The sequence below is a fragment of the Ostrinia nubilalis genome, chromosome 15 (genome assembly GCF_963855985.1).
Source record: "Ostrinia nubilalis chromosome 15, ilOstNubi1.1, whole genome shotgun sequence".
Lineage (NCBI taxonomy): Eukaryota > Metazoa > Arthropoda > Insecta > Lepidoptera > Crambidae > Ostrinia > Ostrinia nubilalis.
The window spans coordinates 367,890-512,068 of NC_087102.1; the positions used below are offsets into that span (position 1 = coordinate 367,890).

At 36.4% G+C, this 144,179-nt stretch overlaps 4 protein-coding genes and 1 long non-coding RNA gene across 6 annotated transcripts; 2 read left to right on the plus strand and 3 right to left on the minus strand.

Moving 5' to 3' along the window:
- Positions 1-43,560: 43,560 nt before the first annotated feature.
- On the plus strand, positions 43,561-50,137 carry LOC135078626 (uncharacterized). The gene is made up of 2 exons (XM_063973156.1): positions 43,561-44,195; positions 48,616-50,137. Exons 1-2 carry the CDS (start codon positions 43,875-43,877, stop codon positions 49,078-49,080), a joined length of 786 nt encoding a protein of 261 aa, XP_063829226.1. The 5' UTR covers positions 43,561-43,874; the 3' UTR covers positions 49,081-50,137.
- Positions 50,138-61,210: 11,073 nt separating this feature from the next.
- Positions 61,211-99,643, minus strand: LOC135078628 (uncharacterized). The gene is made up of 3 exons (XR_010258649.1): positions 99,375-99,643; positions 72,723-72,774; positions 61,211-62,362 (listed from the first exon to the last, which is right to left on the minus strand). It is a non-coding gene; the product is annotated as an uncharacterized LOC135078628 (long non-coding RNA).
- LOC135078625 (THAP domain-containing protein 1-like) lies at positions 63,206-70,875 on the minus strand. 2 transcript variants are annotated; one of them, XM_063973155.1, is made up of 3 exons: positions 70,677-70,875; positions 70,078-70,279; positions 63,206-64,047 (listed from the first exon to the last, which is right to left on the minus strand). In XM_063973155.1, the coding sequence occupies exons 1-3, from the start codon at positions 70,826-70,828 to the stop codon at positions 63,601-63,603; spliced, it is 801 nt and encodes a 266-aa protein (XP_063829225.1). In that variant the 5' UTR covers positions 70,829-70,875; the 3' UTR covers positions 63,206-63,600. The 2 variants fall into 2 exon arrangements, with proteins under 2 accessions (XP_063829225.1, XP_063829224.1); XM_063973154.1 differs by lacking the exons at positions 70,078-70,279; positions 70,677-70,875 and adding an exon at positions 65,118-65,585.
- Positions 73,853-76,365, minus strand: LOC135078409 (uncharacterized). The gene is made up of 2 exons (XM_063972977.1): positions 75,786-76,365; positions 73,853-74,432 (listed from the first exon to the last, which is right to left on the minus strand). Exons 1-2 carry the CDS (start codon positions 76,350-76,352, stop codon positions 74,067-74,069), a joined length of 933 nt encoding a protein of 310 aa, XP_063829047.1. The 5' UTR covers positions 76,353-76,365; the 3' UTR covers positions 73,853-74,066.
- An 11,965-nt stretch (positions 99,644-111,608) lies between the features above and the next one.
- LOC135078630 (protein charybde-like) lies at positions 111,609-114,346 on the plus strand. Its single transcript, XM_063973158.1, has 3 exons — positions 111,609-111,967; positions 112,441-112,786; positions 112,897-114,346. The coding sequence occupies exons 1-3, from the start codon at positions 111,913-111,915 to the stop codon at positions 112,979-112,981; spliced, it is 486 nt and encodes a 161-aa protein (XP_063829228.1). The 5' UTR covers positions 111,609-111,912; the 3' UTR covers positions 112,982-114,346.
- The last annotated feature ends 29,833 nt before the right edge of the window (positions 114,347-144,179 follow it).

Consider the following 144,179-nt stretch of genomic DNA (forward strand, 5'->3'; position numbering starts at 1 on the left):
CGTGGTATCTTCTTTGTTCGACGTTGGGGGAAATATAATGTAAGCAGGTACAGTAAACTGCGATGTTCCATCTCAGTGACCTTCAGATGTTGGAGATCGTATGAATCACTACAGAGGACTGTATTTGCTCTACATACGTCATCTTCATCTATCATATGCAATTGCACAGGTTCTACAGCTGTGACAGCTAGAAGTATGTATCTACGAACGTTTAACCTCTCAAGTGTCCAAACTGGAAGGCCACAAATTAATTCATGTACTTAATTCACGCTCAGTGAATTCACGCAATGAGTGAAGTCCGACGTTAGAATCATTTTGTTCGTAGTTACAGCCTACTCTATGGAAGAAAGGAGAAAACATACACTTAAAGGGTGCTGAGGTATATAATTCTACAAAGAGTTGCAGAGTGAGACCACTGAGTCAATCGTCTGTGGTGAAACTAAATGGTCGAATAAATTGGTCGTGATTATAGCCTTCGAACAAGGAGCATGTAAATTGGAGTCCTGCGACTTTAGCTCAATTCGGCGTTATCACAATGGTCGCCATTTGTGCAGCCACCCAACCGTTTAGATGGATGTTCGCCGAGTTGTTTCGGAGATGTGTCCTACATTTCAGACAAAGAACTGTACTTAAAAGTTGCAGAATTCGAGTTCTCGAGGTTAAAAAAGTGAAGCAAAGTTCGACAAAATGAGCACACGTTTGATTGTAGCTCAAAGGACTTGAAATGTAGAGCCCTACTGTAGGTAATATTGTTATTTTAGCCTAGGCGCAGACCGCCGACCGGGCCCGATTCTAATTTGTATGAATAATCAATCGGTGTAATGTACGCACTTTCATATTATCTTTCCATAATTGATTAACAGCCCGACCCAACTATCGGCCAACTAAAAGTTGGTGGTCTGCGCCTAGCTATGCTTACCTATCAGTTGGTGAAGAAAAGTGACGCAAGAAACCTAAATACTTTTGTCATTCAAGGAACTATGATAGGGTAAGTGCGCTAGTTTTCGTCCAATTATCGGAGTTGCCAACTTTGTGATGCGAAATGAATATCTTAAAATACCCTTACTCATATGTATCATATGTCATTTTAGTCCTTATTTAGTCTACTTTATGTTAATATTATATGACAATAAGTAAATACCACGGGTTTTTTTATAAAAAATATTTTATGCAAAAGAGGCGATTTCACTAGTTTTCGTCCAAAAAAACCAGTTTTCGTCCTAGTGTACGCTAGTTTTCGACCACTGTGTAGAAAAAAGGGTGCAGTTGAATTATTAACTTAAAACCAATTCTACAATACAGTAACTATGGATTGTGGTATATCATTTGAAAGGTAATTTTGTTAGCTTTCAAATGATATCAAAATGATTTAAATAAGTTTCTTACCTAAATTTTGGAAAATATTGCAATAGTTCGAAGGACAAATGGACGAAAACTAATCTACAAGAATAGCTAATTTTGGTTTTCGTCCACCCCAGTGCTTGCTCATGACGTCATGGACGAAAACACAACAACGTTTAAAGCTATTTTTTGTTTTCGTCCACATCTTTTTAACGGTTTTTATGGGTTTATCACTGTTAAAAAGTGGACGTAAACTAAAATGTTGAATATAATAGCAATAAAGATCATATTGGAAGAAAATACATTGTATTTTGTAGGTCCATTGAAGTAAAATGATTATTAAAAATATTAACTAAGTGTCAGGGTTTCCGTCCACGTGGACGAAAACCAAAATCTTGCAAAATTGTTATGCTAGTATTAGTCCACTTAATTATCTAAGATTTCTATACAAAAACTTTAATAAACCCTTAAAATAGTGTTTATTATGCTAATAATTAGACATACGTGCCAAAAACATTACGTAAAGTAGCTAAAACAGTAATTAAACATACCATGAAATTTCCCTACCGGCACGTTTTTTTTCTAACTTGACGACGTTTTCCATTCACCTGTGTACAGCAGCAAATTCCGTAGATTTTTTTGGAGTTATTACTTGTCAAATTACATTTTCATGCAGGCAGAACTGTTACTTAGATATTATAGATTGTAACAAGTCCAAACTTGCACGGAAAGTTAGGTTTGTATTCTAATTTTCCGTATTTGTTTGTAGCAAGTCGGTCAAATGGACGAAAACAGGAGCTGGACGGAAAACCGGCGCAATTACCCTACCATCAACCTCTTTTATTTTATACAAAAAGTTTTATCAGGTATTGAGTAAAAAATCGGCTAGAAGACAGTTTGTTAAGGACGACAAAAAATATCTAATTCTTGAATTTATTATTAACTCGATCAAATTAATCGTATCAGCCATAACTGACCAACTAAATAATTTAAAAATAGGTTTGTGCGATAACAATGACGAATAAGGAAACATATTTTTATCTTTATTACATTTCTCTAGTAGCAGACTAAATACGTTTAAACACTCCCAGGGTCGAAATAGTTAAAAGCTAACAGTATCAGAATTCTTGATGAAAGAAAATGAATACTTACCATACATGTACCTACTGTACTTATACCTCAGACGGTTCTTTAGGTATTGACGTCCAAAAATCTACATGTCTGACCTATAGACCAAATTTTAACCACTTCCAGATGACCTTGAAGGTTCAAATTTGGCATCTAGATAGGTAGATGTGTAAATACAAAGGAACAAATAAAAAACCAGTTTTTAACATTTCACAGGTGATAGATAGATTTTAGTGTGCTAAATGTCGATTTTTGAACGTCAATACCTAAATAACCGTTTGAGGTATATTTATGAAATTTGAAGCTGACATTTATCATGCAAGTCTCAACACATGAGCCAAATTTGAAGTGTTAATGCACAGTAGTTTTTGAGTGATGAGGAGTCAAAAGTGGCTCCAATTAGTTCGTCTAAATATACGCACGGTGCAGTCCCCTCCCTGAAACTAGGCTTAACATGCTCTCGCATGTCTAGAATGTTTGCTCAATGTTGATTTAGTCGATTTTCTCCTGATGGGAACATGTAAGACAAAAATAAATTTTCCAATATTACAGACCTTCTAGAGCAGTTGCCGCGAAAACTATACAAGATACCTATAGAAAAACTTGACTATCTCACCTGTAACAAATTGAATAAGCTTTTTTTGGTTCATAGTAGTCATGTCACTAGGACGCATAGTTTCCGAGGATTAAGCGAAAAATCGAAAAGTGGTACCTTTAAACCCCCCTCTCCCCGCCGGCTCAAGGGCTAAGGGCGGGGACTTTTGGTATGTTCACCTCCTAACTAGTCTAAATAAAGTCCCGAGGTCAGAAATTGTGTTCCACGGATTTCTCTCTACACCGTCGTTAAGGCATTCATTGACTGGACTATAGGTAAATAAAGTAGATTAAAATACCTCAATAAAGAGTTTTCTACGCTGAATAAACACATACGTTTATTTATAGGAACCTTGAATATGTCTAGACTAGTTAATCCCGGAGATATCATTCAAAAACAATGATAATAGATAACACATATCACACCCTTCGCGAATAAACAGCTGACGCAATTTTATAATACTACATTATCTTACATAAATGATAAGTATAGTTAATTTATTATGTTGGCATAGATGTTATACAAGTACATAGGTACTCGTCGTAGTACCTAATTTGTAAGTAAAGTTAGTTTTTAAAAACTTAGGTACCTACATCGATAAACGTATGGTGGAACATGTATTTTAAGAAGTGTCTGAAAAAATAATAAGTAACAAAGAGAAGCAACGGAAAATAAGGGACGTTCGACTCTAACTTGACCGGTTTTATTCTAATGCAACTTTGCATACATTTAATTATCATCGGTCAACCATAACCGTGGGCGCCTCAAGCTGTGTTTGCCAAGGTCTCAGTTCAGATAACAACAAACCCATCGGCTATTGGTGAAAAATTAAGTCACAGCCATTATTCTTATGTAAATTCGAAGCCACAACATGGAATCAAGCACATTCTGCTCCAAACAAAGAAACTATAGTCAGCAAAAAATTAAACACATGTTATAGAACTGTACGAATAAACACTTTCAACGCTTTTTGTGGACGCAAAAACCCAAATATAAATCAGTTTTTTCTGACCCTACGTTTTAGACCTTAAATGGTACCTTAGATTTATTGTAAAAACGACTGCTAATGGAAAATGAAGCTCAACACAAAGAAAATAGAGTAGAAAGCTGACTGAAAGCACTTGACATGACATTGGTATCGAATGCAGTAGCGATATAACCTCCAAGCGAAACTCGACTTTATTCCTTCAGAGTAACTCAATAGACTCCATGACCGGGAGCGAAGGTAGTGTTGTTAGATTTTCACACCTATTGCAAAGCAGTTACGACCTATTTTTGAAGAGAACATAGCCGGTGCAAGGGCGAGGGGACTGTTGCTACGCAAGAAGGTTTGTTCCACTTTGACCTCGTTCTATTGATTTTCTTTTCATCTTTCTGTTACTACAATTCTATGAAACTTATTCATGATGTCTTTATTTAAAACTTCGATGATATTGTGTGACTGTGACTACAAGGGTTGAGTAACTAAAAACAACATAAAGGCCATTTCGTTTGTTATTAATTAATAATTTATGGACGTTAGTTGTAAAATTGTTTTATTATATTATACTGAAATAGCCTCTTAGCTAATCATAAGGTCGACGCTTATAGAATAAAATAGGACAATTTGTGATAAAATCGTTAGACAAAATAAAATAATATTTGCTTGAATGCTTTTTAATGGACAGTAATTTAAAAGCAATAAAACGATTTGTAGGCGCTGTTGTCTCATACTTACTACAGAAAAGATTTAGTATCTAAAAATAATTTTATAGCTTTGTATTAATCAAAATACGGTAATAGAAAATTCATTCTGATTATTAACACGTGTGTCAACAACCAGCATGTTTTAAGCATTATAAAAACAAATACTAATTATAAATTGTAAGTTAATACTGGTATACATTAATATAAACAGTAATCTTAAATCACATTTAGATAGATAAATAATTTACAATCAAATGATTGGATAATTACGTGACATGCTACTAAGTTGACAGCGAAAATAATTACGATAAAACGTCAATGATTTATGTTTGAAAAAATAATCTATGTCACTGATACAACCATTGTTTGTTATTGAAACTTATTCTGACGTAGGCCTTATTAAGTAAGTAACAACCGTATAAAAAAGGGTCAGTTTAGCATTTGCCAATATTGTTTATGAAAAAGCTCATGGTACTCGTATTATTTCTGTGACTAGCATGTGATGACGATTCTAAAAGCTACATAGAGACAAAGCCAATAGTGTAGAGACGAATATTTTCGAAAAATAATAATGTTAGTAATATAAAAATAATAATTACGATATCGGTAGTAGGTACAAACGGTAGTTCAAATAGGAACATACTCGAACCCTTGAAGCTGCTCGAACGCGGGGGCAAATGAGATGACAGCCAACAGCTCGGGGCAGAGTGATTAAAAACACTAACCTATACCTCCCCTAAGCATCGCACGCTCCTGATCCTTCTCCCTTCAGACTTACGGTTCAAATTCCAACGGGGTTAATGTTTAGTGAAGTGTAGACGTGTGAGAGGCGAGTGCATTGTTTTATCGAGCCTGTCTCTTACAGGCCCTTAAGAGCTGCGCTTGTAGCCCGGCATTATCTGGAGGGCTACAAAAGGTGTAGGAAGGTACAAGAGCAATATCGCTGCTGGTTTAATAGACAGCCTATGGTTACAGTTACTTGAAAATACTGTTAGCGCTACTCGTCAGACCAGTTTTCTATGTAAAATAATACCAAATTAATACTAATATTAGCATTCACCGGCTAACCGGCTGAGCACGATCAATTTATAGATCGTATAATGATACTAGTTTTTATATGGAAGCTGTAGACTGCATCAAACTGGTTATTACGTACAAGAGAAAAAAGTTTGTGACAATGTTTTTAAATTTTATAGAGACATGTTAGGATTTCAGAAAGATTTTCAAAATTCCTTTCAAGTTGTTAAGTTCTTAGCTCAATTTTACCCCAAAATTATGAAGATATGTCTATCTATCAGTATAAGAACACTAAAACAGTATTTTTTTATCAGTTACTCGCTATATCCCGTTGCACACAAAATTATAATGTTTAAAATAGTTCCGTTTTTAGTATTATTTGTATAAAAAGTTTTTATAGTCACCATAAAAACACTAGAGCTACTTAGTTACAAATTAATTGAATTATCGCTAAGGGTAGCTGCTTATCCAGCTGTGCTCGAACTTTCACCGCCCCTCGGAACGGGCGTATCAAATATCAACGTGTGCAGGTGACTTTTTAAAAAACATACCATGCGACTGTTTTACATCCAAAAAGGTTGTACAATCATTAAAATTAAGCACCCAATTAGCCACTTCTGTTAAAAGCTAGCTATTCGGTCATTACGATAAATTCTACTGATAGTAAAACTCGTGTCGCAAGATCTTGTAGTGTTTGGTAAATGAGCTTTTAAAATTTTACTAGGAGTATTTTTGAACGAGAATATCTTGACATGGAAATCTGAGGATTGTCACAGTATTATTTTAATGTTACCGCAATAATCACTAAAATAATAAGTAATATTCTCAAGTTATAAATGAAACAAGTTTCAGAAAATGGTGCTATATTATGACTAGGAGCTATAAACTAGGAATATACTATAAGTGAATAGGCACTTACAGGGCAGATATGTACCATCCTAGACTGCGTCTCACTTAACACCAGGTGCGATTGCGGTCAAATACCTGTCTTGTCTAGCATAAAAAAACTATGTATTTCAGTTTTGTTTTGAGATAATTAAGTAGGCAATGTCTATGGTCGATTATGCACAAGTGAAGAATACGCCCCCGCTTGGTTGATATTGCTTTAGTCTTAATTGATTCGCTACAAAGTTTGTTGTTGTCAAACCCTTAATATGGACTCCGTTAAATTATGGTCCCAATATATAAACTCCTCAAATATTACCTTATAATAGTCACCTGAGAGGCCCCACATGGTATAACGTCCAATGAACGTTTATTTATTGTTTTGGGACACAACAGGGTCCGAGAGACCCCATTGACCTGTGGTGACCACGGCTGTAAATCTGTGAGGGACAGAATAATCTCTCTTTGGTTCGGATGTTTTTATGGGGACAATTTGGGATTGGGAGTAATGAAAATAGCGTAGGGGAACGAAGCGTTTTAGCAACTAATATTGCAAATAGATTTATTTGGCATTTTGTATGTTGCGTCTGAGCTAATATTGAACAAAATATATCTAGCAACTTTGTATCCATACCAAGGTAATATGTATATTTGATAAAATATTGATAAAGCGCTCAAAATCATGTCTGTCATTGGCATCTATTTGGGGCTTATCTTTTCTCATGAATTTCCCGGAGAAGCACACCATGCTGTGCTAGAAGATGAAGGTAACTGGTAAGCGTATGAAGATACATAGGTTAGGTAGTTTTAAGAGGAGAGCAGCCTAAGATCTTGCTTGAGATTACAACAATGTCTTATTTAGAACACAATACGACCCAGCTTGATTCCACATCGCGCACAGCTTTCACAATTAAGTTCTTACTAAAATCTTACAGAATTCCAACGCTGGAAAAGCAAAATAAAATTTGCATAAACAGAAAATCCCGACGGCGCGGGATTCGAACGCGGGTCTTAAGCGGATTGCGCTGTGACGTCAGCGCTAACGCTCTCTGCTAAGTAATTAACAGTAGTTTTTGATAGAGATGGGGTAGTTTACATTTCTATCGATGCATGTGGCATTAACAAATCATGAAAAACAAAAACTCTACGGTAAAGTATACAGGTCAGAGAAAAACAGATTTTATCTAGCTCATCATTTTATTTTATTTTATTTATTTATTTATTAACACCAACAAGACATACACCATTTTAGACAATATTATACATGCTTATATAATAGGTTAAGTGCTATCTTAATTATAGGCGTTACACAAAAGAAATTGAATTAACGTAGCACAGAACATTAGTAATTTTTAAAACGTATTAGAAAAAATTGGAACATGATTAATTGATATAGGCATTAAGTTAAAAATTATACATAAACCACGTCGTCCATCAACGGATTTGTCAAGGCTTTAAATGTAAGCGTTAGTGATTTGTGAAATTGAAATTCAGCTGAAAATTTTAATAGAGCTTTGCGTTGAGTTAATTAATAAAAAACTTCACATTTATCGATACACAGTTAAATTAACCTAACATCCCATCACTATCTCTTCAGAAATACATTCATTTCTAATTCTTGGGGGATTTCGCGAAACTGACAGGTCTCAGAGACTACCTCATACGCGTAAGTAATGTACATACATAGGTAGTACTTATGTAATGTACTATGATGTGGGTACATAGAGCGGTGAATAGTTATGAAGTGCTGTGATTTTGGCACGTGTAATGGCTTTGCAAATAAAGGTTCGTCGGATTTCAAACGTAGGGTTTGGGTCTTTGTTTATCCTACATCGAAATAGGAAATTTCGTCGTTCAAATCAGAAACATACGTAAACTTAGAGCTCTAGTCCACTGAAATACTATTATGGGAAATCCAGAGCTGCTTTATATTACATTGTTATAGAAATTCCGATTTATGTAACAATCCCCGTCTAAGTCCTTCTTAGAAATAAGCGGAAAATCGTGACAAACAGATATAATTAGATACTTTCGGAATTATAATATTAGTATTCATAGATTAAAAGGATATACTGTCCTACATTTTCCATGTCACGAGCCACTCGAGAAATAAACGGGCCATGTAATGAGTAGAAATTTACAAAAACAATGTAATAATAATAGATAATGTTATCGAATTATATCTTTGATATCGCGTGAAGTTTATTTATGTAATATTGCGAACGAATGTAGGTTACAACGGCGATCATTATAGTTTCAATAGCAAGGCCAAAACTCGTGTAAGATAAGCGAAAAGGAGTGTTGTTGCCGTCATAGCTGTATAAAAGTCATAAAAAGTTATTGTCTTATAAGTAGGTAGTATGATGCATTTGTGCTCCAAATACTACGCAGATTTATAATGTGCCACAACTAATTATGATACTCGACGGATCAGCAACATAGCAGAACTGACGGCCGATGGGGCAGCAAGGTTCGGGAGTCGAGGCAATGTATCAGAAAACGCAGTTGGCCATTATGAAAATCATTGGGGGAGGCCTACGTGCAGCAGTGGTCGCCTTATGGCTAAAATAACGATGATGATGAAATTGCCACAGTTGTCTCTTGTTCTCTCTCTCTTACAGCACAGTCCTGGCTCTGGCATGGTGTAAAATTATGAATTCCGTCAGATTATAATTTGACGTAAATTACAATGTAACCTAACCTAACCCACTGTTAGTTTACAATTTAACACTAGAAAGGCCGCCGTCCCATTTTTGTCCCACTCGCGAGTTTGATCGTCTCTAACTTTTTTATTTTTCAACGAAAGTCCATGAAACTTTTTGACTTTTCCTGATTTACTGAATTTTATCACTTTTTAATGTTTTTGGTAATATAATATTATTAGAATTTTTTTTTAAATCGGTTTTACCTAGAAGCGCCACTGGGTCATTTTTGTCCCACCCTGGTATTTGCAACAATAATTCAATAAAGAGTCCTTGTTTCGAGGAGATACGGGAATGGAAAGGTGAGGAACGTTTAGGTGACTCGTCACAATGCAGAAATGTAAATTTATTGTACTAGTTTTTGCCTGTGACTTCACCTAGTGAGAAATTAAGTTTATCATAGAAAGACCTAATTTATTGACACTTATCGTTGTTATTTCACCAAACAACTGAATATTATTGTAAATTATAGACTATATTATGTTATTCTGAAGTATTAACAATAAAACTGAAAAGTTTTATTAAGATCGGCTTAGTATTTTTTGCGTAAAAGAGTGAAAAAACATCAATCGATCTAACTATGAATCCACACTCACTTAGTTCGAGTTTAAGGCTTATATCCACCCATTCATCCTTCCTATCCGTTCATCGGTTCATCCATCCTTCAATTCATCAATCTTTATTAACTTTTACATTTATAATATTAGTAGGAAGGTGACTTCTAGACATGGGCCAGTTCATACATTGTATGATTTGATACATTTTTAAAATGTGTGACTTATATTTTTTTTTAAATTAAACGTACATACTTTTCATTGTAACTGGTAGAAAACTTCACTGTGTGTGTACGGATAACAAAAAAATAACCATACCTATAGAAATTCCTAAACACATAGTACACCAGAGAGACAAAAAAACCATACAAAAAAACTTTGTGCAAAATGTGCACTATTATTTGTAAGATATTTATTATTCCTTCAAAAATAATAATGAATAGTTAAAGTAGTAATTTCATAATTTTAATACAGTATAACACCATGTAATATGTGACAATTTTTATATGAAACCAAAAATATCTGTCTTTCAATAATTAAAAATTAAAGTTGAATACATTTATATTTTTAAAGAAATAAGTACATATTGATTTAACTATATAGATAAACCATTTTTTAATGATACTACAAATAGTTTTAACCATAATGTTCATGTCTGAAACTAAAAAATGTTACAAAATATATTCTGGACAAAATTGACCCAGCGGCGCTTTTAGGGGGGTCGTAATCTTCGGCACTTCTAGTGTTAACGCCTTATATTATAAACTGACAGAGTTCACAATTTCACGTTGACATATACAATACAATGATGGAATAAAGCTGGCTCACAGCCTCAACGTCTCGCAACCAGGTCGTGGGTTCGAGCAGGTACTTGAAGAAGTCGAGTCGAACAAACCTACCACTGTTTTAACTGAACCATTACTACAGTAGGTCATCTGTGAACACCTCGTTTAAACTCGTTCCCAAATTTAATTAGAAACTGTACACAAAAGCCGAATAGGGCCAGCAAAAAAGCCAAACAAATAAAATAGTTGAAGTATTAATGAACGCACTTTGACCGAGCCCTCCGGACAAAGCCGGTAATTCATGCTAATAGTCCTTTGTTCCCTTTTCGGCCCACCGACTGTCCCTTTGAGGGGACCACGGCGAATTAGTGCATTTAGGCTGTACGCATACTATTCCTTATTTTGAGTTTGCTGATAAAAAATAAAATCAAAGGCCATATTTTTGGGACAGCCAGCTTTAGTGATCAAATTTTAAACTCCTCAGTACGCAATCTTAATAAAAATAATAATTAAAAACTGTTTGAATTAAGTCAGTTTCTAAAATTTGAGAGTTTAGTAAAATATGTAGTGACGTTAAATATCTTTAACCTTTTAATAAAGATTACGCACAAATTGTATTAAAGATATTATTATTTCTTTTTGGCCGTTATAAGTTCCAATGGACACACGGACCAAGAAGGCCCAGCCCAGCACTCGCTTCACGTCCGCGGTGTGCCTTAATCTAAATTTGCCTCAAATTGTAGCGTACTGGGCCCGAAACGTTTTTGTAGGCTGTACTTTATGTTATCGGAATAAAATATGCACATATATTTTTGTCCTTTAAAGGGCTTAATTGCCCGTTTATGTATGGGACGGGGTAGAATTAACTTTTGGTTTTTATGGGATTACACATGGGGAAATGGGGAAAACGCGGTTTCACGGATGAAAATGCAGTAGATAAAAAAATACAAAATTTATAATGTTAAAATCGGAATCAGATATTTTGAATAAGGATTTTTTTCTGGTTAGTATACATCTACAGTGTCTAAAAATATCACAGAAGACAAACATTTATATGGATTTTGACTCATTAATATGGATATTCCGTCTTTATTGTTCCAAGATGTAGAGTGCGCCATTAGTACCATACATTAGTAAAGCTCGGCTTTTACAAATTATTATCATTGAATCTGACATAAGTAAAAGAAAATGTATTTTTCTTTCTCTCCAAAAAGCCTGGCTCATTCCAGCAAATAGGCACCTAAATTTGCCGGCAATAACTTGAAGTTTTTGAGCAAACAAGCTACTGCAAAAACAGAAAGTGGCGATAGTCGTAAATAGTGGCAAAAACAGGCACTTAACATCCCGGCTAAAAGGTTCCTGGCCGTTTCGGACGTTGTTTTTCACTGGGATATATCTTGTGGCTTTTACACGATACGATATGGTGGTCCGACGACCTTCATGCACAGGTAAGCAAAGCCTACTCAATACAAGCAGAAGATTATGCTCTTTGGAGCTCCACTTTAGTTCTTTCTTTTCTTAATTTTAGAAATAGTTTTTTTAAACGAATATTTTATTGACTGGTACATAATTAATGAAGATCGTTAAAAATCGAATAAGTAAATCTCGGCCAATAATTTGAGTAAAATTTAGTAGTTATTAAATTCGTAGGGATTAAATACACGAATATTTTAGAGTTACGTTGAAAACAAAAGAAGCAAAATAATCAAATTACCATTTTTAGGCAAGCATATTTTGTTCCCTAACTCATTTAGGATCGTATCGTGTAAAGGCTCTTCGCAGGGGCGTCATCACGTCGCCTACTTGATACACCCTGCCAGGGGCCACTTACGTCCATGTCACTCGTTATATTATGTACGTTACGTTATTTCGTTATCAACGAGATAATTTTGCTTCCTTTCATAAGTATGGCTGTGCTAGAAAAAGTACACACAAAGCACCTACAAAAAGTACACTAAAAACAACATACAAAAGTAGGTTGGCTGAAAAAGTGTGTGCTTATCTGTGAATTCCACGTTCAGTTACTGCTTATTAAATAGGACTTACCTGCAACAAGATAGAAACATATTTACTTCAAGCATTGAGCTTAGAGCTTACTATAAAAATATGACCTCATAAAAGTAAAGGGTTTTACTCATTATTTTCTTAGATGTAGGTACTTCGACATAGAGTCAGTTCAGTTTTTTCAATTACTTATTTCAAAATACATAATAGCAAAGTTATCTAATTTACTAAATGTAATAACTATTTACATGGGTAAGTACTCAAAGTGCATTGTACTTTTGACTGTTTATAAAATACAAATCCACCAACCTCGAAGCACAGCGACGCTGCCAATGCTGCTTCGCGGTGGGTGAACCTCTGCATTCAACACATCACAACCAGCATAAAGGCACTGAAACAACAGAAAACATAATATTTTACATTTGTAAGTACCTAACACTGGTTTCACATTGTAAATATGTACACTTGTACTGTCCCCAGAACATTAGGTTTTCGTTAGAAACATATTATATTTAATTAGAAATCCAATTGTGTAATATTGTAGTAGGTAGAGGTACACTAAAACCAATGACACTAAAAGAAAGCACGATCTTCACAGAATGAGGTCAACTTTACAAAGTTTACTAACCTCTACCGTTCTTTGTAAATCCAAAATCCAATGCATTTTATTTTTTAAATATTTTATATTTTTTACAGTTACAGACGATAAAACTTGTGAAACAGCACGATTATTGCAATTACATCGAATTTGCAATAATATAACATCGCTTCCAACACAAACACTGTAGTGGAATCAAATTAGATCAACTCACGCGACTCAAACTATTAAAACGACAGAATTTCAAATTATTACGGCTTTGGACGGTCGTAAAACCATTTCGTGGCAACACCTACTGAGCTAAATACGAAAGTTAACAAAATCGTTAAAGAAAATTTGTCTACCCACAATTTTTCGTGTAGAATGAAAATGTTCCGTTTGGAAATAAAGTGTATTGAATTGATTGTGGTAGTGTGAAATCGTAAAATTACGATTGGTATGTGAGTGAGATTTGTGGATCAGAAAATACGAAACACGCGTTTGAATTATGCTCGATTTTTGCCTCTTATCTGTTTTTTTTAATTTCATATGAAGCTTTTTGTCGTGGCTTTACCTGCCTGCATTTGGGTCTTTTCATTAATCGATTCATTTTAAGAAATCTTTATTCCTTCTGTGATTATTAATAGACTCCTTTTACAAATTGTTGTCTCGACATACCCTAGTAGAACTGTAGCAAAAACCAGACCCTTACAAACAACATTCACATTTTCTGATGCTGTCGCCCTTATTAAATGCCTTCAAGGGACATTTCGGCCATTTTATTACTACGTACTTCGCAAATCATCGCTGACCCACTACAATCACAGCCGAAACTGCCGAAAACCAATCTACATTCATCAGTATAGTTATTGCTTTCACTGGAGAGCGTAATGGGCGCATCCCTTTGTTCCAACCAAAATTGTCTGAACAAAAGTTGTGGCTATAATGTGAAAACGACTGGGGAAATGTATGCCGTGCAATCATACGAGATTGGGGTGCCCATGGCTTCGGCGGAAAGGGACTACAGAACTCGTTATTTCGTTATGAATCGTATACTCTAACACACATTTCAGGCCTGTTTTAATTTAGACCATGTACTTTTAACTTTTACAACAATGCCCATACCCACTTAGCACTTAAATATAATATTTTGACGCTTTTCATCCGTTCTAGGTTTATGGAAGATACAAATTGAACAATTCTACAGATTTGACACGCTTTCTGAAGATTAAAAAAAAAATAAGAATCCATGTTTTGGAGATAATGCTGTATTTGAGCCTTGACTGACATCAACATTGTTACTTTAGTTGTTTTTTACTAACCTCACATACGTTGAAAAAGAGGTTTCCGAACTTAGAAACCTTAGGGTCATAACCTTCAGTATGTCTCAAGGGCCAAAACAGTTTATTTTTTTCTGCCCGTAACTTTATTTCAAGTCTAGTCACACTCACAGATTAATGGAGCTGGCGGCCGATTTTGGTCCGCAGGCCATAGTTTGGAGACGCATGCGTTAGAAGGATGACTGAACCATGGCCACCCTAGCATCCGTAATAATGGGGCACGCACAATAGCTGACTTGAGTAATAAAAACCGAACTTAAACACTGTCGGTGGCGGACTTTATGGCTTTGTGTACACGAGCCGGGCCCGAACTTCCAGATTGCTGGCGAGATTAGTTAATGCTAAGGTGAAAGAAAATGATGGGAAAGGTTCACGAAAGGAGAATTAAGAGCTTTTCAGGTAGGTATTCAAAAAGGAGAGTTTTCTTTAAAGGTTAAAATTACATATTGTTGCAAAATACTTCAAAATAAAATTGTTTACAGTCCTCTATCTGTACTTTTAAATAAAAATAAAGTTAATTACAATAAGTCTCATAAAAAGAACTTTGAATTATACTGAAAAGTCGTAAAGAAAAAACCCTTATTCATAAGCACGATATTACTTTTAGGGTCCTTTTTATGAAAGGACAAAATATTATAAATGCAAAATATCTGCCCACTCTCTACTTAAGTCTAGACAGACAAATTGGTTCTCAAATTATGCGAAGCCTTATCCTCCAGGTTAATAATTCCCATTGGATACCAAACAAGATGTTCAAATCCAAAGCGATCGATCTCTTCGGAGAAAACATATTTACGAGCTTGTTTACGTATTGAGAGCAATTTATTCATTACTCAGATGCCAGATAAGTCTGTGCTAAACCCCCCCCCCCCTGTAATTGGGGATAAACAAAATTCAGCGACGAGTCCGAATTTGCGACGACACGATCTGATGAGAAGCAACTATAAATAATATTGAGACCTCATTTTCTTTTTCGAATATGCGGGGATGTTCCATTCGTCTCCCACACACTTATTAGCTCGACAGAAATACAATAAATGTGGGTGATTAGTTACAAAAATTATTTTATCTCTAGACTTACTACATCTCTAAGTGAGTCCACTAATATATTTTATGTATTTTTTATCACATGAATCTAAATTTGTTCAGTAATTACTTAATGAGTCGCAAACAGGATGGAGCTCATCGTAACAAATTAATACCTCTAATTACCAAGTTATCAACTTTGATGTGTTTATGGATACAGTGAAAACTCATTTCCTTCCATCCCCTAAAATTGTTTATTGTTTACCAACACAGCCCCAAAGCAGCACTAAACAAGCAGCTTAGCAGGGATCCGTAGGCTGTCGGGAACCCGGCTTTGCGGCGATTTGCGTATGCTTTTAAGTTTTCTTTGGGATAGGAAAAAGAGGCCACAAAGGATCATAGGCTGCCGATGGGAAGGTAGGGAATTGGATGTTACATGTGTTTTTTCGGAATGGAAATGCGAGGAAATTCAATCATTTGCGATTTTCACGTCTATCATTTTGGTATATTAACACTTGCCATATGTTTGTCTCGGAGAACTGTTAAGAATAACAATTTGAATACGACACGTGTAAAAGTTATTTGTACGAGTATATTTATTAGGCCTTTACTTACAAGATTGAGATTGTAAAACAATTTCGTTTCCACGAATCATATAAGTATCAAAATTGAAAGAAAAAAGCGCGCTTCGAAATTACTCAATCTTCCGGAGCTACGTACTTACTTACTTCAGAATATTATATTCACAAACATACAGGAAAATACAGAAAGTAATTTCAATTTTTCGCTGTTATTTTGTTAGTAAGCCTTTGTTTCACGCATTTATACTTAATTTCGAAGGAGAACAAAGCAAGATCGTGAGCTACTCGTAAACTCGTATCACCGGGGGTTTGCACGCGAGTGTCTAATAATAAGGAAGATTCAAATGTCAGTTAATATCAAGGATTTGAGATTGTTCGGCGCTGGAGTTCAAATAACGAAAATATCATACAGCGTAACGAAAATTTATAAAGATTGCGTTTCGTAATGTAAAATAAGCACGTTTTTGTTACAATCTGTACAATTTAATGTACAATATGCCTACTAAGTCATGAATTGCTGGCACATAAATATCATTTAAATCCGCTTGTAACAAAGTAAAATAATTAAATAGCTATACATTTCCTCTACGATTTCTCCTGACAATTATAAAATAGCAACATTGTGTTTAGATATGTGTAATATCTAATTAGTACTAATAAGGAGGATATAAATCAACGCTTTGACGATCCAGCGCCGGCAATGATCTATTGTGTCTGCGAGTGCGTACACGCAGGCTGACGTCACACTATCAGCCTGGGAGGGCGACGACCTGGCCATCACTCGTCAATCATTATCTCCTGCAAAACAATCGCGTCTCGTGAGCGTTTGGTTAAGGGGGAGTGTTAACCACAGCGTCATGACTTTGGCATACATAGTATGTCATGGGTCATTGACTGCCATCGGTGAAATGGCATTAAGCTGCACGTGGATTTTGAAATGCAGGCTCTGAAAGAAGCTGTTCTCGGATAGATGTCCTTGGCTTTGAAATATAGATGTTTAGTCCATTCAAATCAAAGGAAATTTTGGTTGCAGAGACAAACTTGAAAAGAAGGAGATTAGACTTTACATTCGACGGTTAATAAAGTTGATAATCACTTATGTACACGCGACAGCCGAAAATACCTGCGTGCAAAGATTTGATAACAATATTGATAAAGTCGGCCACCTGGCCAGGTGGTTCGCGTGCCGAAATAAAAAGCCAGCTGTGGCGGCGGGTTCGAATCCCGTGGGTGACAAATGTTCTACGCACTATTAGATACTTGTAACGGAGCTATTTTGCTTTGGTACGAAAATGTGTAAATAGTGTGATGTGCTGTCAACTGTGTGGCAGTTGGAATAGTTATTTTATTATTATCATCACGAAGTTGTCAAATCAGTTTTGTCTTCGGCACTTTTTCGATTTTGGTTAAAGTACTTAATAATGTGCTCACAGTTTTTATTGAACTTCGAAAGATGACATGCAACAATTTACGGATTGTCAAATCAGTTAAGAAACCAGATTATGTTTGTAGAACTTGCACTTAACCGCCAGTTTAACCAGTAGCTGGAGCGGTCTTCCGCATGCAGGCTCTGCTTAGACTTCCTAGGCTCATAGGAAGTAAACTAAGGATATAGCGATTAGCTTGTTTTTCCTCTAACATAATATAGAAATTACTGAAACTTCCTGAATGCTAATAGATACTTTATCGCACTGTTATGCGCTAGTCCACAAAATGGCGAAACAGCATATACAGCAAAAACATTCGTTAGTTTTTAGGACACATTATTACAAAACATTGCAGAAATAAATAATAATTAATACCTGATATTACAGTATTGTTATTGCTTTTTATTGATTAGTTTATTTCATTATTAGAAACATCAGTCTATTTTATTTCAATTGATGACTGTTTCAGTTTTTTTAGTCTTAATTATCGAATTTCTTTAATAACAACTCGATCTCTTTTCCTACCCTCACATTAAATTGACAACGCAATATTTATTGACAAATTGAAAGAAATCAATTTTAAACTTCGTGTTTCAAGACGTAAAATAGTTGTAAAAAGACACAACATTGCTAGGTACCTACTCATTATAGTTAAGTTCTTTAAAAGCAATACGAAATAGAGAGTTTTAGGCATTCGGTCATCTTTCTCTACTTTTAAAACTGAATATTTTGGCTGCGTCTATCTATACTTGTCTTGTAGAAAAAGTGGGAGAGTCAATGTTTAAAAGGTTATTATTTATCAGTGCGTGTAAGAGCTTTTAAAATCCAATTTAATGAAAATACCAATATCCCTTTTTGCAATAATTTCCAGTGGCATTTTCAGTGGACTCGTTTCATTTATGTTTTAATTGAGGTTACTTAATCTAACGTACACAACCTTACATTTAGCATAAATGGCACGCGTTTAGCCGGCGGTTAATATCGCTATCATTACGCCGCTAAGATCGTATCGCAAATTATACGCCAAACGAGTATACTCGTAGGTGAATAAACTATGCTTTCTAGCGTGGGTTAGGAGGACTCGATATAACATTTAAACTTTCTTGTATTTTCACTTTTGTATTTAATAAGAACTAGGTAAATTAATAGTTTATTCCACTTTAGATCCGCTTGCTTGAGTCTTGAACTTTGTGCGCGATTTGCAAGTGCATGTTATCACTGAAGATGAAAGCAATTTTCAGGATTGGAAGTTTAGAATTACAATGATTTGTCATAGTGGCATTAATATCTCATTGACGACCCTAAGTTGGAAGGATTGAGTGTATGTTTATTTATTAGCAAAAACAAAAGCTTTTGAAAATATCCTTCCTTATGGATAGCTAAGTCTCTATATTGAGGGTTACCTACACCATATCGAATTACAAATGATCGAAAATCGAACACGTTTCATCGAACGATCAGAATATCGAACAATCAAAATATCGAATGCTCAAAATTTGATATTTTGATCGTTCGATCATTTTGTAAATTCGATATGGTGTAGGTAACCCTTATTGATATATCAGTTGATGTAGTTTTCATTTAAAAGTCCTTTCTCTGATATTTAAACACAGCTGTCATTTATTAAGCTTAAGAGCGTTGTAGCAAAAAGTTGGCGTTCGAATTTTAGGTTTTTATTACTTGACGTCGCGTAGTGAGTGCGCAAACTGCATTTATCTGTACAATTTCAACGCTGCGTCGACTAAACGATCTTAATCCGTAGTTGTATCGTACCTAAGACAGTACATCATACATAATAATAAAGAAATAATGTATAATTTACCTATTTGATTTTTTCTCAGATCAGACTTTTAGCAAAATCAAGTTACGTAATTAATGTATTTTTTACACAAGTAAATTGAGTAAAGTAATAAGTTGATGGGTTTGAAAGAATTTATGTTTTATTTTATTCTTTTTACAGCATGAAAAGCTTGTTTATGAAAAATATTTACTATTTAAATTTTACTTTTGACTTTTTAGTTTTTATGATGCGGGAAATGGAAAAATTTAAATTTATTCTGATTTTGTGACGTTTCCGCACATAAATATGGATAGGTTAAATAAATAGAATGAAATGTATGAAAACGAGCGTGCCATTTTTTAAACGTTATCTATACTTAATATCTGTGTCCATCAAAGAGATCGTAACTAAACATCGTAAGCGCCATTCAAATTATTATCTAAAAGTTAATAATAAATATTTAGTTTTTGTAAATCTAAACAAGTCAGGAAATCAAAGAGGTAAATACTGATATCATTGTGATTTTATAGAATTTATTATTATAAACCACGGTCGTATAATGCTAAAAAATCAGAGGTAACTTTAAGATTTTTCTCCATAGAACAAAATTTATCTAATCGTGTTTTTAAACAGTTATCCCATTAGGTACACATGCGTTCTGTAATACAAACCCATCAAAAACAATACTTTTTAAAAAACCAAGTCTCACTACTCAGTTGTTCTACGGTAAAAAGTTGTGAGATCCATGTAATACCAAGTCCAGTCCAGGAAATCATTAACGTTTTACATACATATATTGACTTGGCCATCGCATGAAAACACGTGTAAATTAAATTATTTAGTGTGAAATGAAACGAAATTTTGCATGCCTGTGTAGACATGCAAAATTTCAGCTCAATGGGAAAACGGGAAGTAAGTAAATTTTAAGTTGCAAGATTTTACAACTCCAGATGTCAAAGAAAATAAAAGCTTGTAGATAGCTTTACAAAGAAAAGAAAGATTTATGAAGAAAATAAAGAGTACTGTCTACGATACATTTGTTAGGCCGTGTTGCACCGTCTTACTTTAACATTGACATCAAAATTTTGGATGTCAAAAATCTGTCTAACATAAAACACCGGTTATTGTCAGTTAGGGTCAAAGTTAGGTGGTGCATCTCAGCCTTAGTGTATTTTAATTAAATTTAATACACATAAGGATGACGAAAATAATCGATAAGTGATCTCACTCGAATATTTCTTATAGTAGGTATACAAGATGTCGAACAAATGGTTACTTACTGAAAAAGTGCTTCATGAGACCTAGCAAACGGCATCAATAATATGTTTAAGAACGAACTGAATCTATTCAAAAAACCTATATTTCCAGCTTTCATACATTTAATACAGTTACAAACAAACACGAAATCAATGGTTTTTGAGAATTCTGAGTGCCTTAATGCCGTCCCCTTTATCTGTTTATTTAGTATTTATTAATTAGTATCTCTTGATGATATTGTAGCAAGTTAAATCTAAAATCATGTTTTCCGTAAATAATTTAAATAAGAATGCAATTTACGAGTTTGTTGTTTGATTATTATATATTACTCAATTAAAAATTTAAATTTAAAAAATTAACACTTCTAATATGGTAGGTATGGCTGGCGGCATACATACATTTAGTATGAAATTCGGAAACATTGAATTTTCGCATAGATCCAGTTTATTCTTTAACCTATTTATTGTTATTGTTTTAAAGAGCTCATGAAGCACTTACAGGAACAGTAAACAGTTTCTCGATATCTTGTATAATTAAAAATCAAGTGAAATCACTTATCGTTTCCACCCTGTACCTATACTTTTAAAAATAAACTCATTTTATACGTTCATTTGTATAAGTATCTACAATACAAATACCTAACCAACTTAGTTGACGTTTTATAAAACTATTTGTCTAAGTGGCATCGAGCGACCGCTGGTGGATTTGCCATTTACCTGACCTACCCCTTTATTACTAAACGTTTAATATCAGATGAATAGTTACGCACCAATTTCTTTCATTCAGTCGTCAGTACCTAATTGAACTTTCGGAAAAACATGACGAAGCGTTGTGTGACCATACAGACGCTATTCAACTTTTATTAGTAAGGAAGAGTATATTTTATGTTGGTAGAAACACAATAGCATAGACTAATGTTTTGACACCCTGTTAAAATTTTTATTAGTCATTTGACTTAGTGATTTTGACCAAACAGATACCATAATAATATCTTTTATCTATTCTACCCATATTCTGTAAGTAAAATAATAAAAAGTTTGAAAAGAAAGAAATTACAAGTCCGATTTACCTAAACAAATAAATTAAAAATACTTGCGGATCAAAAGTACTCAATCATACTACAATTTACGAAAAAATCACGCGTGACGCACATACGTCAGTGGGCAGTCAACTGACATAGACCCGGCGTCTACGAGTGCCAAAGCACGACTGATTTATGCCATTTGATGCACCCGATTTTATAGTATACTAGCTTTCCGCCCGCGGCTTCGCCCGCGTGGAATTTTGTCTGTCACAGAAAAACTTTATCGCGCGCGTCCCTGTTTCAAAAACCGGGATAAAAACTATCCTATGTTCTTTCCCGGGACTCAAACTATCTCTATGCCAAATTTCATCAAAATCGGTTGCGAGGTTTAAGCGGGAAAGCGTAACAGACAGACAGACAGACAGACAGACAGACAGACAGACAGACAGACAGAGTTACTTTCGCATTTATAATATTAGTTGGGATTCAAATTAATTTTTCATTTGAAGATTGAAGACAGATATTTTTTCTTTTTCACACAATAATAGTACTATGTTTCTTCTTAAGTATAAAGTAGTTTATGTTGCCAAATTACTTTTAGATTATGAGATGTGACCTGTTTTCTTGCAGTAATTTTCTCGAATGTTGACTATCTTCATGATAAAAATGCATTTTAATGAATTAAACATCAAAATTTTCTCAATACACTTTCTTCTTCAGGGTATGCTTATTCTAATGAATACATTCTATCTTCTTACTTAGAAATAAATTTGTTGTAATATTAGTTCAAAGTTGTGCCTTCGCGAGTTACCTGGAAATCGGGCTTTCGAAATTCGCTGTTTTCGTAGGCAAAAATCCAATTTGAACGAGATTTTGTCAATAGACATTCCGTAAAAACGTATGATAATTACGATGATATAAGTCAAAAGAAGCTATAACAATAAATTGTATGACTAAAATCATTTCGAAATCTGCCAAATTCTCGATTTCTGCATGAAAAATGTGACAACGCTCTTAGAGCTCTTACACACGAGCAGCACATTGACGACAGCAAAGGCGACCGCAGTCGCCGTCACTTGTCGGCAGCTAGCCGTCGACGTGCCCGCAGCAAGCTGTCGACACGTCGACGTCTGCCGTCGACGAATCGACAGCTTGCTGCGACGACCGTGTCGGCGTACGTCTTTGTACAGGAGCCAGCCAGTTGAAAATGGATTTCATTGAAGAAACACTGTTGTTGCATTTACCCGTCGTCGTCGACGAAAGAGAAAGAACCGGTCATTGTGGGTTTAAGAAATGTTATTGAATAGAGAACGAGACTACACACACCGACGCCCATGCTCTATTTTTTAATGTTTTATTATGGTAGCCTTCTAAATTCGAGTTCCATATTATTTCATTGTTTTTGACAGCACTAATTTTTTAGCAATTCCGAATCAATTTGTTCGGAACTCATTAGGTGTGCGTGTAAGCTCCTGGACTACTGACAGTTGACCTTCAAAATGGCGGAGGCGGCTAGCTGTCGCCACCTGCCGGCGGCAGCCGCGAACGCGTCGACAGCACGTCGGCAGCATGTCGACAGCTAGCCGTCGCCTTCTGACGTCGACTGCAGTTACATGCGTCGACAGCAAAATGCTGTTCGTGTGTAAGAACCCTTAATAATCCAATGCTATTTTCAACAAAAGTTATGGCACAGCTTTCATTTGCCAACACAACATGTTTATAAATCTTTAAATAAACATTTAAGGTTTTTTGAAATGTTAATTGTACCCATTATTTATTTAATTTACGCGAGAATGCACGCGAAAATAAAGGGTTTGATTAAGTAGAGGTCAGTAACCATTATGTTCTCACAGTATTGGCCAATATGCCATTGTTGTCCTTTGTGTCAACGATCTCTAGTGTTGCCAAAGAATGGTTGATTTATCGACAGAATTTTAATACTTACATTTAATTTAGTTTTCTGAAATAAGAAATTTTGTGGTAACTAGAAAAATAAATTAGGGACTACCTATTTATGCAAGGCCTAGATTGAAGTAACGAGGCAAGAATCGATAAAAAGCGTTTTGCATTGTTTTTCATTCTCTCACTCTACCGCATATCGACTCTAGGATGCTCTTGAGACGCCGTCTCGCTTAGTCACATTTGATCTTTGAACGATATAATCGAAAACAGCTACCAAAAATGATCGAATTTTGAATCAATATTGTCTCCACCCTAGTCCATAGATTATGTTAATGACGGCTCCTTACTTTCTATTGTGACCGGTTGTTTGGATAATCCATTGTGTTGTCATTGTATTCTTTATACTGAAGTATAAAGATTTTCTTTTTTCGGCCACTGGTTATTGTCTAACGGCTTGGAAGTGGGGTCGTTGAGGTGATGATACGTTTGCCATCAAATGGTCGGATAAAATGCCTTGGTGTCTATGGTTTTATAGTTTCCCATGAACATGGAATATAATCCAAAATGTTGTTCTCATTGTCAAAAGGTAAGAAGATAAGAATAATGGAGACGACAAAGTTACCAAATTTCACTTACCAAACTTTATCCACCTTATTTTGGAGTCATATTTTAATCCATAAGTTTTTTTTTTTTTCATAAAAGGTAGAGCTGGCTAGATAGAATATTGCTGTTATTTGAACAATTGGACAACTGACGCAACATTTACCTAATTACATAAGTTTTATGTAGTGTAAATATGCGATGCCTCCACGGTTTTTGAAGCTTCTTAAGCTAATTCTATTGACTACCAATTTATATCTAAGCAAATATACCACCTATACTAAATTAAACACTAACCTGCCAATCACCTACAATGCACACAAATAATTTTTTTCCGATACTTTTGACGTAATGTGTCACGCACGTCGCGCGAGGAAACTCGTTAATTAGAATAACAAAGAATACCAATAATGTCAAACAGTGTTGTGGTCAAACAGATTCGGGAAACTGGTTTTATCTGCCCCTGACCGGCTTCAAAAACCACAAAAAAGTATAAATATTGGTTTTTAGGTAACTACAAGTAAACTGTTACCGCAAAATTGATTCGGTTAAATAAAATCCGGTTTTAATTAATAATTTGTTTCTATGCCTACTTAGAGCTTTTAAAACGTGATGTCACTAACGACCACAGGGGCTAGTGGTTCGCGTAACGGACTAAAACAATGCTTGCAGTTTTGGGTTTAAATCCCGCTGCGAGCAAATGCTAGAAGGAAGGAACCTACATGTATTTTGTACCATAATTATTATTATGATATATGACAACTCAAGTTTTGGACGTTGGTTTATATTGTTTATCCGTTATCTAATTGCTATTACATATTAAGCTTTCGTTTAGTAACAGGCTAAGTAATACAATTTACTAATGTAGGTAATGATCGCTCTATCATATAAATTTCAGGCTTTCATTCCTCTTTTGTAGCGTCATAGAGCAGCAGTCCATGAGCGCGTGAGTGAAAGAGTTGCGTCAGTCCGTGTCATGCCGCCCGGAGCGTTGCGTCAGCCGAAGAAAGCTGCTACAGACGTTTGGACTACTTCTTTCCTCCGATTGACACCATTTAGGTACTTACATACAGGATGTGCAGATGGGAAAAAAAACCCTTCACTGGTTGGTTTTTATCGGGGATATTGACAGGCTATAGATCCTGACTCACAGGCGTTGCAGGGGGAAAGAGAGGTGGGAACCGTCCCGTAAATGGGAAAAAATAAAAGATATGAGGTTTATAATTATACATATGTATGCCTAGGAAGTCTAAAACAAATCTTTTAAATCCTAACCCCACCAATGACATGGATAAACTAGAATGTTAATAGAGATCGACTTATTAGATGGAAAATAACGAATAAAAAATCAAAATTTACATCTCTCAAAAGTAGATTTATGATTCTGTGTATCCTGTTTGTGTTATAAAATTCTCTATGTAAAATCCGTGTCTATGAAAACTTGTTTTTAAAACTAAATCTAGTTGTTTTTGGTTTTTCAGCTGACGCAATTTTAATGGCGGCGAGCATGTGCTGAGCTGACTGACGCAACACTCTCCCCGGCGCGGTCATAAGTTGCTCGCACATGTTCAATGTGTGATCACCGACAGGGCTGCTAGAATCTGCTTGTCTGTGATGAAACATATTTTACAGTATTTGAATGGTTAACATATTGACATTGAAGTTAAACGTTTTATAAAAGAAAACAGAAAATATGCAAAAGAAATTAGCTGTTGTTTTTCCAAGATCTTTACTGACACTGTTAAATGTAATAATAATTCTCTGTATTTTTCCATCTAGTATTTTGCTCAAACTTTTTTAAAGATACACTTGAATAAACTTTTCCTTTGTTATAGGACATCAGTTTCAATGTTAATGTTTTTCATGTGCCAAGTCATGAAACCAGCATGCAGTGCAAACAAGTTAAATATAAATGAATAAGTAAATGGAAGTAAACATTTTCAGCTTTAATTATATTATAATTTTGTAATATACCTTTGTAAAACTGATATAAATAAATAAAGTGTGTTTTTCTGGAAATAAAATTATTATTATTCTTTTAGTCAAGATGTATGCTTCTAATGCTAAGTGGCAGCCCTATTCACCTAAGATGGTCAAGTAAACATTACGAATACGCAGTGCCGTAACTAGGGCGGTGCCAGCGGTGCCCAGGCACAGGGCGCAGACCCTGGAGGGGCGCAGAAATGACCAGACCAGTATCTAGTTTTGTTTCATGCATGGTAGTTAGTAGGTACATTTTGTTTTATTGCGAATATGGTGTAGACGCGCCCTCTGTACTATCTATATCTATATGGCATTTTTGAAGCGATCTTGAAACAACAACACTTGTAAAGGTGGTTTTATATTTGTCTGATGTGTCGTGACGTGACGACGCGTCAGAACGGTATCGGTTTCATACATTTAGTACTAGCTGGTGCCCGCGACTTCGTCTGCGCAGGATTAGTATTTCGAACAATATGTTTATAAATTGTAGCCTATGTGTTATTCTGATGTATAAGCTATATTATTGTAAAGTTTCATTAAAATCCATTCAGTAGTTTTTGCGTGAAAGAGTAACAAACATCCATCCATCATCCATACAAACTTTCGCGTTTATAATACAGTGTGAGTCACGTTAAAGTGTACATATGAAAATAGATGAAACTAGACCTATTTTTATCGACAAAAAAGAGGTCAAAAATTTTTTGAGATTTTATTTTTATTTTTTATAGAATTTTTTTTCTTCCAATTACTTGTTGTAAAGAAAACATAATAACTTTTAAACTAAGCGGTATATCCTGATAAAATAAAAACAGTAATAGTGCTAAATAGCAGGCGATACTAAAAAAATACATAAAATACACAAAAAAGGCCAACAAATAATAAAAAATGATACTTTTTGAAAAAAATCTGCTTTTAAATTCGTGTTTTTTTGGTTATTTGATAAATTTCTCAAAAAAATGCCCCTATAACAGGTGGTTTTTATTACTTTGTATTATTCTCTATCGTATTATCTTTGTAAAACCAAAAATCGCATGTCTCTATCCCTATCACAACATTTGCTATGATCGTTTGAACTAAGCCTCTCCGGGCGCGCCATTCAACGCTTCGTTAACAACGAAACTGAAAATGGCTCTAGATTTGTAATTTTGATAAAGACAAGTTAGATTTCAAATAAAAACAAAAGATTTAGAAGTAAAATAAGCATTTTAGTTAAAATTAAAATTGTCTCTACCTGTAGCGGAAAATAATGTTGCGGCAGGCCTTTGTTCAAACGATCATAGCAAATGTTGTGATAGGGATAGAGACATGCGATTTTTGGTTTTACAAAGATAATACAATAGAAAATAATACAAAGTAATAAAAACCACCTGTTATAGGGGCATTTTTTTGAGAAATTTATCAAATAACCAAAAAAACACGAATTTAAAAGCAGATTTTTTTCAAAAAGTTTCATTTTTTATTATTTGTTGGCCTTTTTTGTGTATTTTATGTATTTTTTTAGTATCGCCTGTTATTTAGCATTATTACTGTTTTTATTTTATCAGGATATACCGCTTAGTTTAAAAGTTATTACGTTTTCTTTACAACAAGTAATTGGAAGAAAAAAAATTCTATAAAAAATAAAAAAAAAATCTCAAAAAATTTTTGACCTCTTTTTTGTCGATAAAAATAGGTCTAGTTTCATCTATTTTCATATGTACACTTTAACGTGACTCACACTGTATTAGTAGGATGGTAACGTTCACACTAGTGCGTAACGTGTTGTGTTGTGATGGCTTATGTATGGAACCGATACAGTTCTGACGCGTCACGTCACGACACAATTCAGACAAATATAAATCCACCTTGTCTTGCTCGCAATATTACATACACAAACAAAAGTACCTATACCGTAACTATGAAACAATTTCTGTCTATATTCATTTGGAGGGCGCCACTTCTAACTTAGAAGTTCTAAGCAAATCTGTCAATCTAGCTGAGGAGATGTACTGTGTACATATATAGTTCACGTTACGCTGTCATTGCTGTCAGCCACATTCATTGGTCCTCCCTTTATCTTTGATTTTATTCATTAACTACGTGCGGCGTTACTGACGCACTAGCGTGCGAGAGATAGATAGAAAATTCATCGTTCGACAAGAGTGAAAAGGATGACTTACAAAACTAAACGATTCACAAACGTTCCATTCTGCCGCGACGTCCCACCCAATGTTCGGGGATTCCCTGATACATCGAGAATCACGCATTCAGATAGCCGCAGTGTTGCCAGAAGGTTACTTTTGTAACCTTTTAGGTTACTTTTGAACTGCATTGGTTACGTTTAGGTTACACTAGTGAAAAGGTTACTTTTAGGTGATTTTTCAGAAATTGAAGAATTAACTTTTACAGGTAATTCAGTAAAAAATATTAATAGTGACAATTTAAAAATTATGTCATAAACTGCATTTAAACATGAATTTGATTTATTATTTGTTATAAAAAATGAGTTTTAGCCAATGTTTTTCGATAGTGAAACGCAAATCCATGAAACGTTTTTATACGACCGGTCACTTTTCGGTCTTCATGGAATGGTCAAAATTTCGAATTTAGGTAAATGATTGATGATCAATTGTATTCATTTTCCATCCATGAACAACCTTACACAATCGCTCCGCACGCCCCCCCCCCCCCCCCCCCCGTAGAAGGTTAGGTACTTTTTATTCAAAAAGGTTACATTTTTTATGCACATTTGTCCACTTTATTGTCAGAGACTGGTTAGAGCATTTTTCAAAAGGGCGCAGTTTTGAAAGCTCGCACCGGGCGCATAAAAGGCTAGTTACGGCACTGCGAATACGAATAGGTTAATTGGTCAAAAGTTCCGAATTCTCCGCAAATATTGGCTCATTAGAGGAGAGGTGACGACGGATCCTTTGTTTCGCAATAAACATGTTTATGGCTTACTTATCAACGGCAAGTTTCCGTTCTTTATATTGTTATGGAAAATAATAAAGCTCTAATAATACATTGGTTATCAAGGTCAAGGTATGGAGGCAAGAACAGCTAGAGGACAATAGAGTCAATGGAATCAACTTTTTCTATAATTTTTTCAACTCTTTCAAGATACGAGTATGATAGATATTATTATCTTTTCATAATAGCGGATATTCTGTAGATTCTACCTTTACATTTGATTTTGATAATTGGCGGACTACGTTCTAATGACGAAATTAATCTGACCTAGATTTTATTCATTTGGTATTTGATTTTTTTATTAAAAAGCTACTTATAGCATTACTGAAGTTTTATGTTATGGTTTCGCGTTCGACGTAAACTTGCCAGTGACGTCATGGTAGCGCGGATGGTGTTAAATCACGACTGCTTACTTCACGCGAGGGTGGAACTAGTTAGAATGACGTTATGAATATAGTTTAAATAAAGAAACTTGAAAAATTTACATAACAACGACTCTGTTACCTATTAAAGTTGCCGCATACTGCATCGATTATAATAAAATATAGTTTATTCAGAATCAAGACTAATTTTAGTACCTAATAAGCTGGAATAAACTTGATGCAAGGGACAGCAGTGGGGGTTTGAAGAGAAGGCCTATGTTCGAAGACGAACCCCAAAGGGTGTTTAGAATTAGATACATAGTTTATTAATCAATAAAAGAGCAGGTTTTTTATAACTGTTAAAACTTGTAGATGTGAGTCATTGTCAAACATCAGGTGCCAGATTGGTTCATCAGAACCGATCCCGTTTCCAAGTAGCGAACCGTGAGAATTCTCAGCCACCGGACATTGTGCTAACAAGCGCAGTTTACAAAACATCTGATCGGTAAATAAATATAGGAAACACGAAATCAAACAACATTTTTGCGCGATATGACAGTTGGATATATTACAGCTATTGAAATAGAACAAGACGAGTAATATCCAAGCATTTAGCTTAGTATGAGGGGGTAACGGGATGATTAGTAATTTGTGCAAAAACAAATTACAATCTTTAAAAAAAATAGTGTATGCTAGATTTTAAACTTTCGCGTTCCATTTCAATTAAAATAGTAAGACACTTGTCTTAACGCGACGTTTATTATTAGTCTGCTTGTGACCACGGCTGCAGCATCGCAGCCGAAACGTCAAGCCGTGATACATGGGTTAAGGCCCGTGTCATACTATTTTAATAGTGTATGCTATCACCTAGAATAAAACGCTGGACTTCCGAGGTCGAGAGTCCAAACTCTAACTATCTAATCACTTACTATCTAACGATTAGTAAGAATAAAAACTTAATTCGTGCACACTATCTGTATATTGTAAGTTTATTTATTTATTACTAGCTTTCCGCCCGCGGCTTCGCCCGCGTGGAATTTTGTCTGTCACAGAAAAACTTTATCGCGCGCGTCCCTGTTTCAAAAACCGGGATAAAAACTATCCTATGTTCTTTCCCGGGACTCAAACTATCTCTATGTCAAATTTCATCAAAATCGGTTGCGAGGTTTAAGCGGGAAAGCGTAACAGACAGACAGACAGACAGACAGACAGAGTTACTTTCGCATTTATAATATTAGTTGGGATTTTAAAGTAAATAAATTGTTTCCTTCTTTCTTTCTAATTATAGCTATTCACAATATAATTATTTCTTTGTATAGGGAGATTGGCTAATGTTGAATGAATTGCATACAAAATTTTCCCTACACAATTGCATAATACTGTAAACATGTAGGCAAACATCTGTTTACACTGTAAAAGTGGAAACATTATGAAAATGAGGAATATTCTGGGCCTTGTTGATTCAGGTGTATTTCAGAGTGATAATTCTTTCAACGATTCTCAGTAATGTGTGACAAATGGAGCAAAAATTCCTTGGTTTTTGAATTTCAATTCGTATTTAAGTAATTACACGTTTACACATGTTCTTTGAAGGTATTCATTCAAAAGATTAAGTCAAAGTCAAAATTTCTTTATTTGTACTATTAAATAGTTCTTACAAATCGTCAAATATTTTGCTCTTAAGGAGCCTCTACATGTCTCATAATCTTTTTGCCCTACCAGCGCTTCGAGACCAACATTTGGCAAGTGCTGAGAAGAAGCGCCGCAACAAACTCAGTCACCACTGTCTGCCGGTTAATATAATTAATTAATTATGAATAGAAAAAGCAGTAGTAGGTACATTTGATCCAGGAGCAGTTCACTGAATTTACCACGCATTCACAATATGGTGTATCATATAAGAATGGGTATACAAAATTACGTGGTATATTAAATAAGGTAGTAACGTGCTAATATCTAGACTTAGAGATTATAATTTTGTTGCATTATAAGCCCATGTCTGCTGGTCGAATTTTTATGCTGCAGATCCTACACAACATTTTAAAGTTGGAAAGAAAGAAAGAAAAAATGTATTTAGGCCAAAAAATAAAATTATTACAATTGGCACTGTTGAATATTATCAAAATCAGAACCAGCAAATAATGTGTAACATGTAACATTATTTCAACATGAAGTTATCTTAACTTATGGCTCGTAATATCAATACCAATAAAATTGAAGTTTAATTTTTAGGGCACATTATACAATGTATTGTACCTACATAGCTACATGTCGAAATATTTATATAGACGACAGCACATCAGACTCTACATTTTTTATGGAAAATCGCCTCTATTACTTAGTGCACAAAAAAAAGCCACCGTGATTACCTTCCTTGCTGTCTTAATTGCACTTGCACACAAACACAACTTGCTGTTATAATGCCTATACAAACTGCAATGCCCTTTCAAATAAAAGGTGAAACATATTATATCGCCGCATGACGCCATGACTCACTTGATATTCTTCTAAATATAGATTTAAATGGCACCAAATTGCAAATCCAGTTTTATTTTAAACCTTTTTATAATAATACTACCATTTTTTGTTGACTGTAGGTTAAGCTTAGAAGCTGAGCTATATTTGAACACAACAAATTATTTCAGGTAGCTGATTCAATTATTTTCGTAACGTACCTATATTTATACGAACGAAAATCTAAATCGTGGATTCACAATTTGGTCTAAAACTGTATTTGATGCTGATTTCCATTGTGAATATTGTAATACTGGTACCTATCGTTGCTATATGATTTTACAATAGTAGGTAACTACCTTATTTACTTCTTTTTATGGAAGAAATATATTCTTTTCCTAATATGGAGAAGTTACTTATGTACATCTTTTAAGAAAGCTATAAATACAATATGAGTTATAGCTTTTTGTAGTAGAGCTGCTCATCATGACCAATTAAATTAAATTAAAAAAAGTAGTAATAATAGGTTAAGTAGGTAATATTGCCACTATGTAGACCGATGATCTGATGAAGGTAGCAGGAAGTACCTGTATGCAGGACTTGGGAGAGGCCTTTGTCCAGATGTGGACGTCATTTGGCTGAAAACGAACTAATTTCCATAGCTCTACACGAAGGAAAAGCTTCATCCAGGAGTAGACCATCATCCAGCTTAGTTCCACTAGTTTTTTATTAAAAAATAGTGTACAAAAAATATAAAAATATCGTACACAAGTGAAACAGCTGGCTTGCTTCGCATAGACTCATGCATTTACATGCGAAGTGTCGGCGCGACCCCCGGGTGACTCTGAGTCACGCCGGTATACCTACCAGTTTGTTTACTACTGAAATAATGAAAAATCATTCTACTGAATTTTAATTCTATACCGAATACCTACTCAAGGTCGGGTAAGTGATTTGACAAGCGTTGCTTATAAAAACGTAGGTAAGTGTAAGTATTTACTTACAAATTAAGACTTGGTACATTGTTGGAGCGAGAGTCATTACAAAAAGAAAATAGTGACACAAAGTGATAAGTACGTTCGTTTATTCTAAATTAACTTAAACCTAAATTAGTTTAAGTTAATTGAATTGCTCGCATTGTGAAACATAAATACTATCAAAATGTCTTAACCTTGATCCAACTAAAAGACAATGCCGGAAATTGGCGTCTTTTTTTTTTCGCGCGGCCATCGACCAAACCTTGTTTTTTGATTACAAAATAGTATAATAAACCAAACTTACTATGACATGTATACCTCTAAACTCAGTCTGAACTGAGTTACGAGCATTAGAAGTTTGATGATTTTAGATAATAATAATAATATCCTTGGACATTTTACACTGCGCTTCTAGTCCCAAACTAAGCAAAGCTTGTACTATGGGTACTAGACAACGGATATAAACATACTTAAATACTTTTTTTTTTTTTTGTAAATACATACATATTATACATAGAAAACACCCAGTCCGATACAAACAAATATGTTTTCATACTAGATTTGCTTTTTGCGCGCAAGTTTTGTAAGAAATTGCAACAAAATAGTGACATTGTATGTGTGAACAAACAATACCATCCATTAAAGGCTCCAGACATCAGTATGCAGCAGAATCAGCGCAATAAAAAAATAGCGCAATATTTTGTTGCAATTTCTTATAAAATTTGCGCGCAAAAAGCAAATCTAGTATGAAAATCATCAAACTTCTAATGCTCGTAACTCAGTTCAGACTGAGTTTAGAGGTATATATGCCATAGTAAGTTTGTTTTAGTACACTATTTTGTAATCAAAAAACAAAGTTTGGTCGATGGCCGCGCGAAAAAAAAAAGACGCCACCTTCCATACAAAATCTGGCATTGCCATTTAGTTTAGAGAGTACTAAGTATACCTACAACCGTCAACAAAATCTATCAGTCACGGCATTGTTTTATGTAGATTTAAAATGGGACAATACTGATGATATCTTTAAAACCACATCAGCAACGGTCGAGGCAAATCGCCACACGTAACGACGGCCCCTTTGATGATCCAGCTCCGAGTTTAATGAGTCATGAAGACAATCAACAATTAAACTATTGCTATGTGCTGTGATTTTCCGTTACAAGATTTTTTCTCGCAACTTACGGGTTCGAGATTGTAATTGCATTGCTTTAGGGATCCGTGGACGGGGAAGAAAACACTTCCTATTCCTCCGACTAGACCAGATAAAATAAAAAAGTATTCTAACAATCATCGTAATTACCTAACCCAAATTAGTAGAGCTTTTATGATGATGAATTGAATAATGAATACATTGAAACTGAAACTGTAACAACTACAGCTAGTTCAGACTAATTCCCGAATTGGGCGACAAAATACAACTTTTCATTTAAATTATCATGGTCATGCTTTTGGAAGATAGAAGGAAGAACTGATGTTTTTCAATTTCTATGAAACAGAATACGGAACTCTGACGTTACCACAACTTCGCACTTGACTTTATATGATTTAATTGCCAATTGTGTTGGTTACGTGTGGATTCTGAAAAGTAGCGGCAAGTACCCATGTTGTGGAATTGTTTTTAATGGCAATAAATTATATTATCTATAATGCAACAATGATTAGGAATGTGTATTTAATTGTACGAACAAACATATCGCTTATTATTTTTTGTTGCAGAGTACGATGTAACTTTGATGATGATTTAGTAAGCTACCGTTTTTACAAGTAATGCGTTTTTTTTTTCATTTTGTCTTTTTTCAAATTAACTAATTATTGTATGTGAAATCGTTTCTAATTATGTAAATTGATTGTTAGAGGTAATGTCTGGAACTATTTTACTGCTGTTTCTAAATATTTGTGTAAAAAGCGGCTCTATATTTTCACCTGATGATTTATCCATAAGATAAATCGATATACGAGTAGGTGCAATATATGTTTTTAAACTTTCGCGTTCCATTTCAGTTAAAATAGAGAAAAACAGGTCTCAACGAAGATAAAAATGTCGCATTGAAACCTGCGTTTCTCTATTTTAGGTGCATATGTTTGTACCCCGAGTGGATCCACGTGTGAAAGTTAGTCTTCTAACCCACACCGCCTGACACGTGCTTGAAAACTGCAACTTAACCTTTTGACACCAGCAGTTTTAACGCAAGATTTTATTAATTTGCAGAATTACATTAATTGGCTGAGTGGCTCTTACTCGGTGGAAAATCTGCTGATCAGCGTCACGCGTAGATGCCGACTGAATTGGAGTGGGCTGGATCAAGCAGAATCAAATTGGGTGAGCAGGGCTGGCAGGGAAGTGGCAATTGCATTTCATGAAAAGAAAGAGCATTAATAATGACACATAAATATTCTGATTTTGAATTAACAACTATTTTTTTTAGTTTAAGACGTTTTTGCATTAAATGTTATAAGAAGACAACAGCCTTGCAACAAAGTTAATCATATTGTGAGTGCTTATGTTTCTTCTGCTGAATAACGAAGTGACTGTCTCTAGAATTGAGTATTGATTTCATGATGGACGTTTCGATATAGTCAGCTGATTATGCCACATCTATTATATAGTTTCCTTAATAATATTATATTAATATGATCGAATAAGGATACAACCAACAAGTTTACATATACGGTAACGTCGATGGCACACTAACTACATGTTGGCAAATTAGCGAGCTGGTAAGTACCAGCTAACGCGGCGTAAGGAGCTGTACAAATATTTTGCAGCCGCCTCTTGCGTGTCACCTAGGGCTGACGAGATATATTCTATTGAGTATTTAGTTTATTATATTTCCACGTGGAAAACAACTACTTGCCTACCAAGGCTGATGGCTTCTTTCATCATCTTCTCTGAATGGAAAAACTGACAATGACAGTGAATGAGTATATTGGGTCGGAAAAAATGAATGCGGAATAAATGAATTACCTAGTAAAAGTAAACACATGATTTTAGTGAGTTTAATAGCTACGAGTAGTTTGATCATTGTTACAGTTTTTTATTGCAATATGCACCTGTAAAATAATAAAATATTAGGAATCGGGATAAAATGATAATTCAGGCTCAATGTGAGAGGAAAACGCATAAAGGAACGAATAAAGGAATATAGGGATAAATTTACAGGAAGATAGAAAAGACAGGAAGACGACAAGAAATCCATTACAGATAGGATGTAATATACGTTGTTTGATACCACCACCAACCTTAGCTAGAAACTAAAGCTACCTAAAAAGCCTGTCTTGGAATACTAGAGAGAGACAGTGGCAACCCTAGCCCCGCGATGCGACACATAGCAACCGGCGACGCAGCGCAGGCGCACACAAAAACCACTACAGTTAGTCAAATGAATACGAACGGTTGTTGATCGGCTGTTGCCGCCGGCTCTACGAGTAGCTGTGCGCTGCTCTCGCATTCAAGATAGTTAAGACTTAAGGTTACCTACCTCAATTAAAAAGAGAGTAGACTGTATTGGTTTAAGATAAAAGATTAGATTTCAGGTCTTACTTATCTATTATCATGAACAGGAACTTTATTTAGTCGCCACGAAATTTATTTAAAGACTTTATTGCACACACAACAATGTTCAGTACAAAAAGGCGAGCTTAATGCCATAAGTCATTCTCTACCAGCTTACCTCAAGAAATTTGTCTGTATGTAGGCGGTAAGCTCCAGAAAATTCTCATCATTTTGACAGACGACCAGCTAAGCATATTTGGTGTTATAGCTGTGAGGCATCTTTGCTTTTTAGTGCAATAGGACGGACAATTAAGTAAGGAATCTTTTCATGCACTTTTTTAGTGATATCTTGACAGTAAAAGATGATTTCAAGTTTGAAGTTACGTTCGTAAGTATGTAATAGATAATACATTATGCTGCGAGTATTAATGAATATTAAAGTATTACCTGCTAATAAGTTTAAAACACGAGAACACAACAACTGCAGTGCGAACACAGTTAATACCTCATCCAATTAGGGGCGAGTTGTCGACTAGCAGACATCGCACTAAGGCTTCCCTGTAATTATGCATTCGCTGCACTTTACTTACAAAGAAATGCCTACAAGACTGTACTGAATTAAGTCCAGTATAACCGATTATGTGTAACGATAATGCATTAGATTACAACTCATACAATCTGTAACTTTTTTTTTTTTTTTATTTTTTTTTTATTTGATCCAAATAGCGTCCTAAATCCTCTTTAGGACTAACTAATGCCCTTTGTAAAAACTTTTGGTGTCAGACCTTAATATGAACCGCCATAAACATTTGACATGTCTGTTTAGCCCAATTTGGAGTTTCCTTAAACACTTGCTTCTGCGTAGAGTTACCACCAGGCCTATCCCTCAACATAGAAATACAGTCCACTGAATCGCGGGTCAACAGCAATCATATTCGATGATTTGATATTTTATCCTACTAATATTTTAAATGCGAAAGTTTGGATGTTTGTTACTCTTTCACGCAAAAACTACTAAACGGATTTTGATGAAACTTTACAGTATTATTGTTTATAACCCAGAATAACATTATAGGCTATACTTTATGACGATCTGTGACAAACGAAATTTCACGCGGGTGAAGCCGCGGGCAAAAGCTCATATACCTACTTAATTTTCGTTTACAGCTAAGTAATATGTATTTCCATTATTGATACTTATTGCTTTAGTTAGAACTGAGGTCGCAAAAACTATTCTAAATCAAAAAATCCGCAAACAAGCCGTACCGTCACTAATGATAGATTGCCCGGTGCTTTGTCCTGCTGGAAGCTCTTCTGGAAGGACTGGTCTTTTGTTCTAAACGTCCTGCCAGAAGATTATCGCAAGTCCTGCCCGCAGTACGCAATTTGTACGTGTTTGCTTGCTGGTCCTTCCAGCAGTACGGTGACCTTCAAATTTGAACTCATCCTCACCAGAAGTAGTAAACACTTGGTTAGTGTTTATTAAATAAAAAGTCATGTCGTAGAATCATTTTGTTTAACCAGTATTTTACTTTTCTTAATATATTATAAACTTGTTTATCTTCTTTCAACTTAACTAATAGGAACTATAATAAGGAACTTTAAATTAATTACTTTGGTACGTCACTTTGTATTAGAAATTACACCTATCACTTACAAATACACTACAAATTAAAAACAAAAACAAGAAATAAATTAAAATGTTTGATTAGGCTGGAATACTTCACATTCATTATAATATTATCGCCAAAATGTTGCCGACTCCACGCCCGGCGCGTCAAAATGTGTCGCGCGAGCGCGAACGCGCTGCCCCCGTGTATACTCGTGCGCCATCGGGCTCCGACTAACGGTTAGTCGCGTTTTTCGATCTTGGGCACTATTGGGTGAAAGAGAGAGAAACACTCTATTTTTTCGTGTAAATTTGAAATTTGTACAATGTATACTTACGAAACTGTGATCTTTTAATTTTGCGTCCTACCGGAAGTACTTTAAGTCCTGCTGGCAGGACTCCGGGCGATCTATCACTAAGTATGGCGGCGTTGCCATGTGAAACGCTTTGTGTTGCCACAACGTATAATTAAATGTTATTATTGAGATCGTGCTGTACCGCAACACTGCAGCTCCATAGCAGTAACCTTATTCTGTAAGGAAATCGAGGAAAATTTGTACAATTATTGGCATGATATAAAACAGATCATTATGGAAATCATTAGGGGAGGACAATGTTCAGCAGTGGACGTCCTATGGCTGAAACGATGATGATGACAATAAAACAAATCTAGCAGTTCAATAAATTACGCCAATACATAACATTACTCAAACTCTACCACGAGTAACATACATAGGTAACTGAAACTACAAGTAGGGAAACGGTTACCAAATATACCTACCTACAAGCTACCGGCCACATAAAAGTCTTCCCCGTGACAATCAAGAATTTTACGACACCCCCTCCGTCTACTATCAAACTGGCTATTACGTTACTAGGTAGGTACTATTTTATTGTGATGTTTTATAGTGCAATGAACTGCAATGATTAGAGCTTACATGAACACACCAAAGCTCACAATACCCCAAGTGAACCGATAAGAGGATCCAAATCCAAATACCAGTATTATTAATATAGGTAGAGCTTTGAACAAGTTTACTAACCTATCGAATTAAAGTAATTATCTTAATACTAAGAGTGACAAATGAGCTAGGTTTTGGTGTTGAGGTCACGTACCGAATAAGCAGTGTGGGAAGTCTACTCACAAGGTGGACAAAACCTCATAAAGGTAGCAAGAATGCGCAAGACGCAGGCCGCTACCAATCAGCTAATCTAGAAGTCATTGGGGAAGGCCTATGTTCAGCAGTGGACGTGGATGTCCTGTGGCTGAAATGATGATGATGATGACTCTTTCCAGCAAAACTAAGTATTTGTTACTGCTCGTGCCTGCAGTGTGCCTGTTGCCATGCGCGCGCCTATTGTGGTCTCGATCGCTGCGCCGGCGCACGCGGCCATTGTGAGAGCCGCGCGGTACCGGCTTGATGGATTGTGTTCATTTTCGTGGAAAACTCCTCAGTGGCTGACAGTGGGAGTTCTTTTGTAGGAGTTCTGGTTCCATGACTTGCCATATCGCAATGTTCTCGTTACTTGGTTAGATTACAGGCTTTATATGACCAATGACTCTAGGTCTAGACAATGAATAACATTATCGATTTAGGTTCGATAAAATCGCAGACATCTTTTTTGTACCTAACTTAGGCACGCACGGGCGTTCTAAAGCTATCACGAAATCAATCTATTATTGGTACATTGTCTAGGGGCACTGGAAAGATAAATACGTACTTTGAACCCAATCGAGGCATGTCAGGAGGCCATGATAGATTGATCACGGTAATCACGAAATCTAAGCAAATATTTAAACATTAAACAAATTATTCTCTAAACATAATATCAGAACAGTGGATGAAACAAGTTGATATTAGGTACGCCGTCTTTTTTGTTTCGTATTAAGGAAGCTTTCACAGCTTTAAGAATTTACTTTATTGACTATTCTAACAAAATTACTACCAATTTCATCCCAACAGCTATAACTTTAAGTGAAAATCTCTAGAAATTTTCAACTAATTACAACGCAGTCGTAAAACCGAAATAACTTCGTGTTGTAATCCGTCGGAACATCGGCGTCAGCGAAGAATAATTTTTTCCAAAACAGCACTCGTAAAGCTGGCTCTCATCACTTTAATACAGGGTCGCTGGATAACGAGGGAATAAAGTCAAAGTCCGCAACATTGCAATAACAATCTTAGCTTAGAAACACGAGTGATCTAGTGAAGATACTTCCTATTAATTGAAACCCATCCTCATTTGGCATCAAGTGTAGGTTTAGGTATCTATTGATTGAAATTGCACAAACGTTTTTCAAATGTAGATAGGAAGATACTGAGCTAAAAGTTCCTGGAAATTGAACCTAGGGCTTTTAGATCGAGAGAAATTACTATGGCTAGACCACGAAGGCGTTTGGAAACATTAAGAATTACGTGAAAAACTTAATAGGCTCGTTGAACATAGGAAGAAAATGATAAAGCACTCATTGCCAGTACATAAGATGCCACTGTTTAACTGGATTTGGACTCATCAGGAGAAGCTTAGCTTTAATTAAAGTTGGGGAGCGGTAGTACATAAAAGTATACAAAGAAATGACGTACGCTCTATCTGTAATAAGTTGAATGGCGCCCCCTGGCGGTGCTTGCTCATTGAGGCGCACTAAACCTACCCTAACATTTTACTGTACAGTAGCTGTCGAGAACACAGAAACTGCAGAGCTTTCGTGGAAGTATTGTACACTCTTTTTGGTAGAAAAACATTTCAGAAAAAGAAAACAGCTTTCACTGACCAAAAAATAAGGTTTTTAATCATTTCATTTCAATAGTGAGCAGTGTAAAATGTGTGAATCCCATTGCATCAGAGACAGTCCCTGTCAAACGTGTCCCTCTATCGATGTCCCAAAGTGGCCAGTAGGATTTTGTCGTAATGATGCAATTCATGCAATATTTCAAAGTTTTAAACCATTGTGACCGAGTGCTTAAACAACTACATAAAAATATTACTTCTTCACAAAGCGTGATCATTACTACAAAAGGACAGAAATCCACCCTTCGCCATCTGCAGACCCCGCATATCCTACCCTCCCTTATTATACAGGGTGGTCGTAAACCGTGTCCCACGTATTTTGCACTCGTAAAAGTGTCTCGTAAATTGTACGTCACCAGCTCTTTGTTGGCGATAGCCGGCGTCGAACCCGGGACCGCGCGGCAATCTCGCCGAGATAAGTGCGTATAAGCCTATTGCTCGCTAGGGGTGGGGTTTATCGATAGTTTTTATTGAAAAGATTTGCGCGCGATCATTGATGCTGTATTGTTCAGTTTGTGTGACGGGAATTTGGGATTGGGAAAACCCGACGACAAACAGTCGGGTCTGGTTTATGGTAACGATAACGTCTGTGCATGTTGACATTTCATTTTAATTTAATTTTATTTCAAAAATCGAAACTTCATGAAAGATTAGTAATGAAAATTAGCCTATTGAAAATTTATTTAGCAAAAAAATAAGCTATATATTTTCTGGCCTGAAGTGGATAGAACTTTCACATCATTACAGAGACATTGTCACTGCACTGTCTTTGGTATTATCGACGTCGACAAATCATCCACACATCACTAATCAGAACCGCGTATTTGGCATAATCTTTCTTTCCCTCTCCATATTGTTTTTAAGTTATGACGCTTCTGGCGAATGACACGGAATGACGGTTTCCATTGCATAACGCGCTGATCCGACGCTTTATGGCGGCATAAAGTGCGTCACTTTGACGGGATCGAACGCTTTTTACTAACTTTATGACGCGTGAATTGACGGTTCGAGCCAATTTTGCGGATTATAGTAATATTCGATTGGGGTCTAAAATATTATTTATGGTAAGCGTTTGTAATGCGAGATCTGCTTAGAGAGGGATCCGGGATTAGAGTAGTAAGAACATTGCGATTAAACCGCTCTACACCATGTGAAGGAAAAACAATGTTTGTAGCTGTAATGTTCAGAAAAAACCTGTGCTATTTTTAACAGTTCAATGTACACACGAAAAACAGAAAAAAGGATGGCTGAGTACGTCATGTTTGTTCACAAAAAAAAAAGGTACTTATGACAAAATGTAGAGCTTTCGAATTAATGTTTATTTTAGTTTGTTTTGAGACTATACAACTTCTGTAGTTTGTAAAATAAACGTGTTTAAAATTGTAAAAACCAATAAGCATACTTAGTTGACAGGCTGTGGACAATTTGCGAATTCAAAAGGGCTGTTTCAATCCTATTCTAATCCAAAAGTTACTAAACCAACCGAATTACGTTTATTTGTTACCTAATTACTTTAATTAAGACGAACGTTTAAGTATGGTCTGTATACTTAATGAATACAGAGCAAACATTTCTAATTAAATGTAAGTTTAAAGATAAATGTTGCCCTCCCAAAATAGAATTTCATTAATTCAATCTACCTGCCCTTGGCTTAACTTGGGAGGGTGGGTCCTCCGTCCATTCATGTACAAAGTACAACAACTTTTTTCACCCATTTCCAACCGTATTCCTAAAGCCGTAACTCCCTGTTTCAAAGTTCAGTTCCCGACTGTACCTCTCCATTCAACGGGGGACCCGCCACTGACTTGACCTATCAAAAAGGACCACTCCAGTACAGCCGCTTGAGAACTGAGAGATCTAGATACGCTGGTCTCCAATGGGACCATTCTAGCAAATGTGACCAGTATATCTTGACCACAAATTAAATAGCGAAGGCGTCCGATGGAGGTTCTTGATAATTTGGTTAGGTGACCAGTCTAAGATGATCTAAAGGTTTATAACATTGGTATGCATGAAAGGGTCTTATTGAATTTGGCACTTTTGTAGTTAGAAAGCTGGTAGCCGGCTGATTTTAGATGTCCGTTGCTTATAGGCCTTTGATTGCGTGATCTTAAGGCAATTATTAAATATTTCACTACCATTAACTATTGTCGGATATTACCGCCGGTACACAGGTTATTTTCATAATCAAATACCAAATCGTTTTTAACATTTCCTTCAAGAATAATTTTATTTGGTTTTAATTATCATTATAATGCGATTCTAGTAACTTATCTAATCGTATGAATAATTTGTTATGGGAAACTAAAAGAAAACAACAAATTTTGAATATAATATGAATAAAGTGCAATTATAAACAAATAAACACGTACGTCGTACATATTAGTTACAATTATTTTATCTTTTAAATAACTTGGTTTTTATAGAGTAAAATATATTATAAGTAATCTCAAGGGCGAACAGGTGAATACAAATTATCTGCAAGATTATAAAAAACAGTATTTTAAACAATTCACCTTGGAAGATTAACTAATACCTACCTGAAAATAATGAAATGAAAGTGTTTACTCTTTTTTGTAACATATTGTAAGATGGTTAAATAATAAAAGCTTATATTTTATCTAAAAAATCTTGTATTATATGATTGGGGTTATTCATACACATTGAGTACTGATACTGTAGTGCAAAATCTGTTGGTGATAGCAGTACAAAAAGCAACGCTGGCCCAGCGCATGAATCGAACCCGCGTTCGCCGTCTTCCACGCCGAGCGCGAACCGCTCGGCCGCGCGGTGACGTATTTGTCATTGCTCGCGCCGAACCTCGGTAGCCGGGCGCCTCCATCACACGCCTCCGAGCGCCCGAGCGGCCCCGGGCGCCGCCGAGCGGCCGCCGAACGCTCCCCGCCTCCCGCAGTTCACGCTCGGACCGCGCACGAGCGAGCACGTACCGAATGCGTGTTCGCGCGCTCTCCACCGCCGCAAGCATTCATATTTCAAACGCGTAAACAATCTGTGACATCTTTCAATATTGACAGTGAAAATCAAAATGGCTGAAGTGGAATGGACGAACGATTTGGTTATTCGTTTGATAAACGAATATAAGAAGCGGCCCGAGCTGTGGGACACGCAGCATGAGCTGTACAGAGTGCCGACGGCTAAATACGAAGCGTGGTCCGACATGGCGATCGAGTTCGAGTGCGACATAGCGGACTTGCGGAAGAAACTGAATTCTGTGTTCGCTTCGCACCGGCGGGAGAAGGGGAAGGTGCGGTGCGGGGGGCGGAGCACGTGGTTTTTGTACAAATACTTGAGTTTTTTACCCAATCATTTGGACTCCGCCGAAGAGAATGTCACTATTCATATACCGGTAAGTTGCATTTGGTCGCAGCGCTGTGTTGTTGTCAAACGATAACAGATGCAATTACTTCTTATCTGTCAAATGTTTTTATATACGTTCATGCATCAATCAATTTACTTCGGATATTTGCATAGCATGTTTGCAAATAGTTTATCACAGTTAAGTATTAACTGCAACACTGTTATCGCCGTGTCATGTGACATACAAATAGAGTTACTGTTCACTGTATTAGGGCAGAGCACACACTAGCTCGCTCGGTTCGCGTGTGGCGAAACGTGAAAACAATTTATTTTAGACTTTTCAGTGTCTACAGTTTCTCTCTTTATCTTTCATGGATATGATACGGTTGTTTGATCTTTTTTTGTCAGACTGGCTGTCCTTTTCATTCAATATTACATAAAGAAAAGGTTATGTTAGTTATCTATCTTATGTATTCATTTACTTAAAAATATGTCCGTAACCGGTGGCTTTCCGGGCGACTGATATTTATTTATTGATTCAATAGCTCGTTGCGTTGCTTGCCGCGTTGTAATCTCCCTTGCCCTAAACTGAGTGAGTTCCTAGCCTACTAGCGTGGGTTCGATTCCCGTGAATGTTTGAGTTCCTACTTTTGTAAGAGTTTTTATCTATTACTAAAAACTTATATTGCAATGTGGTTTATTTAGTTTGAGGATGCAGGTTTGGGATTTTTAGTATTTTTTTAAATAGATGTCTTTGCTTTCGTTCTTTTCTTTCTAGGCATTTAGGGCTCCAAATTCGGCTTTTTTTTACCAAAAGCGACATCTTTTAACAACTTTTAGGGAGGATGCGGTTACGCCGGCCACCTGCTCTTCCTCGTGTTACGGCAAAATGACCAGGTACTGGTTTGTCGAGGAAATCGGTAATTGCATCCTCCCATTTAATAAACATCTAGTTTTTCAACGAAACGGCGAATTAATTGCCCATCTAGGGTTGACACATGCACTTTTTAAATGCTAGTTTAAAGATAAACTATGTTTTTCAGCAGTTCTTTCTAAACTTGTCACGGTTTACAAGCACAGTAACTATAGTCGCACAAACGAGGGTCTGTCTGTCTGGCCCAACTGGAAGTCGAACCTAATACTAGTGTTTACTGAAGACGATTCAATGCGCCATTAGACCGTCAAACTTCCTTTCGCGCACATAACCTGCTAGTAACTGGCATTACGCCATTCACTGGCGGCGAACGCGGTTCCGGTATTGACTCTTAGAGAGGTTAAAGCCGTCTTTTAGTGGCTAATAACGAAAAAATCACAGAAATTAATGTGGCCTGGTGACCACTTTTAGCCTGGTTCACGGGCCAAGTCGCTAGATTGCATTTTTAAATATTTTTCCAGTAACTGGACCCACTCTAAAATTCTAGTTAGGTGTTTAAATTACTGAAACATTGAAGGTTGGCCAGCCACGGGCACAAATCTAGTGAAAACTCTGCTAGATTATGGTTCTACTGATACTATATCTAGTTGTTAAAAGAATAATGGTACAGTAATGTTATATTTTATCAGTAACGTGCCAGCCCTAGCACGACAGTAATTAAACACTGTCATTAACTCGAAAAACTGGTCGAAAGTGACTACAATCCGATTTATTAACGGGTCTCGAAATGGAACTTGAATAACGAGCTTGTGGACAATATGTGAAGATGGCTCGCTTGCATGCACAGTGGGGCTGTGGTCAGCAAGCTTGCTATTACGTAAAATAAATAGTAAAAATTACCACAACTAGTACTTAGCCCGTTAAAACTGTGCAGAGCTTATAGGTACACAATATTGTACGTTTACTTCAAATCATTCGTGACTCTAGGTCGTAAATCGTGAGATTAAAATTTCAAGCCAGTAGGCCTAAGATGCGCGCCGTGATAACTTTTATCGACGTCAAAATGTATGGAGAAAATCGATAAAATGACGTGATAACCGCTTATCGCGGCGCGCATCTTAGGCCTACAGGCTACTAATATGATGCATTCGAACCGAAATTCACTTCTTTGTTTGTACACATTTTTAGAAATACATTCAGTAAGGCCGGTAGTAGTCCTCAGGGGATACATACTCACTCATATTCTTGCGATTCACATACTTACAAGTTGATGATTATTATTAAACCTACTGTTGTTTAAATTCTGCTCTGTTCGAAGTGAGCCTGCTATATCCATTCAATTATACTGTTACGGTGTCGAAATGGCGTCTTATAATTTTTGAAGACATGCCACGGTTTTTTGGATATTTAATTAAAATAATGACACCCCTATAACTTACCCATTATTGAATAGCTATTAAATGGCTGAATTCCTTAATTAAATACGTGGTATTTTTATTGACCTTTATACGCAACGAAGAACTTAAGTAACCTTACTTCTGGGCAAGTTTAAAGAAATATATCAATCATGTATTTTACTTAGGGATTGATGGTGAAAACGCGCATTACTCTTATTTATCTACCCTAAACATGTTATCGTTTCAGCCAAATGGCGTCCACTTCTAGACAAAGGTCTCCCCCAATGTTTATACAGGGTGTCCCGTAATGTAACGTCAAGCCGGAACTGGGTGTTGAGGCAAGTTATGCTGGTTATCAGAAAAATATAAAAAAAAATCTATGTGGCATATTTTCAAAATAATGGGCATTTAAAAAAAATCAAAAATTTTTACTCCAGGTGACGGTCTTTTTACTCGTGTTGCCACAAATCTTCACTTTTTCCAAATTTTTTTTTTGTTATGTTACCCTGAATAATGCTTCTCTAAATTGTTATCAAAATTACAAAACCAGCTGCTCCAACTTGGATGAAAAAAATACATTATTCCCAAAAAAATTTTCAAAATAAACATTTTGCCTAGTTTAAACTGACTGTACTGAAAAAAAATTGTACTACGCGAGTGTGGCAAGTGACGTCATAATTTGGCGCATTTAGTAAGGATTCCAAAATGGTATAACACTTGGTAAATTCTTGCTGTAATTGTCGACAATTTTTGGTTTTTTGGAAATAATCCCGTTTTTAACTTTATCTACCTTGGTTAAAAATTATTATTCTAATGTGCCCAAAATTCAAGTTTCTGGCTTAAATGAGGTGGAGAAGCCATTTTAAAAGGTATGAGCGGGACGGAGAGGGCCATTTTACCAAGCAGGGATGTTATGGATATCCGTAACCGTAACCGAAACTATCGGATATCCGAAATAAAAAAATATCCATAACCGTAACCGAAACTGATTCAAAAGTTACGGATAGTTTCGGATAAAGGCGGAGTCTAAGGGTACAATTATTCCAAACTGCAAAACTCTATGAAATCTGCAGTATACACGCCGCAGCAGCAATGCCGCGCTGCCGATTTCATAGAGTTTTGCAGTTTGCGGTCTGCGGCCCGTCTTGGAATTGTACCTTAAATCTTAATATTTGTTACCAACTTGTCTGGCATTCCCTGGCACCATCTAATATGCCAGCCTGTTTAACCTTTATCATACATAGGTGTCGTCTTAGTTGGTACATAAAGTAGCTATGTGGGTCACGCAGCATCTTGCTATTTGAATTATACCTACATTTTTGAAATTCTAATAATTCCGTAACCGAAATTATCCGAAACTTTCGGATAATCTGAAATGATTTCATATCCGTGACCGTAACCGAAACCGGTATAATATTATTCTAATATCCGTAACCGTATCCATAACCGAAACTTCATATCCTTATTATCCCTGTTACCAAGTACAAGTGCAGGCAGAGCAGGTAGTAACGGCGCGCACGCACGGGTGACTTTTGTCACAGTATGTCAACTACTAATTACTGTCATGGTGACAAAAGTTTTTGTGACTGACTGTACGGTAGTCAGTCACAGAAACTTGAATTTTGGGCACATTAGAATAATAATTTTTAACCAAGGTAGATAAAGTTAAAAACGGGATTATTTCCAAAAAACCAAAAATTGTCGACAATTACAGCAAGAATTTACCAAGTGTTATACCATTTTGGAATCCTTACTAAATGCGCCAAATTATGACGTCACATGCCACACTTGCGTAGTACTTTTTTTTTTCGGTACAGTCAGTATAAACTAGACAAAATTTTTATTTTGAAATTTTTTTTGGGAATAATGTATTTTTTTTATCCAAGCTGGAGCAGCTGGTTTTGTAATTTTGATAACAATTTAGAGAAGCATTATTCAGGGTTACATAACAAAAAAAAAATTTGGAAAAAGTGAAGATTTGTGGCAACACGAGTAAAAAGACCGTCACCTGGAGTAGAAATTTTGGATTTTTTTTAAATGCCTATTATTTTGAAAATATGCCACATAGATTTTTTTTTATATTTTTCTGATAACCAGCATAACTTGCCTCAACACCCAGTTCCGGCTTGACGTTACATTACGGGACACCCTGTATAATGTCATAATCAAACGACTAAAGCATACCTTTTCTCCCACAGTCGGTGGAGGTGAAAACCCAGAGGGAAGAGTCCGAGCACTCCTCCGATAACGACTACGGGAACCTCCACGAGGAGATCGTCATCAAGCAGGAGCCCGTCGCCGACCCTGAGTACAAGAAGAGGAACCGCCACTCCAAGCCCCGGTTGACCAAGCCGATCAGGAGGCGGTTCGTTGAGAAGGTGTCCACTACGGCCAGCAAACTCGACAGCAGACTCTTGGAAACCCTCAGGTTGCTGAGAAGGTCTGATTTGTCCAGGAAAAAAGACGAATGCGACAGCTTCGGAGAGTACATAGCGGATTCCTTAAGAAAACACGAAGATAAAACACAGTCTATGATTAAACAGGCCATAAACAACATCCTGTTCGAACAGGAGATGAAGAAGTATAATACAAACCAGTACACTGTGGTCATCAATGGCTGCCTCGACGAGAACCCCCTGACGCTGGACCAAGATGACAAATGATACCTAATGAGGTATGGACCGCAATTCCTTCGTAAGCTCGATCGGGTCGAATTACTTAGCGCAAGATAAATTGGTTCGTATTAATAAGGCACGATTTAGCTTGCGGTAAGATTGTGCTCAAGCAGGAAGTTAGTAAGCAACTGAATGTTTAATTGATACTGAGTTTTTACATATTCCAGTAATTTTATTATTATTGTTGTATATTCTTTGGACATCAACTTGTATTTTTAGAATATGCCCCGTATGGAGATGGCACTAAACCTGATTTGCTTTTCACCTACTTGATAACTTCAGTATCATTGGAATATTCGGAAATAAGTCTTAGTACTTACCATAAGTGTAACAAATTCTGACGAAGAATTACTTTAATTTGATTACTAGATTATAAGTTACCTAGTTAGTATTATAAAATTGATTACTTGTGCAAGTGTGAGATAAGTTTCGTTTATGTTATTAATCCTTGTAATTTGACTGAAAAAAAATTGTTACCGACAATGTTTTACAGAAAGAAAAATTCTACTGTATACTGTTTAAAAAGTTGAGTACCTACCTAGCGTACTTACTTGACTATTTATGTTAATCTTTAGTTTGCATTCTAGGTCTGTCTGTGCCTAGGTCTAGATAGTTCATAATAGGCATTTAGGAACTTCCTAGGGACAAGGTAACATTTCCGTCGGACGTCTGGTCCGCCATTTACTAACAATAGATAGTACTTATTTGTTTCTTCCTTAAAACAATATGTGATCGAATAAATATAGTATGTATAGTAAGTACAACATAACAAGTGGCATTTGTTAAATTTATATACTGTCCAACTTAAATAAGCATAGTATAGAAAAAGCGCCATAAATACTACTTACCTAATTGTATTAGTATTTTTTTACTACTAGAAAGACAGCATGAAAATAATCTTTGTTAATGTTACTGTAAAGTTAACAGGCAGTTAACTAAACCAACTAATTTGTTTGATTTTGCATGACATACAATTTTCTTGACATCAATTTTTCCTACGTTGACATTTGAATGTATGAATAAATACAAATTATCTATATTTTAATCTTGTTCTACTTATTTAAACCCCTTACTCGCCTGTATGTTGAAAGATATTCCTAATAATTGTTTACAGCTCGATTTAAAATTATACGGGGTTCGATTCCCCGCAATTCAACGCTTACTGTAGTTCTAATTGACTCAAATTCAAATTCTGTGTGTTGATCATTATGGGACCGAATTCTGTCGAGAAGTCAATGGAAAACTATCTACCTATTGTTTTCACATAATCAACTAGGTATATGAAGCCAAGTAATAAAAAAAACAATATGAACTCTCCTGAACCATTTTTCTGTTTCAGGCAAACATGTTGAGTTTTATTACAACGAAAAGGTTATTATCTCTCACGAAATTTTCTTTCAAGTATGAAGTACCTATTCTTATAAATGTCCTCGCTTTCATAACTCAAATGAAGATGAACAGTTATTTTCTGACGCACGTTGGATACAATAAACACCAAAAAGGAATGTGTTTACCCAGCCAAGCGTACTACTACATACAGCACAACATATACCTACATAGTACATGGTATATCCACGTACTATGTGTATCGCATTCCTAAACTGGAGATCCGCGGCAGAATGCCAAAAGCTCGGAGAAGGTCAAGATCTTACATAAACACGCTGTCATGTTGTAAAATACTTCAGTGAAACTGAAACGGTGAAAATTGCGATGACAAATGCGTATTCTGAACTTTTTCTTTTTAGCTTCTCTTCGAGGTTCAATGTCTCTGTAAGTAGTCGGTAGAGTTCAGTGTAAAATTAGAGTTATTCGTAAAACAAAATCTTTTCACAACACCCAATAATACTCACCATAAAACCACAGGCTATAAAAACTTTTGGCAGACCCCAGGCACTTTTAAGGCAGATCCCAGACACTTCAAGGCACAGCTGGTCTCAAAATCTCGATGAAACGGGAACTAGAATACAAAACAGTGTTCATTAGATAAATAGGAGTAATAAATAGTATATCAACAGCTTGACCTATCGCTAGTAAAACAACACACACGGTAATTACGATCAATCGTTCTAAAATACAGACATTGAGATCAATCAAATGAGCTTAGGAATCCCTGCAACGAATTTTCTTTCGACCATGGTGGCTAATGGTTTTCCTCGAACCACAAGACAAACATTGACCCAGCCAAGAAATTACTCCATAACACTTCGATAAACTCCGGCGAGTGCCAAAATCTCAGAAGCAATGAATTGCATAAATAAAAATGGCGTCACACAGCAGTTGTAATTGGGTTGAGCCAATGGCCCAGACCGCAAATAGGTCATCATCGCGTTACGGAACCAAAATACGGCCGTAATAACACTTTTGCTAGTATTTTCGTGCTTAAAATGTCCTAATTTTCAAAATAGTTTCGGAATCAGCAGACGTAGAAAGTGTCAGACGCATAAATCGTTGTGAAATATAAAAAAATCGAATGGTATTCAGGAACAGTTCAGACAGATCTAGATGGAGCTAGGTTAACTTTGAAAATAGTATGTATCAGGGCATTTCTCCACTAAATGGAAAATCGCTGTCCCAAGCTAAATTTATGTAGTAACCCTTAAAATTTCTCAGGTTTTTGTATCAATACCGACATAGAATAAGGTATTCTTAGCATGACATGGCATATTTAGTAATTTAATCATGGAATATTCGAATAAATAACCTCAAACGTCTCAAATCACAGGTCCCCTGGTACGTCCCTTTTCCAGAATTACACATATTGTTACAAATGTTTATTATATTGCTGTTGATATTTGAATAAAAAATATCCAAATACATTAACAATAACAGTTAGCATCTTAATACATCACAAACAATATTTACAATATAATTTTAATCAAAATATCCTTCTGAGAATGCTGTCCTCAAATTATTAAAACATTCCCCTTTTAAAATTTTAAAACCGGTTTAAAGTCATATTTAGTTTTGGCGCAAAGCACTTAGATCGCGAAACGGAACGCAATAAGTGTTAAGGTTGTTCAGTTGTGTAGCTAGTGGGCAGCCGCTATTTTGTTTAATGCTACTACTGCGTCATCTGGTGAACCACGCGTCTCGGCCGTCAGTGAAAACATTCCCCTGGTGAGCCTTTTTTTAACTATTTTAAGAGTTTTAATAACGACAATTTGTTTAAATTAATTAATCTTCTAGTATGTAGCCACGTAAGTTGCGTTTATTTTAATGTTTTTAAATGATATTGTTTTATGAAGTATTCACGTAAAAAAAAACCGACTCCAAAAAACATACACTAAAAAGTAGAAAAATAATTAGGTACTAATCTTATTTATTAGGACGAATTAATATTTATGTATACCATGATTGATACTTCTGGAGTCGGTGCCAAGATTATAAAACGTGTGAAGTTTGCCTGCACCGACTCCAAAAGTATCAATCATGGTATACATAAATATTAATTCGTCCTAATAAATAAGATTAGTACCTAATTATTTTTCTACTTTTTAGTGTATGTTTTTTGGAGTCGGTTTTTTTTTTATAAAAATTAACTTATTTCTTGCTTTTTAGTTACTTATATACTTACCTTGATGTTACCACTGAATGTAGGCAGTACATTGAGACTATATTCTTCATGTCAAGTGTAAAATAATAATCCCTACAAAATACAGGTTACCATATCGGCAACCTAAAAAGACGTTAAACCGTCAGCCCACCTTAAAAACATGAAAGAATACAACTGTTGGTCTATTTGTACCTATAATATTTAAAGAATTATCCTCCAACTCCTAAGCGTTAAGGAGTTGTACGTACCATGACCATGATGCAAACACTTGAATAACTTTAGAAACTATACTTATCTGTAAAATTAAAAGAATCATCCTCCAACTCCTAAGCATTAAGGAGTTTTACCTTCTATCATCAGCTCATCAATATGAGATGATGATTTCCAGAAGCAAATACTTGAATAACTTAAGAAAACGTTTGAAAAACGATATACGTGCCTATGAAATTTGAGAGTTGCCCTCGATTTCCCTAGGATCCCATCATCAGATCCTGACTTGGTGACAATGGGACCACCTCAGAAGTGTACCCTATCGAACAAAAAAAGAATTTTGAAAATCGGTCCATAATTGACGGAGTAATCGGTGAACATACATAGAAAAAAAAAAAAACATACATACAGCCGAACATATAACCTCCTCCTTTTTTGAGTCGGTTAAAAATAACATTCCCCTGGCGAACATTCCCCTGTCATTTCATAGCACAGGGTACTGTTCATACCACAGGGGACTGTTCATACTACTGTTTTCCTAGGTTTTGACCACTAAAATAACGTCTTTTTAGTAGGTATTATCTCAAAATTTCACCGAAAAAGAAGCTACGCGAAACATGAGAAGAATTTCTAGAACAAAAACGTATAGCTGTGCAATTATGATATTATCGACTTGAAACATTACCCTAAAAGAAAATTTGAAAAAAAGAAGAAAAAAGAAAAACTTTAAATAAAATCAGTTAAAGATATGAGTTGTCGTGAGCATAAGGCTGTAAAAAAGGTTTGGAGGGAGCACAGTGCTAAGTTTCGTGCAATAAAGAAAGTCATGAAGACATAACAAATAATATTATTTGTGTTTCTTTACGAGATCGAATCAGAAATGAGGAGATCCGTAAACGAACTAAAGTCGGTGACATAGCCCGACGGATTAGCAAGCTGAAGTGGCAATAGGAAGGCACATAGTACGCAGAACTGATGGCCCATCGGTAGCAAGGTTCTGTAGTGGAGGCCGCGTGGACGTCCCACGCTGCGTTTTACGGTACACAAGGTGGACCGACGACATTATAAAGGTAGTAGGAAGGCGCTGGACGCAGGCCGCTACGAATCGATCAACATGAAAGTCATTGAGGGAGGCCTATGTTCAGCAGTGGACGTCCTATGGCTGAAATGATGATGATGATAATGAACAAATAATTTCGGAAGGGAAAATACCTACATCTGATTCAGAAGATTTCACAGAAGAACATCAGGTGCCTTTAAGATCATCTGACCCAACACGAAATAACAAGAATAGCGTTTCAATATTACATTCACCAGAAACGGGGTCAAAAAACAAAAATTAGCAGTAATAATGTTTTTTGTTTATTACTTTTTGTATTTTTTTGGTTCTGTTTTAAAAGGCAGGATACTACATTTTTGATTATTATAAAGACTGACTTTAGTGTCATACAATTTAAGTCTTAAAACTTAATTGTTCGTTAAGTTTAATGCTACTGTTATTAGGCTTAAGAAAAGTCATTATAAATTAGTAATATTTGTTTTAATAATAATATTTTTTGTTTCAAAAACTTACATATTTTTATAATGGCAAAGAAAAATAAAGAGTTTGTTTACTCAAAGAAAAATACTAATTGTTTTTGTCCATAATACATTCCCCTGGGTAGTTGCAACAGTCCCCTGTCGCAATTTTGCGAAAAATCGCCAATAACTCAAAAACTAAGGGGAAAATGTGTGGGCTTTTTTTAGATATGTATTTAAATTACTATTGCCCTGAATTTCGTTAACAAAATTTCTCAACATTTAATAAAATTACTTCAGGACAGTCTTGTATGGACGATTTTCCAAATAGCAGAGAAACACCCATCAATTATTTTACTATATTCAGGAATAGTACAACAATGTAGGTAACTATACTGGAAGTAAAAGTCATTCATTCACAAGTCATGTCTGGACTGGATGTCTGCCTGTAGTACCTAAACCTTTATCAGCTAGATAAGGTGTTATTCAACGCATGATGAAATAGACGTGTCTGCGGGCGAACACGTAAACCAAAAGATAGTAATTAGTAACATATCACAATTACTACACTTATTTCATCACTATCTTAGGTCACCTAGGTCGCAAAACTAAAGGTGTGTCATTGATACCGTATTTTTTTTACTAAATGGCGTCTACTGGTGGATAAAGGACCGTAAGAATAAGATTTTTTTGGAAAATTTGGGAAAACTAAATATGCCTGAAAGGTGAAGATTCTACACAGTTACAGGAAAAAGAGCAGGGTAGGGTCCTAAACCTTATGCTTGAAAAGAACGTTTACGTGAAAATCATTTCAACTTTTATGGAAGAATTGAACAGACGTTTTAGTTTCACCAAATGTTAAATACTCGTATATTAACGATACGCGGAAAGATGGTAGCAATAAAAAGTATAATAGCCCGGTTTCTCTTTTAGTACTCAATCGAATCTTGTAACTTCCACGATTTCGATACGAGCAAGAAACCGGTGATAATTAATGTGATATTTGCAACAGGGTCGTAACCCGGCTCTAGTTACACAGCAAAAAGATCCATAATTATCTCGTGACACGCCACATCACGTACTCCAGATGCACAAAGTTTTTGCTTCGGTTTTCCTCGTTTTTTTCAGTCAACATCTAGAACAGTGTCTACGTGAGTCTTTGCACGACTGTTGCTACTACGCTCACCGGTTTTTAAACGGGTTTGTGGAAAAGTTTTATACATTGACGAGGGGTTATTAAGCTGGTGATTGCTACGCCAATTTAAGCAGAGATGTAACTAGACGTTTGGATTAGAATTGTGTTTGTTAATCGATTCTAATGACGGCTATTAAGTGGTTGTAATTAGACTATCCATCGCGTGCAAGTTTTAGTGTTTGTAGTATCTGTTGCGGGTTTTCTTTTGGAACGGTATTTTCGCAGTTGTTAAATGTGTCAGTGTATTGTAGCTATTGGAAATAGCGGCTAGGGGTGAGGTGTAGGGGTACACGTGTCCTAAGTAGACTACATCACGCCATGCAACCAATTAGGCGCGATACTTGAGTTTTTATAGCTGCAACGTATTTGCATTATGCATAGGTTGCTATGCGTTCATGAAAAAGTAAACTTGTCTTTTTTAGGTTTTGTGACGAGTAATTATCATCAGAGATAATAGCAAAATAGATGTTAACTTACTTTACTTACAATGTGCGAATGAAATTTCGTGATGGTAATTAGTGTCCCAGACGGCATTAATTAATATCATAACAATTGATTATCTATTGTGTCTAGATTCGCGGATCTTAAAGGATTAATACAGGAAGTTTGAATAAATTTTACGGTTACAAAAATGTGATAAATTCTGAGATAAAATTTACTATGTTAGGTTAAAAACAGAAGAAGAGTATTTGCAATACCAATCGATACAAAATACATAAGTATATTATAAATTGAATCTACACCTAACTAGGTAGGTGCCTCAAAAATATTAATTTCATCCACATAGAATATTCATTAGTTGAATTAGTTGAAGCACTATTGTCTTAAAATCATTTAATTTTAATCTTATTTCTGCTACAAGTAAATGTGTACAATAAAATATTTTACACACAAAAACAGTGACTAAGCGATTTTATTTTACGTGTCATTTTTCAGACTGAAAAATAAAATTGTTAGAAAAAACTTCCGTATAATATTTATTCAGGAAAACCTTTGAACTAATACTGAAGGCCAAATCCGTTGTTACTTTTATTTATTCAAAGTCCAATACTGATTAATATTCTGTCAACAATACGACAATATTTCCGCAAGATTATTTCTTGTAGGTATAATACCTGCTACTATACAAATGTCTTTAGGTATTTACAAATCGACGACACTGGTTCAAAAATTGAAGACATATTGAAATTTTCGACAGATCGCTATAGAAGATAGAAGGATAACCATTATCCTTAGTTGTGGATTCGATCTGTAACACAGACGACTTTGAAAATAACAATACTTATTGGGAATGTTAATTGCGAGTAAAGTTAAAATCTCTAGTATTTCAGTCATAATCAAAGATATGTTAGGAATTTGGTCAATAATGTCGCGTGCAGTGTTACGCTAATTCACACTTCACTGGATTGATTTTAAGACTAGAATATCAGACGACCAGCGTTTCCCAGTCTCTTAGTACCGGCTGAACTATTTTAGAATAAGCTATTCGGCAGTGGGTTTTATTTGCATCTATTATTGTTTTCATTGACTACGGGAAAAACATATTGAAGTCCATGTTGCATCAGCCTTCAGACAGCGATAAAACACTTGACGCTCGCGCACACGTCGTTGCATCAGAAAATAATCATTCATCATAGAAGCAATGACGCGTGCCAGGCCTTGACTCATTGATGACTTCTGTCTGCCAATTTAATTGTATGGCCTGTTTGCATGGTACGGATTTTTCCCACCATGGAAAGTTCTATCTGCAAATTGTGTAGGATAAATGTTTAGTTGTATGGAAAAATCGGCCGATGCAACATAAATAAACGTGACATTTTGACCTTGAAATCACCTTTATTCTGCCATGAAAAAGAGTCACTTTTGCAGTGACATGTAATACAATCGAGTGTTCGAACATTCAGTGACATATTCTTAAAACAAGTCATTAAGATTTTGTTGAAGTGTCCTGAAATAACACTCGGAAGTCGACGTGCCATTTAAACTAATAATAACAACGATACTCGGAAAATACAAACAACACAAACATTAAATGTGTAGTGGTGAGAATGATGTATGTAAAAATGTCGATAGTTTAATATAACTTTTAGTCGGCGAAATTGCAGGCTCTGTCATTTCAAACTATTCAGCATGAATTTTCAGCATTTGTAACTTACGTTTCCTTGCAGGTAGAGTCAATAGTGTAAGTATGTACTCGTACTACATAATTTTGAAATGTTTTCAAATATAGTTATTTTGTAATAAATCACTTGCTGTTTTCAGTTATTCTATCAATCATTTTGATTGACTATGGAGATGGTTTGTATCGATAAATTAAATTGTAAAGTTGTCTGTAACACAGCACTGAGTGTAACGTGTAATGCTATAGGGCAGACACCAAGTCGCCGATTGAAAATAGACATTGCGTAATTTTCAGCCGATCGAGTTTACTGCCACGGTGCATCGCTCTTATTGCTTTGGCATTAGAGCTCAGGTTGATAAACTCGGCCTTGATCGTATCAGTGTTTTTATATTGTTATCAACAGGATGTACTTGTTGATTTCGATGTGATCTTTGCATCGTAATGTTTATTTTTTAGTTAACTTCCTTGTTTATTTCATTATTTACATATAGAATACCTGAGCCCAAACACATACAAAATAGTCCATCAGTCTATTCCAAGGTATTTAATCTGATATCGCAAATTAATCTCAGGCATTATTGGATTTAGTTGGCAGCGTCAACTGGTGTGTGACAGAGTGGTACCTACATAGGTGTAGGTAACTAATTATGTTTCAGAATGAATAATCTTTAAGAATACAAGTGACTACGTTTATTTACCTACCTACCAAATTTTCCAGGACAATAACATACTCTTTGCAGTGGAAAAAATATGAAATACCTACTTGATTCACGGTCTATGTTAATAAATCAAGTCTCTCACGACACATGTCACGACTAAGTCATGAACAACCCCGTGATTCCTTTAAAGAGTTGCCCATTCGCATTCCAGAACAAGCGACGAATAACTTTAATGTTGGGGTGTGAATATACAGAAGAATAAACTGCAAAAAAGATGGTAATTTATAAATTCATCATCAATGTAAATCAAGAACTTAGACTCATCCCGGTGTGTTTATTGCTTGTCCAGTCTAAGCCCACTAAATTTACACTCTTAAATTAATGGTAATAGGACTTCAAATTGAGATTAAGAGTAATGAGCTTTTCCGCAAAAAGCTTAGCAGAGGAGAATGGTAGAGTCCCTTTAACTGTATTACTCATTAAACATTGCATGCCCCAGTTTATTTCGTCGTCGTCGTTTCAGCCGAAAGACGTCCACTGCTGGACAAAGGCCTCCCCCAAGGATTTCCACAAAGACCGGTCCTGCGCCGCCGCCCAGTTTATTTATTAATTCTAAATTCAAATCCTATATCATTATTATTTTGTTTTTAATTTCAGTAAATTTGTTGTTGACAACAAAGAGAAAACGCGAATTTCAAAACTGTGCCTTAAGTCTTTGAATGTAGAGTCGATGCATTCTGCTGTATTTCAAAAATTCGGTACTTACCTAAATTGCACCTTCCATCTGGTAATAAAATTAAAGTGGTCATCTGCGGCGGACTGGACGAGGGTAGGAAATAAAGCAGCAAGCATTTAAAATGCCAAACGCGATTGACAAACGACTTTTTAACAGGCAGGTTTGATTTATTGCTTTTTGACAGATGGAATCGGCAGACATTTTGGGAAAAGGGTACGGCAATGAGCATGGATATTGGAGAATCGATATATTTTCCACGCTCTTCAAAGCGAATATATTTTTATGTATTATTTTTATAGAACCTCTACTTCCAGAGGGATAACTACGACTCTGGAACTATGGATGGATATGGATATGGTGGATAAACGAAAACTAGGTATTTTTCATTACAATCAAGCAGCGAGTTATTTCAACATTAGTAGAGACAAAGTCCAAATGCTGTCTCAAAATGTTAATGTTGATTAAATGAATAAGTAAAGTCACATTGAAGTTGAATGAACATATGTTCTGATAATAATATCCTAAAATAGAATAGAATAAAAACTCTTTATTTAACAGAAAGGTATACAAGCAAGACAAGTGTATTGTACATGAAAATATAAATAATAGTACATAACACTTCTGGTAAATATCTGATAAAGAATAAGGAAAACATGTTATGATTAATATCCAAAACTCTCGCGACTCACGCTTGACGCGTGTTTATCTGAGCCCTGGAAACAAGGCTAAATACTGGTGTACGTGCGATCCGACACGAGGCAAAATTGACAAATATTGTACAAGCTAATTTCACCACTTTCCCTTTTCAAAACACTACAAATAAAGTCCAGAATCCCTCAGCAGAGCGCGGTCTAAGCCAGGACGATGTATACGTATTGCATCTCCATTTTAAGGGGCGATTTTCGCTTGGCAAAAGCACGAACGTAATGCATTTAAAATTGGCTGAGTTACTCGGTATTTTTGCATAAACATGTTAAAGGAAAAATATAGAATGATACACGAAATGATAAATTGATATGCTGTTGTTAACTGCGTTCGACAAAAAAATAACATGCACCGAAAAATTCGTGTACAAAAATTTGTCTTTTTTCATATTTACTTGATTCTTTTACAGTTGAGAGCACATCAGACTGAATTTTTAGCAGCTTAATAGCATCTATTACCACCGCATTAGATGCAATGGTGTAAAGCTTGATGTGCCATCGTCATACATTCGTGTTGGGAGTTATCACATCTTTTCAGTCTGCAAACAAACAAGCCATGCTTATCATAATCACAGAATAACATGTGCAACACTGATTGATTTCCATCAAAAAGATATAACCCTTGTGAATAACTTAGCGTAATTTGTTATGACTGAACTGCATATTAATAGCCTTAAATTTTAATCTTGTCACCTGATCATAATCGCGGTCACACTCTTATATACATTTCCAAAAGCATATTATAATATACCTTACCTGATCTTCACCTGTAGAACTGCCACTTTACCTGTATCTTATATTTTGATAAATAGTGGGTCTCCCTCAGCGTTGCCAGTTTTTTTTTTCGCCAAGTCGGGACTTTGGTACTTTTTGAGTGAAAATAGCGGGATTCTTCCGTCAGAAGCGGGACATAGTAAAAAAACGTATATAATCAAAGGTTTTCAAATATTTCTCTTTTTATTTGACTTAAAATTACGTTTACGTGACAATAGATAGCAAAAGTAGCCATAGAAAATGTATTTTACCAAAAAAATAATATTTAAAATCAGATTTACTGTATCGTTAAATTCGTCTTTAGAATAAAAAAAGAAAAAAATTAAAAAAGTTTTATTCTTTAGAATAATATGGCGTTTCAAACAATAGTCTGGTGAAGTGAGTGTCTCTCTCCGAAAAGCGGGACCGAGCCTGTCCCGCGCGGGACATTTAAATTTGATCAAAAAATCGGGACGTCCCGCCAAAATCGGGACGTCTGGCAACGCTGGTCTCCCTCCATATTTAATTAAACAGCCTTCAATTATTTGGACACAAATCTATTTCCTTTAACAGCACGTCATGCCTAATAAGTCATCAAAATTGGCATGAATTAAACAAAAAGAAAAGTTACTTTACATACAAATAAAGTCAATTTCCGCTGTAAAACTTTTATTTAAGTGCTAATGAAGTAAAACACGTGAAACTGCCTTTACATCATAAATTGCTTCATTTCAGTTAAATTTATAAAGAAGCCAAAAGATAGCCATAAGACAATGCTTTACGGCCACAGAGCATGGAATCGTCGCGCGCACTTATGCGCTCAACGCACAATTGCAGCTACGGCTATTATTATTCCTGCCGTCTCTAGTAGCGGGCGGCGCGCGACGATTCCATGTTCTGTGTTTACGGCCCTTTGTGCGGTGGCCATTAGTCATCGAAATGCATTAAATTAACTCACTTGCATTTATTGTGGGAAATTTGGACAAAAAGTACATTTCCAATGCACAATGCATTTCAAATTTCTTCGCGTTCCCATAACTTTTTCTTGATGCGATTGTAAACAATCGAATGAACTTTTTTAATTAAGTAGATAGCATTTCGCAGAATTTCGTTAATTATTTATAGTCGTAATTGATTTATATTTATTTGTTGTGCGTTTCCTTATTATTGTAGGTTTTTTCAGACTTAGTAACTAACTGTGCCTTCGGCTTCATGGGGTTCTATTATGTATCTTGATAATAGTTTTGCATTGTGTTTTATTAACTACGAAATTATTTTCTTTAAAGCTAGGATAACATGACCAAAAACAATGTTTGAGATATTATGTAAGTATGTATTTATTTCTTGACTTACGATTTTGACTGTGTAGGTAGATATTAATACTACACTATAGGTAATTATTGAAATTAAATATCTGTTGTTACAACAATACACACAATACAATGTTGTTTATGTAAGTAAAACCGTATTACATATAAGTAGGACTATTTCAAACAGTAAAACATTAAGTTATAATTGAAATCGCTTAACTTGTGAAAGTTTGTAAGCGGCGACTTAAATAACTCTCTAATTCTATTATCTCAAAACGCCAGGGGAACAAAATCCCACAACCCCTAACACACAAAATCTTAACCCTGCCAAAAAACCAGGGGAAACCAGTTGGTGAATCTCTAGCTCGTGCGGTCTTTCACCCCGATGCCCTTTCTCTTTTAGACGCTTCGTAACGCGTATCACTGTCCCTCTCCCACGCGGTTTGGTCTGCCTGTAGTCACGTAGGCAAGTTGGCGGAGTAATGAATGTAGTCCGGTGTTATTATGGGCCTGTAAACAGGAGTTTAGCTTTTTATTGTCGGTTGGATAGATGGCCGCTTTAGGGTTAGTGCGTACGTGGCATGGGACACGGACGCTTTGTTTAAACACCACACGGAAATTTAATCATTGCCTAAAATTAATAATGGCCCTAATAGTAGGGCGTTTTGTCATCAAAAATTAAAAATATTTTAACTAGTGTGTTAATTGTGTTATAGTAAGTTTACCTATTTCAAAATCTTTTAACGCAAAGGTAAAACTCCGTCATCAACTGAGATTTTCTCTTACATTAATAAACAAAACAACCGAATGGTGTTTCTATGATATTAAGGGCTATATTTCACTGGGACACCATGGCGGCGCAACCAGTCGCCGACTACCAACAAAACGTATGTTACAGCTGCTCTATAGAGAGTTACTCAACTGGTGTCCGTTTGGTTGCGCAAAGCTGCATACATGTTGTTGGTAGCGGCGACTGGTTGCGCCGCCATGGTGTCCCGGTGAAATATAGCCCTTAAGATACCTATACACAGGGAGCACTTTATTTATATTAGTGACTTAATGGATACAAAAGAGTGACCTAATTTGTAAGCCCTCACACAACAACACTCATTCATCATGCAGACAGACTTTATCTCAGATTAAATAAAAATATCTGATCATATTGTACTTGTTTACTTCTTTATGAGTTAGTAAGTTGTTTTTAAATACTATACAGGTTGGAATTTTATAATGCCACAAAGGAATGTTATCTTTCAGTTAAATTTTCTATCTACAGTATTAAGAGTACTTTCCCTCCAGGTGGCATTACAAAATTCCACCCTGTATGTACACATTCAAATAAAACACTGTCAATTAAATATTTAAAATTGTTTATTTAACTAATGGAACAATGGATTACATACAACAGAACGATGGATAAATTACAAATTAATAATTGTTAATATTGAACGCGTATTCAATACCCAGCTGGTGGATAGACCATAATGGATAAAATCAACTTCTCTACTCATAAAATAAAATAAAATTGCCCTCGTAGACTGGTCCTATTAGCAGGTGTCACCCTTGTCCGATGCAAAAGAGAGTATATAATTCTGTGACACAAATACAACAACTTTTATTAAAAACCAAAAACACGAAAAACTCACTTTTCAATAGTCAACAATCACTGCATAGGATTTTAGACACTATGCATTAGCCTTCACATTCTAAGTAATACCTAGTCGTTCATAGTCCTAAAACCCCTCTTTTCAGTCAAAAATGTCGTCTTGACAGTCTATAATTTCAGATGAAATCATGTTCACGATCTTTGGCTGCAGCATCAAAGCTTTCTTCATAGGCAGAAGTCGCATCAGTGACGCTACATATCTACCGAAGTTGTCATGCAATTCTTCTTTTGTCATATGTTGATTCTTAGCAGCATCTTCTTTGAGACCAGCTAGATTTGTGGATACTTCTTTCAGACTTTCTGCCAGAAGACTCTCACTCCTCATTCGCTTTGGTGAGTTGCTGCTGGTGCTCGGGGCCGGTCGCTTGTACTGTTCATAATCGAAGTCGATGCTATCGACGCAGGTGTCTGTGGTCTTTGGTAGCTCAGACAGCCTCTCCTCCTCGGAGCCCGGGTTGTCCCAGAGCTCGTCCGGATCGTCCAGTGGCTCCGGCTCAGGTTCCCGTTTGATTATGCCGCCATTTATTACCTGAAATTTGATTTATGATAAGATGTTTGTTCGTTGGTTTCAGCCAAATGACGTCCACTGCTGGACAAAGGCCTCCCCCAAGAGAAGATGATGTAGAAAAAAGTTATTTCTAAATGAGCGTAATAGATAAGAACATTATAGTATAAAAAAGTGTTCTGTAACCTGGGAATCGAGTCCAGAACCCAGGGGAAGTCTCTAATCACTAGACCTGAAGAACGACTATTAAACATTTCATGGTGGAAAAGTTAAATTATTCCTATCAAAACTATCTACAATTCAAAACAAATTTATTAATTTAAAAACTTAGTCATCTAGTTCAGTTTTTTCGGCGGTTTTAGAAGTCATATTCATATCCCATTTTAAGTGATTGTTTGTAATTAATTATTTTTATTATTGCAATTATAGAAACAAACGCTTTAACGACATTAGCCATAAATAGACCACTAATCGGTTAAAAGGGGTTATTGTTGAGATAAAATGTAACTGATATAATGCTAAATACCCTACACTTAACCGCTGCGCCACAATGTCAATAGGACCAGTAGACTCGACCTCGATATATCTAACGCATTAAAAATATTGTGATTTTTTAAAGCAATAACGTCAGCCAGGTCAGCTTTTGGGTTCGAATCCCATTGCGAGTATCTGTAACTACATTTGTACCCGAAGTTATACATTACTTTTATCTAGTGTAATTACATAAACACTATTTTTACAACTACATATTTATATTTTTACATATTTAAGTATGGTTATCAGTCATCTAGTCCGTCACAAACAAATAATCTATGCTTTAATATAACGTATAGTCCTAGTAAGTATGTCTCCCTTACTCTTAAACTTAGTTTTTGAAGAGTAAGGGAGACACAATCATGCGTACGAAACGAATATGCCGCTAGAAGTCAGAAGGGCCTAAGCCTCTTTTTTTAAATGGAAAATGTATGATAAACTGTCGACAGCACATCAGGCTATACATTGTTGTTGCAAAATAGAACCTAATGCAATTCAACATAAGATACTACACTAGATCCTAATGTGCCGTCGCCGCGCGTAAATAAAAAGAGACTAACCAACGTGGGACCGCTGGGGGTATAGTTGGCCTTCAGGTGCGGCCGAATGAACGTGTCCATGACAGCATACCACTGTGGCTTCGGCTTGGTCTTCTTCGGCGCGTCGTCGCCCACCCCCTGGTTCTGAAGCATGGCCGACTTCTTCAACTCCTGGCAGTACGCGTTCCTCAAGTTCTTAAGCTTGATCATGACATGTGACGCGTCAAAATTCGGTATGTTCAAAATTCTAGCTATCTTCTCTGCGGCCTGACGCCTCCTACATTTGATTCGGTGGCTCAGAGATGTTGTGTCCCATAAGCATTCCTCTTTCTTGTACAGCTCGACCAGTTCCAGAGTCTTTTGGTCGCTGATACGCAAGATGCTACTTTCTGAGGACGCCATGCTATTTTTTTGGGACACGCGCGCGTGGGTTCAGCGTCTATTCACTTGGCGTGGCCACGCCTCACTGGACGCCAACGCTTGGAGAAGCGAGACGGCCGTGGAGAGGAGCAGCGTGGCGTGGTTCGTCTCGCTCCCGCGCGCTCCGTGCGGACTGTGCGACAGAGACGCATGAGAGAGACCGCTTGTATTGTGTTACGCATTCTCTTTCGCTCTGTTTGTCGCATTATTGACTTGCGTTTCGGAAACGCAAATACTATTTGGAAATCTAGTACTAGGTTACCTATGTAACTATTTTGTTTTTGAAATTGCTCGTCTATATCAAAGAGATGTTTTTATTATCATTCATCGCAAAATAATGTATTTTCTTTCCTACTGCAAATACCATTTACCTACCTACTATTACTATATGAAAACTTTCTGTTACGGATGAAAGAGCCAATAGATATTTGAAACATAATTAAATCAGTGTTACATAGGTATTTCTCGGGCCGCGTAATTTAATTAAGTTAACCATAAAATTTAAAAGCACATTCATCGAACAAAAAAGTACGTAATAATTCTGCGGGTTACTTATTTCAATTAATTTTTAAGCAGGTATCATGATTCATGAAGCAATGATTCACGCTGAAAGTTTCAAGCCTCGACGGGAACACGTATGATTGACATTATTTTATTTTAAGGCACTTTAAAGCCCTTATTTACGCACTACGATCAGATTCAAGCCTGCACACCTAATTAATGAAATTTCAATACTATAAAACGGTACCCTCATAAAGGTGGGGCTGATATGATGATAATGATGATTGATGAAAACCCTATTTATAGGCTTATGGTTGAAATAAATTGAAAGACACCCACGCTACGTTATTAACGTAAACTAGTCAATTATTTATTTGATTAATTCGATTAAACCAATTGACTGACCATCTTGAACACCTAGCTTTAGATTTTATAAAACGATATCAATCCATCTGGCTGGTAAACAACGTCAGAAGGTTTTTATAATTTTATTTTTTATACCTGAAAGCATCCTGAAACTCAACTGTAACTTGATGTCTCAAACACAATGAAAGTTCCCAAGATTCAGAAAAATAAGGCAGGCGTAATAAGTAGGTTAGTATCTACTGACCGAAAAACATGTTTATTATAACGATATCTTTTATTTTCCTTCGTGTTGCTTTCCTCTTTCATCATCTGTGATTAGTGATCTATATAATGACCGATGTATTGCACGCATCATTATGCTCATTATGACTCGAGTGGCGTGATGTGACGTCACTAGGTAACCGCTGGCTTCACACACAATCCAATGTACACTTTAACCGCTACAAAACTAGCTCCAATATTCCACGTCCTGACTGGTAATTGAGATTGATAAAGTGCATTTAAATTTAAACTGTAACGCATATTGACAAAGTCGGATTTTAAATAGGTTGTATCCTGAATGCAACCGGCTTGTGCATTCAACTGAGCATAAAAGGGTGTGTCTCGATTTTGAATCGTGGGTCTCTTGTAATAAAGATGTAGGTTTAGACTAGGTATAGTTTGCGAGGTGCCATCATGTCTGTGCGGTTTTATACGAGAACGTTCTAATGATAAAGTGGCAAATTGATAAGATTGTTTCAATCTTTTGTACCTACCTACAAAGGACTTATTTTAAAGGTTATGGAGTGGATACCTAAGTATAGATTGTTTTTATGTTATTTATCTTTACGACCGACCATGAGTACTTGAAAAGCTTTCGATCATGAAAATTAAGTAGGCAGGTAAAATTAATAAGGAAGAGAATAACAATTTTGTTTTTGTCACCAGTGCAGTAGTCGATTGTAATAAATATGGAGGAATTTCGTTGTTTCAAATTTGAAACGTCGTAGTGAACAAAAACAAAGGAAACTAATAAAATAAACAGCGAATTACAAATGCAACGTAAAATAAAATGAATCATACATATTGATAAGCGAACGGTGACGCAACGCACCTTGACCCAATAACCTCCGGCAACAACAATAGATCACCTGAAATTGGCTTAGGACGCACTTACGAAAAGGCACACTCAATTTAACACATTTTGGGTAAGTTACTAGGTACACAACATTCGTAATAGCATATTATTCAATCAAATGTTGATTATCTCTATTTGATTTTAAATATAAATTTTCAAAATGCTCAATTATTTCAACCGAAATCTCAACCCATTTACCTGACCCCGACTAAGGCAAAGCAAAAGGAGGGTTATGATTTTGACAGGCTATGCATGTATGTATGTATGTTCATTTGTTCCCCCGTAACTTCTAAACTACTTATCAGAATTCGACAAATGACATATCATTATTAGACCTCCACTACTGACTTTTTTATCGACCGGTAGTAGATCCGCCGATTTTAATGAAGTTTAATAAATTGATACGAATAATAAAATCAATAGGAAATTGTACCGGCAAATTGTGATTAGTAATGTCCTTAAACGAAACGACTATTTATTTACTATACCCGCATAAAGTACACATAATCATTTATGTAAAATGACACGTGTATTGACAAGCCTCAGCCAGAAATTTTCCAGAGACAATATGCAATTTCACCAAGGCTGATGATGATGACTCATTTCAACCTAGTTTCTGCCCGCGGCTTCGCCTATAAGGGTTTCAATCTGTCGAAATGTAAATGGAAATGCCTTTCCCCAAAAGGTTTCCGAGGTTTTAATCTACCTCTATCTATGTATTACCAAATATTAATATTTATTAATAGTAGTGTCTACATATTATATATAGACAGACAGACTTTTGCATTTGTATGCTAAAATATTAGTGTGGGTCATACTGTAGGTAGATAGGTATATCGCTTTCAAATAAAACATGGAGCTTCAATAATAAACCACCGATTGCCACCGGGTACGCACTTCCTAATTGCCTATAGCAGTGTTTTTCAACCTGTGGGTCGCGACCACCTGGGGGGTCGCGAAGCCTCTATAGGGGGGTCGCGAGAGGTCGTAAAAACTACCTCGGTAAAAAAAACAGTAAAGTTTTAAAGATATATTTATAAGAAATCTAATTATGAAAATGCGTAAATGTTGTATGAAAAAAAAGCGAGCGGTCGGGGGGTCGCGAAAAAATTTTTCATGCTAGGGGGGTCGTGTCTTGAAAAAGGTTGAAAAACACTGGCCTATAGTTTATGCAAAGCACGCTCTTTAGCAGGATGACTGTAGTAGGTACCTAATCGTATAAGTAGGTAGGTATTTGTTTTATATTGCGCGTCTTAGTAGCTTTGTTCAGGTACACTTGCACATCAAACGTTACATTTTGACTAGGACCTTATTCCATGTGAAATAAGAGTGTCTCTTGCATACGATGTGACTCTCAATGTGCTGTCGAGACTCGAGATTACTGTCTGACACCGTTGTTTATCTGCGTCGTACGATGTGCTGATACCACTGATAAGGGATTGGGGCTTTATTATTGATATCTACCAGTTATAACCGGTTTTACCGGTTCTCACCCTATTTTTGTTCTCAGTACCTCTAGCACGAAAAACTTTACTTTTCTTCGAATCGCCGCCATCAAAATTTAAACAGCACCCCCCCTGTGAACAGTTAAGTGAACTTAGTATGAGAAATGGTAACTATAGTACGAGACTAATTTTGACAATCGAGATCGTCACAATATTATCGTTGAATTCGAAGGCTGGCTATCGAATTTTTTCGAATACGCAAACGATTCGAAGGCGAAAGTTTTTCGTGCTAGAGGTACAGGTCACAAATTAAGGGCGTATGATTAAGCGAGGATTGATAATAATATCGAATGATTTTGGTATTGTTTCCGATATTGTTGAGTTATTTCACAACGAAGCCATGAAGCCATGAGCTCATGCATGTGGATGGTACACGTTATTGCTCTTTCACGGTTTACCCACTCGATAAGAAGCTCGTGAAATTTTTATTGCGCATGAGTCACCTTGTCGCTATGTATTGCTATACCTACATTATAGATCCGATTAGAAAAAATGGTGGAAAAAGTTTATTGGTATTGCAAAGAGAAATTAAAAAAAGAAATTGCAGCACAGCAGACTCCATTTTGGGTTCAATCAAACCTTATAGTTCTAACTAGCGGCCGCCCGCGACTTCGTACGCTTGGATCCCGTTTTATCCCCTTAGGGGTGGAGTTTCGTAAAATCCTTTCTTAGCGGATGCCTACGTCATAACATCTACCTACATGCCAAATTTCAGCCCGATCCGTCCAGTGATTTGGGCTGTGCGTTGATAGTTCACTATGTCAGTCAGTCAGTCACCTTTGAGTTTTATATATGTATACATAATATTATTATATTTTATATTATATGTATATAATATTATATAATAATATTATAAATGCGAAAGCAACTGTCTGTCTGTCTGTTACTCTTTTACGCCAAAACTACTGAACGGATTTGTATGAAATTTGGTATACAGATGGTCTAGACCTTGAGAAAGGACATAGGCTACTTTTTATTGCGAAAATTCCACGCGGACGAAGTCGCGAGTAACAGCTAGTATTTTATACGTTATTAATAAAAATATTGTTACTCATTTAACCTATTCACTAACCTCATCATCATTGTCAATCCGTTTTAATATATGTATAGTGGGGCATGCCGTTTTTTTTAACAATCTCTTCTTTTTTGAAGGGTCAATAAAACAGGTACTTTCAAAATGAATTGAACAAATGGTACTATGTTTAGTCGGAAACCAGTCTTTCCGTCCCGTAGCTGCGATCCATTTTTCTTTTAATATTGCATCTTGTGGGAAACTAGGAAAAAAAAGACATATAAATACTACAAATACACATTAATTAGAATATTAATAATAATTAGTATCATTCGTCTGTCCGATATCGATAAGAATCGATTATTGATTAAAGTAGTAGAACGAACAACACTAGTAGCAAAATTTGATAGACGAATGAGAAGTTGCGTGTACGTGACGAAGTCGAAGCGATGCGCGACAGTGGCGCTTGTCCGTTAAACATCGCCTCTTAACACATAACGACAGATCAAACGCTCAAAACAAACCCGGCAATGTATCGTAAAAAAAATTTGAATGGTAAGTTATAGGTTTTTAGGTACATTCTTGAAACCACAGCTTGGAATACTTAAAAAAACGTTTTAAAATGAATTAACACTTAATATAATATTAAAATAACTTACCCGTGATAGGAAATATTATGTCCTTGCCTTTGGGAGCTCGAAATTTTTGGCTTATTGCAATTAATTATCACACATTGAGGCATTTTTCTAGTTTTCGCGGCCGTCCGCATGCAACAACAGACGCGCGTGGACTGTAAGCAGCGGCAGCTCATTCCGATGATTTATCGGGATCGGGACACGCGAAGTAGGTGCATTCACATCTAGGTATTTCTATATCTGTGGTTGTGTCTGACAAAATGCTTGACATGGCGCTGTGATTGAAATTTATACCATTCGGGCCGCGTCAGGCACGGGTGGCTGAGTTTTTTATGGGTATACCTATATCAATATAAATAGTAAAAAAATATTTTTTATCAATAACTATTCATTTCAAGCCATTACACATCGATTAGCAAAAAATCCAATTTTGGCGAATTAGTACATTTACTTTGGCAGTCTACGTGTTAAAAAATCCCTTACACTGTTTTTGTTTCAAGATAAAATGGTAATAAATCCATAATAATAAGGCCAGTCACGAACGTGGAACGCATATAGATGTTCTAGACTCTATGACTCATTTCCAATGATAGTACAGCAAGTAAAAGTTTTATGAGTGTCGCAATTATTTTTTATTGTTCATTTGCAAGTCGTTAAAAGTGTTGATTAAAGTATAATGTCTTTTAGATACGTCATAATTATTATTAAAATCATGCATCATAGGTAGGTGGTACCTATTGTAAATCTACATAGGTACGACCATTTTCTACATTCTCTTACAAACAAATACAAATCTTTCTTCTCGATTCTGAAACTAACGATATTATCTTTCTATTTGAAAAACACATTATTTCCATAGTTGGACAAAAGAGTTGACCACAAACTAATATCCTATGAGATCCATTTCTTTATTTGAGTTTTATGCCAATTATCTTAATTCTATCACTAGTAAAATTAACAAATTTTCGTGTGAAACGAACAGTTTTGACTTAGAACCTTGATTTCTTAACACTCGAGGTACTCTACTGAAAAAGGTATTGCTAATCACCCAGTGGTAAGTATTTTAAGGCTGGGTTGTACCATCTTACTTTAACTTTGACAAACGTCAAAAATCTGTCAAACTCTATACAAAATACACCGGTTATCGTTATAGTTACGGTCAAAGTTATGTGGTGCAACTCAGCCTAAGGGTGCCATTTTCCTTCGGAAGTACCTACGGAAACCTGAAACAGGATGTTACAAAAGGATCTACCTGTGAGTAGTGAAGTGTTTCCGGAAAACAGGCGTGACTTCACCGCTTGTAGGTACCTACCTAATAGGCATGTGCTTATCACACATGCGGGCTAGCAACAGCTTATCAATTTGATAAAATTAACGAGGAAATGACGAAATGGTTATTCACATTTACACTTTCCATTATGCAATAAATTAATCATTAAAATTATTGAAAAAAGGTAATCTTTTCAGGAAATATTGCGATATTTCAATCACTCATAATGAAGGTCTTATTTTATTATTCCTGCAAAATGCTATTTAAATTATAATAATTAATATTTTAATAAATGTATTGAAAAAATATTTTAATAATAATACCTTATTATGGATGGATTGGAAATTAATTCCAGATTTTTTGCGATTTGGATACTATGTCAGTCATGCCTTTGTATCATGTACTGGCTTGATTGACTGTCAATCTCCAACAACTACCTACAACTAACAGAGAAAACCATGAGTGAATTAAATTCCTACAGAGTCCTTAAATCATCCCGAAAATTCATTAAACTGAACCCTCCAAATCAGGTTCTAATTTCAGTCAGACCCTTCATAAACAGCAGTCGTAAACAGAGCGAGCCTGGCGTATGTATGACACCATGCATTTGTATGGCATGCCTCGTAAACTCCACCTGGGGTGGGTGTAAATTCTGGAATCATTTGTGCGATTGTGACGGTTAGGGGACTGGGCTGGATAGACGAGCAGGCACAAACAAAAATAAATCAGTTGAACAAAAATGATTCATTTACGGTACTTACAACTTGCACGGTAATGAGGGTTAAGGAATGATCACTTACATCAACAAAAGGAATTTCAACAGACACCGACCGACTACCCGAAGCTTTGGACCTGTAGAAAAAAAACATGTTTTATTTTCATAGGTCTGTGGTAGATGCTGAAAGAAAAGTGGAATGTTACATAATTCTTACTACTTAAAAAAATAAAAAGTGGTTTGTTTCTTGAAACATTGAGTTTAATCTAAAAAAGCATTTGAAACGCGGCGTTTTAATTCCCGCCTGTCTGCACCGCCCCTCATAAGTTACACAACGCGGCGATAGGCGATGATGCAGCCGCGGTTTTACGACCGCGAATAACCGAGCGAGCTTCTGTTTACACGGGGAATGGTTCGGGGGCGACTATCTAGACAACATGGCGGACGGCGAGGATATTGGCAGGAGTGTAATGTATGATTCATGTGTTTGGTACAACTCTGCAAGTACTAACTTCAACTAAGATAAATATGAGCAAGGAAGAGGTTCTCAATTCGGTTGTTTATTTTTCGACGCGGATTTGGTTCCATAAAAAAATAATTTAATTTGGTTGAGTAACACTTTAGTTTTTATTTTATAAGCATTTTTAAGAACACTTTTTAGCTCTACCTACCTTTTTTTTAAATAAAGATACTTTTGATATCATTTTCCTGATAGCCAGTCATGTAATTACATAGCCCGAAGATTATGTTTCTCGTTCAGTGTTGTATATATATTCAAGTAGAAATAAATGAAAGCCTTTGAGTATGAGAGTATATTTATTAATCATTCAAATCCTTACATTTAACACACATTTTTAATAGATTTCCATGAGGTGAAGGTAAATGCAATATAATGAAAAGAGTCACATTAATTTTGCACATCAATATAACTTAAAAATAGCTCTTCTTAATTCGAGTAAAACACAGCAATCTTAAAAGCAACATGTTATGTTGTATGTCTTTATACGTACGTTATGCGTATTATATTTAAGACCTAATGTAGGTATGTACCAACATGATACAAATGCAATAAAACATTATGACTACATTTAGCTGCACAGAAACTTTTATATACTTTTGAATGAAAGTTATTAAACATTTTTTTTTTTTTTTATGCATAACAAGGCAGGTATTTGACCACAATCGCACCTGATGTTAAGTGGGATGCGGATTTAACAGGAATGTATAAGCTCTACACCTGTGTAGAGCTAAACTTGTAGTCATTTTTGTACTCAAAAAATTACCATTCATTTGTGGTCGTTTACAGCAAATAATAACTAAAATAATGTTTATTTCTCTTACATACTAGACTATTACAGTGCTTACGAATTGAGTACATTGTGCCACCCTATTGGTGCCTGAATATTTCAGGAAAAGCCCATACTTCAGGTTACCAGTCCCGGTCCCCCGAGAAGGGCCCATTCCGTCTGTATTTGCCCAACCTCAAATCTACCAGTATAGTATTAATCCGATGCTTGGCTTGCAGGACGGCCATGTCATCCGTTGTCTGCCTCAGCTCCGAAGCAACGTACTGTCCATAAAAGTCGAACTCGTCTTTTTTAGACTCGTAGTAATCGCGTATTCTCTGGCGCCTGACCCATTCGTCGTATCCTTCTAATACCTCTTCGCTTCTCCGTTTGGCTCGGTTTCGGCTGCGTGACGGGCCCGGCGCGGGGTGCGAGGAACGTTCGGAAGTCGACCGGGATGATCGAGACTCGTCGGAGAACTCCACCTCCAGATAGTCGTTTGGGTTTCCCTGAAATGAAATGAAAATTGCTTTATTGCTTATTAGGTCATGTAAGTATTCAACCAACCCTACTAGATATCGGGTCAGCACAAAAATGACGTCTCAGGAAATAAGAGCGCACTTGAGAAGTGTTTTTTGTATTTAATCTCTTTTTAACCGACTTCAAAAAAGGAGGTTATTTTTTTCGTCTGCAATTTAATTTAATATTTTAAAGTCTACAATTCCCATGTACACCCCGCTAAATGTGTTAATTAATAAAAGCACACTTTTCAAGTGCGGTGTAATTTCCCGACTCGTATTTTTTGCGCTGACTCGATATCTAGTCGGTATTTGTTGATCGAAGGTCAGACTACACCATTTTTGCATAAATATTGTTCTCATAGTCCATGGAATTCTATTACTAAGTTTAATATTATGCGAATATGGAAAAGGTAATTAAAAACACTAAATAAACAAGTTCACGTGCTAGGTAGTGATAAAATCGGCCACAAGTAAAGCAATACGGACGATATATTTTATAATACTACGACAAAATAAATAGGTTCCTAGGTCGACTAGAAAACTGGATCGAGCTGAATTAAAAATAACACCTCTACAATCGCCTTCTTTGGATTAACGTTCATGTAAGTTATGTAACAAAAACAAAACGCATAAAACCTTAAGTTAACTAATATGGCTCGTCTATTCTATGAACCTGTATTACATTGAGCTGTCGTTAGTTGGTGGTTATCTTGGGTATACAAAAAGGTTTAATATTTTTGTTAACATTTAAAAAATTAAATTGGGTTTGTCATAATTTTCTTTATTGCGCGAATGCGCATGTCTTATGCGTTTTAAAATATAAACTGTCATCATGGCAATCGATTGACAAAACCGGACCTTATTGTAAGGATGGGTTGCACCATCTTAATTTAACTTTAACGAACGCCAAAAGTCTGTCAAACTCCATGCAAAAAACACCGGTTAGCCTATTATAGTCACGATTTAAATAAGATGGTCCAACTGGGGTTGCCAGGTCCAAAATCACAAAAGCCGGACTTTGTGTTTCATTTGGCCGGACATTTTACCCTAAAAGCCGGACATGTGACGGGGGGGGGGGGGGGTGCAATTAGTGTCAGCTCATAAGTGAGTACTATCATCATCGGTTGCTAACCAACATCCTGATGCGTGCGCTTCATATGATTCTGTGGCTTGACTTTCGCCTGGCGCGGCAACCAAATAAAAAGCCTAACAAAAGCCGGACAGGCCGGACAAGGCAATATTTGGCCGGACAAGACCCTAAAAAGCCAAACATGTCCGGCTAAAGCCGGACGCCTGGCAACCCTAGGTCCAACTCAGCCTAATAAAAAATGTCTTGCTTACCGCGTTCGTCGTGCCATCGTTCCCGAATCCCCTGGTGGGCCCCGCGGGCAGAAACTTCAGCGCGTCGTAGAACTTCCACTTGATAGATTTCTCCACCTCGGCCATTTCCACGCCAGCCGGCTTCATGGCCATCGCCTTCTTCCGCTCGCGGGCAAACTGCGACCGAAGCGTATGCATCTTACTTTCCACATCGTGCGTCGGTACCTTCAACAACTTTGCTATCTCAGCCCACGTGTCCAACTTCCTCGTTTTGTTCCTGTAATCTTTGGTCCAAGCTGAGGAGTCCCATAGTATTCTATTCTTCTGGAAAAGCTCGATCAATCTGAAGATCTTGTCGTCGTCCCACACGGTCGCCATGTCTTGTTTCCCGATACACGTCTGTCGCGTAAACATTTGTTGCGGCACTGGATGACGCGAGCCGCCGCGGGGGGCGCGGCAACATGCCAGATACACGTGATGCCGGGCAACAGCGCCCGTCTCGCTCGCTCGCAGGGCGCCGGCGGACGCGGCATGTTGCTGAGTCGCCGCGAGGGAGCGAAGCAACGTGCGGACAGAGTCACGTTCCATTTTAATGGTGATATGCAACTGTTATCGATTGTCTAGTTAGGTAGGTACAATTTTAGGCGAGTTGAATCATCAGGACAAGAACACAGTCTAAACTTCAATTTACTATCTATTAAAGCTGTTACAACTTACAACGCTGGCTATTTTGCACACCCATTTTTTAAATACTTAAGTTGGTACTTATGCTAATAGAAAAGTACGACATTGATTGGAAACTCTATGTGCATACCTACCATAGACGTATCGCTGAAAGTATGCAAGACTATATCGTAATTACAGTTACAGGTCTTTGTCTTTATTTATTTATTACAAAATAAAATTGAAACAATCCAAATGGAGACAAATTGGATTTTATCAAGATGCAAACTTCATGTAAAAAATGCTGTTGATAAATAATATAGTTTTTGATGGGGACATGCCTTAAGAGCTTGCTGAAATTCAGGAATAGGTGAAGCCGTGAGCATAAGCTTATCAATGCAATAAACATTTTATTTTAGTAACATAATAATTAATTCGTTCTTGTGGAAAATAGTTAAACGTCAGTGGAAATAATAATATTATGCACATGCTGATTAGTTAGTTAACATATTTTAATTAGTAAACAGATGACCTAGATTTTTAATGCTTGCACGTTAATTCATTTTAAATATATGACATTGCTCGTTCGAAACCTATAAGAATTAACTTTTAGTTTTTTTTTGTTAGCGAACAAAGCTTTGCCAGAATGGATTTTGAATTTTGTGTCTGTACTTCTGTAGAGCAAGACTCAAAATCAATTAGGCTGAGTTGCACCACCTGACTTTGACCGTAACTTTAACGATAACCGGTGTTTTTTGTATGGAATTTGACAGATTTTTGACGTTACTCAAAGTTAAAGTAGGATGGTGCAACCCAGCCTTAAATCTTTAAAATTACGCAACGGATTTTGATGCGGTTTTTTTAATAGATAAAGTGATTCAAGAGGAAGGTTTAAATATGTATAACATGCATATTATTAAAGAGAAAAGCCGCGATATTCAATTGCACCCGTGCAAAGGGGCGGACCGCTAGTTTTATACAAATACAAAGTTGCTAAACATATTTTAATCCTATCCTAGGCAAACATAATCTACTTGACCTTACATGGCCTGGAGAAAGCGTGTCCTGCGCATGTTGCCAACCAGTTTTTTGCTGTCTGCAATTTGTCTAGACCGAAATGGAAAGTCTACATGATTAGGCCATAATATAGTGCTGGATATTAGTATGTTTTAGGCCGTGAAATTACCAACTTGGAGACCGCAATTTTGCCTGTAAAAGGAAACACGCGCCTAGATGTTTTTATAATTACAAGAGATAGTTTCCTGTATTTTTTTTTGTTTCAGAGGCTTAAATCTAAAAGAGGGCCATTTTGAATGTTTTTGATTTGAAAGTAAAAAAAAAAATGAATAATGATTTGCTTCGAATTCCTTAGACCAAGTCTATCTAGACCAGTTTTTGGAGAAAATGGTCATCATCATACAGACTAGGGCCACAAAAAGACATCAGACATGAGAAAATTTACATTAAATTTTCTAGCTATCTAATAAGCAGTTAAGCACGTACTAAATATTTACACCCCGCATTCAATTTAAAAGAAAATAAAAATTCAAAACCGACTCTACATTTTAACGAATTTACATCCGTTGTGTTTAAAATACTAGTTCGAAAAGGAAAAATAGCGAATAAAATTATGCAAAATTGATGGTTTTTTGGTATTTATTTTAAGACGTGATGCTCAGCGAATGTTTTCGCCAAAAGTGGCGAATTCATTTGAATGATAATAAAGTAGGCAGGCCATTCACGGCTGCATTCGTTTGCATCAAATAACAATAGCTTGTCAATGGGTATCTACGAGTAGGTATCGATATTCTAACGTGTAGAAGGTTTTCAACTTTTTCCAATACCTATAAAAACACAGAAAAATCGTATAACATGGTGATGCAACAAATATTTCCTATTACAGCAATTTAACTAACTAAAATTTGAACTCTTGTGAAATTTTCAAAACACAAATTCATTCATTCATGTTAGGAGTTATTAAAAAGTTTCTACTAGAATATTAGAGTCAACACTGAAAAATAGAACTAAGTAAGTACTTAATTGTACTGCCTGTCAAAATTCTGCCCTTAATTTGGTCTAAATATTTTTCAAAAAGTTCAACTAAAAGATTCGAATTAACACGAGGGCTTCTGGAATTGCTGCATTAAATTTAGTTTTCAATAGTGATTGTTATCCGTTTAGAAACTGAATCTAACAAGAAGTTCAAAACTACACAGGTATAAAGCTCTCGGTAATAGCAAACTATTACGATGGCTCCTACGTACAAGGGCGAAACTGCCGCTTACGCCTTTTTCCAATTATTTAAGCAATGATTTCACTTTGCTCTAATCTATAACATCAGTAAGAAAAAAAAAATTTTTTTCCATTAGATACAAAATAAAATTTTAGGCAAATAGGCGTATGTGCAAAACTACGCCACGTATAAAGCCCAATCATACGATTCGTCAATCTATACGAGTAGTTGCTTACATAAACATATATTTTTTATAATCCAAATCTTAAATAAAGCCATGAAAATATTTAGCAAATTGTTTTATTTATAAATTATGACACATTATATAGTTATTTAATTTTTAGCGTTAAGAGTCGCATCTCAAACTAATTTGAAAATTATAAATAACTTGAAAAAATCGAACTGCCTAAGGCATCGTGGGTTCAATTCCCGCCTTAGGCAATTCGATTTTTTCAAGTAATTTATATTTTTTTTAAATATGACACATTATGTTAAAAGACCTAACTAAATCTCGAGCACAGTATATGGGCGTATTTGCGTTAAAACGTAAAACGGTACATTAAACGACTTTTTCTAACTGATTTATTATTGATATAGCACATGATAACAATTAAAATAATTACATGCATAAATAAAGAGAGTAATCGCTTAAAATATTATATTTACGTTGTCATTTAAGTCTCTTTACGTTGAACAATATACATGAAATTATAGAAATATGCCGACGTAAAAGGGCAATGCGTAAAATCTCAAAATATATAAGAAAAATATAAAAATTGATAACAGCAGTAGCAAAAGCATTACATGTTAAGGCTAAATGTGAAATTTCATTAAATTCGTTTTAGTAGGTCAGAAGATATGACCCAAAAATATGGTTCTGGCCACTAAAATGGCTCTCCTGTAAAATTTACTTTTTTCACTTACGCCAGTATACGTAGGAGCCATCGATTATAGGTCAGGAACAAAGTATTTTCATAACATTACCTAGAATCGAACTCCTTCCTAGAGTCGATCTTGAATACGGATAAAACAATCGAATATAATCACGTCCATCGGCCATAGCAACACCGAACTGATTCGATTACTCGGAATCGGAGCAATCATCGAGATACAGGTTGTTAGGGAAAACTTTAACAGTGAACTCGAATCGTTGCCCGAACTCGATTAATTAGCTTTGTTTCCAGGAAATAAAAGGCGAATGTTTTTCACTTCATTTTTCACCCCTGAGTTACTTAGTTTATTAGTTAAATTACCATTGTGTGCGATTTACATTGTTTTCATTGTCTACATTACACTCCAAAACTAAAAAATACAATTGAAAAATACATTTCTATTTATTTCACACCAAGCCACAAACAAGACGATTTTATGTTCAGGAATTTTCCGGAAAAATCCACTGTTTCCGACAAAGAAGTATGGACTGAAATAGTAGGTTCAGACTGTCAGAACATGCTTTTAATAACTATTCGTTAAGTTCCTGAGCTTCTGTGCAGATTGCACATTACACCCTGTATGTTGAGTAAGTCACGGAGCGCAAGCGCAGCGCGTTTTGACAACTCTTACTAATCGATCCGTTGCTAAGCAAGCTAAAAGGTGCATGTGACTCATGCAACTACTACAGCTGAAATATTGAGGAAATGTATCACAATTCACACGTCTACAAGTCAGTGCCTAGTCATCGTAATTTTGGGGTTTTTCGATAGTTTTTTACCTGCCACCTGGCCTGGTGATTCGCGAAGTAACTTAAATGCCAGTATACTAATGGAAAACGTTAGTATGACGGGGACAATACATTCTAATTATTACGCAATTTGACAATGGATCGATGAAACATATTTCACCCTGCCTTAGGTATGCACCGTCACAACTATGTATGTACCTATCCTACACTTAAACCACAATTTTCCCATTCACTCTTGAATCATCCGACCGTTATGATGAAATACGGAAATATTGTTGATTAAACTTTTCCGCGGAAATACTCGTAAAGTACCTAATATGAAGGTATATGGAGTATAACATTAGGTAACCTCGTACGTAATACTTTATTCATGTCTTTCAGTTTTATTAGTGTTAACTCTAAATGTAATTATTTTGTGTGGGGAAAACACTACTCCTAATTACCGAAACAGTCCAGAAACGTAATTCATCATCATGTCTGACGATCAACAGACTGAATTCCGTGACTTGGAACTGGAAGCTTTTCCTGCTTTGAAAGCGTTCCACAAAATTGTTAGCGTCAGGATCCAATACCAACATGTCGAAAGTCGATACACAAGATTGTGTTAGTTCTTCTACACGAATAGAATAATAGTGACCCCAATTAAGAGTCCTTTATTATTATAAGTTTATCTTTTCAGTGCTAGCTTACATTAACGTCCCAAATCACAGGTAGGGGGAAACGTGAAGTCAGCATACTTTTTGAAGAAGTCGGAAGAAAGAAAGAAAAAAAATACTTGACCAGAAATAAAAATACAGATTTTTTAAAAATAAAGGTACATAGTAGTAATCTCGTAATGACTATTCTAAAATTTATTGTGGGTTCAAAAAGCGTTCTAAAATTTTGAGTCTAATTGGAAATAATAAAATTAATGACATCATGATTTTTCTTGAATGTTCTTTATATTTTAATCAGATACGCTATGACTACTAGGTGTACGAGTATCAAGCTTGACTAGCCACGTGGTGGTTTCAGCTCGGGCCTGACTCACTAACGTCCGCGACGTGCGCATGCGTCACAAACATGTCGACTCCTGTTGTTGCCATGCCGATGTAAGACATCGTCATTCAGCCCATTTTTACTGTTTCACAATAATATATTACGGTATAGGTATGTTCAGTTGTGCAATCAAACTGAGATAAGAATAAGAACCTTTGAACAAACATGTACAATTTTACAAATTATACCACCAATATTATAATTAAATAAATTATTTTTAGTGACGATTCAACTGACCAAAAACACGATTGTGCAATATCACGTCAAAATTTAAATATTTATTGCTAACCATCAATACGAGAATGTATGTTACCATGGTTTAATCTTACAAAATATTTTCTAAATCCCATTACAAATCGAACTTTTAAGCTTCAAAGCTTAAATCGGCACATAATTATATTTAATTTATGTAAATTTTATTCACATTTTCTTTTGTTTTTATAATTTACTCGTAGTACCTAGACCTACTCACTATTCACATAATATCATCAGTCTATTACTTATAAGTTTTAGTTGTAAAATCGTTATTACCAAGGAAGGTGTCACAATGTTTAGCTTGTCCGTAAAGGCATGTTTTTGTACAATCCCAACTAATATTATAAATGCGAAAGTAACTCTGTCTGTCTGTCTGTCTGTTACGCTTTCCCGCTTAAACCTCGCAACCGATTTTGATGAAATTTGGCATAGAGATAGTTTGAGTCCCGGGAAAGAACATAGGATAGGTTTATCCCGGTTTTTGAAACAGGGACGCGCGCGATAAAGTTTTTCTGTGACAGACAAAATTCCACGCGGGCGAAGCCGCGGGCGGAAAGCTAGTTAATTAAATAAGAACAAAAAAATTGTGTTTTGTTTCAGAGAAAAAAAGGAAATATAAGGTGGATGACGAGAGGGGATCAAGACTCATAAAACTCATCTATTTTTGCAAATAGGCTTTTAAAAAGCACTTTTACACGTCCAAGTATTAACCCTACCACTGCTTCGGGACAATAAATGGGCCAGTGCTGAAAAGAAGCCGCGCAAGAAACTCCAAGGAAATGCTCGCGCACAGTGTTTGAAAACTAGCTCTGTGAGCCTAATGTTCTCGGGAAGAGCTTTTTACCCGACTGCGCCAGAAGGAGGGTTATTAGTTAGTTAAGTCAGTTCTATTACAGCTTCATAAGATGGTACTATAACGATAACCTTGGTGCGCGACACCCGTACATCATTTTAATGTGCAGATCACTAGCAACTAATAAAAAAGATAATAGGCATAGCTTGAAGCCAGTTTACGTGCTCGCTAGGTAGGTATTAGTATTAGTCATAGAATTATCTAGGTCACACCCGATGCCTTCAGGTCTAGGCTAGAGGTGACTCCATTCTTTGTTGCCTTTAAAGGCGTTTCTTTGTTTGCAATCTTTTGTTATATTGCTACTTTATAGGTAAAAATGCGACAAGGTATAGAAACGCTATCATATAGGTACTTACCTATATGGCGAATCCAGCTGTGACTAATATAAAGTTGTTTTGTTATCTTTGTAGGTAATCTTTAGACTTAAAACTTACTTGGGATTAAAAGGATAATGTAATATGTCGCCTTTGTCAGCAATAGGCTCTACTCTTGGGTACTAATGGATGTTGACTTTACTCCAATAATAAATAAGCAAATATACCAAAATTTAAGGAATTTTTTTGATGATTTTTCTAAACAACTTTTTTAAATTATTTATTTAGCAGTTGCTTAAAAATATTAAAAATTTCGAAAAGTAGGATATCGACTTCAAAACAAACTAGGTTCCTATTTCATTCCAATTAGCGCAAATGACATTCATACTAGGTTTTCCAAATTGTAGCTTGGCCCTGAGAGTGAGACAGACTGGACAAAATATTTTTTCAAATATACGGTTAAGTAAGCGCTCTTTGCTCGTTTAGTTAAGAGATACCATTATTAATATTTAATATCCATCACCGCGTACGTGACTCCTTGACCATCACATACTTGCTAATTACTGATATAATTATATTATAACGTTATTAGAACGTGTTCATTGGTAGAAAGCAATCGTTTGATAACTTGTTATCAATTTTATGTGCATTAAAGTTCGGACTTACTTAATTAGTTCGACTGTATCTTGTATTACACGTTTAATTCACAGTAAAATGAGGATGTGGGCTCGAACACTGATTTAGAAGCCTTTTTGTCAATAACTCAAAAATATTGCCTACATATTTAATGTTATTGTACAATAACATATTTTACACATTTTAAATAGTACATTCTGAATAGTTATGCACTAATTATTTCAATTAATTGAAGTATGGCAAGCATTATTTGGTAAGACGAAACGTGATGTATTTGATTCCCGGGCTAATAAAAAATATTAATTATTTATTATAATGTTGACTGTCTCGTGATTCGAAAAATTTTAAATTGCACAATTAAAATTATGTAGGTACCTACTTATGAAGTTGAGTATTAATCTTGCGATGCTAAAAATAATGACGTCTAATTTAAGAGCGTTTACGTCTAGCGTAGCGTTCTGAAATTATTTTAAAAATAATTATTTTTGGCTTTTAGTCATTTAAACACTTTTTAAAAACGAGGAAAATAAGTAACTTGATTATTATTTAATAAATTGTGCCTGTTTTTTCTGTATAAATTGTTTTCTTGTGCCTTTAGGGAAAGAAATTGGTGTTTCCTCTTTCCTAAAATTATTAGTAGTATTAAAACATAATTGTAATGTAACTGGTTGATGGTTAAAACAGGTTTGAAAAGTACTGTTTTTAAGCCAAACTGCGCATGAAAGGCGTAAACGCTCTTAACGTTTATTAATAGACATACCTATTTCTAACACTTAATAAACGAGTCTAATCAAATCATATAATTTATTATTATTAATCGGTGTAAGTTATAATTTATCGCTTCTACAATGAACTATCACTCAAATGTCACCACAATTGTGCCACAATTAAGATACCTACCTACTCCAATTAAAATGATCGAAGATTCAACCTTGATCAATTGACATAATGATCAGAGTTCCGCTTACACGTGCTGATCGTTGTGTGATAGTGACTAATCGCTATAACGAAAGGATTTTACCGATTTCATCACGACCGCATAGCAACTGTCGTCGACGTCACATCGCGCGATGCGATGCAAGCGAGCTACATGACGGTTCTCACTCACACCCCCGTTATTATTTAAGGAGGGATTATCAACTGTATTGTTAAATAAATAAAGTTGAAATTGGTTTGGGTTGATGGAAGCAATGACATGCTTTGTGGCAAGCCCCCGAACAATTCTAATGCGCTTCTAATGACACGTAACCACAGAATAAGTAATAGTACAGGTACAGAAGGATTACTCCGCAAGACGATTTAAATAAATGCGAGTCTTGCTGCGACGCGATACAGTGGAATTCAGCTCGCACAGCACTACGTACCTACAATTTTATTCACCTACAAGTTTTGACTCTTTCTATCGCGTGCCTCTGAACTCTTCTTACGCTGTTAGGGTTGCTGTCTAGTGAAAAAAATAATTAATCTACTTATATGTCATGAGGTACGTACCTCATGATACGTATGTCATGTATGTAAGTACGCATTCATTATGGAAAACCTTGGGAGAGGCCTTTGTCCAGCAGTGGACGTCATTTGGCTGAAACGAACGAACGCATTCTGAGCAGTAGTCATGGTAGGTTAGGTTCCTATACTATCCTAAGAATTATTGATTACCTACATGACCAACATACCTTTCAGTATCTTTGGGAAGCGAAAAAAAAAGATAAATCCGGTAGATTTCTTTTCGAATTTAAACACCCGAACGCCGCACAATATTATTTCTTTCTCTTTATGTCCATTTTTAAATAATACTTCGATCATAGAATTAGGTACTACAACGCACGCCAGCGTCCTGACGGGCGCGCGCGTGACACTCGACTGATATAATACCCGCCGGCGCCGGGGCGCTTCGCTGTAGGTAATTATCGGATGTACCGCGCGGAGTGAGCCAGGCCTGACGTAACACTTTTATGTTAAGGTTGAGTTTTTATTGAATTTGTGAAAGCTTATTTTTGTATCAGTTTGCAGTTTGTGCTAAGTTATTGGTTCCTATGGCTGAGGAAATAAAGGTGGTATTCGAATGAGTACGGAGAAATCGTTTTTGTTGTCATATCGAAGACAGGCCTTTGTTGCATCAGACAGGCTGGCTTCTTTAATTTCTATGGGGTCATTCCATGACAAATGTTACCGAGGGTGAAAAACTAAATATGTTCTTTTCGCATTAAATCTGATGAATTTTGAAAGTAAACATTCCAAATTATAATGTGCAACAAAAAAAAACTGAAAGAAACAAGTAATTTTTAAGTTATTAGTCTTCAAAGTCTATACTTAGGTCAACTGTCTGAATGATCATTTTCTCTCTAATTTATTGGTAATACGATTTAAAAAAAACTATCAATCTGTGAAACGTTTTGCCACTATATGATTCGAGGGTATTTATCATAGTATTGGTAGATAGCGTCATAGTCCCAAAAAAATTGATAATCATCAAGTTTTAAGTGTGTTTTCATGTTACTTCGGCGATGTAACACCCGAAACAGAAAAACAGGTATTTGTTTTATTATTGTACCTTACGCATGGATTAGAGTAACAATATTTGGTAAAAGTAAGGTCATGGTAGTAATGATTTCAAATACTAACTAATATCTGAGTATGATACTAATTTAGTATGTTTCTTTCTTGATTAAAAACTGTAACACCCGAAACGTTTCGGGTATTACATTTTTATTTCTATGTCGATAATGTGTGTATATTGCTTGGAGAAGTGAAAAAGTATTACTGTGAGGCTCCTTTGACCTCCCACTAGCGCTGGCATCGGAAAAGGAGTCATATTTCTCAATTTAAGACTTTTTTGAAATGTCGACTTAACACTAAAATTAAGGTACTGCTAAAAAGTGTCGATGTTTGACATTTCCAATAAATATCGTAATTAGGAATTAAAGTAATGCTATTTCAAGCCAAAAACAATAGAAAAAGCTATATTCTGAGGAAAAATTTAACTTGAACTTTGTATATTTAAAAAAAAAAGCTGCTTCGTAATTTCAAACCAGAATTCGCTCTATTTGTGTTTATTTGTTGTACTCCTTATTTTGAAGTACCTAGAAACTAATAAAACACCTATTTTATCGATAAAACGCGTTGAAATTTCGTACTCGTAACACCCGAAACAGAACCATTGTAACACCCGAAACAAAGAAAAAATTTATAAAAAAATAGTAAAACGTTTTATTTAACAGTGATTGTATGTTAAATGGTTTGTAAATTTCATACTTTAGAAGTCCTGTAAGTTTTAGGTATGATTCCTTAAGAAAATTCGCTAAATTTCGAGTAAATGCAGCAACAGTCAGAACATAGAGGCAAAATCTCGTAACGCCCGAAACGCACACTTTTCGACTCATATTTTCGTTATCCTACATTCTAAGCTGTACAAACTTTATTATTTAGATAAAACAACTAAAAACGGACAGATTAAGGCACTAACATTATTAAAATACTATTTCAAAATACATGAAATTGTTGAATATGTGTGTACGAACGTAACACCCGAAACGATGGAATGACCCTATGACATTTATGGGCAATTTTCTTTCTCATAATTTAGTACTAGGGTCATTCCATCGTTTCGGGTGTTACGTTCGTACACACATATTCAACAATTTCATGTATTTTGAAATAGAATTTTGATAACGTTAGTGCCTTAATCTGTCCGTTTTTAGTTGTTTTATCTAAATAATAAAGTTTGTACAGCTTAGAATGTAGGATAACGAAAATATGAGTCGAAAAGTGTGCGTTTCGGGCGTTACGAGATTTTGCCTCTATGTTCTGACTGTTGCTGCATTTACTCGAAATTTAGCGAATTTTCTTAAGGAATCATACCTAAAACTTACAGGACTTCTAAAGTATGAAATTTACAAACCATGTAACATACAATCACTGTCACATAAAACGTTTTACTATTTTTTTATAAATTTTTTCTTTGTTTCGGGTGTTACAATGGTTTTGTTTCGGGTGTTACGAGTACGAAAATTCAACGTGTTTTATCGATAAAATCGGTGTTTTATTAGTTTCTAGGTACTTCGAAATAAGGAGTACAACAAATAAACACAAATAGAGCGAATTCTGGTTTGAAATTACGAAGCAGCTTTTTTTAAAAAATATACAAAGTTCAAGTTTAATATTTCCTCAGAATATAGCTTTTTCTATTGTTTTTGGCTTGAAATAGCATTACTTTAATTTCTAATTACGATATTTATTGGAAATGTCAAACATCGACACTTTTTAGCAGTACCTTAATTTTAGTGTTAAGTCGACATTTCAAAAAAGTCTTAAATTGAGAAATATGACTCCTTTTCCGATGCCAGCGCTAGTGGGAGGTCGAAGGAGCCTCACAGTAATACTTTTTCACTTCTCCAAGCAATATACACACATTATCGACATAGAAATAAAAATGTAATACCCGAAACGTTTCGGGTGTTACAGTTTTTAATCAAGAAAGAAACATACTAAATTAGTATCATGCTCAGATATTAGTTAGTATTTGAAATCATTACTACCATGACCTTACTTTTACCAAATATTGTTACCCTAATCCATGTGTAAGGTACAATAATAAAACAAATACCTGGTTTTCTGTTTCGGGTGTTACATCGCCGAATTAACAAGAAAACACACTTAAAACTTGATGATTATCAATTTTTTTGGGACTATGACGCTATCTACCAATACTATGATAAATACCCTCGAATCATATAGTGGCAAAACGTTTCACAGATTGATAGTTTTTTTTAAATCGTATTACCAATAATTAGAGAGAAAATGATCATTCAGACAGTTGACTTAAGTATAGACTTTGAAGACTAATAACTTTAAAATTACTTGTTTCTTTCAGATTTTTTTTGTTGCACATTATAATTTGGAATGTTTACTTTCAAAATTCATCAGATTTAATGCGAAAAGAACATATTTAGTTTTTCACCCTCGGTAACATTTGTCATGGAATGACCCACGAGTTTCCCCATAGCAGAGGAAAATGTTTACAATAGATTATGGTGTAACGATGTGCTTTTTGCCGGTTTTGTAGCGAATACTTTTCGCATTGTTTTCGCTTGCATGACCTAACTAATGTGACCATTGTTAGCCCTTGGTCATTAATGAGTGCGTATGTTGCTATGCTCCCATACAATAGCACGAACACAAAGTTAATTTAAACCTACTTAAAATCTATCGTCGTTCCTTATGATAACTTTTATGCTGGTTAACAAAAATTAAGTCCTACTTTCCGTGTCTTCAGAAATCTTTTAACTGCTCAGATAATAAATAAAAGATTCTACTTGTAAATTTGTAATAAAACTTTTCATAATCACAATAATTTATTGCTTCTTACAAGAAATGCTCGTAACTATGACTGATATTTAAAATATGATTTACCTTGTTACATTAATACCTAAGATATTTCCATTTTGATAGGATATCAAGTACCTATGTAGCAAATTGAGTTACCAAAATGTAATTTATATTTTGAAATGTAATTTTACAGTTTTTGAACTACATTTTCGTCTAGACCTAAATCAGAAAGCTGTCTGGGTTGAGTGGGCGGTTGCTTGGAAAATTGTCTATTTCCACGTGTGAGAAGATACGCAAAACCAAAATAAATAATTGATAACAATACTCTAAGGCTGAGTTGCACCATCTTAATTTAACTTTGACAAACGTCAAAAATCTGTCAAACTCCATACAAAAACTACCGGTTATCGTTAAAGTTACCGTTAAAGTTTGGTGGTGCAACTCGGCCTAAGTTTTGTGAAAGTATCGTGTTTGTTTTTTTCGTAAGCATTGTCGTTATTTCAAATTATTGTTCTTGTTTTAATTGAAAATGTCCGAATAGTGTAATTATTAGAGATGGGCCGACTAGTCGCCGACTAGTCGGGAAAGCCGACTATTCGGCATCATTTGTAGTCGGCCGACTAGTGACGACTATTCGGCAAAATCTGCCGATTATAATCGGCGCATTACAAATTATATATGTGAATGAAATAAAACTCATAATTACCAACATGTTTATGAGGTAGACCAAGGGCGTTAATCTAAACCATTTTAGACTGCAAAAAATCAATAAAAAGTGGTTTCACCTGATTTAAAATTTTGGCAATCAGTCTAAATTCATACAAAGTTAAGATTAGTTAAAATTACCAGGAAATCATCAAAAATGTGTAAAGTTTATGTAATTTGTCCATATAAAAATTATGACCCTTTTTTTTCGGGGAAAAAATGCATGGAATTGCATACCTATCCTGCGGGGAAGTGGTAGATTATGTGGGGCTCCTCTCATCGGAAGGATGAGGTATACCCACATAAATAACCCCTGAGCTCTCTTCGATCCCCTTAGTGTGAAGAACTATGGGAATCCGGACAAAGCCATCAACTATCACAGTCTGCGCCAGCAATTGGCGGGCCCTGCCTATCCAACGGTGGTGGTAGTCCGTGCTATGTAGGCGGGGGTACCCCCACGCCCCCAGCTTCTGACCATCACCGTGGAGGGTGGAGTGGAGCCTAGGATACGTGCCGCGATGAGCGCAATTTGCCCATACATTTTGACGTCGATAAGTAAGAATAATATCACGGCGCGCATCCTAGCCCAGCAGGAGGCGATCATATTGTCACCTTTTTTTTTTCGGGGAAAAAATATTGTCACCTCCCCTGACCCCTCCGCCGCGCGTCGAAAATTATGACATCTACCTTAGGTAATGTTAGGTGATTGTAATGTAACTTTTTATTTTTTCTCATAATTAAAAATATTCTTATTTCTTTGAGAAATCTTGATATTATTCTTCGGACAAGTAGGTATTAGAATGATCGGCATTGCCGACTAGTCGGCCGACTAATCGGCAATTTGAAAACCGATTAGTCGGCTAGTCGGTTAGTCGGCAAAGACCATAGTCGGCCCATCACTAGTAATTATTCGTTAAACAAACAACCAATTGGTCGGCACTATTTAAAGGTAAGACAAATAGTATCGTGATTTGGAACGTAATTAAAATATTTCAATAAAATGACAGTTGGATAATTTTCCACACTGTTCACACTGTTGCAGCAGATAAACGTATGATTTAATGATCATTTAAATAACTGTTATTAAGGAACCAGACAATAATTGTTTGTTCGTTTATCATTTAATTAAAAATCATATTAAATCTGGCGCCAGAGAGGAAATAAAGTAATAAGAAGTAACGACTTAAAACGGTTACTTACTACCACGAGTGTTTTGGGGCAGAAATTATTATGAATTTTTCAAGGCAAAGGTGAAGAGATCAACAATAACAATAATTAATACTACTATAGTTAAGTTGTGGATTTAATTAAGAACTTACTGATACACGAGTGTCGCAATCGATACCTATGATTTTTATGATAGTCGGAAACCAGAATTAATTGATTGGAGTCTTAGGGTAATAGAAAAAAAGAGAATAAGAAAGTGAGCTTTTTAAGTACCTACTAAAACCGACGTAAAGCTCACAGAAAACATCATATCCAGCGCTTATCTTACTACCCAGACTCGGGTCAGATAGGTACGTCCATAATCACCAATCAATATAGAAATAAGGTTACTTCTGACGTCGCAGGCGCACGATAACCGGGCGACTACCGACCGGTTCCAACCGCTTTGAGGGCGTGTTGCTACTTATCCATTTTTATTGCGCGAAACCGACGACACTCACTTTATTAATAATGTCTCATCGTTAATTATGTTTATGCATCGTAGTAAATAGGTTGAGATAAATATGCTATAAATGACGTAGGTATTTAGATAAAGAAAGTATTGATGTATAGTGAGAGGATTTTATTAAAAACGAACAGGATATAAAATATAGCTTAATTATTTATTTGAAGAGCGGATTTTTACAAAAAAAATGTATCAAATTCTGATGAAATATCTGATGACATTATTTTACCTCTTGGGTCATTTCGTTAACAGAATTGGCGTAATTAGATTATTATTGTGATTAATAATACAATGTATTTTACCTTAATCCCAAAATTATCTGTGTCAATGGAGAGTCAGAGCAGTCGACCGGTAAGCGAAAGGTCGCAGGTTCAAGCCCCACCTCAGGCAGTTAAGTTTTTAAATTAAAAAATTATGCCAGATTTCTACTATGTAAATTGTAAAGAATATTGGCTGGAATAAGTTTTTACATCGAATTATGCTTAGAAAGCACTACTGAATCTCATCAAAACGTTTTTCAGAATCAGTTACACATTTGAACATGTTGTCTATTATTGTAAAGCAATATTCTTCTCTCTTTTAGATTTATGTGTAGAACAAAAACCCGACTTTCCCACAAACTCATTGCCGCTTGGTTGGCGACGCTCTAACTCGCCTAACCATAGTCGCAAACAGACACACCCACCGTTATTATAGCTATCGACAGGCCTTACAAGTAGCAGCACACCGATGATAATTTTTACGCGTAGGCTTATTAAAGTATCGTCGATGTAGATGGAATACCTCGCATGTGAAAATTATTTAGGATTGACCACAAATTTACTCGTATTTGAACCAAAATATAAAGCACGTGCTGAAAAAAAAGCTCTTGTTGTAATAAACACCTTATTACAAAAGAATAAAAATACACACGAGGACATGATATGGTAGTACTTACTTACCATGTCAAAACTAACACTCAAGAAGAAAAAAACTTTAAAAAAATACTTTACGAAATAACCTTCCGAACGGTCAGTAAGTTGTTTAAATTTTCATACAGTCGGAATTTTCCTCGTCGTTTGTTTTAGTGGTCCGATTTATTTAAAAGAATGTTTTTGTCCGCCTATAAAGGTACGCTAGTGGCCCAAATCCATTTGCAAACCATACTTTTGTGTCATTATTGTTTGATGGATTAAGTTTTTATGTCACTTTGACACGCACGCGCACGGGTTTCAGAGTGTGATTAACAGTACAAGGGTTGTGCCTTTGTTCTGTTATTTAAAGTAAAAGAATGAGAAAACTGCATTTCTTGTGATATAAACACAAAAATCAATATGCGAAATATGGCACAATATCACAATGCAAAAGTTTTGCTCGTTTTAGTTAAAAATAAAATTTATAGGATTAAAAAATATTTTTTTTACTTGATACTCAATCCAATTACAAGTAAGTATCATTATAGATACGTAACATCAATAGTAAGCACGATTATTTACAAAACGATAGTAATGAATGTCCTATTATTTAATTATATTGTAGTAACAGTTGGGGGAGGCCTTTGTCCAGCAGTGGACGTCTTTCGGCTGAAACGAACGAACAGTCGTATCAATAAATTAGGCTTTTTATTATACAAAGTTTATGTCTCGTATATAATTGGATTATCTTTTATCGTATTCAGTGTAGTTAAATTACATTTTCATAACAACATCAGACAAATAAATAGTAATGTTGCATACGCTCATGATCCGATAATCCAATTAAATTCCGCATTGGGTTCAATGGGGCAAGATGGCGGCCATAAAGAGTCGGTTCGAATTACTAACCCTACGAAAACCCGTAAATACTGGCGCTGTAATTATGCAAACCAATCCGGCGGCGGAGTGTTAGAATAAAAATAAAAGGCATCTGTCCACTCCCCTCGGAGGGGCCGAGTGACAGTGGCTGGGATGGACTGAAACTATATTTTATCGATAAAATTATCATTTTAACGAATATACTTACTCTTCGGTAACTTTAATGATCTATTTTCATGTCTCAACAACAGACAGATGATTAAAGAAAGGCAGGAGTGAAAAAAATAAATGTGGGAAACATTGAAAAAGAAAAAAGACGAGAATTAGGGATTAAGGGTGCCACGGTATCTATTTAGATTAGCTCGATGTCGACTGTTGATAGGACATTTATAGGGTATCAGCCAGCAAAACTACATTCTATGGTCAGGTACATTTTTTTTTAATCCAACCAAACAAAATTTTCTTTTGCAACATCGATAACAAATTATATCAACTATCGATATCCTGTAGTAACCGTTCGATGTCTCATTGACTTGTTTATGGGAGTGGAAAACGGATCGGGGCGAAAATTGAGAAAAATTGCCCCAACGCCGATCGCGACAGATATTTTCCGAGAAAAATAAATTACATCACACTTTTATTTATGGAAAATTGTGATGGATGAATACTTATAAGTTACCACGTACGTTGTTGCCAGAAATAAATGTAATGTATAAATAAATAAGAAATAGTCGGTAAATAAAAAAGCATCAATACAATCACTAAAGTAAAATATCTCGCGTTGGTTCGCAATAATTGGACTAGAACCACAGAATAATAATAAGTACTACGTACAGAAGTTTTACTTCGCGAAGGTATTTTAAAAAATGTATGCTCAATGTCATTAACAATAATGGTGTAATTTAGCCTGTCTCAAGAGTCAAGCACCATTTTGTTGACAAACGTCAGTGATCGGCACTGCGCCGAAGCTATAGGGCTGACTTCGGTAAAATGATGTGACGTGAGGTGCCAAACTGCGGAAAATGGCGGAGGAAATACATGATTTAGCATGAATTATCATGAATAATATTAACTACTTATTTACCTCTCAGTGTCTTGAGGCCACTTAAAAAAGTAGATTCTATGTTTTTATTATTATTTAGGCAGTTAAATACTGCACAGTATTTAGTACACCATTTTCTTTATTTTCTTCCATCATACACAAGAATACGCGTGCGTGAGTCAATGTTCGCTCGAATGTGAGGCCTTGTCTAATAGTATCCTGTAGGTGGGCCATCGTGCGTGTTTTGTTTTCGATGTAAACTCGCGGAGATGAACAGGCCTGCTAGAACTAATAATTAAAAAAAACCTAAATTCATTCAGTATAAAAGCTAATTACATTATATTTAACAAATGTTTATTCAAATAAATTAATATTGTGCCGCTTTTGATCACAAGGAAAAAAATACACTTTTATCAATTATTTTCTACTTTCAGCAATTAATTGATTTTTCTCTAGTTGTATCATAGGCGGGTTTGCTTTGATATCACTTTAAATCATGGATTGAAAATAAACAAATACATTGGAAAACAATGATTTAAAATCAAGCGCATTTCTAGTAGCGTTTCGATACTCAATATTTTTTATCACGAATAAGTCTAAATTCTCAAATATACTGTGCCAATTGAAAATGTTATTGCATCATTTACTAGAGTTAACAATGAGGGGCCGTATTTAGAATCCCGGGATTTCACGAATTTCGAAGTTAGACCCCGGGATCTCGGAATTAATAAACTCTTAATCTACATGATCGTTACCTTGTAATAAATTGTAATGTAGGTCATCATAATTTAATTTTAGAAACATCCCGTAAACGATTGTGTGATTATCTTATAAATACAACAAACTGTTAGCAAATTCACTAACTGAATTTGTCCTACCCTGGAATCGAACCTCAGAAGCTCCGAGTTTAAAAGTCTCACTTTTTTAATTTAATTGTGTTGTGAAAGAAAAGTTACCAGGACTCAGTTGTGCGTATCGGGGGAGGCCTAACAATTATATTGGTGTGTCCCGGGAATAAATACGTCCCGGGATCCCGGCTGCTTGCTTGGAGGCACTAATCACTAACAATGACCACTTTTTGTGTGCGCCTCAAAAGGCGTGCGTATTGAGGTCTCCATAAAAGGAGGCGATTTGCATTGAAGTGTTAAAACGTCCATTAAAGTTTCTTATTTTGGCTTCCAAATAGATTTAGCTATGCTTATGAATATTCATGTTAGTTATTATTAACACTTTCATAGCTTGAGTGGAATAAGTTTTGAAGTAGGTAGGTACCTTATTTATTATGACAAAATAAATATGGCTTGCTTATTGAACAAGCACGCCAGCTGCAGGTTATAATCTAGCACACAATCTTAGGTTTTCCATGATTGGCAACAATATTTCAATTAATTTCATACAGGACCTTATCCAAATTCTATTTAAAATATCCAATTTCGGGTTATTATTAGATCCAAGGACTAAATTAGACTGGTCACAAAAAATATTACCAAAGTTCAAACGAGTAATATCGGGCCAGAAATAAAATTGAGTGAAACCTCTTTGTAAGTTTCCACAACTCCATCACGGTCCAAAAATAACTTCGGACACCAAATGACGCCATAAAATTGTATAACTTGAATAACTCGGCTAATTTCACAGCACACCTTAATTTGGTTTTCTCCAAATCCATGTTCTTTGTTACACCTTTTAATAATCACCATTTCGTATTTCCACGGACTATTGTTGGGAACACAATCGCAATCAGAACCCCATATAAAAAATCATACATTGTTAAAAATACCCTCTATCATTATAGTGGCGTAGCGAGAGTAGAACAGCCAGCAAAATTGTGGCGAGGAAGTGAACTGATGGTAAGTGATACATTAATTACATTATATTTAAGTTCTCTGTCTAGCTTTAATTTCTATACTTAGTTTCTTTTTTTAAATTTAGACACTGAAAAACGTAAAACGAAAGTGAAAAACGAGCTATTTTGCTCAAAATATGCCGGCTAGTAAGGAGAGTGGCTTAAGAAACCAATAATCTTTACATTTTACATGATTTTAGGAGTGGATAAAATGGTCTGCTTCAAGCAGCTTGAACATTTGCACAAACGATGTATGAGTGCAGTGGCTGTTTTCCCCGCCCTGTGGCACAAATAAAAAGCGAACAAAGGCTTTCTGTTCTGCCTAGCAACAGTATAATAATAGCGCGGTTTGCGCGCGCGACGTAGCGGTCCCTCGCCGGTCCGGACCGGTTGGCTACCGTTCGCGATCTCGTGACTAGCTATTGATCACTGGTCCTCCAAATCATGGCAGTTCATACTGGAACCGATGGAACTACGAAAATATTTGAAATAAAAAAATCTTTATTTGGTATCATTTGGTTTTTTTTTTCAGTACTTTACCTACATATTGAGGCATCCTTTTAATGTGTTAAAAACCGATTTTTTCTTAAGTTTAATATTAGCCCTCCAGATAGAGTAAGTACTCCACATAAAACGGTTTTGTTAAAAATAAGTGTGAAATAAACCGGTTTAAAATGTAGGTCACCATTATTTTTATTGAGTCCCGCGGCGACACACCTCCACGCGGCAGTATAAATAAACTTTGAACAATGTCAAAGGCAGTGAAAGTTGAAGACGTTTGTTGCTAACTTAGATCTGGCTCACAGATACTTCTCAAAATGAACATACGTAGGTACTAGGTACGTATACAAACAACTGTCCCTGACAAAAGTCTGGAAGAGATTGGTAGGTAGCGATAAGACCGACAAATAAATAGACAATTTTACTACGTACGAATGAATACAGTTTATCATTTGGGCTTTATTCCAAGAACATAAAGTAAGTAGTACTTAAGAGAGCCTAGAAATGAACGACTTTCTTTTACACAACTGAAATTCCTGAAAACTGCAGAAGTCTAGTAATGAAAAGTTGTAGTTATTAATCTTTAGTAGTCATCATAAGTGACTAATTTTCATTTTTAAATCTATGTTCAAAAAATCTTTATCCTCCTTTGTGTCGCGCAGTCGGGTAAAAAGTTGCACATTTCAGAAATATGATCTGAAAGTATTATTTTGTCCTCTTCATGAGGACAATGATTTCGTAATACGTATTGTATTACTGTTTGTGGCCTGGTGTTGTGTAATAAATGAAGGAAATGATATTATAAACATTATTATGACAGAGTAGGCAATTGTACTCGTGTATTAGTCATAAATAAATTAAAACCAACTGAAATATCAGTTAAATTAAATATCTTAATGAACTAAATCAATGTATCTTATTTGAAACAGGCTCATAAAGATCTTGTAATAGGTAATTAAAAAGTTACGTAGCATTTGCCTACAGTTTTTATACTGACACTGTGGCTGGCATATTATTATATATTAAGACGGTTTAATGAATACAAAACAACTTACATAAAATAAATTATTTTTCTGGATATTGATAAACAGTATTAATAAATAACTGAATTTACGAACGAGGAAACGCGTAATCCCTATGTCAATCATAGGTGTAGTTCTTGCGTCATTTTTATATTGGTATTACGTCAAAAAGTGGAAAAACAAGAAGTGCCCGATCAGGAACGAACCTTGGACTTCCCGGACATTCCCGAACCCGTGACGCGGGCGGCGCCCGAATATTTTACTTTATTTTTAAACATCTGTTTTATACACCACGGCATATTTGATATGACAGTTGTTATAAAAAGCACGCAAATGACGTATATAATCGCATCTTGTTCTAGTAGCTTTGGAATGTAAATAGTTTGTGGTTTGAGTTCAAATCTCGATGAAAGAAGAGGGACGATTCTCGTTGACCGGCGCGCGTCGGAGCGCACTTATACGGACGTAAAGAAAATCCCATCAAAAACAATACTTGTCAAAAAAACCAAGTCTCGCAACTCAGTTGTTCTACGGTAAAAAGTTGTGAGATCCATGTAATACCAAGTCCAGGCCAGGAAATCTTTAACGTTTTACATAAATTATTGACTTGGCCATCGCACTAAATAATTTAATTTACACGTGTTTTCATGCGATGGCCAAGTCAATATATTTACAGTTATGTATCTAGAAAACTGGACCGAAATTGAAAAATTTTACTCGACTTGGCGGTTGCACTACCGTGCCCCCAAATATTTTAGTTTTTCCTTGATTCATACACCAAACACTACTTATATTCCAAATTTGAAGCTTCTAGGTCTGCTAGAAGTGTCTTAGAATTTTGATGATCGGTGAGTCAGTCAGTGAGTCAGTGAGTGACAAAATTAAGAAACTTTGACCCGTTATAATTCTTAAACTACTGGTTCAAATTGAATGAAATTTGAAATATAACGTGTCTTTACAATGCCTGCATGGTTACTGAAAATTCAGTCTTCTAGTTTAATCCACAACGAAGTTACAGGGGGTCGAAAATGGCCTGAATTGCTTCGAGAAAAGGATGGTACGGCCGTGCCGCTTTTTTGCTCGACTTGGTGGGGGCACTGCCGTGCCCCCAGATAGTATTTTATGAACAGTTCTTAGAGTCGTTTGTCAGTCAGTCGACAACTCTAAGAACTCATTTCAATCCGATCGGATGCGCGAGCATGCGTTGCTCGGAAGCCGGTCGGCTCCAAACGTATTCCTCGGAACACGAGCGACTGCGCTCGGCCGCCGTCGGCTCCAGTTGGCTACCGTCGCAAAATTGCAAAATGCAAAAGTAACTCGTGTCTGTCTGTGTCGCTTTCACGCCTAAACCACTGCACTGACTGATGAAATTTGTGTCCCGGGAAAGGACATAGTTTTTATCCTGGTTTTTGAAACAGGGACGGGGACGCGCGCGGTAAAGTTTTTCTGTGACAGACAAAATTTCACACGCGGGTGAATCTGCGGGCGAAAAGCTAGTTTGTTATAAACAAGCTCCGCCCATTTCACTCCGCACCCCGTGAGCGTTACAGTCTGGTCTGTCTCTCGCTTCGTAAAATCAGTAAAATTTTAAATTCGCGCCGTACATTACAACGTTAATAGAATTACTCAGTCCAATGATACAGCAAAGGCCACCGTAAAAGTTAGGCTTTCGTTATATGTACCATAAAGGCTGATTATTTATTTAAATAATATTTGGACAAGAATTAGAAGGAGTTTCCTTAATAGCTAGAGAGTTTTGACAGTTCCAACTCCTTGCCAGACAATCTTTTGAGGGTAGCTGCCAAAGCCACGATGACCCAAACTTCATGATTCACCAACATTCTAACCTATATTGGGAGCATACGCTGACAAACTTTCAGCTTTTATAAATAAATAAATAAATAAATAATAAATAAAATAAAATAAAACTTTATTTCCGAAAGGTACACAACAAATACAAAAAAAAATGACGTAGGTCTGGCGTTCACCAGCTCTTAATCTGTAGGTAGGTAGGTACATTTTTTTATGTTAATAACTAGGTATAATACTTACATTTTCATTGCTCTTAAATTACGGACTTGTTCCCTTTTGCGTTTTAAATTTTGTCGCTTGGTCCACTTTGGTTTACTTTTATTGCCCATCTTTTTCACAATTTACACTATATAGTTGTACAGGATAAATAGTTAATATTCACGACACAACTAAAGGTTTCATGAAAATAATTTAAGAACGCTGTAGCAAGTAGGTACGCGATCGACGATATTTAATTTTATTGTCAGTGCAATCCGTGTCCAGTTCCACCGAGCGCAGGTCCGTTGTCATCAAAGGACATTGTCAGAAACGGCCTCAGATTCCTGGGCACAGCAGTAAAGTATCAAAATTGATCTCTTACTTTTTGAATACATAAATATTAATTAGATTGTAATGGACACTTGAGGATTAGAAAATGAAATAATAAAAGTCTTTTATATGTATTCCATAATACTATGACGACATCCGGACATTTTAGGGCGTGGCCTGCTCCATATCCTATGAAGTTCCATAATTTGTGTCGATAAAATCTATGTAAAATCGGCACAAGGCAATGCCGTACTTCATTGTTAGGAATCCACGTAATAGTGATGTTGATTGCGGTCATCATAGACAATAAGATACCGATCTTGTAAATAAAATAAATCGTCCAAATTGCTACAGTATGACTAGATTTTAATTAAAAGTTAAAAATATATTGCAAGCGTCCAGGCTGGAACATCTAAATTCTCATATTGCTTTCACTATTTTAAAATATTGCCTATTTGTCCCTAAATTTACATATACTCTCCGTGCAAGTCCAGTTTGGAAAAAAAACAACTATTTGGATGTGATAGATTCGACCCTTAGATCTTCCCTTGAAAAAATTCTAAATCTGCAACTCAATGATAATTCCTGGCTACAAGCCACACTCCCTATTCGGCTCGGTGGTATCGGCATACGCAAAATTTCTAGTGTTGCTTTACCCGCCTTTCTTTCGTCCGCTTACAGTACTCTTCCCCTCGTCAAAAAAATTTTTTTTAACAGCACATTTTTAGATGAAATTAGTGAGGCGGAAGAATCTTGGAAAAGTCTCTGTCCTAGTGAGGACGTCCCAAAGGAACGTCATCATCAAAAACTCTGGGACGCTCCACTAGCGAAAGAGACTTTTAACCACCTTGTTCAAAATTCTATCAGTGATACTAACAAAGCTAGGCTCTTAGCGGTTTCTTGTAGGGAATCCGGTCACTGGCTAAATGCACTTCCCTCCAAAAATCTCGGAACATTTTTTGACAATGAGTCTTTCCGGGTGTGTGTGGGCTTACGCCTCGGTGCACCAATCTGTGTACCCCACACGTGTCCCTGTGGCAAAGAGGTGGACCAATTCGGTCACCACGGTCTATGTTGCCAGCAAAGTGCTGGTCGTCTCGCCCGACACGCTGCTCTCAACGACGCCATCAGGAGAGCCCTTGCCAGCATCAACGTTCCTTCCACGTTAGAACCACGTGGATTGGTCCGTGATGATGGCAAGAGACCTGATGGTCTCACTCTGGTTCCCTGGGAACGGGGACGGGCTTTAGTTTGGGACGCTACATGTGTCGATACTTTAGCCCCTTCCCACCTCAGGGAATCAGTCGCTAAAGCTGGGGCTGCAGCAGAGTCGGCTGAGTTAGCCAAACGGCGCAAATATGAGTCACTTTCTAATGATTACATATTTGCGCCTTTTGGTGTCGAGACCTTCGGACCTTGGGGACCGAATGCTAAATTACTGTTTCGGACCATTTCCCCTAAATTAATTAAAATTTCGGAAAATCTAAATGCTGGCTCTTTCCTTGCACAAAGGCTTAGTATTGCCATTCAGCGAGGAAATGCAGCCAGCATTCTCGCCTCTTTGCCTCACGGACACACTTTTATTTTTGAGTAATATAAGTTTATATTTTTATTTTGTTTAGAGTTAAGTTTGCCTTAATTTAAAAAAAAAATCTGTTTATTGTAAATAAAGTTGTATAGAAATCTAATGTGTCCAACTGGTCTAAAAGGTCATGAATAAAATAAAAAGAATTGTGATCATAATACTGATATTGACAATGACATAAATATGGGATCATCTTTAATATATCTGTAACAGTTTCAAAATCCGATGAAAAATCCAATGCCGCTTAAAGTGAGAGAAATGTCTAAAGTTCTAATAGAATTGAAAGTTTTATTCACTCAACATGCTTATAACAATAATTGGTAATACATTTCAAATATTAAGTACCTACCTTTATAATGTATCGATAGAACCAAAATGATGTCCTCTCAGTTTGGAAAGGGAAAACCCAGGATTGGGGGAGCGCTCCAGGCAATTTTCAGAACATTTCATAGGTGGTAGTAAATAATATTTATTTTATTATTAAAATTGAATATTTTGATATTGATAAAATTGAATATACCTTTCGATTCAAATACCGAATATTTTTCAATCGATTAAAATTATCGAGAATTGTTAATAATATTCAATTAAAAGTTGTTCAATCCCTAGTCATGCATAGACTAAGACGGTAACCATGGAGATAGTTAGTTTGGTAAGTCACGTGTTAAATGTCAAGAGTGGAAAGTAAACATAGGATTCATGTTATTTATTTACGTGCAAAATGTAAGTAAGTAAATGATAAAAGTGGAACGCCGAGCTATTTCCAAAACCCGTCCAATATTATAATACAATTTGGCTGCGACAACTACAATACAGAACATCTCCCAAATCGATGTGCATACAATATTATAATACAATACTAGTAAGTAAGAGGTTATGATAACAATATTGCTATCAATAAGTTTATAGAATTGGTCCGCCAGGAATAATTGTTCTTACATAAAGATTTGTGTCATTTAGTACCTAGAAAGTATTTTTTCGGCACTGTTGATCTAACGGCGAACAATGTATGGAGAACGAACATTGTCCAAGTTTTCGGCCGACTGAATACCCCGTACACAGACAGAGGGATTGAGATATGACTTCTCCGTGCGAGGAAAGAGACAGCAATAGCGCGCGCGGCGCAGAATAAAATAACGTAAGCGACAAATCGGAAATCATTTATTTATTGAAAAATCAAACTTTTTAAAGAAAATAATTTGGTCAATGTTTAGAATCGGTTATTACCTTACTAATATACAAAATTTGGGATTCAAATATTAGCACATCTGATTATAAAACGAAAAAAAGAGTATTAGAAGGATCATCTTTCGGTCTTTTTTCTATCGAGAACTTGTTTCCATTTATGTTTCAGCTTTAAAATGAAACACTAATTGATTTATTAGTTATCTATGACATAATAATATTTTCAAAGTAAGAACAATGGTTAAAATGAAATGTAGGATTATTTTAAAACGCTAAATATTTGCAAGGCATGTCTATGAAAGTAAGGCCCCACCTAACTTTACCGGTAATTAACTATAACGACAATCGATGATTTTGCATGGAGTTAGACATTTATTTTTGACGCTTGTTAAAGTTAAAGTAAGATGGTGCAACCCAGCCTAAGTAACTAGTACTTGGCCTTTGGCTTCACCCGCGTAAAATTCAGTTTGTCACAGACCGTCATAAATTATAGCCTATAGGTTTATTCTGGGTTATAAACAATAATACTGTAGTTTCATCAAAATCCGTTCAGTAGTTTTTGCGTGAAAGAGTAACAAACATCCAGACATCCAAACTTTCGCATTTATAATATTAGTATAAGATTATTAGTATGGAGACATACTCCTATTTTTGACGTTTGTTAAAGTTAAAGTAAGATGGTGTAACCCAGCCTAAGTAACTACATAGCCCTTTTTCATGATCGTAGAAGTATAATTAAGATTAATGTGGAGGACACTGTCACGTTACAGTTCAATCAAAGTGTAAGGCGATTTATAAATCATACAATTTACAAAATGGTTAGTTCTATTGGCGCGAATCATGTATGTATTATGTATTGTAGTGTCAGAGCGGACAATGTCGGTGTAGAACGAAACACATGTATTTTGAAACAATGGGACAGCCGACAGGCGTGTTTTGACGAATTATAAATATCGATGATTTAATTCGTTATTTTCATAATTAGGAATTCTTGTTTTTCTAACTTTTTGTAAGATCCTTGAACGACCGGTCTTTGTTTGAGGTTTTTATTTTTTTTGTTCATCTTATGTGCTGTCAAAACTAACAGTAAACACTGTCAAGTACCTACCTCAGTCAGTAGGTATTTTGGAAAGTTGACAAGCCTCTGTCAAATAGCGGGCGTGGTGAGATTGGAGTGGTTTGAGTTTATCTTTAGTTATTTTGAATCTTTGCCTAAGACAGAAGTTACAGTTCAATGTCAAACCACACCAAAATCTTTACCCCATTAATCATTTAGCCAGAGCTGCCATACTCGCGACTATGCCCTATCTTAACCTTTAGTGTTTCTTGTGAACCCGCTGGCGGGTCGCCAATACGAAAGTGTACGTAACTGAAGTGGCTCATATCACTTGTGTCAGTACAACTACACTCACCTTGGGGGTCTCTGTGTATAAAGGAAATACTAACCAGTAGCTAGAAGATATCAATCAAGAATCAAATATGCAATTTCATAAGTCTATCCCGATCAAAGTTGCTCAATAGCAACATTGAAGCAAGCTCATGATGAAAACGTAATATTTTTTTTATAAGTTTCAGTTCACTTAGAACATAGGCTCGCATCGCAAAGCATGTCAGACCCTACGATTATTTATTTCTGGATGGCATTACATTTGATTATGTAACTAAATATTTTATAATGGATCTTTTTACACTACTCAGTTACTAAGGACTTTGTTCTTTTGTAACAATGTATTGTTTTTAACCGTTTGTTTTTGACAGAATTTGCAAATCCCAAAACAATGGTGATGTTGGCCAACAAGCCTACACCGGAGACAAAAGATATAAATGCCTTTACATGAAAGCTGTTCTATTGAAATTGTATATTAAAAGCAGACTAGACTAAACCCAATAACTAATACCGAAATTACAGCCCCAACCTCTATATTCTACAGGATACAAGTATTAAATTCGTCACCGTCGTGACAAAATCAATAACTGACAAAACCAAAGTTGCGAGATATTCACGTTTTTGTGTTTTTTTTCGTTAAAAATGGCGATAACTTTTAAGGGTAAATTTTTTTTACTGTCGGTCTTTTGATATTTTATACAGCAATTTACCTTTATTAATTCAATATTCTTCGATGGTGTTACTTTGTATTATTTTAAATAAAAAAAATAAAAATGTAATTATTTAGTTTTGCCACAACCGTATTTTACAACAAAGTTGCAGTTATTTAGTTTTTGTATGTCACTTATTTAGTTTTACCACAACCAAGGTATTACAAAAACGAATATTTCTATTGAATAAGTACACTTGTTTAATTTTGCCACACTTTTATTGACCTAAATGTTAATTTATTCATTTATTCATTTTATTTTATTTGTTTTGTTATTGCGATTTTAGTCAAAATCTGTAAAATTGTTAAATAATACTAGAACATACCTACTTATTTAATACCTATAAATGTTTAACAAATTGGTATGGTAACCATCAACATCAGATTCCTATAACATTGAAATTAAATTGAAAGAACCAACATCGAAATGAATATCAAAATTAAAATAATCCAAAAACAATAAAACTGTAATAGAGATCTCTCCCTAGGGATCCATAGGGATCCCTTACCCTCAAGTCATAGCAGAACGACGTTCAATGTCACTGCAGATCTCCGTTGACGCTAAAGCACATCGGCAGCTCAATATACAGATATGGAAGTCCTTGCGACATGATGTTCGCAACTTTAATACAAATAGTATTAAATAGGCGATAGAGCGGAACCAAGGCTCGAAAGTGTTCGCAAGAGACAACTCTATTGGTCGAAGCTAGCTGACGAAGCTGAAGACTGCGGAAGATAGTGTAACGTCAACAAAAGCCGAGGTTCTGGGTGAGATTGAAAAGTTTTATGGACAGCTATATACCTCGACGAAGATATTTTGGATATCAGCATTATCAGCCTATACGAGATTAGGATGGCTCGCAAACACCTAAAGAACAACAAGGCACCGGTGATGACGGAATAACCTCGGAGCTTCTGAACGCGGGTGGAACATCGACATTGAAGTCAAGTCCTTCAGAGACTATTTAACTTCGTCTTACTCCAGGGAACAACGCCAGAGGCACGGAACAGAAGCGTGGTGGTACTCTTCTTCAAGAAAGGGGATAAAACCTTGCTGAAGAATTACTGACCCATCTCGCTTCTGAGTCATGTCTACAAGCTGTTTTCGAAAGTTGTCACGAATGATCTCGCGCGTAGGTTCGATGACTTCCAGCCTTCCGAACAAGCCGGTTTCTGAAAAGTATCGGTACATATCGAGGTGCTGAAGTGCTTGTACAGAAACGCCACCATGTTGGTCCGAGTACAGGAGTGGAGTACGAGGGCGATTCCTCTGCAGCGAGGTATGAGGGAGATGTTATATCTCCGGATCTTCGAAACTATTCACCGCTGCATTGGAAGACGCTTTCAAACTCCTTGATTAGAAAAGATCCGGCATAAACATCAACGACGAGTACATCACTCACCTTCGGTTTGCCGACGATATTGTGTGGTCATGGCAAAATCAGTGGGAGACCTCGGCACAATGCACGATGACCTTAATCTCCCAAAAGGTAGACCTTCGGGTGAACAACATGGAAAAACGAAGATTTTGTCGAATGTCTATGTTGCGCCCTACCCAGTTTCGGTTAGGAGCTCGAATATCGAGATTGTTGACAAGTATGTCTACCTCGGACAAACGTTTCAGCTAGGTAGAGAAAGAGGTCGAATCCAACTTGGCTGGGCAGCGTTCGGGAAACTACACAACATCCTTTCGTCCAAAATATCTCAGTGCCTAAAGACGAAAATCTACAATCTGTATGTGTTTTACCATTGATGATATACGGCTCGAGAACGCGACATTCTTACTATAGGCCTTATAAATAAGCTCAAAGTTGCACAGCGTGCTTTGAAGAGGGTTATGCTCGGTTTTTCTGTACAAGAGACAGGGCAAATAATAGGCAGAACTGAGAAATAGAAGGTTCTGGAGAGGAGGGCACGTACCGGAAAGCACAACGTGGACTTCATAAAGGTAGCAGGAAAGCACTGGATGCAGACCGCTACCAGCCGGTCATATTGGAAATCATTGGGGGAGGCCTATGTTCGGCAGTGGACGTCCTATAAGGCTGAAATGATGATGATGATGAAGGTAACTATCCAGATTCAACATCTGAGTAATGAACATTGAAATTAAAAGTAACATTTAAAGAAATGTTACAAAAATGAAATAAATAAAAAAAAACACAATTTTACGAGTATTTTGAAGAAATGTTTCGGATCGAGTTGTGGCAGAATTAAATAAAGTCACTTATTGACTTTCTTAGTACAAGTATTTTGAAGCAATGTTTCGCAGTGAGTTGTGGCAGAATTAAATAAAGTCACTTATTCAGTTTTGCCACGTAAATTCTACAACAAATAGAGTTGTAATTTATGGTCAACAGTTTCACTCAACTGAAGATATCTTTGGAAATATCATAGATATTGCCACGAGAGTAAGACCAAAATATAGGTAACACTTTCTACTATACAAAAAGTGGAAAAAGTGGTTTTTGCCAAAAGTGTCAGTTATTTAATTCTGCCACGACGGTGACGTAATCTTCTACGTCTATCATTGATTTAATACGTGTTTATCTCTTGCTGTTTTTTTATTAATGTTATGCTGCAACTTTACTAATTGAGTGTTAATAAGTTGCAAATAAATGCTAGCTATCTGTCTATCATATGGTTTTACTCGTTTAGAGACCTCACCTTATGACCCATCATTATTTCCTATGCATATACCTACTTAAGATTCCCACCTTGCTCCACGGTTCCCCACCTCACGCTGTCTGCCAAGTCGTGGTCTCCAGCCAAAACACATCTACCTCATCAGTTATAATTTCTGTGGCAAATGTAAGTTAAAAAATCTGCCTCATTTCCACAGTCAGCTTCCTAATTGTGTATCTCAGAGACCGGTTTTAGTTTGAGATAAATTACTGTTACTACTGCGTTACAAATCTGAGATGAGACTAAGGCTGAGTCTCACCGCCTAATTTTAACAGTAACTATAACGATAACCTGTGATTTTTGTATGGAGTTTGACAGATTTTTGACATTTGTTGAAGTAAAAGTAAGATGGTGCAACTCTGCCTAAGGTTTTATGAGCTAATGATGGATGAACTCACAATAATTGTTGCGTTGATGATGCTAAGACTTACAATTTTGATCCTCTTTCTATCATAAAACACTTTTCTGAGCACTAATATCGCTAATGTGTTTGACTTTGTAAGTATTTGGTCTAAACTACCTTGAATTGACTTTAGAATTTCAAGGAAAGCAGCAGAACCGTGCTTGAGGCAGGAAAAAGTTGGAACCACTAGATGTTACTTCAGTTTTGTCTGAATATTAGAAAAAACCTGCTTATGTATTTTAAAAAATATTGTTATCTCTTCAATTACACTTTTGGTTCAGTGCCAATAATAATAATAATGTACGTCCCACGACCAGATAATCTAACTTGAAACGATCATTATTCCTTTATCTAAATTGCCAAATACTATGACATGGTATAACTAAATGACCTGAGATGATAACTGTTCGCCACACACATTCAGAGATAATTATTATTAACCAAAGATAACCTATATTACTAATATCGTCTGACTTTAATACGATATTAATATCTATTCGTATTACTACCTACCTATAGGCTGTCAGGGTTTTAGTTTGTAAAAATAAAAGTAAATTTATACCAGTAACATATTTATTTCCAAATATAAAACACGTAAATACATAATACGATAAGTTGTCCAAATAGAGAAATGATAACAGTGTTAAATATCGCTTATCGTAAAGTTCTTTACACATTATTTAAGATATTCAAACGAAGCTGACGACACAGCACATTCAAATAACACTTCCTTAAAAAATATTTATGTAACAGTAACCATAAAGGTAACAATCAATAATCCTTTCAATGCATAAAGCTAAAATTCAAATCGAAAGTTCATTTTATGGTGTCTAAACTTAAAGCAAATGTAACATTGTAAAACATTACAATGGGCACACGTGTCGAGTCTCCGACTAAGAAACTCGGCATAAACAAAACGGCTTTAAAATTGCTAATGACTATTGCCTAAACTTGGCACGATGTTTGTACGACTTGAATACTGATTACGGCGAGCGCCCGCCATACAAATGAGCTCCAACCCACACGAATGAAGACGTTACGAACACTACACACGCTAAACACATAAACGAAACTCCTTTAATCGGCCGATTAGCCCAAACAGAAGCGTCTGATCGTCTATTTATAAATAGTATAATAGCAAACAAAGCATGAGACCACCTAATGCATTATGGAACGAGTTAATTAAAATTTAACATTCATATCTTATAATTCGTCTGTTTTTCTGCTTTCGTAATTTAAAAACATTCATATGGATATTGTATTGAAATTCGTAGGATCCGAAAAAACCGAATAAGTAAATTCGAAAATTAATTTTTCAGCAAGTTGAACAATCGAGTTGTGCAACTTGTGTGACTTGTTAGGGACGATTCGATCCCAGGACAAGTTGAGACTAGTCGAGACAAGCGATCGCGGGGGACTCGTTCGTCGTTCGACTTTTTTCTTTTTCTCGAGCGGAAGGGGCGAATTGTGTGCAACTTGTTTGTATCTGTGGAAACAGGTTGGGGATCTCGACTTGAAACATGAAGCGCCGGTTTGATCGCTTTCTGAGGATGCTACGTTTCGAGTTTCGATCTTTCTGAAAATGATTCAACTTTGATTTTAGATTTTCTCGAACCTTATCGTACTTTATTCGTGGGTTATGTTTGTAATAAGCGAACTGCCGCGAATCTTGGGTTATCGTGTGGTTTGCCTCACGGATAGTTATGAATACGATGTTGTATCCGACGCGGGATGTTTGTGCCGTTATATCACGCAGATAACAATGGCCATACCTATAACTGTGTGACAAAGTAAACACTGAACGTGGAGTTTATCTTGCCTGATAATTTCACGTGAATAACTAAATTATAGAGGAAATAATTTCAGAGTACGAAAGCAGATAAGTAAAAAGTAATAGCGTACCTACCTTTTTTTGTAATTTTTGAGACAACATTTTTTGAAACACAATTTTTACTGTATGGGAACAAAACCAAAAAATTGGATTAGTGGTTTAGCATTTAAAAATCACTGACTCCTAAAAAGCGATTTGCAAAATGACAGTTCTGAAATAATCTTTTTACGAGTAGCGACAAGCGAGTGAAAAACAGAGATAAACAATTGCGTTAGGAATAGACAATGAGACTGTATAATATTTTCGTTTTGAAATTATTTTCACATTTCCGTAATTTTCAAAGATAGAGATTATTTTTTGTTTTACGTAAAAAACTTAAAGAAGAAGAATACAATTTAATTGAAAGTCATCATCGATAGGAAATATAATAAGTAATAACAGCGATAAAGCCGCGACTGCGTGTCGGTGAGTCACTCGCCAAGGCCAGAACGCCGGCTCGCTTAGCAACTGCCTTTTTGCTTTCCTCTTTTTGCTAAGCTTTTTTATGGTTGCCTCACCGCGATTCGGTTGCTAAGCTCATTGTTTTTGGAACTTCGTTATTCGTTATTTTCTACTTCGTTGAGAAATTTTCGACTTTGAAAATTTCTTGTGGTCTTCCAATTATTTTCTACTTTGACAACTTATTTCTATTCTGATGATTCTGTTAATAATGTTTCAGTGCAAAAGTTATTAAGTAGATATTTTATTGTTCCCTTTTCCATAAAACATATTTTTACTGGGTTTTTCATTTCGAAATTTTTTCAACTTTCTCGTAATTTCTCTACTTTCAAAATTCACCGCATTTAGACACTTAACAAATTTGTTTTCATGAATGATGAATGTTTAGAATCTTGGATGGATATCACTTTGGCTTTGTTCCCATAAAGATATGAGCATAAATCTGCTCATGATAACATTGCGATAAACAACTCTCTCATAAATTTATCTGCTAAAATTTAATCTCAAGACAAATTGACAATTTGAAATTGCAGATAACTTATATGACTTTTTCTATTATGGCACTTAGGCTTGTTGTTTTTTACAGAACAGTGATTTAGTATTTTTTTGCTTTATCGCTCCATTTCAAAGTGCAAAAAACGAGATCAGAACCGGTTATTGAGTTTATGGTTTCTTTTGCGTGTATTTTTAACGGGTGATGCAACTTCTGTTTGTATTGAATGAGAAGTATTTACCGACATTTATCGGCACAATTACCGATGCATTACACTTGCTTAACAAATATGCAGAAATTTCTTGGTTATGTAAGTGGTTATTGAATTTGCAGAAGTTGAAATTGTTTATATTATAATAACAGATAACTTCACCGGTGCCAGTCAAAAGTGTTTGATTACTCTAATTAAACAGTGCATTAACATTATCATTACGTTACTGTGTACACAATCGATGGACACACCCACAAATTACATTCAACTCATGTAAATAAAGTTACAAAAGATTTATACATTTTACAAACAAATTTCAATGACCTCAACTCACAATTTCAATGGGACAAAGGAATACATTTAAAAGATAATCCTTCACATGACATTAAAACAAAAGCTTATTCTAATCCTTAACCTGAACACAATAATGAAACAATAGTCTTGCTATCTAATACTATCTTTGTATGCCGAGACCTACCTAGCCGAAGCGACGCCCGATATCAACTTTCATAATCCAATACAGTGCTGATACAATTTCAACATACGTAACTATAACAAACTTATACTAAGCCGGTTACAATTTTCGCTACAAATCTTAACTGCTTCAGCTCTCACAACGCAGAACGACACGGTAACGAGTCGTTGTAAGAACTTCCACATCACAAACGAACAAAGAAATCTAGAACGTTCTTTCGGTACCGAAAACTTCGCACACGCGTTGGGGATACGATTGAGACGTTTTGAATAGAGAGATAGGGTGTTTTGTCAGAGTTTTAGGGCACTGGGGGGCGTACGTGACTAGAACAAAGAAGCCGGCCGGCTCGCGGCGGAAGCCGGCACGGAGCGGCGTGGAGACAACCGCCAAGCTCGGCGCTCGGGCGCAACTGGCGCGCGGGGACCCCGCGCTCGCCCGCCGCCACTCCCCGCGCACACCCGCCCGCGGCCCGCTATATAAATACCGCGCATTTCCCCATATCGCCAGTCCGTCACACAAAGCGACCGGGTCGGGTGGGTCGAACAGAGCCAAGGGCGAGTGACGAAGCCCTAAGGTTACGAGATCAGATCTGATGCAGTCGTGTTAACCGGACGTTTCAATTTCCCATCGATCTCTTCACGATAACTAGTCGCCGGTCGTGAAGCCGGTTGTTCAGTGCGCATTCGCAGTACAAAAGAGACTTGTGATATTTTTCTAGCGTTTAAGTTCCGGAGCGGAACGCTTTAAATTTCGTATTAAAAGTGTACAATATAAGTAAAAATTTGGAAAACATGGAGATCCTGCCGGTCACCAATCAGTTTAATGTGGGATTCAACAGTGAAAAAGGTGAGTTACTTTCTATCATGTGAGATGGTGAGGGAAGCTTTCTAGCCGGTTAGTTGCTAGGCGGCGCGCGCAGTGCCTCGGCCGGCCTGTCAGGCCGCGCTCAGCTGAGCCGTCAGCTGTTCCGATGCGCTCCCTTGCCCTTGCGATTCGATCCACTTTCTGATTTCAGTACAAAAACTTTATGGCTCTTGAGTTCTAGTAAGATTCCCATTTGAATGTTAGTAATTCTATTTGGTTTCATTTTGTAACTGCCATTTAGTAAAGTTAACTATACCTTCATCTAATTTGACGGTACTCAATTTTTGCCTTTTTTAGTTTTTATGATAGTAATAAATTTTAAACACAGTGATTATAGTGATGTCCCACTTATCTAATCCAGTTATCGATAGTTTGCTAATCCTATTAGATTTTAGGTAACTAAAAATAAAAATTGAAAAAGTTCGAAATTTGAAAGTGTGTTTCTATTGTTTTAGCGTGGAACGGGCCGACATGGCGGGAAGCGCCGATGCCGGTGCCGACGGAGGCGGCGCTGGCTCAACGGCTCGAAAGAGAACTCCGGGCGGCTAAGGGGGCCAGCGAGCTGGCCGCAGCCGAGGTCCTGGTACCTGCGGAACTGCTGGCCAGGGCCTCGAGGCAGATCTTAGCGCTGGCGGAGGGCGAGCCCTGTGGGGCGAGGGGCGCCGCTGTCATCGTGGACGTGGCCGGCCGCCGCCTGGCCGCCTTCAAGATCGACGCCAACATGCTCACGACGCACGAAATCCATCTGCACTTAGAGCACGACTCGACGAACTGGACTAGCCTGTTGCCGCAATTTTTAAAGTGAGTTTCATACTTTTTCATCAACCACTATTTTATGAAACAAACTTATTCGTTTGAATCTCGGAGTGGCAATGATTAGCGAAACTAATGACCCGTTTCTATTGTTACAGAAATTTAACGCGGAGCGGCACCATCATTATCAGCCCCCAGTTCACGATAGAAAAGAAAAAACTCTTCAGAGGCCAGGCCGAGTGAACCGCCTGTGATACCGCGTGGTGCGAGCGAGCCGACTGACTGCCCTCCTCGATATCTACGTATCGTTATTTTAACAAATATCAATATTATATGTATATTAATTATTATATATTTTTAATAAGAGAAAAAAAGCACAGCGTGATATGTAATGTATAGTTATAGAGTAAGCGCGCAAGAGCGCCGACTTTAGTTGCGCGCCCGCAGACGCCGCGGAGCCGGCCGACAGCGAACGACCAGCGCTTTGTGCTCACAAAGCGGCGGTGTTCGCCGCTGTCGGGCGAATGCGCGGCGAACGCGCGGGCGAGCGCGCGACGGCGCGTGGCGGCGAGCGTCGATCTCGATCCCCCCCTCCCTGTCGCTCCCTCTACCCACCGCTGCGCTCGCCTCCAGGCGCCGTCCGTACTTATGTTAATCATTACGATGATTGTTTGTATTTTATTATTGGATATTTTAATGGTTGCGAGTCGTTGGTGACGCGTGAGTGGCGCGGCGGCAACCGGTGCGAACCTCATGATCTCAGTCGCCGCCGCGCGAGTGATAATGATACCCTGATCGATTTAGTCTTAGGTATTATTTTTTGTTTCGAGTTCAATTCTATCTGAAGTTGAGTAGAGGTATATTTCATGTATCGTAATTGTATTTATTAGAGCGATCTCTGCCGAGGTCGGAGATATGTGTACGTTTTTTGTAATTGTACTAGTTCGTACATTTGTTTGTGATACTACTTTTGTAATGTATAAAATTTAAATGAGAAAAAATATACTTTTATGAATGTGAGGATATGCGAGCAGAATATAGAGCTGTATAATAGTGCCGTGAGCGATTGGAGGCAATAACTGGGGGGGCGGCAGGAGTGGCTGAGCGAGCGCCCCTGGCGCCCCCTCTTGCAAAGATCTCAGGTTTATATTATTATAGTTATAAAAAGTATTAAGTTATTTAAGTTAATATAAAAGATTGTAATTTTTTGTAAGATTGTTTTCTATCGCCACGCAAAGCTGGCAACTGTAGAGTCCAGTGGACGAGGTGTACGCCGTACACAGACTTGTTAATATTGCAGTCGAATGCATTTTCTTCATCCAGTTTAATTGTTACATTAAATGTAAATCAATAGACTAACCGTTTTTAAACGAAATCTAAATGTTTGTAGGGTCCAGTGTTTTAAACGCACAATATCATAGTACTAGAGTTCACTTTCATCAAAAAGATTATAAAATGCTACAAAAACATTTAACTTCTAAACTTGAAATCAACATATACAAAACTAACAATAATAATAAATGTATCAATTGTTTATAATTGATATTTATTTGATAGACCGTAAAAAGTGTAGAAATTATTGAAAAAATACATAGTTTCAATAATGGATTCCCTTGTTTTTTTTCCAAAACCCCTTTTAGAAAGCTACACCAACACATTTATCAGTCTCACATACACACACGAACACATAGAATAGGTACATTGAATGTCTAAAAAGGTCGAAAGATGACAAACAGATGATATTTTATGGAAAACAAAAGAAACTCGAGGACATTACCATGAAGTCGAGCTGTAGGCAACAAACAAGTGAGGCGATAGTATAAACAGGACTGGTTTGGCGAAACCAGTTCCATCTGGTTCCAGTTTGCGACCGGTCCGAGCGAGATCGGTGCAACCCCATCTTCGTATCTAAGTCTATAAACACTCCAACTATCTAACGAAAAAGGTTTAGAAGAAGCCTCAAAAGTAAAGTTCTCACTAAAAGATTCTGTTAGTTAGCAGGCAAAGATAGGACGCCTCAAAATTTTCAATTACAACTTTTGCCTTAAAATTACTGCCATTACAAGAATATCGAACACATAAGACAATGAAGTGGTCCCAAAATCTTATCACGTTCATTATTCTTCTAGGCTTCTTTCGCACTCTATACCTAAGTCTATAAAGACTATATACAGCTTATCGAATGGGCTAGGTTGTTACATATGCATGACGTCGGTCCATTTTATTTTATTTTTTTCTACAGACTAGATGTCGTCAACAATTTTACGGCCAGCAATAAAATTGTTTACTTTAAACATTGTCGCTCGGAACTGATCGAATCGAATAACAATAATGCGTATAAGACTATCAAGCATAAGTATAATCGATTAGCTATTTTATGGCATGATTGTATTCGTTTTGTAGAAAGTAGTGAAATAATAACTATATGAAATCAGTAAGTAATTAATTTCACGGAGCATTCATGAGATCTTATTTTTAAAACGGGATCTTCTCTAGTTGAAGAAACTTACTGCCACAAAAAATACAAAATAGTTTTATAATGAGACTGATCTTGTTCTGCAGGACTAGGTCTTAAAAAAACTGGTGATACCAGTAGAAACTGCTTCTTATACGATCATTTAATATTCTCTAATTGCTTTTGGGCTACTATTAAATAGATACTCGATCGTTTTTTATCCCAACTTGCCGTTCAACCGATCAAAGTCCACGAGATTCGACTTATTTTTTCAACGCAATCTCATAAAAACAATCGCCACAGCTTTATGGTCTATAATAGAAACAATATCGAAATCAGTAGCTTTCGAAAAATAGAATCTGTTTAATAAATCACGAAACTCGTAAACAGTTCCAATTTAGGTGCAGAGGCAGTTCCATCGGCGGAAATTAAAGTCATTTAGATGTATGGACTCTAAATTATTACTTGCTATGAAAGCCGGCTTAGCAACGGGTAGCTGATTAATGCGCGGGGCGGTGCTTTATTACAATCGAATCTCTAAACTCATCTTGCAACCGGTCTGAGTACTGTAACCAGTGAGCTATACATTGTATATTTTTTTTTTTTTTTTTTTTATTTTTGTTTTATTCAGAAAACAAACAGCTTACAAATATATAAATTGCATAGATACAGTGTAGTTGGTCAAAGCCTATAGTTTTCACCTCTATATAACCAAGGGGTATAAAATTTAACAAATTTTAATTATACGTAGAAGCAAAGAGAAAAAAAAATGGATAGAAAGAAGTTCGAAGAAATTTGACTATATGTCAGGTCGACGAGTCTGACGCGTGAAATCACCTGCAATCAGTTTTCTTACAGCAGTAGGGTTGGTACAAAATAGGTCTACATGCGGGTGAGCGCTAACTATCTCATTGAACCTATTTGCCACCCTACAGAAGAACGAGTTCCGACGGTAGTTCGTGCGAGTCAACGGCAGGTGCAAGCAGGGGCGCTTTCGATTCTGTTTGTTGGGGACTCGTAGGCGGACATTACTTAAAAGTTGGGAATTATCAACACGGCCGTTACATATGTTCATTAAGTAAGTGATATCCGCAGCCGTCCTACGCAACTCAAGAGGAATAAAGTGGTGCCTCCTGCAGCGCACATAATAGTCTACATCGCGCTTCTTAGATTTGAACTGCAAGTATCTTAAAAACCTTCTTTGGATGGACTCAATTCGGTTACAGTATACTTTGTACTGGGGATTCCAGACCTGAGACGCATACTCGAGGATGCTACGAACGTAGGAACAGTATAATATCTCAATTTAGAGATCTTACAGTGGCACGTGAAACTAGCGCTGGTTACGCTTGGAACTGATGTAGTTTGGGAATTTGAGAATAGTCAGGACAACCAACGGATTGAAATGTTTTGATCTGTCAAGTTTTACCAGAAGATGGAGACAATAGTAAGTTCAAGGGATCCTAAGTGCAGTTACAGCGTCTGATAAATTAACAGTTAAAGAATATACTATGAAGCGTGGATGTTGAGGGTTTTTTTACTTGTTTTAAAAGTTATGATATCTAAGATAATGAAAACCAAAAACCAATTATCATTAACGACAGACAGTCCCTTTGTCATAAACCACCAACGAGGTTTTATGTAATGCAAAATTTTTATTTTTGGTGTTCGGCCATATTTTGTGCAAGCGGTAATTCCGTTAAAGCGGGCAATTCGCTTTCTAACCGCAGAGCAAACGACATGATTGTGGCAATAAGCACGGCAGGGCTGCCACAACGGAATTAAGAGCAGAAGAGTTGCTAATGAACACCTTTTTGGTCTAAGACCTCAGGGCTCATCGTCTACTAATCAAACAAACATGGTTTCAAAAAACCAACTGATCTTAATTTCAGTCTGAAATTTGAGTGCCCGTATTCACAAACGATGCTTGCTTAAGTGAAGCAGCAAATCGAACGCACAGCGTTGAATAGAGCTCTGTGATTGGTTCCTGTATCACCCTGTGCGTCCACGCGCACTGTGAGACCTCATAGTAATGTTTGTGAATACGGACGAAAATACTCAAAATCAGCAAAAATTTGAAGGTTGAAGGAAAATGTATCGTTCTCGTTACAAAGTGTAGTAAATTAGTGGCCAAGTAACAAAATAATTACTCAAGAAAAGAAACTTGAAGTCAAAGAGAGTGAACCTTCCATGTTCTCTTATTTTGTGTATCTCTCCGATTCGACAAGATAACCGCAAAGGGCTCAGATAGAATCATCGTCATCTCTGATACAGGCAAAACTCGTTGTGTAACAAAACGAGGGAATAAAAGAAATCTCCGAGCATCAATCAGAGAAATTATGCAACGTATGCCTCGCATAATATACAAACGGCCGACATTACAATCGCAGCGGAGTCACGATTTTTTAATTCGGCGAAATGGAATAGTTTCTTTTACCCTACATTGTGATAAGATCCTAACCAAAAGGATAGCCAATAACAAAAAAATTCTTCAATCAGTAGTCGTGTGCCCACAACAACCTATTTGAGTTGTCACTAGAACTCCGAAAGAGGTCGTTAGTGTGTTATCGATAGTTAGTTACGCCATTGCACATCACTATTAACTAAATGCTATTCGAAAAAGAGATTGATAGCGTGACGGATAGCATTAAATTAAGTAGGTATGTCTTTTAGAAGATAAACACTCAATAAGTAATTAAAGTTGTCGGTAAATATGTTTTAAAGACGCGAATTACTCACCACCTCACCTTTGATATTAATTCAATTAATTAACGAAATTAACCTACATAAATAATTTAAACAATTAGGACTGCCTGCGCTTACTTTTTATTATAATCAAAACATGAGCATTGAGCATTAAATTTAATGATGTAAAAACAATAAACCTTACGCGAAACATCACTATCAAATTGATACCTACTTTTATGAGACGAAATTGTTATTGCCAATAAATTGCAAGGAAAAGAAAACAAAATGCATTCATGATTAGCTCTGAATGGCAGTAAATAATAATCTTGTTGCTACGAAAGCGTTGTTTTTGGTGCGACGATCAAGTTTTGAGACTGCTAACGCCATCTGTTATCGTTTCAGCAAACTAACATGATGCCTAACTAAACCATAGGGCTTGCTTGCAAAGACTGACCTTGCTATTTTTAGCGCTTGAGTGGTTGATGTTTGGGATGCTTTTAGGGTAGTTTTGCTTTTAATAATGGTTTTAACAATAATTTATTTAGTCTGCACGAATGTTAAATATTATTATGGTTGTACCTAAGTTGTATCTACTACAGCAGTACGTAGATAGTCTGACTGTTTATTATATACCTATCACTAGTAGGTACCTACCTATTTAATGCATAAAAAATAGGTTAATCTTTTCATGAATAAATGTATGAAAACAAAAGCTTTTATTTTTTATTTTTTATTAAGTATAGCTTTTCCAGGTTTTACAATTTAGGCTAAATGTTTTGTCAGTCAAGTAAAACGATTAATTATGTACTTAGGTATGAAGATAACCACTAGGTGGGTACGTAGATTGTTGGATTGCAAATTAAGTAGGTTTTATTCGATAATATCACTTCCACCAGAATTTACCGGTGCAAAAGATCAGTGACGTTGAGTAGATACTGTTACCAGTAGAACAGACTAAAATTTGTTGTTGTAAAAACGAACTTATAACCACTACAATAAGATACCTTGTTTCGCTTGACGTGCCATCATCCGTAGCTAATTTAGATTAAAAGTTGATAATTTAATGATAATGCTTTATTTAGATAGCCAAATTGTTATTGATTTCATGGGATATAAGTTACAGTAGTGTAGGTACCAATTAAATATTATGAACTAAGAAGTATCTAAAATCACGAATCTTGATGGATGGATCATAGGATAGAATTGTGCCTCGGGTGGTGATTAGGTTTGATTCCCAGATTTTTCCTTATTTGATATAATAAACTTTTTCTATCCAGCAAGATTTGATTCGAATATTCAACCTGGCTGGCTTTAAGACTACGCGAACCAACAAGCCAACAATAGTTATTGAAACAACAAAATAACAAGGTAATTTGAAGTCATGATATCCAATAATATCGAGTAAGCTCATTCGCGGCATTCATTTACATGGCGATGTTTATTTGCGAGTCGATAGGTTAATTCGCTTTTTTTAAATAGCAATTTAAAAAGAGCTGACGTAATGTTTGTCGAATGTTCTGCTGTTTTTGCAGTCTATTCGAGCCAAAAAGGCATTGTGGATTGTTATTTTTACTCCAATTTATTCAGACATAAGGTCATGTTCTAGAATTAGAGTGAATTCTTTTGCAAAAAATGGCGTGAATTTGTTTTCACAGATAACTATTTTCGAATTTTGATCAAACTTTGGTCTTTGTTTTTGAGTAGGTACACACCCAGGAGGCTGCCATATATTTATACATGATCTCATAAGTTGATAACGTGTTAAATGAAGATTTTTGATAAACATTGTGTGATACATTATCTAAAAATCTTCGTGCTTACTCATAAAGCACACCGCAACAGCTGAAAGCCAGTGTTCAGTGTTGCCAGTTGCCACGTGCAGGAGCACTCACCTCTGCTATCAGACATAAGATAAGAAGGAACAGCAGGCGTACTACGTTCTGTGCTCTAACTGGGAATCGAACACAATATCTCTCTGTGGAGTTTCTTTTGGATCACATACATTGCAGCATTGGCTTGAAATTCATCAAGAGCGCAAAGATACTAATATTGACCAAGTTAGAATTTAGTCAACAATAAAGAATGTCACACTGCATATTATTTGTCATGACTGTACTAGAAATACGATGCCAGACTTCACTTGAACTTACCACAATATTAGGATAAAGTCGGTAGAAGAGATTCAATACTGAAAACACTAAATGCAAAACCATAATGTAGATCTTACAAAATATATGAGACCATGTTATGGGGCAGCTCTGTTTAGGCGCAAGGAAAAAAGCGATTAAGATGGTTAAACTAAAACTACTTCGAAACCCATATCCATTGTGGTGATTGGTATCAGTCGCTATCTCACTGATAACGGCTGATAGTGCACCGCAAAGGTGCACTGTCCCGGACAAATATTGGAGGAGAGATGGAGCTTTGCTGTAAGCCCATGTTAAACTTTGGAAGCCATGTTATCATCCCTTTTTGTGGGAAATATTATAATAATATCTATTTTCCACCAAGTTTTAAGAGTTCAGTAAAAATAATCACATCTAAAATTATTCAATAACATTGATAAGAATTATCTGAATGAAAAGGTACATAAAAGTACCTGAGTTCTGAGGTACCTATAATCCAAAAACTGTTAGACATATTTTAGAAGCGTTTATCAAGTGTTAAAAAATTGCAAAATTGATTTTGAAGCTTATGAAGCTTATAACTTATAATTTTCATGTAACTTACAAGTACTTATTTATTCTAAGTACGAGTACCTACCTAATACCTCATCATCATCATCATCAACAGCCCTTTACAGTCCACTGCTGGGCTATGAGCCTCCTCCACTATAGTGGAGGGTTTTGCCATAATCTCCACGCTTGGCAGGCGGGTTGGAGATCGCAGTTTAAAAGATTGATGTTTTTCAGAGAGCGCTGCTGCCCATTCTCTGTTTGATGTGTAGTCCCTAAGTCGCCTCTTACGACACCCGCGGGAAGAGTAGGGGTTGGTGACAAATGTATTCTACTCTGCCGTCACCACACGGCTTACCTAATAGGTAATAACCTAATACCTATTTACCCAAAAATCACTCATCCCTGTTGACTTCTAAAATGTTGACTTCGATACTTCGTAACTTCTAAATTTCTTAACAGCAATCTCAATTGGAATAGCTTTGGGAATCACCACATTTCACGAACAACGATCCCATCATAACTTGAACAATCCCAACACAAATTAAATAAAGGAGGTAACTAAGCGGGCCCGTTCGCCGATCCATTTGGAAACATAAAAATAATACCCGAACTCAGATTAGATTTAAAGGTGCACACACATTGAAGCAGCAGCCCCCGGATTATCCGTTTTTTTATCACCAACAAGAGTTATGTGTCTATTATGTGTCATGCTAATAGACTTCTACCGTCCTAGAACTAATCTCACTTAACATCAGGTGCGATTACGGTCAAATACCTTCCTTGTTCTGCATAAAAAAACTTAATAGCCTATGTGAAATAATATTGTGTAAAAAAATAGTCGAAAGCAAAAACTTACCCACTCACTTGATTTATTTAAACCTATACAGCTACCGTATCTAGTAATAAAAGTATACATCTACGTAGGTAGATTCTTATATGGAACGTAGATAATTCCCGATGCCATCCACTAAATTTAATTTGACGGATTAGGTTAACCGAGAACGGCATTAACATATCAAATATGATTTAGCAAACCTCATTATCTCTAAAATCAAATTACCTATTATTATTAGTAGTGGAGTGAGTGTGTGTGTCTAATTAATCAAATTGTAATCTATCTACGAACTGAGTAGATGAAGTTGTCCTATAATTTTATAGGTCGTGTAGTAAATTAGCAAGATCTTTATTTTGTTTTGGTTTGCTCTTTGAATGACCTGTACTTACTCGAAGTATTAAAATTGAATTATTTTTAAGCAGATTCAGGTAAAATATCATATCAAGAAAAAAAGTAAAATCAGCGAATGTTCGATAACAAATATCAAGTCGTTACAAAGGATTGCCTTAGTGTCTGAGAACCCCAGTACTTTGATCGAGTAAAGGAACTTCGGCAATTAAAACAAATTGGCGAATATTAACGAATTTGTAACCGCCTGATTAACAATGGGAAGTCGAAATAAGTGTATTTATTATTTGAATTACCTACTACGAATTTGGAGGAATTTATGTCTGCGATTACAATGATTGCGGAAGTGCAATAAAACATTCTTTTATTGTATTAGTTTTGGCATCCAATTAGTAGGTAAGTGTTTATGTTTGGCGAAATATTTGTTAGACTAGAGTTTTTTACCTTAGATTGAAGTAGTAGGTCTGTATTTAATTGCGACAGTCATAACGAAAAAATATTTTTTACATGTAAAATGAGGTTCTTTTAAAAACAATTTTATTATTTTATAACGTATTTTCTAGTTGTCTTGCATCGCGATAACGCCGAGTTTTCTCATCGAGGGCAACGAGCGCGCGCGCAGTTAGACTCGCATTAAAATCTAATAAGCGCTAAACTGTAGGACGCGGCGGTTCTGATACATTAACTGTGGTACGGATCTGATGCCTGCTTTAGTTGCTACAGGCTATCTAGGAAGAGAAATCTCATACATAATAGGAAAATTATAAGTTGAGTATCTATTGAGTGTGACGTGTGGAGCCTTTTACCGAGTGGTCCTGGGTTCAACGTAAAATTAATTTCTCAGTAAGTTTAAAATCAAATACTTATTTGGGATTTTTTATTGATTGAGCCAACTTGATTATCTGAAATAATCCTCTATTCAGAGAGCAGTTACTCTATTGACTCAGAAAGAGCTAGGCATCTAGCTCACATAGACATAGGTCCTACAGGAATTATTTAATTACGGATAAGCTTTAAGCTACACTGAATACCTTTGGTTGAATGCTTTTGGTGGGGAGAATTTAATAAAAAATAATTCGTGCAAGAGTTATGTGGCATTAGACTTTTTTAAAGTGCTGATTGAAATGTTCAGGTTTATTCATTTCACATTCCAAAGTAAGTATTTTTACAAGCAATATCAATTTAAATGCAAACAAGACAAAAATGGTCGGAGATAAATGTATCGTACAAATACTTAAGAGATCCAAATGAATGCTGCAATAACACTGAAATACCGAATCACTTGTTTTGTCGCAGTAAATTGGTTTAAGAAGTAATTTAATTTGTTAAGATGTCTCTTTACACGAAGGATTCTTGAACTTGATCCACGAAAATGGCCAATTTAATTCACTTTACATGACCAAAACACCGTGTTTTCAAAATAACAATATTGTTTTTCTCAGATCTCAGTTGATTAGTTCATTCGGAAGTTGGAAAAGATATTATTTTGTAAAAGTAATAATTACTGTGTTTTAATGGGTGTTCTCTAGAACTACCTACCAGTCTCTAATGAAGACTGAGGAAAGTTTCTTCCTAAAGATTGTAAGTTTTCATCCATTTATAGCCACCAAAAACATTTTTCTCCCGCTCGATCACGTATTCCACTTGGTCATCCCAAAGTCCAACCAGCAAATTTTGACACGTGACCAACGATAACACGCATACAATGCGACTATACTAAACTCCAAGGTTGCTCGTACCAAACAGACCTCCAGAGTCGGCTATAGCTCCAATTGTCATATAGGGCACCGCGATCACTAACTCAACACACAGTACATGCCAAACAGTAGTTCAAGATTTTTATGTTTTCTGCCAATGCTATGTTAATAAATTATGCAGTAGCTTGAGGCGCCTTTATCAAGATTAACTAATGGGACGTTCCTCGTAGCTGCTAAAGCATTCTGTCGAAGAATGTTTAGTGGAAAAGTAATTCGGAGTATCCCGAGGCCAAGAGAGATGTCCTTCAATGTACCAGGAATTTAAAATATTCAATAAGGCCTGAATCTTCCTCGGAGGAAAGTATAGACAGTTATTGAACCCATTAAAAATCTGCAGAAAATAGGAGCTTACAGGTAAAAGCTGCGTGTATGTAAAAAATAAATCATGTCATGTCGTGATGACATGAAGTCGGTGGTTGACACATTTGTTCACAGTTGTGTTACTACCTTAGTCATTGTTTACTATGACGTTATGATTGCTAACTCGCTGTCTGTTACCAGCGCACGCGCTTCTAAAAATATCATAAGTGAGGTCCCTTTATGAACGGCACCAATTTAATCGGACCTATTTATAAAACAGTGGCAGTCCTTATTATCAAGACGTAGAATTCAAATCCGATTGGACTTGATATTACAAGTGCACCGTTAAAGTTGTATTTATGAACGAATTTATTATTGACTGTTAATTTATTTGTTTGTTGGTCTGCGCTGGTCGTGACACGGTATTAAACTCTGCTACTGGTTTTGTGCGGTTCATGCATACTGAAGTACCTATTATTATTGACTATGAGGCATAATGTAATGATTTTATGCAAATGTTATGAGTAAAATAGCTTTTTAATAGTTATCTTGGTGCAATCAGATATGATTCTTGTAATTAATTGAAGAAAAGATTCTTATTACGATTTGTATAAATGTTAACTGGTTTTGAATGTTCCCGAACGAGTGATGCAAGTGTTGATCTTTGGGAGTAATCGTGCGGCTAATTCCGAGCAGTTCCCGATGAGAATCTCCTTGGAGTTAGCAACGTCCAAAAATAAAATCCACACGATCAAAACAAGCACACGTGTTCCTTCTGTGTCGACGCTATCATAAAATGGCTCTGGAATAGGGTTCCTAATAATTAATCCAATTTATAAATGGAAGAATTAATTCTAAAAGAAGTTTTTGAAGTCTGTTCAAAAAAGAAAGCTAGGTGAGACTTAGGCTGAGTTGTATCACCTAACTTTGACCGTAACTATAACGATATTTTAACCGGTGTTTTTTGTATGGAGTTTGACAGATTTTTGACGTTTGCCAAAGTTAAAATAAGATGGTGCAACCTAGCCTTAGGTTGTTTTAGTTGAATCCTATGACATTTTATTGGTTGATTATTGGGCGTTAATTAAAAAAACGCGAACCAAATAAGGGCAAGTCGGTCTTTAGTGATTACAATAGATTACCTGACTGTTATTACAGGACTGAATTATTAGCCTATAAAATTTAGCCTATTTTCTACCTAATTCACCTGCTCAGGTTTGGTATATCGTAAAAAAAATATCATCTCTATCATGATGTGTATTATTGCCCATTTACGACAAAATAAAACAACTACAAAGCAAAATCCTCAGTAGTAATCCTTCACCGAAATTAACATCAAGATTTTTTAATACATTGTCATGCTCTAAGCCCAAAAATAAAACAGCTAATTTCAAACTTGATATGAACATAATATAAAATACTGTGTTACGCGTGTAGCTGCAAACCAGATATCCAATTGAGTTAAGACTTTAATAGCCTTGTTTACCACAGTAGATTAGGGTTCCCAACTTTTGGTATAATTTTTTGAGACGATCTTTTTACTTAGAACGATTAAAAAAGTCAAATATCACCCAGCTCGTCTTTTCTTGCTTTCGAAGACAAAGTTAAGAGTGAGTATATTTATCCAAATTATTCCTACATTTTAGTGCGGTAGGTAGGTGACTACAAGTTAGATTATTTCATCGCGTGAGCTTTATTGTAAAACCCTTCCACAATAGTAACTGCAGGCACTCTGTCAACTGACGACGTTTCACTGATGCTTAGATTTTAAATATAAAAATATTTAGTAGGTATCTGTGATAATTACCTAGATACAGGTCTCATTCGTGACGTCAATGGATGATATCACCTAGATTTGTCGTGTTCTGTTACCGGTTTCCACTGCTGTTTTCCATCAAATTTCGTGCTTTGCTATATTTTCAAGATTGTTAATGTTTTCAAACGTACAGAATCGTCGGCGTTGGCAAGAACGGGCCAATTATCGTTAAATTTTACAGTGTTTACTTATTTCCAGTGGCGATGCCCGCGGAGTTTAACTCCGCTGCGACTGCTTATGGAAATAAGATGGCCGTTGCCTCACTCTTTGTTATATTCGTGTAAGGCGCAGCGCAAATACATTTTAAACGGATATTTTTTAATTTTTCATAAGCTTCGCAGTGTAATCTTTTATAACTACCTGATTTAGTTAATTATGTAATTTTCAGAATAAGGGTTTGCCGATTGTAATACATGTATACTTTATTAATTGTGTTGTTAAAGACACCTACCCTATGTATGTTACCCTATGTAAGTACTATTGTTTAATAGCAATGCAACTAGCTTAGCATTTTCATTCTAACGTTTTCTAGACTATTTTGGAAAACAAATAGAATAGACACTCTAAGACAAGGGCGTTGTTAGTGTCTCTACATTATACACAGCGCCTTACAATTTGATGTTACTAAGCAACGGTTATGTTTTAATATAAAATGTAAATGCGCCTAGATTTTTCGTTTCGGCTCGTAAAGCTTTATTCGCTGGTTTGTTTGAAACATTTATTTTTGGATGTCTAAGAGGGAAATGAAACATAATATTTAATGTTACTGCGAGGGAAAGTTTTAACGAACTGGGAAAAACGTGGGTAGTTGTATACGAGTATTTTGAACATCCAATTAACCTTTTTATTTCTTTACTTTATTAACATTAAGGAAAGATAAAAGACAACGTAATATTATGCATCTAGCTAGAGGCTACATTTTCGTACGAGCTTCTGCCTTTGGATTTTACCGGGACATCGTGCTTCCCGAATTTTCAAACAAAATGGACTTATAACATGAAAATAACTAATGGATTTACGAAATTCTCGTCGAATCTACATCTTGTAGCATGTAGCTACTGTTTGCTGTTGCTAGCTGACGGTTTGTTAGCACATGCTCATCTGACATTGAGCAAACAGTTTCCACACAAATAAAGACAATAAAACCCAACATTCACATCGGAGCGAGGTGCGAATATAATGAGCCTATTTACATAACGTTAAGTATTATAACATAGCGTTCACACATTCGGCGCGCGCGCACCCGTAATCCAATGAGGGCTATCGTTTTAGCGCTCACCAGTTGGCGCCACTGTAGAGTAAGGTCCTGTCACTTGCTAGTAGCGAAGACAGTGGCGCCGACTGGTGAGCGCTAAAGTGGTAGGTAGGAGGACTATCGCATTTGCACTCATCAAGATGGCGCCACTGTAGAGTAAGGTCCTGTCAATCGCCAGGGGTGCCAACTGTTAAGTATAAAAACGATAGCCCTCATTGCTGAAAGGTTCCGCGTCTAAAAATAAACTGACAATTAGTGCTGTAATGCCTGCACTCTACTGAGGAAGTAATGAGCGATACTTTCCGTGTTCAATATTATATTATGCACATTACATTTATTTTATAACAATAATCATAAAGTTTTAGTATCATATTAATTAATGCTTCCTATGTTGATACAGCTGTTAGCTTTTTTCAGACCTTTTTTTTATTTTAAATAGTTCTATCCCTTCACCTATTTTACTACGACTACAATGCTACATTATGTACCTACACATAAGCGGTGCGTAGTTCGATGGGTCAGCTAGCAACTTTTTTAATCCATGCGATACAGCGATACTACAAAAGTTGATCTAAGAAAACAAAACTTAAAGTTTTGAGAGAGAGAAAGATTGGTGCTGAGTTAGGCAAAGACTTGTATTTCAGAGCATCGATACTCTCCTCTTTATTTCAGGCAGACTCAAGGACCTCAAACAGTTGTTACAACTAACATGATAGAAGAAGACCATCATTTGATTTTATGTATCAAAAATATCTTCGAAGTCCTCGTTCCCCACTAGACAGTATTCCTAACCGTTTTATCTCGGCTCCAATTGAGTCAATTCAAGCCCTGCGCAATAGGAGCACTTGCCCCAAGTTTATTGTTACTATTAACCTAACAACTTGATTGCGAGAACTCTGAAATTATGCTAAAGCTCAATTTGGTGTTATTAGCGCTAATTTAGCGACTGCGGACGGCTCGAGAGCTCGACCGAGAAAATTTCAGGCTTATTGTAGTTACTCGACGGTAAATGGGACATTTATTACAGTTAAACAAGTCGTAAGTCCCAAGCGTCTAGTGGCGGCCGTTAATTTTAGGCAGTAGAAATTTATCTCCACTGATTTTTATCAGAAAATACCTTAAGGAACCACCGCAAAAGGCACGCTGCCTTTACAGCTCACGTTGCTGAACTAAGTGGTGGTCTAGCTAGACCACAGGTCCACCACTTAGCTAGGTAGTTGCACCACGCGCCGGTGTACGGAAAACTGATTGGTAGAGATTGGTAAAATATAATCTTAGAACTATGCTTTGACATAAAAGTACAGTGATAGACTGTTTCATGCCACACCGGCTACTTCATTAGGTACTAGCCAAATTGTCGACAAAAGGGAAATTTTCTTCCTCAGATTTAGGAAGAGATCCAGCAAATCAACGATATCCTCAAAGATGGAGACACATGAAAGTAATTAAACGGTAAGTGTGGTATGCAGCATGCACCACATGCCCCCAGCACGCATAGCAAAAAGATCGCGCGTCAGCGAGCATGATCGATGCGCCCGCGCGCAAATAGATCTTGGCAAGCGCACACATGCGACATTGCACGTACACGTGGAAATTGACGTGCACTCGGCAGGACCCTCGGATTCACTCGTTAGTCTTTCGATTTGGGAGGTTAAACTGTCGTCGGACCTGCCAATGAATTTGTGGAACTACTTGTTTGCAATGCAAAGCGGATGGCTGACGACAAACAAAGATATTTTTTTATCCATAACGAGGAAGCTCTTGGCCTGTAAGACCAAGAGTTCCATAGACCATTCAATAGACCATCAGTTACCTGATGGTAACTGATGATCAGGCCGAAGGTGGAAGCGAGCTTCACCCGGAATCCTCAACCACACGGAGGAACTGGCTATCTTACCTCTAACTGCCGGAATACAGCAATGCTGTTAACATTGTTGCTATGGCGACAGACATAGGTAAGATGGTGGTAGCTAGCCAGGCGGATTTAAAACAAGCCCTGCCACCAACCAAACTGAACAGAAAAATCTGCCCCCACTGGGAATCGAACCCGGGATCTCTGCGTCTGAAGCAGGTGGTCTTACCACTAGATCACAGAGGCGGTTAAAAAATTTTGAAAATAATTTCATATCAGAATGTAAAGAGTGAGAATACGACTAAAAACATGATAATAATGAGGTGGCATTCCCATTGTAACTATCGGCCTACCATGCTCCACACTGGTAGAGTTCTGTCGTTTTGCAGTACCAGGTGTCTCTTCTCAGCACTGGCCCATTTATTGTCCCGAAGCAGTGGTAGGGTTAATACTGGGACGTGTAAAAGTTAAATTCAAAATTTTTATTGCGCCACCTTGGTATACAAAGGCCAAAGGTTCTTACGTTTATTAGACTAGACATGGACCCATAACATACAGTGCTTTTTTTCAAATCTTTTTTTAAGCTTGATCAAATTAGGCGACCATGTTGCTCCGTACAGCCACATTTTAGTTAAATAAATGAGTTTGAGCAGAGATACCTCCGCTTCAAACCCACTTTGACATATTTGTATAGTGCTCTGGCTTCCTTTGATAGTGGAAAAGCCAGAACACTACTACATCCCCCGACTTCCCACAAAATTTCACTAGAGAACTAAATAAAGAATAGATAAGTAAATTAATTCTAAACTGCTCGTTGCGGACAGATTCCATCAAGCCTACTTGCAAAAATAAAATGAGTTTTATGAGTTTTTGTAGATTATAGCTGCTTTATCTAACCCAATCACATCCCATACTTGCTCGTAGATCGTCTATTAAATTTTCCGTCGGTAGTCTCACAGTGCTAAGCAATTTTCAACATGATACGAAGTAATGATCACTGATCTCGACTATAATTACTATTGCCACTCGAAACCTTCGAATAAGGTCAGTCAACATCCAAAATGAATGGGAACTGCTTAAAAATAATTCTAAAAACCTGCTGAATGCTGATTCAATTTCTTATTAACTTCAGTCAGAAAGGCGTCTAAAGGAGAAACATTTACCTGTGTTTAGAACGATTTGTATTCGAGGACCTTGATTCTTTCGAATAAATTCAATGTCACAAGTATATTATTATACGTATTAGGTGCAGAATACATTGTTTTATTTAAATTGTAGTAGTGATGCTAAGATAATATTACACAATCGTTTACTTCAATGCTAATTGAAGAATCGAACTCGAAAACAATTTAAACAATGGATTATTAAATTTCTTTAATTTTTAAAGTAACACAAAGTTTTTATTGCACGTCAATTAAGTTGTAATTTACTAGTCAATAAATTAAGCATATTCGTATATATCCTACTCGTATATCCCATCCCAACTAATATTATAAATGCGAAAGTAACTCTGTCTGTCTGTCTGTCTGTTACGCTTTCCCGCTTAAACCTCGCAACCGATTTCGATGAAATTTGGCAGGGACATAGTTTGAGTCCCGGGAATGGACATAGGATAGTTTTTATCCCGGTTTTTGAAACAGGGACGCGCGCGATAAAGTTTTTCTGTGACAGACAAAATTCCACGCGGGCGAAGCCGCGGGCAGAAAGCTAGTAATTTCATAAATCAATCAAGTTCTGCATTAGTTTTGTTGAGTGTAAAAGTATTTTTTGTCAATCATCTCGAACTTGTAGTAACAACACGAATTTCGATAAATATTTTTCCATTCAATGAGTAGGCTCGATTGTAATCAAATTTTAAGAGAAACGTTCATAGAAAATTCGACGTGTTGGGAAGGGCAAGACCGAAGAAGAAATGGTTGTATCAAGATGGAATGGAGATGAAAAAGCTATGAAAAGAAATGGATTTAGAATGAAAGTTGTTTAGAATATTTGGTATACAGTCCAGGAAGACACCGCTACATATTTATATTAGGTATCACAGACGTGCGGAGAGGATAATAAATGGTGTCCTCGCGACTAGTTGGCGACTAATGCCTGGCTAGTTGACTGAATCAAGTCTGCAGATCTGAACGAACATCCCATCTGAAGTGACAGGGCTGGATGGTGAACCAACCACATAATACGCAGTTCATATCTAGATGTGCAGGCAACTGTTTTCAGTAAAGTTATTGCCTAGGACTATCTACATCGCCAAAGTCAAAATAACTATCTTATTAACCATCAGCACAATCAGCAGCGTTAAAGCATTAACCACCAAAATTACCTATTCATCAAATTCACAGGCAATTACAAAAAACTTAACAACAAATTAAATTGTAAATCACAAACAGAACATTTGCATTGTATGTGTGCGTGCGCACACACGCACACGAGTTCATTCACATGGGACCTTGACACAGATCTGTTCAATGAGATTTAGTGAGCACTTCTCTATCTTTTATCACTCGATTATCAACCGTATGCTCACAGCTATAAGATTCATCATCAGAGTTAGTATATAAACATAAGATTCGACATCTTGCCGCGCGAAAGACGACTCTATCTCAACGTATGAAGGAGGTGCATATCGTTAATTGTGAAGTCATGATTATGCAAAGATTTACATAATACTTATTAATAATGGTGCACGCTAAATCCGAGATGACATGTGCATGCGCTCGTGTGGCTTCGAAATAGGTTTTGCGATCCAATAAGCTTCGAACGTGTGGGTCTCGAAATACATTTTATTTATTTATAAACATAAACATTAACAACACACGTAATGATAATCTAATAATAATAGGTAATCAATCACCATAACGCATCGCTACATCTTAAATCGTTCCCCAAATAAACAGTATAGAAAATGAAAATCTATTTCCATGTAGCAAACCTCAGTAAGAACAACATTGTAATTACCTGTTTTCCACAATAGAAAAAAAAACCCAATTAATTTTCAGTTAGGTAACTGTAATAGTAATATTTTTATTTGCTTTACAACCATCAAATAATAGTCAATTAATAGAGTTGGCGAATAAGTGATGTCAGAGTTTTTCAGAGTTTAAATTCGTTGGTGAACCCATCCTATTATTTGTAATATATCGTCCAATTAGTGTAATTAGTTAAGACCATAGTGTAACAACTACCGATGACCAGGTATCCACGCCTAATCCTCATAATCCATTAACCGGAAGCCATAGGCGGGATGATGCGGGTAATGCCCACGGTGGTAGTTGGGGCTGCTCATTACTAGTTAAGGGAGGTTATATTTCATCGTAAGTCTTGGTTTAAACTAACTACGATATGCCCATGCGAAAATCATGAAATGATTTCCTTCATTCTCAAATTAGAACCTTACAATCTTAGGCTGAGTTGCTGCAACATCTTACATTGACTTTGATAAACGTCAAAAATCTGTCAAACTCCATGCAAAAAGCACCGGTTTTTGTTATGGTTACGGTTAAAATAAGGTGGCGCCACTCAACCTTAGATTTAACCTAAAAATAACTATGAACTACTCCAAAAAACTTAAAAATACTAGAAAACTGCAAACATGGATGTTTAAACTACTTTATCTGTTTTTCTCGTCTCCTCACAGTCTGAAATGAGTTAGGTATGTTTAAATAGCAACATAGATAACGCAAAAAGTAGGTACCTATGTACACGAAACCGAAATAGGCTCATGTCCAATAGGTATGTTGATAACCTTATCAAGAGGATAAGGTATATAGCAGAGTGAACTAAACTATGTCACAGAGGTCTGCAAATTACTTTAAAATAAATATGTTTTTAAATAAATATGTATTTCATAATGTATTAAGAATTTTAAAAATCTCTGCTCGCAAAATTATTGTACACCATTTACCCCTAATGTAGTAATTGTAAGGAAGAAATATTTTTTAGAGCAACTCCAGATTGAACTAAACACGTGGTCATCGTAAGGTATCAAACCTGCAACCGTAGCAGAAGCCCGCAGAGCCAGGAAACACTAACCATTCGGTTTTCTTTACTGAATTCACACCGAGTCTAATCTTGCCTAGACTTGTAGTTACGTCATTAGCTAATACCAATCATTAATCAGTGAAGCAAAGCTTAAAAGCTGGCGTTGTTGGTGCCAAAACACTTAACTTAGTGCTTTCTTTCAATGAGATCATTCTTCATAAAGTCTGTGCCAAATCTTTAAATTGTTAACGTTGCAGAATCCTGTACTAGCGTGACATGAGCACTCACTAAACCAATTCCGTAAACATGTTTTCAATGCATTAGGTATATCTAGGGTTGCCAAATTATGAGTCACTAGCTTTTGCCCGCAGCTTCACCCGCGTTCGTCATAAATTATAGCCTATATGTTATTCTGGGTAATAAACATTAATACTGTAGTAAAGTTTCATCAAAATCCGTTCAGTAGTTTTTGGGTGAAAGAGTAACAAACATGTAACATCCAGACATCCACACAAACTTTCGCATTTATAATATAAGTAGGAATATTAGTAGGACTGGTTTTAAACTATTCTAATATCTTTAAAAAACCCTTTAAAAATTTAACCTATCTTCAAGAATTATATTTTTATCACACGATAGTATCTATTTACATAATTATCTAATTATTTAATGAATCCTGTTCAATTATCCTTGGCCACTTTTACAGGGTCGGTTGTGGTACTTATAGACCTAGACAATTTTACAGAGACCTACGCAATTTCATGAAAGTTAAAACAATATTAATTATTTTACTTACAGTAATATTGTAGAAAGTACACTTATTAAAAGTTACAACTATGTTAGATTATTGTCTTTACAGCATCATGATTTTCTTTAAAAAAATATTTTTCCAAAGTTTCAGACATTAATTATTAAGTACTCCCAAAAAATACAAGGGGCAAGAACTCTTAAAATCAAACTTGTTGATATAAGTTGTTGAAAGAAGAGCTTTTATTGGATTGTTACGAAGCCAAATAATTTCTTATTTATTCTTAGGAAAATTTTGGTTTCGTTTGAATTGAAAAGTAAAAGAGTTTTATTGATGCTTAGTCCATATTGGCTAATCGTGACAGCTAAGTAATAAGTATGGTAACTCTAGTTCCGAGTCAACCGTTTTATTTTACTTGTAGTAGTTGATTTTGTTAGTTAACTCAATTTAGTTGAGGTAAAACAGATGTAAAGAATTTAATCCCGCAATCTCCCGATCAGTCTCCCGACAAAATCTTTGAACGTGCTGACTCAGCACAAACCAAATAAATCCATGAGCTTTTAGAAGAAAAAAATTTACAGCCGCCTGTTTAATAATAATGATCATATGAATATTAACCGTTACTCAAGGTGAGGAACCCCAACGAGTTAAGTGTTTACCATCAAAATAACGCTAAACTTTTATTTTATCAATAAAAAATCTTGACAAAATTCACACATCGACAGCCCTTATCAAATTTCACACCCATCTTACAATCTTCGGGTAGCTTTTTTCTATTTTCTACGACTTAAAGTCCACTTTCGCTCAGCCCACCCACTTTTTTTAGTCAAGGTTGATCATTTACGTATGCAAGTATATTTTTGTTTATACATTTGCCATGTTTCCTGATGGTACACATGTGGAAAGGTCGTTGGTCCGACACAAACAAGACTATATATTACGGCGAAAATATGCGGGATGATGCTCCTAGCTAAATACTCGTACTGTTCTAGAAGGAATTACGTTGTTAGAAGTTGGCAAAGTTGTTTGTTACTTTGTTGTTTTTTATATCCTCGTGCCTTTTATTATTGAACTACCTATCGCCTTATTAACCGTGTATTAGTCTCATGTTAGGTAAAGACTTGAGACATTACAAGTTTTCTAAGTAATACCGAGCTAAGTAACTAATATTGTAAGTAAGCAGTATTACTTTGCGGTATTTAACAATAACGATTAACGAACGAATAATAAGGCTATGTTACACAATCTTACTTTAACTTTGACAAACGTCAAAACTCTGTCAATACAAAAAACACCGGTTAACGTTATAGTTACGGTCAAAGTTAGGTGATGGTGTAACTTGGCCTAAGTAGATAAAATAAGTACATATGTATTTAAATGCCTAGATAAGTTTGCCGGCTCAACACAAAAAGTCATAATAGGATGTTACATAGGAAACGTAAATAGGTTAATGCGGGCTTACCTAACTCTCCTAGTTAGGTAATATTGTATCCATTCAGGGCTTGTCTTATCACCGATACGTTATCAACTGACGCAATTAGCTTATCAGCAGACCGATAATACAGTGAAGAAATTTACAGAGACCTCACTGGTTAAGATAGCATTCGGATCAAGACGACCGCGACGAGAGACCACGACCCGAGACCGCGACAGGCCACCGGTCGCAGGTCGCAGGGCGACAGCTACTTACGAATCTTCGCGACACGAGTCGTGCGACCCATACGAACCTTACTAATTCTATTAAAATTTCGTCTTCGTGCGAAGAAAACACGGCCATTTTGCATCTGTCGCGCCACGGCACTGCCTTATGAGCGACCGAGTCGCGCGACGCAAGTAGCCGGCAGGCAGCGTTGCCAGACGTCCCGATTTTGGCGGGACGTCCCGATTTTTAAATCAAATTTAAATGTCCCGCGCGTGACAGGCTCGGTCCCGCTTTTCGGAGAGAGACACTCACTTCACCAGACTATAAGCGGAGAATAATTTGGTGGCAGGCCTTTGTTCAAACGATCATTGCAAACGTTGTGATAGGGATAGAGACATGCGATTTTTGGTTATACAAAGGTAATACGATAAAGAATAACACAAAGTAATAAAAACCACCTGTTATAGGGGCTTTATTCGGAGAAATTTATCAAATAACCAAAAAAACACGAATTAAAAAGCAGATTTTTTTCAAAAAGTATATTTTTTTATTATTTTTTGGCATTTTCTGAGCATTTTATGTATTTTTTTTAGTATTGCCTATTATTTAGCATTATTACTGTTTTTATTTTATCAGGATCTACCTCTTAGTTTAAAAGTTATTACGTTTTCTTTACAATAAGTAATTGGAAGAAAAAAAGTTCTATAAAAAATAAAAAAAAAAACTTAAAAAATTTTTTACCTCTTTTTTGTCGATAAAAATAGGTCTAGTTTCACCTTAATTTATATGTGCACTTTATCGTGACTCACACTGTATACGTTTTTTTACTATGTCCCGCTTCTGACGGAAGAATCCCGCTATTTTCACTCAAAAAGTACCAAAGTCCCGACTTGGCGAAAAAAAAAACTGGCAACGCTGCCGGCAGGCCACGCCCACACGTCGCGCGACTCGGTTGCTTGCATCCGTCAGCACTTCCTATTAATTCATATAAAGCAGTGGGTCGCGGTCGCCGGTCGCGGTCTCGAGTCGCGGTCTCGCGTCGCGGTCGTCTTGATCCGAATGCTACCTTTAGGGTGGTGCTCGTAATATGAGGTATTGCCTCACGCCAGCTCAGTAAAATAATCTTGTAAATGAATTTGATGAAACTAACTTCGTTATGTTACACTAAGTAGCCAAAGTTTTATAACAAAATCGCTCCTATTACAAAACAGAAAGTTCTCGCACTCGGAAGACGTAGTGTGGGCAGGCAACTACTAGATGGACCAACGATCTAGTGAAGGTCGCGGGAAGTATCTACTCGTAAATGCGGGCGGCGCGGCGCAGGACTTGTGGAAATCCTTGGCTTTGTCCAGCAGTGGTTGTCATTTGGCTGATAAAGAGTGGAAATGAATAATTTGAACGTTACTTATTTATCTTTTTTTTTTCAGATTGAATATGAACTGGGTTCAATGTTCAAATTCAAATTTTATTGTTTTAGAGCGATCTTACTGCTCACACTTGCACTGTACCAATAGGTACCGTGTAGCGGATCCACATGGAAACAGCATTCACCAATCGCCGTGCCTTCGACTTATCAATGAGTCTGAAACATTGTTTACCACACACAAGGTCGGTGCAGATGTTTACTTCAGCTATTTGCATTTACATGATTCCAGAACGATCGATTGTTTGTCTATCTGTATTCATTGTAAAGAACAAATACCGGTACTACTGTTCACAATGAGTTGAAACTTGAATTTACTTGATTTTTAATTGAATGTTGTTTTTTCGTTAAAACTTACTAGAAACTGATAGTTATTGACGAGTATAAGCAGGGCGGGAAGTGCCTGGATGCGGTCAGCGCAGGATTGGTCGTTGGGTCCGTGGCCGAGTCCCCCAGTCTTCGACGCACCCGTGGTCGACGCCCCCGGTCAGTGAAATTTGATTTGAAGCAATTTTTAATTAAATGTACAGTCAGGCACAAAAATGTTTATAAACGAACTAGTTGTGCCCGCGACGTCCCTATCTATAAACCCACGAAGTTTGTCTACCCTTCCGCCAAACACTCTGTATAATGACAATTAAATAACCAGTCTTTAAAATAACTCTACTCTCTCTACATTTACCTAACTACAAACAAAAGTTGAAATTATTAAAGTTTTATTAAGTATTTATAACCAAAAATTAAATACAAAATTTTAATTTTTGTAATAATAATAAAATTATTATATTATTCATTACTTTTCGTTGACTGTACTTAGTGCAAAAGCCGAAAAAAATATGATTTTAAATTAATTTAAATCGGGGGCGTTGACCACGGGTGCGTCGAACACTGGGGAACTCGGCCACGGACCCTGGTCGTTGTGGAAGTCCTTTGTCCAGCAGTGGACGTCCTATGAACGAACGAACAAAGGCCATCGATTTTGGGTTTGGAGTCAAATTTTAAGGCCCTAAGACAAAGGTATAACTGCCTAGATAGGACATAAGAGATCACAAAGTCACAAGATCACAGCTTCAATCAGTGTACCGTGATATCAATGTCGTAACTTCCTACATAAAATAATGAAAAATCGGCGTATAGTCAGTGCCCAGTGCCAATAAACTTTAACTAAAAAATCGACTAATAGAGACTGAACTGTTCAATCAGTCGCTAGGTTTAATTGAACTTCTGGCTTAACATAGTTTCTTCATATCATATCGATTGACCAGGTAGCAGGCCTCCAACTAGGTGGACCGACGATCTGGTGAAGGTCGCAGGAGGTGCCTGGATGCGGGCGGCGCGGGACCGGTCTTTGTGGAAAACCTTGGGGGAGGCCTTTGTCCAGCAGTGGATGTCTTTCGGCTGAAACGAACGACCAGGTGGACCGAAGATCTGGTGAAGCTCGAGGGAGGTGCCTGGATGCGGACGGTGCAGGACTGGTCGTTGTGGAATGTGGACTGTGGAAATCCTCGGGGAAGGTCTTTGTCCAGCAGTGAACTTTTGGCATTTGGCTGAAACGACGAAATTTAGAATGGATCCGTCCAACTCACGCAACATGAGTGTTAAGTATCTCAATCTCTATCTAGTTGCTTGTAAAACCGTAAAAAATCCCAACTATCCCAACTAATATTATAAATGCGAAAGTAACTCTGTCTGTCTGTCTGTCTGTTACGCTTTCCCGCTTAAACCTCGCAACCGATTTTGATGAAATTTGGCATAGAGATAGTTTGAGTCCCGGGAAAGAACATAGGATAGTTTTTATCCCGGTTTTTGAAACAGGGACGCGCGCGATAAAGTTTTTCTGTGACAGACAAAATTCCACGCGGGCGAAGCCGCGGGCGGAAAGCTAGTACTTCATAAATTAAAAAAAGTGCTACTGAAACAGCCTCGTGCTGTGTCTTGCACCCGTTGGAGTGATGACTCAGCCGCTTAGCATACAATGCGAGGGTCGCGAGTTCGAGGCTCGTTGTGACACGGTTACATTACTAGAACAAACACAGGTGTCGTTCTGAAATTAGTTTCGAAAAGACGCGCCCACTAATTCATTGACCCGTGTAAAAACTTCAGTGAATAATGAAAGTTTGTAACGTATTTTAAGATCATTTAAACATAATAAGGGGCCTCGGACGCGATATAACTACGCGACTAACACACAATCATCATCATCATTTCAGCTACAGGACGTCCACTGTTGAACATAGAGCTCCTCCAATGATTTTGCACAATCGCCCGGTTGGTAGCGCCCTGCATCCAGCGCCTTCCTGCTACTTTTATGAGGTCATCGGTCCAGTTTGTGGGGGACGTCCCACACTACGTTTTCCGGTACACAACATTATTGAACGTGAACATTTTAATTGTTGTAAAACGCTAGGTAATTCATTAACTATTAATACCTATGCAATAAAATAAACCCCAAAAAGACAACGCAAGGGACTTTCAACAAACCACCGGAACCGTCGTGTGTGATCCAATTTTCATCGCATAAATAAAAAGCAATTTGAATGCGTTTTCCTGGTGGCTAAACAAAAATTGATGCGATCCACTGATAGGCTGTGGAGCGTAAACGTGTAATCTAGTAAATGGGTTTTATCTTGGCAAGTATGTTAATGAGAGAAAAAGCGGGCGAGCGACGATCTGATAATCAAGAACTTAACATTTCGTCAGTTTTTAAAGGGAATATTAACACGTCAAAGAAGATAATTAGGTACCTATATCAATTAGTGACCCGGAGGTCCTAGGTTTAGGTACAAAAAATAAATGAACCGAAGACTGTGTATGTATGTATCTACTTCACTTCGCAAACCTAACTACGCTCGGCGGTAGCGCTAAGGTAGCATTCGGATCAAGACGACCGCGACGCGAGACCGCGACTCGAGACCGCGACCGGCGACCGGTCGCAGGTCGCAGGGCGACAGCTACTTACGAATCTTCGCGACACGAATCGTGCGACCCATACGAAACTCAGTATGCTTGCAGTTACTAAACTAAACGGTTGTATTCCATCCATCTGTAAACAATAAAAATAAGTACCTTTTCTAATAAAAATATGTATCATTTGAACTTACTTGTTTTATTTAATGCTTTTCCAATTTTTTCCCAAATATTGTCTCTCACAGTATTATCTTTATAAGCTTGAAGTCTCGTATCGAATACAGGTGCGTTTTTACTTACTAATTCTATTAAAATTTCGTCTTCGTGCGAAGAAAACACGGCCATTTTGCATCTGTCGCGCCACGGCACTGCCTTGTGAGCGACCGAGTCGCGCGACGCAAGTAGCCGGCAGGCCACGCCCACACGTCGCGCGACTCGGTCGCTTGCATCCGTCAGCACTTTCTATTAATTCATATAAAGCAGTGGGTCGCGGTCGCCGGTCGCGGTCTCGAGTCGCGGTCTCGCGTCGCGGTCGTCTTGATCCGAATGCTACCTTTAAGGCTGACGGCGGCACTTTGTATGGTAGATTGTCTTTTGAGGGCCTAGTGTGTTTTTTTTTCATCAATGACGGATTGTACAGCGCCCCTAGCGGGAAACTTTCAACAACTAAAACTCACACTCAGCCCACTGTTCATCTCTATTTTGTGGTTTGTAATAAGAAAAATCCACTGCGGTACCTAATTACCTACACGGAAAATTAGCGCGTTTACAGTTCACACACTACGCCGCAGCGGCGCGCGGCGGGTGCCATACAAATCCGAATAAAACTGGTGCAGTGGCGCCACGATGGCGGGGGTGTCGCGGCCGCTGCTACCGTGCGTTAAAACGAGCTTACAACTTATAACAAGCTTGAAATGATGATTGCCAACTCGACAACCATGTGACCAGCCCTCGATTTGTTACCACCGATATAAAAATAATGTTTCAATCAGCCAAGACGTTCAAAGCAAATGCTTATCCTAGGTAGGGTGTAGGACTAAAAAAAACGTCCTAACTTTGCAAGTCGAACTTACCCACCTTTATCAAAATAGTAAGTAATGGTAGTCATGAAGTTTAGGCGCATGTGAAGAGCATCTTAAGCATCATACACATTAATTAAATAAGTAGGAAGGAAGAATAAAAATGCACTTACCAAAGTTGCAACGTAGGTATTTTCAACGAAATCCGACATTGGTATCAGGCACACACTTAAGACACAACACTAAAACAACACAACACACCACAAAACCACACACATTATTACACAAAAACACACAACACAACCACTGCATCCAATAAGTTTTGCCACTAATTATAAAATAGCGCTTTATAATCGGACCGCCATTTTCCACGCACTAACTCTTCGCTATTGCAACCAGAGACAATCAAAGCTTTTAATTGTTTTTAAGAATTTTCAAATTAAAATTATGCAAAGAAATTAAAACACATAAAGTCTATGCATGCCGTTTAGGCTGAAAGTAATTGATGACATTGCGCACCTTTAAGTTTAAAATTGGAACGGAAAACGAACATCGACAGGCCTTGTGGTACAAAAGGCCAGAATCGTTCACTTTGTGATACAAAATTTTGTTATTAAATGATTTTAAAACGCGTTTTATACCATAGCTTTTGTTTTATTAAACTTTTTAGATCAAATGTTGTTTCTGAAAAAAAGAAAACCCGAATTCACTTCATTCAAACCACACATAGCATTTAAAAACCACTGAAACTAAAATGAAAATAAAAATCGGGGGAAAATGCAGTGGCGGCGTAGCATAGGTTGGCACCCGGGGCGGCACCCCCCCCCCCCTCCCCCCTCGTCTAATTATAGCCTAAGGCACCCCAGAATGGCACCCCCCTGTCATGACATCACGACCGTCCTTGCCATGCAGATGCGTCAGGGAGTACTAATCTGCGCGACTTTTGTCACCCCCTGATGCTTGGCACCCGGGGCGGACCGCCCCCACCGCCCCCCCCTTACGCCGCTACTGGGAAAATGCATCCTTTCTTTCTTTCACAATCAGGGGAGTATAATAAGAAAATTCCCATCTTCCCCATTCAGTGAAAACCTGTACCTACGGGGAAAATGGGAAAATTAAAAGTCCTTGTTTTCAAGTAAAACTTAGGAAGTTAAAAAACAAACAGACAAAAATTATCTGTGGCGATTTAGGGGTCTTATTTTTTTGTATAAATTCACCTAGTATATTTCTGTTAAGATATTTTTTTTGTTTCATCCCACTACTCTAAGTCGATTGGTTGATGAGATTCATTCACCTCAGCTGTCGTCCACGTCCTGCCGGTTTATTCCCGTTGTCCCCACCAGGTTTGTGCCCACTGCACTGGTGGGAATTGAATTAACCTTTAATCAAATATGGGGAAACCTACGAGGGAAATATATTCCCACTTGGCTAGGTTAGACAATTTATTTTTCTCCTGAATTACAATACCTAAGAATACAAACTACAGAGAAGAAATCCATAATCCTAACCAAATAAGAACTCTCGAAGAAACTGTAGTATGTATTTTTTAATGAAAGAGCTAAATAAGCAATTATTTGATTTTGTAATTAAAACTATTAAAAGCTATCATTGTTTCATTTAGTATTGCATTTTTTTTCATAAAATGACAAGCATAGCAGGGTGAAGAACTAGTATAGAAAAGGAAATTTTGCACGCCGTTAAGAATAAAGGGACATTATTTCCCACCGCAAAACCCCCCTTTCCCCCACTTTTCCAGGTTATACGCATAAAGTTTACGTAAGAACGATCTCAGTCTGTATTTTTTTCTCTAAAAAAATACCCATTTCAATAAGGGTTAAATGACTATCGTTTTTTAATTAAATTCTCGCTGTCTACACTGGTGGGGACAACGGGAATAAACCATCCTGACCCCTTAATGGGGCGGTTGGGAATTTTTTTTTCATCGACCACAGATTAAGAATCATCTACGCCCGAGTGAAAATTTTATATAAATTAAAATACTTTTTAGTGTTCTAATCAGCTGAGTGTGGCGTTGTAGATTTATAAAACAATTATTCTACCCTTTTTCGACCCCAACAAAACGTACTATTCTGTGAGTATTGGCTGTATGCCATTTTATGCCTTGGGTGAAAAAAAATTCAAGGTCAAACTCTTTGACATTGATGACAGATTAAAAATTCAGTTGTTTGTTTTGTTGTGATGTGATGTGATGTGCAGCTTTTCTTTTTGTGGAAATTATGTATGATAATCGTTGATTAAGCTTTGACTCTTTATTTAATTGTGCTCATTGCAAAGTGTTTTGTTTATTTTAATGTTTATTCGATCGAGATGCCGAATTTCAAGGTCAGTAAATTACAAGTGTTTTGTACAATCAAATTCGAAATTCAAAATTATTCTAAAGCTTTGAGCCTTGCTCTCGTTGATCGTGTTCTTGCAATCAAATCAATAATGGAAAAATCTTTTATATTTTGCTGAAATTTATAGGTTAGGTTTTGTTTCTTACAAAAAATGGAGTTGAATAATCTTTGATTTTGTTTAATTAACTTTATTGCCAGTGTTATTTGGCGGGCTTGATGCTTATTTGTTATATCAGAGGACAAAAGCAGGTTTAGAGAAAGTTGCGAAATAGACGACCAACTCAAAACGCCGTAAATAGACAAGAAAGTGTAGGGTGACTGTGCGTGTGTTCGTCTAGGGATAATTTCACGATATTTACTGATTAAATAAGCTTTGCCGGAGTGGGCTGGAAGACGTAGTGTGGGCAGTCCTCCAACTAGGTGGATCGACGATCTGGTGAAGCTCGCGGGAAGTAGGTAGGTAAGTAGGTACCTGCCTACCTGGATGGCAGCACGGTACCGGTCGTTGTGAAGTGTAGCCTTTGTCTAGTGCAGCAGTGGTCTTCATTTGACTGAAACGAAATAAGCTTTTTTATGATGGCGTCATTTTCATTCTCGAATTTCGATCGGCCATATTTACCAAAGCAAAAAGAGTGCCTACGGTCTAATAAACGTGTAGCATTTTTCAGTGCCCCTAGATAAACTAGCATTATTGATACTATTTTTCAATTGGATGAAGCCCTAAGAACACATGTATTGTTTGTTTGTAGGTAGGTACCTACTTATAGGCTGCACTACCTAACTTAATAATAATCAATCTAAACATGGCGCTATATTATTTCCACCAGCCTACGACTTCGATTTCCAAGACCGATGGTCACCCGTGCATAATAAGTTCAAAGGCTCTCGCACGGCGCCTCTGAGGCCACTTCTTTGCTCGGCAAATAGAAACGTGCGCGCGCGCCGCTATGTAACGCGTGACGTAACATCCTTCGCTCTGGCTCTGCAAGAACTTGCCGCTATCTGTAGATTATTTTACTAATTTACCAACCAATATTAGGGCCCTAGTACAGTACCATACAGGTATAATGTATTTAATACAGCTACACGCAAAAACAATGACTATGAACTAAATACCATGCATAAATGAATGGTGGATTTATAACCTACATTAATTGTGACAGTTCATTTGTTCATGATATCGTAGTAGATTACTTCTATTGTTTGGAAATTGGTTTCAAGGTTATGTCAATCATTTTAGTTAGAAAATTAATAATTTTGTTTTTGCAAGCTGCTGTTGCTGTTGTCTTTATAGTAGGATTTATTAATCTTCTTTATCCGGCATTGTTATTATCTCAAAGTAGTCAATGGTACGTGTTAAAAAGCTTTTTCAGAGTTAGT

Coding starts and splice junctions, on each gene's coding strand:
- LOC135078625 (XM_063973154.1), bottom strand. CDS start 65,498: ATGGCGTCCTCAGAAAGTAGCATCTTGCGTATCAGCGACCAAAAGACT. Junction 64,048..65,117: donor CCCCCAGCGGTCCCACGTTG/GTTAGTCTCTTT, acceptor ATCAAATTTCAG/GTAATAAATGGCGGCATAAT.
- LOC135078626 (XM_063973156.1), top strand. CDS start 43,875: ATGGCTGAAGTGGAATGGACGAACGATTTGGTTATTCGTTTGATAAAC. Junction 44,196..48,615: donor ATGTCACTATTCATATACCG/GTAAGTTGCATT, acceptor TTTCTCCCACAG/TCGGTGGAGGTGAAAACCCA.
- LOC135078409 (XM_063972977.1), bottom strand. CDS start 76,352: ATGGAACGTGACTCTGTCCGCACGTTGCTTCGCTCCCTCGCGGCGACT. Junction 74,433..75,785: donor ACGATGGCACGACGAACGCG/GTAAGCAAGACA, acceptor ATTTCATTTCAG/GGAAACCCAAACGACTATCT.
- LOC135078630 (XM_063973158.1), top strand. CDS start 111,913: ATGGAGATCCTGCCGGTCACCAATCAGTTTAATGTGGGATTCAACAGT. Junction 111,968..112,440: donor GGGATTCAACAGTGAAAAAG/GTGAGTTACTTT, acceptor CTATTGTTTTAG/CGTGGAACGGGCCGACATGG. Junction 112,787..112,896: donor CTGTTGCCGCAATTTTTAAA/GTGAGTTTCATA, acceptor CTATTGTTACAG/AAATTTAACGCGGAGCGGCA.